The sequence below is a fragment of the Ornithorhynchus anatinus genome, chromosome 4 (genome assembly GCF_004115215.2).
Source record: "Ornithorhynchus anatinus isolate Pmale09 chromosome 4, mOrnAna1.pri.v4, whole genome shotgun sequence".
In the NCBI taxonomy this organism is placed as follows: domain Eukaryota; kingdom Metazoa; phylum Chordata; class Mammalia; order Monotremata; family Ornithorhynchidae; genus Ornithorhynchus; species Ornithorhynchus anatinus.
Genome location: NC_041731.1, coordinates 50775494 through 50919672, shown reverse-complemented (window position 1 = coordinate 50919672; position 144179 = coordinate 50775494). Strand labels below are relative to the sequence as shown.

General features: G+C 44.2%; 5 protein-coding genes and 1 non-coding gene across 15 annotated transcripts in view; 2 read left to right on the top strand and 4 right to left on the bottom strand.

The window, feature by feature from the left end:
- LOC100075700 (carbonic anhydrase 13) overlaps positions 1-39023 on the bottom strand; it is a 41043-nt gene extending 2020 nt beyond the window's left edge. The window contains exons 1-6 of one of the 2 annotated variants that reach the window (XM_029063368.2): positions 38891-39023; positions 34339-34536; positions 23441-23559; positions 13133-13228; positions 8061-8123; positions 7047-7202 (exon numbers count right to left, since the gene is read on the bottom strand). In XM_029063368.2, coding sequence (XP_028919201.1) covers positions 7047-7202; positions 8061-8123; positions 13133-13228; positions 23441-23559; positions 34339-34536; positions 38891-38927 — 669 coding nt within the window. In that variant the 5' untranslated portion in view covers positions 38928-39023. The remainder of the gene's footprint in view (positions 1-7046; positions 7203-8060; positions 8124-13132; positions 13229-23440; positions 23560-34338; positions 34537-38890) is intronic. The other variant, XM_039911989.1, reaches the window with a different exon arrangement.
- Positions 39024-61475: 22452 nt separating this feature from the next.
- On the top strand, positions 61476-71649 carry RBIS (ribosomal biogenesis factor). Of its 3 annotated transcripts, none has more exons than XM_029062723.2 (4): positions 61476-61534; positions 69665-69781; positions 70865-70981; positions 71419-71649. In XM_029062723.2, the coding sequence occupies exons 2-4, from the start codon at positions 69668-69670 to the stop codon at positions 71485-71487; spliced, it is 300 nt and encodes a 99-aa protein (XP_028918556.1). In that variant the 5' UTR covers positions 61476-61534; positions 69665-69667; the 3' UTR covers positions 71488-71649. The 3 variants fall into 3 exon arrangements, with proteins under 3 accessions (XP_028918556.1, XP_039767738.1, XP_028918557.1); XM_039911804.1 differs by lacking the exon at positions 61476-61534 and adding an exon at positions 64417-64430; XM_029062724.2 differs by lacking the exon at positions 61476-61534 and adding an exon at positions 68132-68232.
- E2F5 (E2F transcription factor 5) lies at positions 71539-97974 on the bottom strand. 2 transcript variants are annotated; one of them, XM_029062722.1, is made up of 10 exons: positions 97695-97974; positions 96887-97533; positions 82698-82807; positions 81393-81554; positions 79535-79578; positions 78058-78122; positions 76391-76649; positions 75033-75230; positions 73631-73675; positions 71539-72254 (listed from the first exon to the last, which is right to left on the bottom strand). In XM_029062722.1, the coding sequence occupies exons 2-10, from the start codon at positions 97088-97090 to the stop codon at positions 72145-72147; spliced, it is 1197 nt and encodes a 398-aa protein (XP_028918555.1). In that variant the 5' UTR covers positions 97091-97533; positions 97695-97974; the 3' UTR covers positions 71539-72144. The 2 variants fall into 2 exon arrangements, with proteins under 2 accessions (XP_028918555.1, XP_028918553.1); XM_029062720.1 differs by having other exon boundaries at positions 96887-97974.
- Positions 97975-101804: 3830 nt separating this feature from the next.
- Positions 101805-135571, bottom strand: LRRCC1 (leucine rich repeat and coiled-coil centrosomal protein 1). 6 transcript variants are annotated; one of them, XM_029063216.2, is made up of 19 exons: positions 135466-135571; positions 131068-131273; positions 130755-130820; positions 129848-130015; positions 127476-127645; positions 127172-127384; positions 124070-124263; positions 121116-121302; positions 120305-120453; positions 118426-118630; positions 117121-117260; positions 114066-114267; positions 110662-110847; positions 110095-110269; positions 108619-108782; positions 106388-106596; positions 105451-105588; positions 104164-104299; positions 101805-102220 (listed from the first exon to the last, which is right to left on the bottom strand). In XM_029063216.2, exons 1-19 carry the CDS (start codon positions 135519-135521, stop codon positions 102098-102100), a joined length of 3087 nt encoding a protein of 1028 aa, XP_028919049.1. In that variant the 5' UTR covers positions 135522-135571; the 3' UTR covers positions 101805-102097. The 6 variants fall into 6 exon arrangements, with proteins under 6 accessions (XP_028919049.1, XP_028919050.1, XP_028919055.1 ...); XM_029063217.2 differs by having other exon boundaries at positions 101983-102220; positions 110662-110784; positions 135466-135570; XM_029063222.2 differs by lacking the exon at positions 135466-135571 and adding an exon at positions 133009-133024 and having other exon boundaries at positions 101983-102220.
- LOC114811948 lies at positions 116515-116652 on the top strand. Its single transcript, XR_003759643.1, has one exon. It is a non-coding gene; the product is annotated as a small nucleolar RNA SNORA7 (small nucleolar RNA).
- Positions 135572-139450: 3879 nt separating the features above from the next.
- Positions 139451-144179, bottom strand: part of SLC7A13 (solute carrier family 7 member 13) — a 16933-nt gene continuing 12204 nt past the window's right edge. Inside the window, exons 3-4 of the mRNA XM_029062129.1 lie at positions 141760-142121; positions 139451-139881 (exon numbers count right to left, since the gene is read on the bottom strand). Coding sequence (XP_028917962.1) covers positions 139621-139881; positions 141760-142121 — 623 coding nt within the window. The 3' untranslated portion in view covers positions 139451-139620. The remainder of the gene's footprint in view (positions 139882-141759; positions 142122-144179) is intronic.

The following is a 144179-nucleotide window of genomic DNA, read 5'->3' as shown; positions in this document are numbered from 1 at the left end:
TATTATTATTATTAATAATAATAATGGTATTTAAGAGCTTACTATGTGCCAAGCCCTGTATTCATTCATTCATTCAATAGTATTTATTGAGCACTTACTATGTGCAGAGCACTGTACTAAGCACTTGGAATGAACAAGTTGGCAACACATAGAGACAGTCCCTGCCGTTTGACGGGCTTACAGTCTAATCGGGGGAGACGGACAGACAAGAACAATGGCAATAAATAGAGTCAAGGGGAAGAACATCTTGTAAAAACAATGGCAACTAAAAAGAATCAAGGCAATGTACATTTCATTACCAAAATAAATAGGGTAATGTAAATATATACAGTTGAGCAGACGAGTACAGTGCTGAGGGGATGGGAAGGGAGAGGGGGAGGAGCAGAGGGAGCTGGGGGGAAAAGAGCGTTAAGCTGCGGAGAGGTGAAGGGGGGACGGTAGAGGGAGTAGAGGGAGAAGGGGAGCTCAGTCTGTACTAAGCACGGGATAGATGCAAGAAAATCAAGTCGGATACAGTTTCTGTGGCATGTGGGGTTTATAGTGTAAGTAGGAAGGAGAACAGGAATTGAACCCTCATTTTATAGACGAGAAATCTGAACCACAGAGAAAAGTGACTTTCCCAAGGTCACATGGCAGGAAAATGAGAGACCCAGTATTAAAACCTAGAAATTTCAGAAATGAGTGATTGAGGAATACATTTCTTTTTTACATTATTTTTCCTTCATGATAAATACATATCATGGAATGTTGGCAGCAAATATCTGTAACAGAAAATATAAGTGGAGGATTGAAGAAATTATATAGGTAATTCAGGCTGAAAAATTGTTTTCACTGGAAAAATCCATGTAATTGGGACTTAGATGTTGGTGAGGGTAGGGGTGTTTTGGATTTTTGTTTCTTTGTTTTTTAAATTAACTGAATATCTGTCTCACTTCACTTCACTTTTTTAACAGGTATGGCATTTGAGTGACCAGCCTGAGACAGGAAACTACTCCCCCAGGACAAGAGCAAAACTTAGACAATAAAAAGAAAGGTGAAAATTCCTTTAAATAAGACAGCATTCAATTTTGTGCAAACCTCTCTCTCAAGTTGCTCTGCTACTTGACAAGCAATCCAGATGAGATATATAAGAAATGTTCTACAAGTGGAAAAAATTGTAAGCATCAGAAAGTGTTAGCATTAATTAAAACTAAATTATCTTGAGCTAAGCAAAGGAATTAATAATTATCTGGTGAACACAGGAAGATGAAATCTGGATAATTCAAGCCAAGACTTTTCCAAGCGCTTATTTCAGTGTTTTGCCCTCAGTTGGAGCTCAGTAAGTACCAGTGATTATTTTTATTATTACTAGTGTTATTTTATTTGTTAAGCACTTACTATGCATCAAAGACTGTTCTAAGTGCTGAGAAAGATACAAATTAATCCGGTTGGACACAGTTCCTGTCCCACATGGGGCTGTCAGTATAAGAGGGGATAGGATTTAATTCTCATTTTACAGTTGAGGAAACTGAGGCACGGAGAAGTTAAGTGACTTGCCCAAGGTCACACAGCAAAGGAAAAAACTAACCTGATTTTCATCTACAGACTCAATTCTTCCAAAACTCATGTTTTGACCATGCATTGGAGTAAGACGCTGTCATTCCTCCCACAGTGTGCATCTGAGTGAGCATAATGATATTCTAAAGAAAGAGTTGTGTGATGATTGACATATGTGTACAAAACTATAAATACAAGGTATCTTCAACGTGGGGTTCTGCAAGAAAGTAATCCGAACTTTAGAGAAGAACTGAGCATAACATATATTGGTGCAGTAACACACTTCAGGGCTCTAAATATCTCCTAGCTGAAAAAGATTATGTGCTCATTTTCTTCATAAAAGGTGTTTGGTGTCTGGCATGATCCAAGTATACAACACTTCCCACTCTAATAGGCAGAGTGTAATAGACTGAAGTTTCCATTATTTGATAAAATGAAAAAGTTATTCTTTATTCATAGAAAACAAATGAAAAATCCAAAGGAATATGAGTAAATGTTGTTTACTTCTTCAAGGCTGTTGGGGAACCAGGCTTGTTTTCAATCACTCCAAGAAAGAAGGAACTGGTTCTTCGGTTGAAATTCAGCACTGTGTGCCTTTATGCCAGATTAGGTCTATGGAGGCAAGGGAGCAGGTCCAAGGTGCCTGCTTCTTTTTGCTGGTGTGGGTAGGAATTAGAGCTATCAACTCCTTTGTTTCGTAGTCTCCTAAGCACTTAGTACAGTGTTTTCCAGACAGTGAGCCCTCGTGAATACCAATTTCCTCTCTAATTTAGCGTTTTGGAACCACACCGATACCCCGGAGATGACACCCCCGAGAGCAGCAGTGGATTAAGGGACAGTGAAGAAGGAATCAAAAAGCTTGAAAGATTTTCAGTGAGACTGTTCAGCCAATTGACATTGAGGTACCTGGAGTAGATACATCCCAAACACCATTACTATTAGGAAAACCCTGAACCACAGGCTTGTCCTGTAAGAAACCATGGCTAAGAGGGAAAAATCCAGCTAGTAAAAATCTAAGGTCTCAAAGAGGGATCATGTTTAAAATACAGGACTCTAGAATTTCTGGATAAACCCAGGATCCCTGAGTAGCCACCTATGCAGGGATTTGAAATGGTCAAATCCAAATCCAAAAGGAGAGCAGGCCCCAGTGTACACAGTCAAAGGGAAAGAAGAATTGAGCAATGTTCAGTGAATTGGGAAAGTGTGAAGAGCTTATCTTGGCTTAAAATCAATAAAATATTTCACAGGTTCAGGGGAGATGCAGCATCCATTCCTTCTTAATTAAAAAGGATGAAGAATGTGTTCACATAAGGATTAGAAATAGGAATAGTGTGAAATTACCAAACCAAGAATTTAGCACTTTGGTGTTTGAGTCCAAAGATGGAAAAAAAAAAACATTTGCATCGATAAAATGGAACATAGAAGCATTTGACCTGTGTTTCTTGAGCTCTTGTGGGCAGGAAAGATACCTACCAACTGGATTGTATTGTACTTTCCCAGGTGCTTAGTACAGTGCTCTGCACACATTAAGCGCTCCATAAAAATAAAAATGATGGTATTTGTTAAGCACTTACTATGTATCAAGGACTATTCTAAGATCTGGGGTAAATGCAAGCTAACCAGATTGAACACAATCTCTGTCCCATGTGGGGCTCACAGTCTTAAACTCATTTTACAGGTGAGGTAACTGAGGCACAGAGAAGTGAAGTGACTTGCCCAAAGTCACAGAGTAGACATGTGGCAGAGCCAGGGTTAGACCCAGGTACTTCTGATTCCCAGGACCATGCTCTATCCACTAGACCATGCTGCTGAGAGCTCACCTCCTCCAAGAGGAGGCCTTCCCAGACTGAGCTTGCCCCTTTCCCTCTGCTCCCTCTCTGCCCCCCCTTCACCTCCCCTCAGCTAAGCCCCCTTTTCCCCCCCTTTCCCTCTGCTCCTCCCCCTCTCCCTTTCCCTCCCCTCAGCACTGTGCTCATCTGCTCATTTGTATATATTTTTATTACCCTATTTATTTTGTTAATGAGATGTACATCCCCTTGTTTCTATTTATTGCTATTGTTTTTGTCTGTCTGTCTCCCCCGATTAGACTGTAAGCCCGTCAATGAGTAGGAATTGTCTCTAAAGTTGCCGAACTGTACATTCCAAGTGCTTAGTACAGTGCTCTGCACATAGTAAGCGCTCAATAAATACTATTGAATGAATATATGCTTGACTCACTGACTGATTAGGCTCCAGCTTCATTTACCAAAGTTCTTTAATGGCCAAACACTGGCAGAAACCGTGAAATCTTTCGCTGAGCTCTGAATCATGGCCTGCTTAGCTTTGGGAAGGCTCAGATGAACATGTTGGGGAGGTTAGGGGTGGGAGGAAGCTAGGCATTTGGAGAAAGCAGACTGCCTTTTGACTAAACTGAACATATATACTCTGATGAGTTTCATTCTGGTCAGCTAAGGACCCTGAAACCTCACCCAAAGCAACCAGAGAAGACTCTGTTAACTCTTGGGGAAGCTTAGAGCAAGTCAGCACAGCGTCCAGGGAGCAGTCCAGGGAGTCAGAAGAAGCAGGATTCAAGAAGAAACTGATGTTTCTTACCATCCCAACTAGAGCATAAGCTCCTTGAAGGGAAGGGATCATGTCTACCAACTCTCTTATATTGTACTCTCCCTTCAGTAGAAGACTCTGTATACAGTAAGCATTTAATAACTACTGCTGATTGATTATCTCTAGGAGTTAGTGCAAGAAGGTTGAGTTCCTCTCCTCAAGACCCTGGGCCCTGGAGAAAGTCCCAAGGCCATCTAAACTGGATAAATAATAACTGTGGCATTTGCTAAGTGCTTACTATGTGCCAGGCACTATTCTAAGTGCTGGGGTAGATACTAGATAATGAACACAAGCCATGCCCCACATGGGGCTCACAGACTCAATCTCCATTTTACAGATGAGGTAACTGAGGCCCAGAGGAAGTGAAATGACTTACCCAAGGCCACACAGTAGACAAGTGGTAGAGCTGGGATTAGTACCCAGGTCTTTCTGCCTCCCAGGCAAGTGATCTATCCACTAGACCACATTGCCTCTCATGATACCAGGGGGAGTGTCCAGCTGCTTGTGCTCACCAGAACACTGTGCATGACCATAGGCATAAATGTTGCAGTTCCCAGAAACATGGGTCCCTATTGGATGGTAAGTAAACCTCACCAAATCCCTTGGTAAAATAATCAGTAGTAGTAGTACTATTAGTAGTAGTATTATGTTTACTAAGTGCTTACCATATGCTAAGTCCTGAGGTAGATATACGGGGATAAGATTTGACAATGTCCCTGTCCTATAAGGGGGGTTTTCAACCTCTATCCACATTTGACAATGGCCAGCTGAATTTGAATGTTTGGGGTTAGCCACCAGACATGGGGTCATTCATTAATCGAAGAAAGTAATGACTACAGCCAATGTCTTTACAGGGAGGATGGAGAAGACATTCAGAAGGAAGACTCTTCTTTTTAGAAACCAAAAAGACCACTCAAGTTCACCAAAAAAGTTGTCATTCAGAGTACTTTCATTTTAATGTTGGTCACTGGTCAAAAACTCCCTTTGCTTGTAATTTCCTTTCTTACTTTAAATAGAAGAGAACTAAACCACTGAGTGCAGAAAGGGTATTCCCATTTTCATATTTATTAACATTCTGCACTTTAAAATGCAACTCACCCAACTTCTTTGTATTAAAAACCATCTCAATCAAGATTAACCCTTAAGGTTCCTGAAAAAAAATTTCGTTGTATTTTACATGAGTGTGCAAAAATACCCATAATGAGATGAATCAAAGTTAAATAAATACTGAGTTTCATTCTGTAGCTCTTATTGGTAAGATTTCTTAGAGGCTCATGGTGAACAGCCCCAAAATGGACTTTTCAGACTCCCTGAAACAGATCAACAGACATATCTTTGGGCCTAAATGAGTTTAACTCAAGTGAGTTAAACTCAAGTGGAAAATATCAGAGGAGAGTTTGCAGCTCAGCCTGGCCCTGAACCACAAATCATAAGCAGACTGAGCCCCAGAGACTGACTGAAAACCATCCTCTGGATCTCTCCAGATGCCATTTTTGTTTCAACCGTGAAGAAACAGAATCCTCTGTTTCTTGAGTCTAGTTGATACATCCATGAGGAAAACTTGCCAAATCTGAAATGTTTTGGCCCAAAATCTCAGGAGTTTAAGCCTTCTCCTAAGACTTGTATTGTCCTTGGTTTCAACAGAGTCATTACTATGCCCCGGAGGTGTCTCCTGAATGTGAACCTTAGGAACAGAAAAGGTCAGAAGATCCACTTCAGAAATGACATTGTGTATCTCTTTGAGGACAAGGATCTTAACCAATCCTTACCATGTGGGCACAATAAGTGTTTGCTGACTGACCAAGAACACAACCTTGGAAAAATGGTTTCTTGAAACTGATCTTTGTATCTGATTCCTACAATGGACCCAACCAAGGAAAGTGGAGGAAAAAAAAACTTCATAGCTTGTACTTTAGGGTAAAGACTTAGGGCCATACATATTTTATACAGACTGGGTCTTTCCTTTCCTAACACTGAAAAGATCTTATACACACATATGCGTGCATGTGTGTATGTACACATACATATATGTATGTATATATGCAGCAGCATGAAGTAGTGGATAGAGCACAGGCCTGAGAGTCAGAAGGTCATGGGTTCTAAACCCGACTCCATCACTTGTCTGCTGTGTAGCCTTAGGCAAGTCACTTCACTTCTCTGTGCCTCAGGTACCTCATCTGTAAAATTGGGATTAAGACTGTGAGCCCTATGCAGGACAGGGACTGTGTCCAACCCGATTTCCTTGTATCCATCCCAGTGCTTAGTACAGTGCTTGGCACACAGTAAGTGCTTAACAAATACTACAATTATTATTATATAAATTATATATATGTGTATATACACACACATATATATATAATACACAAAATTTATATCCATAATTTATTTTCACATCTGTCTCCCCCTCTAGACTGTAAGCTCTTTGTGGGCAGGGAAAATTTCTACTAATTCTGTTATATTGTCATAATAATAATAATAATTTGGGGTTTTGTTAAGCGCTTACTATGTGCAGAGCACTGTTCTAAGCGCTGGGGGAGATACAGGGTAATCAGGTTGTCCCACAGGAGGCTCACAGTCTTAATCTCCATTTGACAGATGAGGTAACTGAGGCCCAGAGAAGTGAAGTGACTTGCCCACAGTCACACAGCTGACAAATGGCAGAGCTGGGATTCGAGCCCATGACCTCTTGTACTCATCCAAGCACGTAATACAGTGCTCTGCAAATAGTAACCACTTAATAAATACCACTGATTGATTGCTAGATCACACTACATATATTTATATTGCGGGTGATGTGAAACAGACTCTGAAACATGAAAGAAAATTTGATGTGATTAAGTTACTAAGACAATTCTCCTTCATAAAAACAGGGGTAAAATAAGATGGTAATGAGACAGGTCTGTGGGTACCTGTTGTGAACTGATGCTTATGGGTTGTTTAAAAATGATCCAGATGACACTCTCTAGAAGAGGTGGAACAGTGAGGGAACCAGGGTATGTCCAGTAGTCTCGAGTCAGAGGAAGCAAAGATAACGGGTCAAAATTGGTGAACCGCATTTGTTTGCCCTGTGGAAAAAAGGAGACAATTCAAAATTGATTTCATTGTATATGCCGACTTTTATTTTGCTTTACGAAAGATTTCTAGCCATGAATTAGTATGCAATTTAAAGCATAGCTTACTTGCACACATTTGCTTTAAATCAACAAATTATTTAGTTTGTTTTAACGAAGAAAATAAGTTTTTTATACCTTTAAATACACAAGCATGCTTTTTAAAACCTGTTGCTCCCATTCATTAATTCATTCAATAGTATTTATTGAGCGCTTACTATGTGCAGAGCACTGTACTAAGTGCTTGGAGTATACAATTCAGATAGAGAGAATCCCTGCCCAATAACGGGCTCACAGTCTAAATGGGGGAGAAAGACAGCAAGGCAAAACAGAAGAAAACGAGCAGTCTAGCGCAGACATCATCAAGATAAATAGAATCATAGAGATATACACATCATTAACAAAATAAATAGGGTAATAAATAATATATACAAATGTGCACAGTGCTGAGGGGTTACCTGTAGTTATTCAACATCAGTGATTGGTATCATGCTGGTTTTAATAAGGATTCCTAAAGCTAATTAAGGATCCTTCCCCACTTTACCACTGAACATAGAAAATGGCATACTACTTGTACTACCCCTACCAGTAGTATCTCTAAGTCAGTGCTTGACACACAGTAAGCACTTAACAAATACCATTATTTTTATTATTTTATTAACCAGTCAAGTGTCAGCCAAGACATTTCAAAATAACAGCAATATCTATTTCCAGGTCCAAGCTTCTAATGCAATGTGAAAATGAGTTATGGCCGCAGAGACTGTGGAAATTCTAGTAATGCTGTAGACGTGAAAAAACAGACACTGACTTTACCTTTTCTTTTATGGCATCCAGAATATCTGTAATTTTTTGCAACTGCAAATTATGTTCTCCTCTCTGCAAACACAAACATCAAATGAAAATGTGGCTTTTGAGGATCTCACATGCATCAAATTCCCCATCACCCACATCTTTCAAATCACCCATCAAACAAGCTAAGCCACGCTGAGACAAAACGCAAGTGTTTGGGACCGAAGGTCTCATTGACCTGCTGTTCGATCCTCTTATGCCAGATGAAGCGTAATAACAAGACGAAGCAACACTACCCCTTAGCTGAAATGGACTCTGGTTAACTGATATTTTCTTCACCTCTGCAAGTCTTTACGGGATTCGGAGATGCGTCCTGGACAACTTCAGTAAAGTTTAAGCCTTTCTGGACACTTGCACACCCCAGCAGCTGGGTGACTGTGAGCAAGTCACTTAACTTCTCTGTGCCTCAGTTACCTCATCTGTAAAATGGGGATTAACTGTAAGCCTCACGTGGGGCAACCTGATTACCCTGTATCTACCCCAGCGCATAGAACAGTGCTCTGCACATAGTAAGCACTTAACAAATACCAACATTATTATTACTTCCAAGCCTTGAAATTAAACTTACTCCTAACTTGGCGAAAACTGACAACATTGATCAAAGAAACCCAAACTTTGGAACTTCTGACCTGAAGAGGTATTTGCCATTTAGGATGTTTTTATTTGTTTTGATTCATTGGAGCGGGGCTGCTCAGCTTCCACAAACTCTGCCCACCAAAGACCAAACTGAAGGAAATAGGTTTAAATTGCAGCAAGGGAACATTTGGTTAGACAGAAGGAAATCCATTCCAATGGCAAGGATTTGTTAAGCACTGATGATGGCTAATCTGTGAGTCTCCAACCCTGGAGGCCTTTAGGAAAATACAGAATCATAGCTGTAAGCTCGCTGTAGTCAGGGAACGTGTCTACCAACTCTACTGTATTGTACTCTCTCAAGCACTTAGTACAGTGCTCTGCACACAGTAAGTGCTTAATAAAAACCAGTGATGATGAGTTGTCTGTCTTGGACCATTTTAGCATCCACTTGCTTAGGAGCTGGGTCAATCAATCAATCAATAGTATTTATTTATTGAGCACACTGTTATAGAATGCTTGAGAGAGAAGTACATCATTATTAGAATTCCTGGTCCCTGCTTCCAAGGAGTTTAATATCTAGATGGGGAGACAGATACTAAAATAAACTGCAGGTGGGAGGAAGCAATAGGGTATAAATTAATGTACTTATGTGCTACAGGGAGCAAGGGAGGGGTGGGTGCCCAAATGCAGAAGTATTGAAGAGGCATCGGTGCTGGGGAGGTGTAGGGTAGGAAGGTGAGAAACTGATTTGGGAAGGCCTCTCAGAAGAGATGTGATTTCAGAAGGGCTTTGATTATGGGGAGACAAGTGGTCTGCCAGATGGGAAAGGGGAAGGAATGTCAGGTGAGAGGGAAGGTGTGGCAAGAGGTCTTCGGTGGGAGAGGCAACTGGACACAAAGAGTACATTGGCTTGAGAGGAACGAAGCCTGCAAGCAAAGATGCAGTCGAAAAATAATAGACAGTAGATAATAGGAAAACTGATTGAATGCCTTTAATTTGATGTGAGGAATTTCTGCTTGATATGGACAGGGATGGGTAACCACTGGAGGTGTTGGAGGAATGAGGAGGTAGAGGAGAAGGAAGTCTAAGAAAAATACCCAAGCAGCAGAATGGAGAGGTGAGAGAGACTGGAGGCAGGGAGGTCAATGAAGAGACAAACTGGGATATAAGAAGAGCCTGGGCCAGCATCACGGCAATTTGGATGAGAGGAAGGAATAGATTCTGAAAATTTTCTGAAGGGAAAACTGACAGGATATGCTGGTTAAAGGAGAGAAAGGAGTCTAAGATAATACTAAAGTTACTTGAGAAAAGTGGAAGATGGTGGTGTTGAATTCAACTGAATTATGAGTTAGATGAAGGAGAAGATTTGGGAGGGAAGATGAGGAGTTTATTTTTAGATACATGGATCTTGAGGTACTAGCAAAACAACCATTTAGAGATGTCCTTGAGACAGAAGGAAATGTGAGATTGCAAAGGAAGAAAGAGGTAGATTTGTGAATTCTTTATTTATATAAATGTCTGACTTCCCCCCAGTCAATCAGTGGGGGGGGGGGGGAATATATAACATGGTTTCTCTGACATTGAGGGGCTTATAATTTAATGGAGAAAGACAGGCCTGAATTTATAAATACAACCATTAATCAATCAAAGGCATTTATTGAGCTCTTACCATGTGCAGAGCACTGAACTAAGTGCTTGGAAGAATACACTTTAACAGTGTTAGCAAAACACGTTCCTCTCCATACTTTCCTGCCCTACTGCCTGGAAGGATCTGGGTTTTAATTCCAGCTCTGACACTTGTCTGCTTTGTGACCTTGGGTAAATCTATTCACTTCTCTGTGCCTCAGTTACCTCATCTTTAAAATGGAGATTAAGATTGTGAGCCCTTTGTAGGACATGGACTGTGTCCAATCCATTTGCTTGTATTCACCCCAGTGCTTGGTACATAGTAAGCATTTAACAAATACCATAATAATAATAATGATTATTATTAACTCTATTGTACTGTATTCTCTCAAATGCTTAGTAGAGTACCCTGCACACTGTAAGCACTCAAAAAAATGCAGCTGGATGAATGAATAAAAACCATTGATTGATTGATTCATCCACAGAAAATATCTACATTGAGATCAGATGATCTCCTGAGTCCTCTTCCATCTCTCTGATTCTGTCCTCTTGGTTAAACATCATGAGTGCACCTCAACTGAAAGAATACAAGAATGCCAAGTATCCTTTTCTGGGAGGCTCTCCTGCTAATGGTTATTTGGCAGAAAATATCAATATCAACACTCTTTATTGCACTCCTCCCATATACATAGCAGTGTACTGAGTGTTTAGAGAATATATAACATGCTTTCTCTGACAATGAGGGGCTTATAATTTAATGGGGAAAGACACGCCTGAATTTATCAATACAGCCATTCCTCATTATAATATTCTTCTATTTAAGCTGCAAAAGTTTACCTTGACAAGGAATTCCCTATTCCTCCCTTTAAAGTATTTTGACTGATTTGACAGAGTGATTAGAACTTATTTCAACTTAAGCTTAGATAATAGTGGATCGAGTTAGCATAGATATGGCAGATATGTTAAAATGAGGTGGTTTTATGCTGAATAGGCTGTGAAAGATACCATTTTGAAAATTTACTACTGTATTTACATATGTACAAAATATGATTCCATATACTGAATTATCGTTATACATTTACATAACTATTTAATCTTTAATTTATGTTTTATCACTTTTTTATGGCTCTTGTAAATCCATCAATGCCCTTTACATTATTTCCTACGGGAAACTACACTTGCTTAAGCACTCTTTAACTTAGCACTCTATTTTCACAGAACCAACTTAGAGTGCTTTGGGAACAGACATTTGTTTGTTGCCTTCAAATATTTTATGAAGAAAAATGTCATCAAATAAAGTAACTCTGTATCATCATCATTATCAATGGTATTTATTGAGTGCTTATTATGTGCAGAGCAGTGTACTAGCTCTTTGTAGGCACAGAAAGTGTCAGCTAACTCTGTTGCATTTACTCTCCCAAGCACTTAGTATAGTGCTCTGCACATAATAAGCTCTCAAATACCATTGATTTACTGATTGATTGAATTTGATGAGCATTCTCTCAATTCCTTCACCCGATCTTGGGAGAATGCAGTACAACAAAGTTGGCAGACACATTCCTTACTTGTGTTTCTACTTGTTGCTGAATTGTACTTTCCAAGCACTTAGTACAGGGCTCTGCATACAGTAAGCGCTCAATAAACATGACTGAATGAAAGAATGAATGAATGAATCATAATACTTTGAATAGGTGAATGCTGCCTGATTCCTAGTCAGCTGATGTTAGAGAAAGTTTGATATTAGCACTTTTTTTCCTAAGTTCAGTGTGAGAGTAATGAAAAATAATGTTTTTCCCATGCCCAGTTGATTGCCTTTGTGTTCCCCTCTTATTCTCTTGACAATCTGCCTGATTGCTCAGGGCAACATCCGGGTAAGCAGAATGGAGTTGAGGAGTAGCTACAGGGCTGAATTCAGACATCTCGCCACCCTGAGGCAGGGAAAGACTTTCTGTCTTCATCTCCCTACCCCCAACATACCATATGATAGCATTGTTTATATTTATTCATATTTAATGTCTTTTATTCATATTATTGTCTGTCTCCCCCTCTAGACTGTAAACTCATTATGGGCAGGGAGCGTATCAGCTAATTCTGTTAAACTGTACACTTCCAAATGCTTAGTACAGTGCTCTGCACAGAGTAAGTGCTCAATAAATACCATTGATTGACTGATTGATTCCCTGCCCTCATGGATCTTACAGTCTAGTGGGGGAGACAGACTTTAATAGAAATAATTTATATAATTTAAGGATATATACATAAGTGTTGTGGGGTTGAGGCTGGGGAGAATATCAAATCTTCAGAGGTCACACATCCAAATGCATGGACACCTGCAGAATGGAGGGGGGGCCAGGGAAAACAGGGCTTAATCGGGGAAGACCTCATTGAGGAGATGTGACCTAAATAATGCTTTGAAGGTGGGGAGAGTGGTGGTCTGGTGTATATGAAGGAAGAAGGAGTTCTAGGCTAAGGAGAGGACATGGGAAAGGGAAATCTGTATGTTTAGAGAAACATGTAGCCTAAAAGGTCAAACATTGTTCTGGTAACTAAATCCTAGATAATTTTTTAGCTCTTGCTCTGGTTCTGCCCAAAAGCTTAAGCTGCCAACTGGCTAATCCATTCTCCTTGCCAGAAAGTAAAGTTCACCACCAGGCCACTTTTCTAGGCAGCTGGGTGATCTATGCAGTCAAGCCTACCAACACCCTAAAATATTTTTTGTACCCAAGCTTAAGGGCATTTCCTGACAAGAATATTTATGGCACATTGAGTCTGTTGAGGGCCCATGTGGTTCTAGGCAATGCCAAATTTATAGTGGAAAAGGAAGATTTTCTTACCTTTAAAAAAATCCCCAGAACAGCCAGACCATCAGGCTCATGAGCCGCTTCCACGAAGCTGGAGTATTTGTCTGAATTCCAGTGAACCACATGAAGCTGAAAGGAAAGGGCACAGCCTCATTAACTCCGCAGGGAAGCTCCTGGGCTAAGTGTGAGTCATAACCACAAAAATCACCTTCCGAATTGACCAGGCCACTGTAACTATTGAGCAGAAATGACTGCTGCCAGCCCAATCCCCTCAACTGTTCCAGAACCATTCCCCACCCTCACCCTCATCCCCACTTTTCATCTCCACTGGTTTCACAGAGGAACCACCTAGGGCTGGAGCGGAGTGTATGCACCTGGAAGCAGGAGGACACTGACACCCTCTGGAGAGGGCAAGAAGGGTGCTTACTTTGGCTTGAAGGGAATTTAGGAAAGGTGTCTTGTTCCCCCCAGTGCCCACTTCTGGTCCATGGAATCTTACTGTTCACTGTTTCCAATGGCCTTAATTTGGGCTTCCTCTTTACTATTTATAGTAACAATAATTATTGTGCTTGTTAAATGTTATGTGCTATGCACTATTCTAGGGGTAGATACAAGTTAATTAAGTTGGATACAGTCTCACATGAGGCTCACACTCTTAATCCCCATTTTATAGAGGAGGTAACTGAGGCCCAGAGAAGCTAAGTGACTTGCCCAAGGTCAGAGTGCAGACAAGCGGAGGGGCCGGGATTAGATCGCAGGTCCTTCTGATTGCCAGGCCCAGACTCTATTCAAAGACTGTGAGCCCGTTGTGGGCAGGGACTATCTATTTGTTGCTGAACTGTACATCCCAAGAAATTAGTACAGAGCTCTGAACACAGTAAGTGCTCAATAAACATGCTTGAATGAATGAAGCCATGCTGTTTCCCAGGAGACCTCTCCTTCACTTTAGACAAAAGCAAAACAAGCAGTCAGCATCTCTGACCCAGTGGAGATGGAGCAGAAGTCAAATTCAGTGGTGCTAAAACAGGCAGCACAATGTCTGCCTGTAGGTCTGTAGTAAAGCATACCAACACCCTAAAGTATTTTTTGTACCCAAGCTTAAGGACATTTCCTCACAAGGATATTTATGAGGTATCTATTAAGGGCCCATTAAGGGCACTGACAGATTTATCGTGGAAAAGGAAGATTTTCTTGACTTTAAAAAAGTGGCTGCAAAGCCATTCACAGCCCCTAGCCCCCAGGCAGCTCCCAGGTAGCCCCCAGGTCGCTGCCTCCAGGGGCCCTGAGCTTTCCCTCCCCCTGACCCTGGCCCAGGCATAGGCAGCAGCTACCAGTTGTAAGTTTTGTTTCTGGTCCTAAGGTAGAGCGTGGTCCTCTGGATTCTGAAAGCTCTGCCAGCAGGATGGGTGAACATAAAGTTCTCCAAACAAAAACTAAAGGGCTGAAGTTGACCCCACTGGAACCCGGAGAAAAAAAAAATCAAGGTGGGAAAAAAAATCAAGGTGAGAAAAAAACCTTTCTTGGAAAAGAAACATTTTTGAAATTGACTTAAAAGAGCAAAAATCAAATAATAGAAGTCAGAGGTCAAGCACGCTAAGAACTGCCCCAGTGAAGCTTAGCCTGCTATTTATTATATGCTTACTCTGTGCACAGGACTGTAGCAAGAATACAACAGAGTTGGTAGACATGTTCCCTGCCCACAAGAAGGTCACAGTCTAGAATTTACAGTCAACTCTAGTTTTAGGTAGTCCATTAAAAAGAAAAAGAAAGAGTTGGCTTGGCTATATGGCAATTCCCTCTTTTAAATTAACTGGTAACCACTATTGTCATAGATTATGAACCCCTGAAGGGACAGGAACTGTGTCCAATTCCCAAGTGAATACTCTTTCCCAGAATTGAGTACAGTATTCTGCACTCAGTAAGTACTTAATAAATGCTACCACTACAACTACTTTATTTATAATAATAATAATGATAATGTTGGTATTTGTTAAGCACTTACTATGTGCAGAGCACTGTTCTAAGTGCTGGGGTAGATACAGAGTTATCACATTGTCCCATATGAGACTCACAGTCTTAATCCCCATTTTACAGATGAGGTAATTGAGGCCCAGAGAAGTTAAGTGACTTTCCCACAGTCACACAGCTGACAAGTGGCAGAGCAGGGATTCGAACCCATGACCTCTGACTCCCAAGCCCGTGCTCTTTCCACTGAGCTACGCTGAGCTTTGTGCAGAGCACTGTACTAAGGGCTTGAGAGAATACAATTTAACAATAGAACGGACACATTCCCTGCCCACGCGGAGTTTACAGTCTAGTAATTGCATTACTAGTATGCCTAAAAAGACAAGAACACTGAATGGCTTCAGTTCTCGCTGTAGGCAGGGAATTTGTCTATTTATTGTTACATTGTACTCTCCCAAGCACTTAGCACACAGTAAACTCTCAATAAATGAGACTGAATGAACAAATGAATTCCATAATTTGGAGCAGCCATCAAAGGGATTCCAGAGCAAGAAAAATGGTTTCCTAAAACAGTAAACCACCCAGTTCTGCACTTCTTCCTGGGACAATGGGTGCCTGCTGGAAGCTACTCTGGAAAGAATGATGACGGGCCCTGGAGTCACTGGGTCGATGTCAGGGTGCCAGGTAAACAAGGAGGCTTAAACAAACTGTGCCATCGAAATGATAATACTTTTGGCTCAGATTAGACTCAGGATTTCACAGAAAGGGAGAGGGCGAAAGCAACCTCAAGATGCTTTGACTGGTTTGGAAGCTTCGGTCAAAGGTTCCTTTGTGAAGGATGTCATGAAAGAATCTCTTCATGGGCAAATGGACAGTCCACTGGCAATGGAACAGTTCAAAGAAGCAGCTTAACAAGTCCAAAGACCTCAGAAAAAGCTTCTCTGCATTTTTTAGTTGATGAGGCCTCCTCCCTCCTACACACCCTGCCTGATCAGTGGCTGCATCTCCAAACCAGAGTAGCTAACAATATTATTTGACTTGGCAATGGCAATTTACTGAGCTTCACTTGGAAGGCTGTTGTATAATAATATGCCAAAATAATATTTGAACTGTAACAACTTCAGAAGAGGGGAAACTGATGCTTCTCAGACTGAGGTGTTTCTTCCCAACTGGAAAACAGTTCAGAAATACATCAATTAGAACAGTGCTTGGCACATAGTAGGTGCCTAACAAATACCACCATTATTATTATCAATTACCTTTGCTATTATAAATCAGTAAAATAATATGATTCTACTAAATTTTTAAGGTTGCTTAAATTTAGATACATGGACTTGAGTAGGATACTGCAAATCAATGGTGATTGCATCTCTTTACAGCCCTTTGGCTTCACCCAGTCTCACAAAGCTTAAATGTATAGAGCTCCATGTTGTGGGAGAATGAAACCATATACTCTCTGTGCTGGTCATTCTTATAATTAACACTTCAAACCCATTCATTACCAATTTCTTAGCCATTATCCTGTGACACACTCAGCTCGCATTGACTTCAAGCAGACTACTATGTAGCATTTCTACATACACATTCTCTGGTTCAAACTCTCATCAACTCTCAATCATATGACCATATTAGAGGTCTTCCTGACTCTGAGCTTTCCCCTCTTTAGCCTACCAATACTACTCTCCACAGGTCAAGACAACTTCCTAAGAAATCTACTGCTTACATCTGTCCTCTCCTCAAAAGCCTCCAATGGCTACCCAATTCCTTCCAATCAAGAACACCTCCTGATTATTGGCTTCAAAACTCTCCATCAACTCCTTCCTTCTTATTTACTGCCTTCTTCACCCACTACTTCCTTACCTTTGCTTTACATTCCTTCCAAATAAATGTTCTCCCTGACTTTTTCTTTCTTTTTCTTTCTTCCTTCCTTCAATTCTTTATTTCTCTCTTTTTTTCTTTCTCTCCTTGGTGTCTTGCCCATGCCTGCCCCCTCTCCTCCCCACATGGAACTTCCTCCTCTTTCAAATCCACCAGACCACAGCTCTCCCCATCTTTAACGGTTTTCTGAAATCCCACTCCCTCCAAGAGGCATCTCCCAATTAATTTTCTTCTCTGCAACTCATTGCTACCAAGTTCAGAATGCCCTACCCTCTAGACGGGACTAGAGAGTGTGGACTGAGCATGATCAAGCTAGAGGTAGAATGACAAGAATTTAAAATAAACAGGATCAAGGCAATACAGATTGAACAGACTGGCCATGACAGTTCTAAACAATTTGCATATTCTTCTACAGTCATCTAAGACAGCCTGACAAAAATCCAGGACTGTCCTGGCTAAAACGTAAGAAGTGGCTTTCTTACCAATAGCTGAGGAAAATACATCACAAAGTTCTTCTAGGGAAAAGATCAATAGCAAACCATCCTTTCTTCTCAGTTGAAGGAACAAATGCTAGTACAGTGGTTTGCACACAGTAAGTGCTCAACAAATACAGTTGACTGAATGAATTCAATAAATACGATTGAATGAACAAACACCAGATAACCCACCCCACATTAACTTATGTGGAAGGCTCAGAGCATGGTTGCTCGTGATGAGACAAACATCAAAAACCAACAGTAACAACAACAATAATAATAATAAAATTTAAGTGTTTTCTATGTGCTAAGTATGGGGGTAGATAAAATACAAATAGATCAGGCACAGTCCTTGACGCACAAGGGTGCACAGTCTAAGCAGGAAGGAGAACAAGAATTTAATCCCCATTTTACAGATGAGGAAACTGAGGCACAGAGAAATTGAGTGGTTTGCCCAAGGTCACCCAGCAGGCAGGCTGGGGAGCCAGGATTAAAACACAAGTCTCTTGATTTCAGTAGTTTTGAATGATCCTTCTTTGTAAAAGATTTTCCTTTCCCTCCTCACATATTGTTTACCTGTAATCAATTAATCAAAGGTATTTATTGAGAACCTGATTGAGGAGCACTGTATTAAGCACTTGGAAGGGTACAACAGCATGGTATAGTGGATAGAGCATGGGCCTGGGAGTCAATGTCTAGGGTTCTAGTTCTGGCTCCACCACTTTTCTGCTTGTGATCTTGAGCAAGTCACTTCGCTTCTCTGTGCCTCAGTTACCTCATCTGTAAAACTGGCTTGAAACTCTAAGACCCCTGTGGAACAGGGACTGTATACAACCAGATTTTCTTGTAACCACCCTAGCACTTAGTACAGTGCCTGGCACATATTTAGCACTTAAAAAATGCCACTAGTATTATTATTATTACAACAGAAGTAAATATAGTAGCCTTACAATATAATGGGGGACAGACTAAAGTTAGACAAATACAGGGAGCAGAAGGAAGAAAGCATGATAGAACTCTAAGCAGTGCAGTTATAGAAGTATGAAACAAATAATTGAATATATAAATATGCAAGAAATAGGACAGGGAGCAAGAGAGGGTGGACTGCCGGCAGTGAATGCAAGAGGGCATGGTTTAGAAAACTTCCTTAGTGAAACAGAAACAAGTGTTTGAGAACAAGGCAGAAACAAGAAAGCAGTTCTTGAGTGTCTGACCCAGATGCCCACATTATACAATACATTAGTCTTTCTCTACTAAGATGATCATTTTCTTGTCAGGGGGACATGCTCCTGTTTTCTTCATCTGCCCCTTCAGGTAAAAGAATATGGTGGGTTTGTTTTTTCTTTTTTTTTTTTTTACTTTCACTACTGGATAGAAATATGTTTCAGAGAATGATTGTAAAATATGATTATTCAATATGGTTCACCTAGTGGGCATAAGAGTTGCAAATCTCTAAATTGTCATGTACTGGGTCTGTACCCCTTAAGCACTTTGGTTTTCAACCCACCCCCACAGCACTTAATGTCAGTCTCCCCCTCTAGTCTGTAAACTGCTGGTGGGAAACAACATGGCCTAATGGAAAAAGCATGCTGGGTTCTAATCCCAGCTCCGCCACTTGTCTGCTGTGTGACCTTGGGCAAGTCACTTAAATTCTTCATGCTTCAGTTACCTCATCTGAAAAATAGGAATTAATTCCTACTCCCTCCTACTTGAGCTGTGAGCCTCATTCTAGAAGCAGCATGGCCTACTGGACAAAGCATAGGCCTAGGAGCCAAAGAACCTGGGTTATAATCCCAGCTCTGATACTTGCCTGCTGTTGGGCAAGTTACTCAACTTCTCTGGGCCTCAGTTTCCTCAACTGTAAAATGGGGATAAAATACCTGACCTCCCTCCTATCTTACTGTGAGCCCAATGTGGGACAGGGACTGTGCCCCACCTAATTAACTTGTATCGACCCCAGAGTTTAGACTACCTCTTGACACATAGAAAGCCTTTAACAAATACCATGAGAAGATCTACCTCAGCACTTAGTATACCTCAGCACTTAGTACAATGCTTGGAACATAAGTGCTTAAACAAGTACTACTTACAAGAAAAAAAATTCCAACTTTTGCAATATAATCTCCCATATACTTAGTTCAGTGCTCTATGCACAGGAAGCACTTAATAAATACATTTGATTGGCTGATGGATTTCTACAAGAAAGTTGAGAAATGGTATATTTTGGCACTGGTATAAATGAGGATTCAAGGCAACTGCGAACCCACAGCAACTCTTACAGAGAAAACACCCTTTGTGGGATGGTATCACTTTGATTGTGTCCACCTGCACTCTTTTATCACCCAAGCCTACCCAGGCTGGCCTTGAGTCAAATGCCTGTCCTTTGCTTAATACTACAGGGGCTACCCCCTAATCAATGAATCAACCAGTGATATTTATGGAGCACTTACTTGGGAGACAACAATACAACAGAGTAGGTAAACACGATCCCTTCCCACAAAGGGTTTACACATTCCTGGCTAATACTGAAACATCACAGCCTCAACAGCCAGCTTAGCACATCTGGAACAAAAGGCTCCCTGGCCAGGTGGAACTCCTAGGAACACCCCCAAGAGACTGTGCCTCACACAGAGGAGTAACTGGTGCAATCAATATTAACACACATTTTTTTAAAAAATGATAAAATCGTGGTTTTAACAGTATGAGCAGCAATTGTACCATGGTAGGTTTTTAGGTTTTTTACTGTAGGAGCATGTTCTAGTGGATAAACCCCAGGCCTAGGAATTAGAAGGACCTGGGTTCTAATCCCAGCTCTGTCATTTGTCTGCTGTGTGACCTTGAGAAAGTCACTTCACCTCTCTTCCTCAGATACCTCTTCTATTAAATAGGATTAAGACTTTGGGCCCCATGTGGGACAGGGACTGTGTCCAACCTGATTAGCTTGTATCTACACCAACACTTCAAACAGTGCTTGACACCTAGTAAGAATATAATAAATTCCATTATTATTATCATCATCTCCCCAAAAGGTCAACCTTAATTTTGAGTGAATTCAACTAGTCTACAAGTGTCTCCCGAAGATGTGAATATTGTAAGTGTGCAGGGTTGCTTGAATTCCACCAGGTGTTTTTAGACCGGTGAAACCTTGATGGAACAATGGTGTACTCCTCTGAGACGGTTTATGGTACTTTGAAACAAAACCAATATGACCATCCAAAGGAGGATTTAGGGTTTGCGAAAAGCTGTCTTCAAGGCAATATTCATTCATTCATTCATTCATTCAATAGTATTTATTGAGCGCTTACTATGTGCAGAGCACTGTACTAAGCGCTTGGAATGTACAATTCGGCAACAGATAGAGACAGTCCCTGCCCTTTGACGGGCTTACAGTCTAATCACTCCAATATCACTCCAGTCAACTGGTAAAAGCGAGGGCTGGGTTTTAATAATACTAATGGAATTAAGAACTTCCTATGCTCTACGCACTGAGGCAAATACAAAATAAGATGATCAGACAATTTCTTTCCCACTAAGGATTTTCAATCTACAAGAGAGGGAGAATGGGTATTTTGTTGATAGTTTATAGAGGAGGAAATTGAGGTACAGAGAACTTGTGACTTGCCCGAGGTCAGACAACAGGCAGGAGGGAGAGCCAAGACCAGAATCTTGGTCTCCTCCCTCCCTTTCCCATGCTCTTTCCGCTAAGCTGGGCCACCTCCCATTTTTTATCCCTTGGAAAATCAGGATTTATGGCCTCTGTCACACATCATCACTCTTAATTGCCAGGAGAGGAGAGAGAGACAAGGGGTCCAATTGGGATTCAGAGATTTTCCAGCAATTCCATTCCTCTCTTTCCTCCCAGGGATCCCAGCTCATACGAGGGACAACTAGCCAGCCACTAGGTGGCACCTCTTCCCAACCAACTCTATTTTCCCCTTCCAGCAGGGACCTCAAGCTTTGTCCTGAAATTCCTGAGATGGAAAAGTGCACATTGAATGAAGATGGTAGTGAAAAAGTCTACTTGTTTGTGTGGTGGCATTTATTTTTGCGATGGTGCTTGTTAATCACTTACTATATGCCAGACACAGTACTAAGTGTTGGGGTAGATACAAGATAATGGGGTTGGACGTGGTCCACGTTCCACATGGGGATCACAGTCTTAATCCCCATTTACCAGAGGAGGTAAGAGAAGTACCTCTGAGGTACCCCTGAGAGAAGTGAAGTGACTTGCCCAAGGGCACGCAAGAGACAAATGGAAGAGCTGGGATTAGATCCCAGTGTACTCTTTTCATTAGACCATGCTGTTTCTCGTTTGGTCATGTTTTTTCCTGGGTGTCAGTCAGGTTAGGTATAGCAAGAGCTCAGTTTCCCAAGGATCAGTTAAATTCATTAATTCAATCGTATTTATTGAGCGCTTACTATGTGCAGAGCACTGTAGTAAACACTTGGAACGTACAATTCGGCAACAGATAGAGACAATCCCTGCCCAGTAATGGGCTCACAGTCTAAACTGGGGAGACAGACAACAAAACAAAACAGAACAAAACAAAATAAGTAGTCTGGAGTAAATATCATCAAGATAAATAGAATCATAGATATGTACACATCATTAACAAAATAGAGTAATAAATGATATATAAATATGCACAGTGCTGTGGGGAGGGGAAGGGGGAAGAGCAGAGGGCAGGAGAAGGGGGAATGGGGAGGTGAGGAGGAGCAGAGGGAAAGGGAGGGCTCAGTCTGGGAAGGTCTCCTGGAGGAGGTGAGCTCTCAGTAAGGCTTTGAAGAGGGGAAGAGAGTTTGGCGGATGTTAATTGTGGCATTTGTTAGGTCAAAAAGCAGTGTGGCCTAGTGTATAGAACACGGGCTTGGGAGTCAGAAGGACCTGGGTTGTAAACCCAGCTCCATCACATGTCTGCTTGTGACCTTGGGCAAGTCACTTAAAGGCCCTACTGAGAGCTCACCTCCTCCAGGAGGCCTTCCCAGACTGATCCCCCCTTTCCCTCTGCTCCTCCTCCCTTCCACTTCCCCCCACTCCGGTCCTCTGCTCTTCCCCTTTCCCCTACCCTCAGCACTGTGCATATTTGTATATATTATTTATTACCCTATTTATTTTGTTAATGACGTGTATAACTCCACAATTCTATTCATCTTGATGATGCCATCTTGTTATGTTTTGTTCTGTTTTGCTTTGCTGTCTTTCTCACCTGTTTAGACTGTGAGCCCATTATTGGGCAGGAATTGTCTCTATCTGTTGCTGAATTGTATATTCCAAGCACTTAGTACAGTGCTCTGCATATAGTAAGTGCTCAATAAATAATATTGAATGAATGAATGAATGAATGAGTGAACTTCTCTGGGCCTCAGTTACCTCATCTGTCAAATGGGGATTAAGAATGTGAGCCCCTTGTGGGACAGGGACTGTGTCCAACCTGATTACCTTGTATCTACACCAGTGCTTAGAATAGTGCTTGGCACATAGTAGGCACTTAACAAGTACCAAAATTATTATTATATGCTTACTATGCATAGAGCACTGTCCTAAATATTGTTCTAAACTACTAGATATGCTCATTATGAAGTTTCCCACATATATTAATTTCTTCTTTACATTTTGTGACTCCCTTAGAGCAGCATGCATCACTCAATCAATAGTTTTGAGTGCTTACTGTGTGCTGGGCACTGGACTAAGAGTTGGGCTTGTACAGTAGAGTCAATAGACTCTACTCTAGAATCCATAGAATCCCTGCTCTGCCATCTGAGAGCTGTGTGACTGTGGGCAAGTCACTTCACTTCTCTGTGCCTGTCACCTCATCTGTAAAATGGGGGTGATGACTGTGAGCTTGACATGGGACAACCTGATGACCCTGCATCTCCCCCAGCGCTTAGAACAGTGCTCTGCACATAGTAAGTGCTTAACGAATACCAATATTATTATTATTAGACATAATCCCTGCCCTTTAGGAGTTTACAATCTGGCAGACATTTGACTGCTGATGGGAGGTGTGTTTCCAAGTCTCACCTCTGCTGAATATTCCATTCCGTCCACTGTATGCTCAGAGCCATGATCATCTGCAGAACCCCAGTGAAAGTGAAATTGCCGGAGCCGGTAGGTCCCAGAGAGGGGTCCCCCTCTCAGCACTAAGAACAGCAAATTGAAGAGTTGGTTATGCATCAGGCCAAACATGCAATTCCATAATGAGTCACTTAATGGATCGACAGTCTTACATTTAGTTTTCCATGATGCCTTGCCAACCGTTGCATTCCTTTTGACTGCTGGTAGAAAGAAAATGTTGGTCCCCAAACCCTTCTCAAATTTGCAGTTGAATCACCATTACTCACATGCTGTGTGACAAGCTTTTTCTTAACCGATTCTCTAGTTTCCAGCCCAGTGTTCCTGGGTTTCTATAGAACAAACAGCTACTGCTCCTACATGGAATGGTGGTGGAGTTGGGGGCATTAGAAAGCAAAACAGGAATTCAGAAATCCTAAAAATGGTGTCATTGACTTGTCTATCTGTGGGTGTATTTGCTTTTTTGAACTTGGGTTTACTGGTCTGAATAAGGAGTCCTGTCCTCCTCTTCGTGCAGAAGTTGAGGGACGGGAGGTGATTAAACTTGTGGCACCTTCCTTCCATGATTGTAAGTGGATTTAAACCTTAGGCTCAGGGAAGGGGCTCCTAGGTCATTTTCTCCCTCATCCTGTCCCCAGTGCTTTGTCCTGTGAAGGAGTATGTGGGCTGCTCGTAGAAGGCCATTGGCATCACTTGAGGGGAGACGGACAGAGCAGCAATTCTCTCACAGTCCTCTCCTGGCCACACCTTTAAGCTGCTGCCTCTTAGTACTGGAGTTGAGATCATGATAATATTCATTCATTAAATCACATTTATTGAGCACTTACTATGTTTTGAGGACTGTACTAAGCACTCGGGAGAGTACAATGCAACAATAAACAGGTATATTCCCTGCCCACAACGAGCTTACAATCTAGAGGACTAAAATATATATATTTTATATATTATATATGTACATATACATGCATATAATAATTGAGGCATTTATGAAGCACTTACTGTGTGTCAGGTACTATACTAAGCGCTGGGGTAGATACAAGCAAAGTAAGGAAGAAACAGTCCCTGTCCCACATAGGGCTCGGAATCATATTCCCTATTTTACAGATGAGGTAACTGAGGCCCAGAGAAGTTAAGTGACTTGCCTAAGGTCACCCAGCAGGCTGAACTCAGGTGTTCTGACTCTCAGGACCATACTCTATCCATTAGCAGCGTGGGTAGAGTAGACCATACTCTATCCACGAGAAGCAGCGTGGCTCAGTGGAAAGAGCACAGGCTTTGGAGTCAGAGATCATGGGTTCGAACCCTGGCTCTGCCACTTGTCAGCTGTGTGACTGTGGGCGAGTCACTTAACTTCTCTGTGCCTCAGTTTCCTCATCTGTAAAATGGGGATTAAGACTGTGAGCCTCATGCGGGACAACCTGATTCCCCTGTGTCTACCCCAGCGCTTAGAACAGTGCTCTGCACATAGTAAGCGCTTAACAAATACCAACATTAGGCCATGCTGCTTCTCTGGTGTTCCTGAATTCCAGCAGGCTACTCCAAGCTAGCAGAGAGGGGAGGACCAAAAGGCAGATGATCCCATGTCTAGAAACCCATCTTGGACAATGGATGGCACATTCCTGGAAGTGCACAGTGGGAAGGAAGCACAGGGAAGCAACATGGGGCTGGGAGGTAGAAGGATCTGGGTTCTAGTCCCAATTCTGTCACTTGTCTGCTTTGTGACCTTGGGCAAGTCACTTCACTTCTTGGTGCCCCTGTTACCTCATCTGTAAAATGGGGATTAAGACTGTGAACCCCATGTGGGACCAGAATTGTGTCAATCATATTTATTGAGTGCTTACAGCATGCAGAGCACTATAATAAGCACTTGGGAGAGTACAATTTAACAATATAACAGATACATTCCTTGCCTACAACGAGTTTACAGTCTAGAGGGGGAGACAGATATTAAAATAAATAAATAAAATTACATGTATGTACATAAGTGCTGTAAGGCTGGGAGGCGGAATGAATAAAGAGAGCAAGTCAAGGTGAGGCAGAAGGGAGTGGGAGATGAGGAAAGGAGGGCTTAGTCAGGGAAGACCTCTTGGAGGAGATGTGCCTTCTTTAAGGTTTTGAAGGATTGTCTGTCAGATATGAAGAGAGAGGGTGCTCCAGGCCAGAGGCAGGACCAACCTGATTGGCTTATATCTACCCCAGCACTTAGTACAGTGTCTGGCACATAGGAAGGGCTTAACAAATACCACTTAAAAAAAAAAAGTGCTCCTGACTTTGATTTAGGAACGAGCCAGGCAGGTACCTGCTTCAGAGGCAAAATTTGGACAATACAAGGGCCTGCTCCCCTCTGCCTCTTTTGCTCTGGCAAGGGGCAAATCTGCATCCTGGACAGAAAACTAAGCAGAGGGACTCACTGACCAGAGGAACTCTTGTCTTCTCACCTTTCTCTCCCACTGAAACTGTAGCTCTCCCTAGCCAGCCCTTTATACTGTCTCTGAATTTTATATTTCCTGAGAGCCTCATTTTCTCATCTAATCATATTCTACAGTACTCCTCTCTGGACAATCTGAAAACCTCGCACTACCAATTTTGTTTTCTTTGATCTTGGATCAGATGAAAGAGAATATCTAAATTTCTAAATTCTCCATTATTTCCTCAAAACATATTACACGGTCCTGGCAAGTTTCACTCCTTTTCAAGTGAAGTTTGCTAAACTATTGTCATTTTTTTCTCCCAGAAAAAGCAAGCATTTTCTTTCTCTTCAAGGATATAAAACTCTGGAAGTCTTGGTAAAGCAGGCATTCATTTTTCATTCAGTTGTATTTATTGAGCACTTACTGTGTGCAGAGCACTGTACTAAGAGCTTGGGAAAGTACAACAATAAGCAGACACATTCCCTGCCCACAAAGAGTTTACAGTCACAGAGTCAGGACTAGCTAGACCTGAGAAGTGCAAAGTAGTGCACTCCTCACCAAAGTCAGCCCCAGCCTAGCAGATAGAGGGAAGTCAGAGGATGACGGTTCTGATCCTGACTCTGCTACTTGTCTACTGTGTGACCTTGTGCAAGTCACTTCTCTTCTCTGGGCCTCAGTTACCTCACCTGTAAAATAAGGTTAAATTTTGACTGTGAGCCCCATGGACTGTGTCCAGCCTGATTAGCTTGTAATAATAATGTTGGTATTTGTTAAGCACTTACTATGTGCAGAGCACTGTTCTAAGCGCTGGGGTAGATACAGGGTCATCAGGTTGTCCCACATGAGGCTCACAGTTAATCCCCATTTTACAGATGAGGTCACTGAGGCACTGAGAAGTGAAGTGACTTGCCCACACTCACACAGCTGACAAGTGGCAGAGCCGGAATTCGAACCCATGACCTCTGACTCCCAAGCCCAGGCTCTTTCCACCCCAGCACTTAGTACAGTGCCTGGCACATAGTAAGAGCTTAACAAATACCACTTTAAAAAAATAATTATGTACCCATGTCCCCCAGCCTCTCCCCTCAGGGCATTACCTGTTTGGGGAATGGCTATCTGGGGGCTGGCCTTCAGACGGAGGAAAGTAGAGGGAGGGAGGTTCTCTGATTGACAAGGTAGGCCAATCTTGGGGATTTTTTACCAGCACTTTGTACAGTGCTCTGCACACAGTAATCACCTAATAAATATTATTCCTCTTACTCTTCCCTAAGGACAAAAGCAACCACTGTAGCCATATTGCTTAATGGATCAAGCAGCCCCTTGCATGATTGCTGACATCATATGCAGTGGAAGGAAACAGGAGCCTTAAAGGGTTTGCTCCTAGCTAAACTGGCCGGATGCAAGCAGAAGGAAATGGAGGTTAATGGATATGAGACATTTTAGAATCCCTGGAAAGTGCTAGTCAGAGTCAGCTTTTTTGGGATACGCCCTTAGCAACAAGAAATTCAGCTAACCTATCTGTTCCAATACACTGCAAAACCCCAATACCTCCAGGCCCGCCTACGTGCAAAAGACAAAGTTAGCGGGGGTGTGGTGGCAGCTTTCAAAAGGTAGGATGAAAGGAGAAAGGGGAAAGAAAGACACCCAAAACACCCGCCTCTTTTTTCTGGGATGCCAGAGGTAGGAATGCATTAAGCCTCCTGCTAAGATTTACCAGCTCCACTGAGCTCCCGCCACAAGGCTCAGTTTAGGTGGATGACAAATAATTTATTGCTCCGAAAAGCTCCTGCCAAGAAAACAGATTAGAGCTAAAAAGAACTGCTGGTGATTATTGAATCCCATAGCCACGGGCACTCATGGCAACCAGGACAGTAAAGTGCTCCTGGACATAGGGTTCACTTTCCCAGTCATACTGCCATCCAGAAAATGTGTCTCTCCAGAGGCTTTGAAATAGATAAGTAGTGTGGCCTCCTGGAAAGAACATGGGCCTGGGAAGCAGAAGGACCTGGGTTCTAATCCCAGAGCTGCCACTTAGCTGCTGGGTGACTTTGGGCAAGTCACTTCACATCTGTGTGCCTCGTCTGCAGAATGGGGATTCGATACCTATTCTTCCTCCTATGTGGACTCTGAGTCCCATTTGGGACTTCTCACCACTGGCTTCAAAGCACTCACCCTGCCCCCTCCTAACTCACTTTGCTAATCTCCTACTACAACCCAGCCTGCACACTTTGCTCCTCTGATACTTTCTCACTCAGTTTCATCTATCACATCCTGCCTCTGGCCTGGTATGCCCTCCCTCCTCAAATAGGGCAGACAATGGCTCTCCCTGGTTTTAAAGTCCTACTGAAGGCACATCTCCTCCAAGAGGCCTTCAGTGACTAAGACCTCCGTTCCTCTTCTCCCACTCCCTTCTGCATCGCCCTGACTTGCTCCTATTATTTATCCTCCCACCACTTACGTACGTATCTGTAACTTTTTATTTATATTGTCTGTCTCCCCACCCCCCAGACTGTAAACTCGTTGTAGTCAAGGAATGTGTCATTTATTGTTGTATTGTACTCTCCCAAGCACTTAGTACAGTGCTCTGCACACAGTAAGTGTTCAATAATTACAATTGAATGAATGAATGACCTGATGATCTTGTATCTATCCTAGCACTTAGTACAATGCTTGGCACATAGTAAGTGCTCAACAAAAAATTATTATCATTATTAATAGAAGGGAGGCTAATGAGGACTCCTAATGCACTTATTTAGTTTATGGATAAAGTTGTGCTTTTCCTATAAAAACCCAACTTACCACTGCCACAGCAAGAATAGGGCTGGACATAAGAGAATTCCCTAAAAAAGCTTGTTTTCAATGAGGACTAGTCTGCACATGTGGCAGGCCATAGGTAGAGGCTAGGGCAGAGGCACCAAGCCCAGTAAGGAAAGGGATGGACCACACTGTCCCTTTTGGTTGCCTAATGTTGTATAAACCCAGCAGAACTAAATAAAAAAAAAAGTTTTCAGTTACAGAAAAGATAAGGGAGACCGTGCAATTACTTTTAAATCAACCTTTGCAACAGAGAAAGGGGAAAGTGACAGAAAATGTGAATTTCAGGAAGAGGAGCCTGAGAGTAAAGGTGTCCTCTAGAAAGCGCAGGCTTAATCCCTGAACCAAAACAAGATTTGTATTGCTTGGTTACTGCACAAAGGTTTCCAACGGTGTTTAAGTGCCACATGATTATACTCTAGGCTTGAGACTTTCAACTTCAATGTACCCTGGGACTGAAAGATAGATCAGCTTTGGAGCAAGAAGTGCAAAGCAATGGAGAAGTAGCATCGGAGAAACTCACAGGAAGGAAAAATGAGGAATAAAATGAATGTTGGAATCATTTACTGCTGAATCTAAGATACCACAAAACCACAACAGAGTAGGTAGGTTTTGAAATGAATATAAGATAGGAAAGGTTCTTAGCGTAGGAACAACTCAGAGCACTTCTGTTTCAGTGTATTATTTCTTCCCATTTGGGAAGTCACAAGTATCAAATCCACTTTACCCTTGGAAAAATGAAGTCTAGTGAATAATGACTTGCTTAATGTTGGACAGTAAATCAGCCTCATTGGCATGCCTAGGTTTTCTGAACTCAGATTTAAACAGATCTGAGGAAAGTAGGAGTAGCAATTGTAGGACTAGCTACAGCAACATTTCTTGAGAGTCCAATGAGTGAAGTGTACTGTACTAAAGGCTTGAGAAGTCCAAAAAAAGTGACACAATCCCTGCCTTCAAGTAGAGAAGACAGACATGACAGTTTTTACAAACAGAAGCAGAATGTCCCAGTGGAAAGATCATAGGCTCAAGTGAGTCAGAGGACTCGTCTGCTGTATGACCTTGGGCAAGTCACTTTCCTCATCTGTAAAATAGGGATGAAATACCTGGCCTCCTCCATATTGTGAGCCCCGTGGAAGACAGGGACCATGTCTGATCTGATTATCTTTTATCTACCCCAGTAGTTAGTACAGTACTTGGTGCATACTAAGCACTTAACAAATGCCACAATTATTATTCTGAGTGTACACCTGAGCATATTTGCATAAGTGCTGAGGATGTATATAACTATGAAAGGTCTAAAGATGGACACAGCAGCTATTTCATACTTTATGAAAGCCTGAAAACCCAAACTTCTCAGAAGCATAAAACTTCTTTGCCACTAGCCTTTTGAAGGAAAGACAGAACTTTTCCATTAAGAATTTATGCACCTCTTGTCTCACTCCTCAAAATTCTTACCACTCCCAGTTTTAATCCATCCATCAATCAATCAATTGATCATATTTACTGAGCGTTTAAAGTGTGCACTTGGGAGAGTACAATTGCCTCCCTATCCTCTCTTTTCACTCTCGATGATCAGGTTACCGCTCTCAACTCCACCCTCTCTACTCATCTCAACTCACTCAGCCCCCTTGTCCTCCGCCGCCCTGGTTCTCTGCCTCTGTCTGCCGACCTTCGCTCTTGTGCTCGAGCTGCTGAGCACTGCAGGCAAGGTCCAAGCACCAAGCCAACCTTATGCATTTCAAATTTATCCTTTCCTGCCTTCAACTCTGCCCTCTCCTCCGCCAGGCAAAACTACTTTTCTCCCTTCATTGACGCCCATGCCCGTCACCCCCGCCAATTGTTCCAGACTTTTAATTCTCTCCTCAGGTCCCCTGTTCCTCCTCCTCTCCCATCCCTCACCCCCACCTACTGGCCACCTACTTCATCACGAAAATTAACACAATCAGGTCTGAGCTCCCCAAAGTCACCCTTCTCCCTTTCCTCACTTCAGCTAAGCCCCCTTCCCTCTGCTCCTCCCCCCTCTCTCTCCCCCTCCCCTCAGCACTGTGCTCATTTGTACATATTTTTATTACCCTATTTATTTTGTTAATGAGGTGTACATCCCCTTGATTCTATTTATCATGATTAAGTTGACTTGTTTTTGTCTGCCTGTCTCCCCCAATTAGACTGTAAGCCCGTGAATGGGCAGGGATTGTCTCTCTTGCCAAATTGTACATTCCAAGCACTTAGTACAGTGCTGTGCACATAGTAAGCACTCAATAAATACTATTGAATGAATAAATGAATATAACAGATATATTCCCTGGCCACCACAACCCATCATACTTAACTGACAACGCAAACTTATCAAAATGTATTTTACTGTTCATGATGCATGGATGTGAGATGATCATTGAAAACTTTGCAGCTTTCAGCAGGGTTTCTGACCAGTCAGGATCTTCTGTGCTGCTCCCTATGAAGGCGATTCAGGAGAACAAGAAAAGACCCAGTCCTGGGGAACCCAAGAGAGAGGCAGCCTTATGGAGGCAGGAGGAGGCCCAGACCGCAGTGAGGGCTTCCCACGTAGAGACGGAGCCAGAGTTCAAGTCACACTAGGGCTGTCCTATCCCTTCCCACTTGGGGCAAGTGGGCTCCAGGATACTGAAGTGGGGCCTCTAGGCACTAACCCAGAGGGTCTCGGTGCTGCTCCCTTCTCCCCTCCTCAAGAAGTGTCCCTATTGCTTTGTCCATGGACCACCCCTTGCCCCCACCTCATTCAGGGCTCAACAGCAGTCAATCATATTTATTGAGTGTTTACTGTGTGCAGGGTACTGTACTAAGCACTTGGTAGAGTACAGAATAACAGACACATTCCCTGCCCACAATGAGCTCACAGTCTAGCAGGGGAGACAGGCATTAATATACATAATAAATGAGAGATATGTACATAAGTGCTTGGGGCTGAGAAGAGGGATGAATAAAGGGAGCAAGTCAGGGGGTTGCAGAAGGGAGTGGGAAAAGAGGAAAGGAGGGCTTTAGTCAAGAAGGCCTCTTGGAGGAGATGTACTCTCAATAAGGTTTTGAAGTTATGAGGAGAGAAGGTGTTCCAGGCCAGAGGCAGAACGTGGGCAAGAGGTCAGAGAAGGTTGGCATTAGAAGAGCGTTAGAGGAGTAGAGGAGCAGCAGCAACAGAAGCAGCAGGGAGCAAGAAGAGAGGAGAAGGGAGGAGTCGGCAGGCCACTAATGCCTCCGGTGCCCCAGAAACAGCCCAGTTGTTGGGCTTGGGGCCGGTGTAGGTCAGGGAGCAGCAATGGGTTTGGTAGCCAAGGAGCTCAGTGAATAATGAGGTGGCAGCTGAAGTGCTGCATGAGACCAGACCAGACTAATTTTAATGATGGTATTTGTTAAGTGCTTACTATATGCCAAGCACTGCTCTAAGCGCTAGGGTAGATACAAGGTAATCAGATTGTCCCACGTGGGACACTTTTAGGGACTGTCTGTAGAGATTCTACAATAAGACAATCCTCAGTTCTCTCTCTGAAACTGCGGATCCTAGAGACTTCACCAGAACTCTCAGTGATCATCATTGTGAAGTCTGATTGAGATTGTTTCTTGTGATTTCTCGGTGGTCTAAGGGTAACGGACAAAGGAGTCGGAGCCATTTGAACTGAAAAGCGTTTCAGAGGGCTGGTTCTTTTGGCGTTCTGAAAAATAATCATCCTCACTCTACAGTGTTTCACTTTGCTATGAAACATATGCCTTTTCTTGACTAAAAACATTTAATTTAATTTCCAAAACTAACCCAATACATTCTCCTGATCTATCTTGAAAAGTGACAAATAAAATAATGCTCCAAATTTTGCTATTTCCTCCTCTAAGTAGAAAAAACTTAAGGAATATTTTCAAATATTTGCAATTACCCCGTGCTCCTTTATGTGGGCAGTAAGCATTTTAGATTAGATAATTAACTACTTCAGGGCAGGAATTGCATCTTTTATTTCTACTGTATGTTCCCCAGAACTGAGTATATCACATCAAGACTATTTTATCGGCTTCCTCGCTACTCTCCCTGCCTCCAGTCTCTCACCATTCATTCATGCAATAGTATTTATTGAGTGCTTAGTATATGCAGATCACTGTACTAAGAGCTTGGAATGTACAACTCGGCAACAGATACATTTTGTTACTCACACTGATCATTATGAAGAGTCACTCATATCTCCTTTCCCCTCTCCTCAATTCCCTCCAATGGCTCTCCGTTGCCCTCCGCATCAAGGAAAAACTCCACAGAGTAGCCCTCTTCGCCCGCAATTCTTCAGCTTGCTTTTTTTCTTTCCTCCCAAACCAGTCTGGACCTCATTCTCAACTCTCATCTCCTTGCTCACACTGATTCTACCAGCCTGGATCTCACTCTCCACCGGCTCCCAGTCCACGAGACCTCAGTTCGCCCCACCTTCAAAGCTCTTCTTTGGGAAACAAACCTTTCCCAATTAACTCCCAACACCCTGAGTCACATCAACCCAACCATCAACCTTGAGCGCTTACATAAGCACTTATTTTTATGCTACCTCAGCACTTATGTACATATGTATGATCGAATGTATAGTCAATTTATTAATTCTGATTTTACGTCAATCTCCCCCATTAGAAGGTAAGCCCCTTTCTTTAAGGGCAGAAAACTCTTATGTTTCCACTGTACTTCTCCAAGTGCTTAGTACAGTGTGGTGCCCCTAGTGGGAGCTCAATAAATATCTTTACTCCTACTCCTACTGCTAATAGTAGTAGTGGAAGTATTTAAGTCCGAGGACCTGGGTTCTAATCCCAGTTCCACCAGTTGCCTGTTGTGTGACCTTGGGCAAGTCACTTAACTGCTCTATGCCTCATTTGTCTCATTAGTAAAATGGGGATGGAAATAGCTGTTCTCCCTCCTACTTGGACTGTGAGTCCTATGACTGTGTCCCACTTGATTGATTTGTATCTACCCCAGTGCTTAGTACACTACTTGATACACAGTAAATGCTTCACACATGCCATTACAAAATAAATAAAAAACAGTTACTTTACACAGAACACTATACCAAGGGATGAGAAGATTACACAGTTGGAAATTAGATATGGTTCCTGGCCCTTGAGGGGATCACAATCATCTATTATTACCATTGTTACTATGCACAAGGCAAGTGTGTGCTGTTGATGATTATTTTATAGGTGGGAGTAATTGCTATTAAGCATATAAAAATTCATAGCTGCACTATTTTTACTATTTGCAATTCTTTCATTATTTTTCCGAGAAGCAGAATGGATAATGAATTTGCCTGAGATTACACACAACAGTGTTGGAAGACTCTGTGACCAGAACAGGAGAGAATTAAAGTTGAATTGTAATCTAAGCAACTCTTACTTAAAACCATAATTTGGGCCCTAAGTATCTGAGCTCACTATTATTGACTTTAATTGAACTTAACCAGATAATGTCAAATCTCCACTTCTCTGAGCTTTGGTGTAAACATGGTCTCATTCACCTTGAAAAATCAGGGTTTACTTAATGAAATGAGCAGATCTCAGCTAGTCATATTGGCAAGATATTCAAAATAAACATAAAAAGGTCAGGAGGTAGAATAGTCTTCTGTATTAAAAGCAAACCTGATTTGTCTTCTGTATCATCGAAGTCCACAGAGAAGGAATGGCCACTGTTGCTAATGATTTTAGCTGACGTTGGATCATATTTAATACTGAGAGGCCGTAAGGATGAATCATATTTCACTTCCTTTGTCTTGATTTCAATAGGAGATTGCCGGTCTCCATCAGCAATAGGGAACAGTTCATTCCAGTGAATGGGTCCTAAAAAACATGAGGGTAAGAAAGAGCGTATATGAACGAAACCATACCGGCTGTTTTTTAGGTTGGAAGCACAATCAGAGACTGTTCATTTTAATAAAAACAGTTCAGTCCACCTCTCCCCCACTCCTCAAAAACCTGGAGTGGTTGCCTATCCAACTCGGCATCAAAAAGGAACTCCTTACCATTGGTTTTAAGGCACTCAACCACACCTTCCCATCTTACCTTATTTCTCTGATTTCCTACTTCAAACCAACCCGCACCCTTTGCTCTTCTAACCCCAACCTAACTCACTCTATCTCTATCTCATCTATCTTTCTGTGGACCTCATGGCCACACCCTTTCTCTGGCCTGGAACTACCTACTCCTTCATATGGGACAGACCATCACTCTCTCCATCTTCGAAGCCCTCCTGAAATCACACCTCCTCCAAGAGGCCTTCCCTGACTATGAGGATGGTAGTCAAGGAAGGAAACCATGGCTCCATCAAACATCTTATTGCCCATATCAGAGACAGATTATTGGACTGGATGGGCTCTGGATCTAATCCAGGAATGGCGTTTCTTATGTTCTGAATAGTATAGGCAAAACTAGAACAAGGCATACAGCTTCAAGGCAAATTGTTTTCTGTGCAGCTTTTCTGGTCAGTAAAAGCGGTCACGGGGTTAGGTACTACTTCCTCTTCCTGTCACAGCTTTACATTTCTGCTAATTCTGTAATATTGTACTCTTCCAAGTGCATAGAATTGTGCTCAGCACACAGTAATCACTCAATAAATACCATTCACTAAGATGTGTGTATGTATATATATATATATACATATATATACTTATATATACATATGTATACATATACTTACACCTATCTATTCACTATACAGCTAAAGGCAAAGGCAGTTCATATACAAATACATATACATATCTATTCAGTATACAGCTAAAGGCAAAAGGAGTTCTCAAAGATATGGACCTGACAGCCTCTGTTCACCACTACCTTCCTGAGTTCTAATTTTACCCCAGTGCTACTGTCTGGCCATTCGGCTGTCAACATTCCTTGCTTCATTTTCTGCACACATGGAGGCTTTTCGAGAACTAAATTCCCCCTGAAATCCCTTAATAAGAAACAAATTGTCCCCATGAAGGTGGTCTGCTAGGGTAGAGAGGACTTGGGGAACTTCTGCTGTGGCAGAAGTATGATGTCATACCAGAAGCTTGACATAAATCAATCTGTGGTATTTACTTTCAACTTACTGTGTACTGTGCACTCTACTAAGCACGTGAGAGAGTTTAGTAGAGTAAGCACATTCCCTGCCTTCAAGGAGATTATCTCCACTGTTCCCACCTGTTCCCACCAGTGCAGGAGAAAACTGATGGCAATATCAGCAACTGCAGCAACAAAGGTAATTAATAACAATAATGATGGCATTTGTTAAGCGCTTACTATGTGCCAAGGACTGCTCTAAGCACTGAGGTAGGTACAAGGTAATCAGGTTGTCCCTCGTGGGGCTCTCAGTCTTGATCCCCATTTTACAGATGAGGTAACAGGCGCAGAGAAGTTAAGTGACTTGCCCAAAGTCACACAGCTGATAAGTGGTGGATCCGGGATCAGAATCCACAATCTGTGACTCCCAAGCCCGTGCTTTTTCCACTAAGCCATGCTGCTTTTCCTCCTCTGCCTTGCTCAGCTGTTGCTGGTCAGCTCCTCTGCCTCTAATGAGAACCCAAGTTGTGCGTGCGTGTGTGATGAGGGCAGAAGTAGTGGACAAGAGGGAGGGTGTGCGGGAGACTGGGGATATCTCTAAAAATGATAGACATCCTCTGAACTTGTCTAAGGGTTTGCCCAGAAATAATTGTTTTACCTTTGCAAATAACCTGTGAGATGGCCACTTATGGATGATAAAAATGAATCTTGTTTTGGGATTCTTTTTAATAATAATAACATCGATAACAATGGTACAGCAGCGTGGCTCAGTGGAAAGAGCACGGGCTTGGGAATCAGAGGTCATGAGTTCAAATCCCAGCTCTGCCACTTGTCAGCTGTGTGACTGTGGGCAAGTCACTTCACTTCTCTGTGCCTCAGGGATCCTCATCTCTAAAATGGGGATTAACTGTGAGCCTCACATGGGACAACCTGATTACCCTGTATCTACCTCAGGGCTTAGAACAGTGCTCTGCACATAGTAAGCACTTAACAAATACCAAAAATTATTATTAAGTGCTTCTATGTACCAAGCACTGTACTGAGCACTGGGGGATATACAACACAACCAGGTCCCACAAGGGGCTCACAGCACTGTTGCCTAATGGATAGAGCACAGGCCCAGGAGTCAGCAGGATCTGGATTCTAATCCCAACTCCACCACTTTTCTGCTGTGTGACCTTAAATGGGGATTCAGACTGTGAGTCCCATGCAGGGCAGGGACTATGTCCAACCTAACAAACTTGTATCTACTCCAGTGCGTGGCACACAGTAAACACAACAAATAGGATAAAAAAAGTTGGAAGGAGACCAGGTATTGTATCCCCATTCTGCAGATGAAGGTAGTGAGCTACAAGAAGTTAAGTGACTTGTCCTAGATCACAGAGCAGGTGGGGTGAGGATTAGAACCCAGGGCCTCTGATTGCCAGGCCAAGCTGCTTCCTACTGTTTTCAAATGAAGCTATTTCCTTGCCGCTTCGCACAGTCCCCTGTTTAGGTGGGTGGACAGTCAGAAAAGAGAAGAAACGGAGTGTGGTTGAAGTCAGCATCTCCTTCACCAAAAAGCTAGCCACCTATTAGCTCAGCTCACGGAGTGGACAGCTGCTATTCCTCTCTTCCAGAGGGCTCACGGAGGAATAATTCCCCATCCTCATCCCTGGGGGAGGATCCCACACATAATAATAATGGCATTTGTTAAGCGCTTACTACGTGCAAAGCACTGTTCTAAGCGCTGAGGAGGATACAAGGCGATCAGGTTGTCCCACCTGGGGCTCACAGTCTTAATGCCCATTTTACAGCGGTGGTAACTGAGGCCCAGAGAAGTTAAGTGACTTGCCCAGAGTCACACAGCCGACAATCGGCAGAGCCGGGATTTGAACACATTTAACCCTTGCCTTCCCCAAGTTGCTCCTGATGATGAAGGGTGATCTAAAAGTCCAGCCAGAACCAGAAGAGGAGAGACCTCACAGTCGCGTTGAAAAGGCACGGCCTCGGCGCAGAGAGAAGAGCTTTTCGCCGTTCGTTCTTCCATGAATTAGATGGCACTTACTAAGCGCTGTGTGCAGAACACCGTAATAAACGCTGGGGAAAGTACACTTCAGCAGTACAGTGTGACAATCCCCGAACAAGACGAGCTCACAGTCTAGTGCTGGGGAGGAACCGGACGAAGGATGGGGCCGGGCGAGTGCAAGGGCTAGTGCCGGGGAGTCTGCAAGGGCCAGTGCCGGGGCGACTGCAAGAGCTAGTGCCGGGGCGACTGAAAGGGCCAGTGTTGGGGAGAGTGTAAGGGCTAGTGCCTGTGGGAGTGTAAGGGCTAGTGCCTGGGGGAGTGCAAGGGCCAGTGCCTGGGCGACTGCAAGGGCTAGTGCCTGGGCAACTGCAAGGGCTAGTGCCTGGGCAACTGCAAGGGCTAGTGCCTGGACGACTGCAAGGGCTAGTGCCTGGACGACTGCAAGGGCCAGTGCCGGGGCGACTGCAAGGGCCAGTGCCTGGACGACTGCAAGGGCCAGTGCCGGGGCGACTGAAAGGGCCAGTGTTGGGGAGAGTGTAAGGGCTAGTGCCTGTGCGAGTGTAAGGGCTAGTGCCTGGGGGAGTGCAAGGGCCAGTGCCTGGGCAACTGCAAGGGCTAGTGCCTGGGCAACTGCAAGGGCTAGTGCCTGGGCAACTGCAAGGGCTAGTGCCTGGACGACTGCAAGGGCTAGTGCCTGGACGACTGCAAGGGCTAGTGCCTGGACGACTGCAAGGGCCAGTGCCGGGGCGACTGAAAGGGCCAGTGTTGGGGAGAGTGTAAGGGCTAGTGCCTGTGCGAGTGTAAGGGCTAGTGCCTGGGCAACTGAAGGGCCAGTGCCTGGACGACTGCAAGGGCCAGTGCCTGGACGACTGCAAGGGCCAGTGCCTGGACGACTGCAAGGGCCAGTGCCGGGGCGACTGCAAGGGCCTGTGTCGGGGAGAGTGTAAGGGCTAGTGCCTGGGCGACTGCAAGGGCTAGTGCCGGGACGAGTGCAAGGGCCAGTGCCGGGGGTGGCCCTGCGAGGGAGGGCAGGCTGACGGCCGTTTGCGATTCCTGGGTTTGGGGTGCGGGCGTGCGGGGGGCCCGTCCTGCGGGGCGCAGGGGAAGGGGAGCTCAGCTCGGCCCTCCCGCTCCCAAGTCTCCACTCACCGTTGTGCTCCCCGTAGCCCCAGCCGGGCCGGGACATGCTGGGGGGCGGGTGGGCTGGGGACACCGGACAGGACAGGACCGGACAGGACAGGACCGGACAGGACAGGACCGGACAGGACCGTCCCGAGGATGGATCCCAGCGGGCGGCGCCGAAGCCGAGGGGAGCCCGCAGCCCACACCACGGGCGCTTCTCGCCTTGTCCGCCAGGGGGCAGCTCGGGGAGGGGCCCGGAGGGGCGGGGCGGGGCGGGGCTTTCATTCATTCACTCGCTCACTCATTCACTCACTCATTCATTCATTCCTTCATTCACTCACTCCTTCCTCCGCTCATTCATTCATTCAATCACCCACTCACTCATTCATTCACCCACTCACTCATGCATCCACTTATTCATTCATTCTATCACCCACTCACTCATTCATTCAATCACCCCCTCACTCATTCATCATTCACTCACTCATTCATTCATTCAATCACCCACTCACTCATTCACTCATTCACTCACTCATTCAATCACCCACTCACTCATTCACTCATTCACTCACTCATTCACTCACTCATTACTCACTCATTCATTCATTCATTCATTCAGTAGTATTTATTGAGCACTTACTATGTGCAGAGCACTGTACTAAGTGCTTAGCACTGTACTAAGCTCTTCATTCACTCATTCATTCCTTCCTTCCTTCATTCATTCAATCGTATTTATTGAGCCCTTACTGTGTGCAGAGCACTGTACTAAGCGCTTGGAAAGTGCAGTTTGGCAACAGATAGAGACCATCCCTACCCAACCACGGACAATCAATCGTATTCATTCGATCATATTTATTGAGCCCTTACTGTGTGTAGAATGCTGTACTAAGCGCTTGGAAAGTACAGTTCGGCAACAGATGCATTCATTCAGTCGTATTTATTGAGCCCTTATTGTGTGCAGAGCACTGTACTAAGCGCTCGGGGAAGTACAGTTCGGCAACAGTTAGAGACAATCCCTGCCCAACCACAGACAATCAATCATATTGATTCAATCGTATTTCTTGAGCCCTTACTGTGTGCAGAGTGCTGTACTAAGCGCTTGGAAAGTTCAGCTCACAGCAGATTCATTCATTCAGTCGTATTTATTGAGCCCTTATTGTGTGCGGAGCACTGTCCTAAGCGCTTGGAAAGTACAGTTCAGCAACAGATAGAGACAATCCCTACCCAACCACGGACAATCAATCGTATTCATTCCATCGTAGTTATTGAGCGCTTGCTGTATGCAGAGTGCTGTACTGAGCGCTTGGGAAGTACAATTCAGCAACAGAGACAATCCCTGCTCACAGTGGGCTCACAGTCTAGAAGAGGGGAGACCGACAACAAAACAAGCAAACAGGCATCAGTAGCCTCAATATGAATAAATAGAATTATAGATTCATTCAATCGTATTTATTGAGCGCTTACTGTGTGCAGAGTACTATAGTAAGCACTTGAATATATGTGTATATGTGTATACAGCGTGGTTCAGTGGAAAGAGCACTGTTTTAGGAGTCAGAAGTCATGGGTTGTAATCCCAACTCGGCCACCTGTCAGCTGTGTGACTTTGGGTAAGTCATTTCACTTCTCGGTGCCTCGGCGACCTCATCTGTAAAATGGGGATTAAGACTGTGAGCCTCACGTAGGACAACCTGATTACCCTGTATCTACCCCAGTGCTTAGAACAGTGCTTGGCACCTAGTAAGCGCTTAACAAATACCAACATTATCATTATTATTATTATGTGTATAGATGAATACACATCATTAGTAAAATATAGACTAATAAATAGGTACCTATATACACAAGTTCTGTGGAGTGGGGAGGGGGGGTAGAGCAGAAGGAGGGAGTCGGGGCGATGGGGAGGGGAAGAGGAGTAGAGGAAAAGGGAGCTCAGTCAGGGAAGGCCTCCTGGAGGAGGTGAGCTCTCAGTAGGGGCTCTGTGGACAAGGGCGGGGCTCTGCGAGGAGAAGAGGAGCTAGGCGAGGATGGACGTGATTCCCAAGTCCATGCTTTTTCCACTAAGCCAGACAGCAGGGACATGGATGGTGTCCACCCTGATTTAGGATGTACAATAATGATAATAATAATCATAATAGTAGTTGTTAAGCACTTACTATGTGCTAGGCACTATACTAAGTGCTGGGGTGGATACAAGCAAATTGGGTTGGACACAGTCCCTGTCCCACAATCCCCACAGTCTCAATCCCCATTTTTACAGATGAGAGAACTGAAGCCCGGGGAAGTGAAGTGACTTGTCCACGGTCACACAGCAGACAAGTAGCAGAGGCAGGATTAGAACCCATGATCTTCTGACCCCCCCCCAGGCCCTTGCTCTAGCCACTAAGCCGTGCCGCTTCTCTACGCCATGCTGCAGGGATCAAATGTAGCTACTCAGTCAATAAACTGTATGTACTGAGTGCTTAGTACATGCAGAGCACCGTACTGAGTGCTTGGGAAAGTACAACAGAGTTTATTGTCACATTCCCTGCCCAGAAGAACCTTACAGTCTAGAGGGGGAGACAGACATTAAAACAAATTTCGCATATAAATATAAGTGCTGGAGGCTGCTGGTGGGGTGAATAAAAGGTATGAATCCAAGTGCCAAGAGTACATAGAAGGAGAAGAGAGTAGAGGAAAAGAGGGCTTAGTCGGGGAGGCCTCTTGGAGGCGGTGTGATTTTCATTAAGTGGAGAGAGTGACTGTCAGATAGATATGAAGGGGGACGGAGTTCCAGACCAGAGACAGGACATGGGCGAGGGGTCAACGGTGAGATGAGAAGCAGTGTGGCTTAGTGGAAAGAACAGGGGCTTAGGAGTCAGAGGTTGTGGGTTCTAATCCCGGCTCCGCCACTTATCAGTTCTGGGACTTTGGGCAAGTCACTTAACTTCTCTGGGCTTCAGTTACCTCATCTGTAAAATGGGGATTAAGACTGTGAGCCCCACGAGGGACAACCTGATTACCTTGTATCTTAGAGAAGCAGCGTGGCTCAGTGGAAAGAGCCCGGGCTTTGGAGTCAGAGGTCATGGGTTTGAATCCCAGCTCGGCCACCTGTCAGCTGTGTGACTTTGGGCAAGTCACTTCACTTCTCGGTGCCTCAGTTACCTCATCTGTAAAATGGGGATTAAGACTGTGAGCCCCACGTGGGACAACCTGATTCCCCTGTGTCTACCCCAGCGCTTAGAACATTGCTTGGCACATAGTAAGTGCTTAACAAATACCAACATTATTATTATTATTACCTCATTGCTTAGAACAGTGCTTGGCACATAGTAAGTGCTAAACAAAAACCATAATAATAATTATTATTATAGATGAGATGGAGGTACAGTGAGTAGGTTGGTGTTAGAAGCAAAGTTGGGGAGGCCTCACTGCCCTGGCAGTCCCTCCTCTTCTGGGGCCCCAGGGCCCACTCGCTCCGGCTCATGACACCCCACACCCCGCGCCCGGACACTCAATACAATACTAGATTGGGTTGCACTCTCCCAAGCGCTTAGAACAGCTCTCTGCACTAAATAGTGCTCAATAAATATCACTGATAGATGGAAGGCTTCTTCTAGGTCATCTGGGGTAATTTAGAATCAAATGTCATCAGTGCTTAAAGAAAAGTTTTAATAAAATAGTTTATAAAAATAATTCAGTACTGGGTAAGACTGAACAGTTCATTAACTCTCCCCACCACACACACACTACCACAGCTTTTAATGTGCATAAACTATAATTTATGTTAATGTTGGACTCCCCCGTTAAACTGTAAGCACCTTGCAGGCAGGGATCATGTCCAATTACTCGACTGTACGCTCCCACAGAGTAAAGGCTCAGTGATGGATTCAACTATCATTATCTGAACACGGTTGACAACGCTCCATCTATTTACAGCCAGCTCATAGAAACTCCCCACTCCCTTCTTCATGCGCATTTATTTAGAGTTTGTGTGTGCAGACCACCCTTAGAGGTGCTTGGGAGCATTCAGTAGAAGTAAAAGTCAGAGTCCATGTCCTCCGAGGAGACTGCAGTATAATGGGGAAGAAAGGAAGAAATGGATGGTTTACAGACAATGGCAAAAAGAAAATCTGTTTGGGCCGGGAACGTGACCGCTAGTTCTGTTGTATTGCACTCTACCAAGTGCTTAGTACAGTGCTCTGCACAGAGAAGCAGCATGGCTCAGTGGAAAGAGCCCGGGCTTGGGAGTCAGAGATCATGGGTTCGAATCCCATGGCAGCTGTGTGACTGTGGGCAAGTCACTTCACTTCTCTGTGCCTCAGTTACCTCATCTGTAAAATGGGGATTAACTGTGAGCCTCAAGTGGGACAACTTGATGACCCTGTATCTACCCCAGCGCTTAGAATAGTGCTCTGCACATAGTAAGCACTTAACAAATACCGACATTATTATTATTATAGTAAGAGCTCCATAATTATCATTGATTGACTGACCACTTACACTGTGCAGAGCACCATATTAAGCACTTTGGAGAGTTCAATAGAGTAAGCAGACAAAATCCCTGCCCTCTAGGACCTTACAATTTAGTGGGTGGGAAGTGAGCCCATTGTGGGCAGGGATTGCCTCTCTTTATTGCTGAACCGTACTTTCCAAGTGCTTAGTACAGTGCTGTGCACACAGTAAGTGCTCAATAAATGCAATTGAATGGAAGATATCATAAATATGATTGGTAAAAACAAGAACAAGGAAAGAAATAATAAATAAATGAAATAAATATACTTCTCTCTTCCCAATTGTTCAGTACTGGAGGAGGAAAAGGCTGACGGGTCTGTCATGACCTATTCTCAGGGGTCCAACGGGGCTCTGCCAATCCCAGGAAGGCTTTGCCAATTCCAGAGAGGACTCTGCCAATCCCAAAGAGGTCTCTGCCAATCCCAGGAAGGGCTCTGTGAACAAGTGCCTGCAATGTACCATTCCTTTGGAACTCTGGGGATGCCAACTTGGCAGCTGGCAAAAACTTCCCCAGACAGCTTCAGACATGAGAGATTTATCAAGACCATATCCTCATGCCTCAACTTCACAAATTTAAAAGATCAAAGCCAGTATTTTTCTTCCTCCTCTTCATCTGGAAGACGAGGGAGAATAAAGAGAAAGGTGAAAGAAAGAAGAGAATTAACTTATTGATAGGGAATGGACAACTGTGAAAGGTGCAGCTACACCAGAAAGGTTATTGGTTTAACAGGGGATGAAGCAGAGGGGGAAAAATTGTATTTATAAACTGACAAAGTCATATTGCATATAAAAATATTAACAGGAAGGAGAGGGAAAAACTGGAACATAGAAGAAATGTAGGCTGGACAGAGCATAACTCAAATCATTTAATAGTCATCTCCATAAGAGTGGAATTAGTGCCGGTTACAATGAGTTTATTATTGGAATCTTACACCCACACCCACACATATGAATTTCATGGCATCTTATGAGAGCAAATACGGTGTTATGGAGAAAAACCACATAGTTATGATATTAGTTTTAGAAACAGGCCCCAACGTGTACCCCTGGAGATTATATTTGCCAATTCTAACTTCAGTTACTTGTGGATTCTGGTATGACAAAACTTGCTCAAAATTCAAGGAGCCTGAAAAGAGGGAATTACAGTTCACTAGGCCATCTAGTCAGCTAAGGAATAGAACTTGCTTCTATTTAGAGCTTATCTGACTAAAACTATTCACTCAGTGCTACTTATTGATTGCTGTGTGCAGAGCACGGCATTCATTCATTCAATTGTATTTATTGAGCGCTTACTATGTGCAGAGCACTGTACTAAGTGCTTGGGATGTACAATTGGGCAACAGCACTGTACTGAGCTATATTGACTTGCTACCTAGAATTTTATATTTTAGAGAGCAGAGAAAAGCGGACAGGTGGAGAAAAACAACCTCGGTTTTATTGCCTATGAAGGAGCAACTTTTCGAAATTCAAAAACTTTGGAAGTTTAAAAAAAACACAACCGTGAGTTCACTTTGAAAATCTGTGCCTGGGAACTATCTCTGAACCACTCAGTATGCCCAGAGGTGCACTTCTTCATCTTTTTCAGGTTTAATCGTGATGCTTTCTAGGGCTCAGAGTTGGAAAAAAAAATCTGATACATTACTTGAAGACTACCAATCAGTCATCATAAAATCGCAGAATCATTTGGCTGAAAAGTCAATGATTCCACCCCTCTGTTTCAGGAAGGTGACTACTATAAGCAGAGGAAATCTATTTTATTTTTAGAGAAACACCCCCACTCTCCCAGAAAGGAAATTTCACAGTCTCCCTAAATAATTAATTCCGGTTTGAATTTCTTGACTTCCATTTTCAGAGAAATTCTTACGTTTAAACCAAGCAGCTGTTTAAAGCCACTTCCTCTCACTTGTCCCTAGAGGAGGCAGAAAACAGATAATTGTCCTTTGGTTTTCTCTTCGCTGTTCTAAGTAATCCAGTTCTTATAACCTTCTAACAGCGGTTTTATTCCAAGAAAAGATATCGTCGGTTTGTTCAGAAGTCCGATGACAATCAACATTCCAGCGCTTATGCACCTGGCACATAGTAAGTGCTTAACAAATGCCATAATTACTAATTATTATTATTAATCGTAAAGTTTGGAGAGAAGCCCTGGATAGAGGCTACCCTCCAGATTTCAAGCAGTACCTCACTTAGCTTTGCGAGGTTTGTGACCTTGAGTAAATACCTCTAGCAATGTTTCACAGCCGTCATGGTTAGGCAGTCATTTATTGCACCCTATTTAAATTCCTCCTCCTCCAATGTAAACCCTTTTTCCCTGTTCTCCCCATAATGGAGACAGAGAACTGTTAATCAATGTCCTCTTAGACTAACCATTCATATACTTAATACAGACCATTCAAAGTGTGTAAGATATTTTATCAATAACAGCCCCGATCATTCAAAAATAACCCATAAACCTCTTACCTATGTTATGCCATTAAATAGAAATTAGCACAACTTTTAAAGAGTTAATATAAATCGACTTCATCTTTTCAGATCTATGTCTAATCAAAATTTTAATCCAATTTATAAAAGATCTTTCTCTAAGAAGCAAAGAACTTTATAGGTGTTATCGTGTTATCTAATTCTCACAAATGCCCTAATAAGATGTGCAAGGCAAAGTGGTGGGTGAGGTGGACAGCTGCCCAGGCAGCTGAAGACAGGGAGTGCCACCAAGCGCTTAGTACAGTGCTAAATGCTTAGTACAGTGCAGTGCACACAGTAAGTACTCAAGAAATACGACTGAATGAATGAGAGTACCCCCATCTTTGCTTTAGGGGCATCCCCTTATCTTGAGTGTCACAATCTTCTGTCAGGTCACTGATCTGTCCAGGATTCTGATATGGGAATAGATGGGATAATCTCTGGGATAAAAAAGTGACTCTTCCTCGCCCCCACCCCACTCCTCACCTCTTCCTCCATCTTCCACCCAGCTAGATTGTGACATGAAGTGACATGGGAAGAGCCCAGACGATTTTGTATCCCAGACTCTGCTTAGACAAAAGACCAGTGTAAGATTATGATGCCATATCTTTCCCCCTACACCCCAAGAAGTAAGGTCTTTTTCCCTTAGGTCACTAGTCACTGTAGAATTGATATACAACTAATAACGGATGTATCTTTGAAATGGTCATATTTTCGGTGACGGTGAGATAACGTTGAGTCTTTTATGCACTATTTAGGATAAGGGCCCATACTAAAGTTGGCAGCACAAAAAATAATGATTCCACAGTGGAAATGTCATTTGGTGGTGTGGGGAAAATACCATCCAAACCGAAGTGTTTTTCCTAGGGTCCTAGCTACCCTCTTTGTTTTGCTCTTTTCTTCTTTGGAGTTGGACCGATTTGCTGAACCATGCTTGGCCCATCTCCCTGCTTCCTTCTTCCCCTCCAGATTAATGCACTTTTAATCTCTAGCAGAGGAATTCATCATCCTCATTTCCAGGAACAGACCAATTCTAAAATAACTCTGATCTCATTAAGGAAAAAAATAATCTAGATAACTATTCACATTTGTCAAACTCTGGATGGACTGTCTTTAAATTGATTTGCCTCCCGTTGCCTAGATTGGGGATGAAAATATGGAATGAATTAGTGAAGAGTGCAGATTTTGTCTTTTCAGGAAGCAGCATGGCTTAGTGGAAAGAGCATAGGCTTGGGAGTCAGAGGATGTGGGTTCTAATTCCAGTTCCGCCACTTGTCTACTGTGTGACCTTGGGCAAGTCAATTCACTTCTCTGTGCCTCAGTTACCTCATCTCTAAAATGGGAATTAAAAGTATGAGCGCCACGTGGGACAACCTGATTACCCTGTATCCACCCCAGTGCTTAGAACAGTGTTTGGCACATAGTAAGTACTTAACAAATACCATAATTATTAATTATTATATATTATGTAGACATACACAAACACACACAAATATACATACATATACAGGATGGTTTTCCTTATTCCCTCTGGGCTTTGGCAAGACATTTCTACCTGATTTCTTCCAATCATACGCTGTCCATGAGGTTAAATTGTAAGGTTTGGGATGCCCCTCTGTGTCCCTCTGCTTAGACTGTGAGTCTCATGTGGGACAGGGACTGTGTCGACCCGATGATCTAGTATCTACCCCAGTGCTTAATACAGTGCTTGGCACATAGTAGGTCCTTAACAAATGCCAAAATAAAATTCAATTAATGAATGTTCTCCTGTAATGGAGTCAGATTGAATTGGGGCTGTACTTTTCCGCTTAATAGCTTATCTCTTGAGACTCACCTTAACAGCTGCAGATACCCTATTAATAATAATGGAATTTGTTAAGCCCTATTCTAAGTACTGGGGTAGGTATGGTGCTGGGGAAGGTATGTTAATCAAGTTGGACACAGTCGCTGTCCCACATGGGGCTCACAGTTTAAGTAGGAAGGGGGAACAAGTATTGAACCCCCATTTTACAGATGAGAAAACTGAGGCACAGAGAAGTTAAATGACTTGCCCTAGGTCACATAGCAGAGAAGTAACAGAGCTGGAATTAGAACCCAGGTCCTCATCTTAGTGGAAAGAGCACGGGAGTCAGAGATCGTGGGTTCTAATCCTACCTCCGCCACTTGTCTGTTGTGTGACCTTGGGCAAGTCACTTAACTTCTCTGTGCCTCAGTTACCTCATCTGTAAAAATGGGGATTAAAAAATGTGAGCCCCACGTGGGACTGTCTGATTACCCTGTATCTATCCCAGTGCTTAGAACAGTGCTCTGCACATAGTAAGCACTTAACAAATACCATAATTATTATTATTATTATCTCCTAGGCCTATGTACTTTCCACTAGGCCATGCTGCTTCTCTTGACTGTGAATCAAAAAAAGATGAATCTATGACATCGCAAATGTTTGGGCAGGAACTGCTATAAATGAAAAAAAAACCCCAGTATTCATGAGCGGACAGTTCCAGTCTAAAGTGCTGATTTTTCTTTGTCATAATTTGGCAGTCGATCTGCTTGCTGTGATTGATGACAAATATTCTACTACATTCCAACTCATGTTCTCTGTGAGTTCCTTGAGCAGTTGCAGATGACTAGATTGTCTGCTCAGAACGGAAGCAGCTGAGTGCAGGTGTCCTGCTGTCAGAGAAGCATCATGGCCTAGTCACTAGAGCACAGACCCGTGAGTCAGAAGGACCTGGATTCTAATTTCAGATGTGCCACTTGCCTGCTGTGTGAATGTGGACCAAGTCACTTCACTTCTCTGTGCCTCGGTTACCTCATCTGTAAAATGGGGATTGAGACTGTGAGCCCCACGTGGGACAGGGACTGTGCCCAACCCGATTTGCTTGTATCCACATCAACACTTAGTATAGTGCCTGGCACATTGTGAGCACTTAACAAATGCCATAATTATTATTAATTATTATTAAGTATCCATGTAAACTAGGTAAGAGAGAAATAACTTTAGTCACCTGAATTGCCAAGTTTTTCACATATTTTGATCAACATTCTGCAGGGTGCCATTATTTACAAGTACCTGGGGTTAATATGTTTCTTGTGGGTTGAGCTCATCCATGCAAGTGGCTCCAACCACCACCTCTATGTGGGTGAGTCCCACTTACACCTCACTAGCCCCAACCTCTTCCCAGCACTACACTCTAGAATTTCCTCTTCTCTCCAGGATATCACCACGCGGATGTGCTGTCGGCGCCTTACACTCAACATGGTTCAATCTGATCTTCTCCTTCCTTGATCCACACCTAACTTTCCCAATGAGGCACAGAGCACACCAGATGCAGTACAATATGTTTTTGTTTAGAAAGGTATTTTCTAGGCGCTTACTATGTGGCAGGCACTGTACTGAGCACTGGGGTAGCTACAAGGCAATCAGGTTGACCACAGTCCCTGTCTCACATGAGGCTCACGGTCACGATCCCCATTTTACAGAGGAGGGAACTGAGGCCCAGGGAAGTGAAGTGACTTGTCCACGTTCACAAGCAGGCAAGTGGCACCTCTGACCGATTAGAGGATCCCAACTCTGCTGTAGTGTTCTCTCCTGAGCGCTTAGTACAGTGCCCTGTACCCAGCGAGGGCTCAATGAAACCGGGACGCGGCTCTGCTGCCCCCTGCTGGCGTTAGGGCGTCACTACCGGACCTCGCGGGGCTCCTCTCCAGACCCACGTTGAAAACCAGCCCGGCTGATTCCATTCATTCAATTCAGTCGTGTTTCTTAATTCACGAATTCAATCGGATTTATTGAGCGCTTACTATGCAGACAGCACTGTACTCAGCGCTTGGAAAGTCCAGTTCGGCAGCAGAGACAATCCCTCGCCAACAACTGTTTCCCAGTCTAGAAGGGGGAGATAGACGACAAAACAAGTAGACAGGCATCAGTAGCATCAAAATAGATAAATAGATAAATATTAAGCGCTTAGTGTGTGCAGAGCACTGTACTAAGCGCCTGGTTTCCCCAGAAACGTTCCTTCCTCTGGCCTGTAAGACCGTTATGACGATGTCTGTCTACCCCTGTAGAGGGGAAAACCCTTGTGGGCAGGGAATGTGTCTACCAACCCTTTTATAGTATACTCTCATTCGTTCTTTCAATCGTATTTATTAATAATTATTGTTATTGTTGGTATTTGTTAAGCGCTTACTATGTGCCGAGCACTGTTCTAAGCGCTGGGGTAGACACAGGGGAATCAGGTTGTCCCACGTGGGGCTCACAGTCTTCATCCCCATTTTACAGATGAGGGAACTGAGGCACAGAGAAGCTAAGTGACTTGCCCACAGTCACACAGCCGACAAGTGGCCGAGCTGGGATTCGAACTCATGAGCCCTGACTCCAAAGCCCGTGCTCTTTCCACTGAGCCACGCTGCTTCTCAATAATAATAACAATGGTATTTGTTAAGCGCTTACTACGTGCCAGGCACTGTACTAAACGCTGGAGTGGGTACAAGCAAATCGGGTTGGACACAGTCTCTGTCCCACATGAGGCTCACAGTCTCAGTCCCATTTACAAATGAGGGAACTGAGGCACAGAGAAGTGAAGTGATTTGCCCAAGGTCACACAGCAGACAAGTGGAGGAGATAGGATTAGAACTCATAAACTTCTGACTCCCAGGCCTATGCTTTATCCACTATGTCATATATGCAGAGAACTGTCTGTCTCCCTCGTTTAGACTGTGAGCCCGTCATTGGGCAGGAGTAGTCTTTGTTGCTGAGGTATACATTCCAAGTGCTTAGTACACTGCTCTGCACATAGTAAGCGCTCAGTAAACACTATTGAATGAACTGTACTAAACGTTTAGGAAAGTACAATACTGCAATGAAGAGTGAAAATCCCTGCCCACACCAGCTCCCAAGCACTTAGTACAGTGCTCTGCACACACTAAGCCCTCAAGAACAGTGCTTGGCAGGTAGTAAGCGCTTAAAAATGCCAAAATTATTATTAATAAATGCAACTGATTGTTATTGAATTGCACTTCCCAAGCGCTTACTACAGTGCTCTGCACACAGTAAGTGCTCAATAAATACGATTGAATGAATGAATAATTATGGACAGGGAATGTGTCTGATTCTGACTGGTGAGATAGGGAGGATAGGGATAGGTAGGACAGGGAGATGTTATCTATCGTGATGGGAAAGATAAGGGGAGGACAGGTTGTGGGTGGGAAGATAAGAATTTAGATTTGTACATGTTTGGGGGTGTTGGAGGGACATTCAAGTAGATATGTCCCGCCCATGTCTCCCCCATCCTAAAAAAACCCTCTCTCGACCCCACTTCTGCTTCCAGTTATCACCCTATCTCCCTACTACCCTTCCTTTCCAAGCTCCTAGAACAAGTCGTCTACACTCGCTGCCTAGAATTCCTTAACTCCCATTCTCTCCTGGACCCCCTCCAATCTGGCTTCCGTCCCCTCCACTCTAATAATAATAATAATAATAATGTTGGTATTTGTTAAGCGCTTACTATGTGCTGAGCACTGTTCTAAGCGCTGGGGTAGACACAAGGGAATCAGGTTGTCCCACGTGGGGCTCACAGTCTTAATCCCCATTTTACAGATGAGGTAACTGAGGCACCGAGAAGTTAAGTGACTTACCCACAGTCACACAGCTGACAAGTGGCCGAGCGGGGATTCGAACCCATGAACTCTGACTCCAAAGCCCGTGCTCTTTCCACTGAGCCACAAGACTGCTCTCTCTAAGGTCACCCACGACCTCCTTCTTGCCAAATCCAATGGCTCCTACTCTATCCTAATCCTCCTTGACCTTTCAGCTGCCTTTGACACTGTCGACCATCCCCTCCTCCTCCACACCTTTATCTCACCTTGGCTTCACAGACTCCGTCCTCTCCTGGTTCTCCTCTTATCTCTCTGGCCGGTCATTCTCGGTCCCCTTCACGGGCTCCTCCTCCCCCTCCCATCCTCTAACTTTTGGGGTTCCTCAAGGGTCAGTTCTTGGCCCTCTTCTGTTCCCCATCTACACTCACTCCCTCGGTGAACTCATCCTCTCTCACGGCTTCAACTATCATCTCTATGCAGATGACACACAGATCTACATCTCTGCCCCTGTCCTCTCCCCCTCCTTTCAGGCTCGTATCTCCTCCTGCCTCCAAGACGTCTCTACCTGGATGTCTGTCCGCCACCTAAAACTCAACATGGCCAAAACTGAGCTGCTTATCTTCCCTCCCAAGCCCTGTCCTCTCCCTGACTTCCCTATCACTGTGGATGGTATGACCATCCTTCCCTTCTCTCAGGCCTGCAACCTCGGTGTCATCTTTCATTCATTCATTCAATAGTATTTATTGAGCGCTTACTATGTGCAGAGCACTGTACTAAGTGCTTGGAATGTACAAATCGGCAACAGATAGAGACAGTCCCTGTCCTTTGTCGGGCTTACAGTCTAATCGGGGGAGACAGGCAGACAAGAACGATGGCAATAAATAGAGTCAAGGGGAAGAACATCTCATAAAAACAATGGCAAATAAATAAATAGAATCAAGGCGATGTACATTTCATTAACGCCTTTGACTCGGCTCTCTCGTTCACCGCACACATCCAATCCGTTACCCAAACCTACCCGTCTCACCTTTATGATATCGCCAAGATCCACCCTTTCCTCTCCACCCAAACGGCTACCTTACTGGTACGGGCTCTCACAATATCCCGGCTAGACTACTGTGTCAGCCTTCTCTCTGATCTCCCTTCCTCCTCTCTCTCCCCGCTCCAGTCTATTCTTCACTCCACTGCCCGGCTCATCTTCCTGCAGAAACACTCTGGGCATGTCACTCCCCTTCTTAAAAACCTCCAGTGGTTGCCTATCGACATCCGCACGAAACAAAAACGTCTCACTCTAGGCTACAAGGCTGTCCATCCCCTTGCCCCCTCCTACCTCTCCTCCCTTCTCTCTTTTCACTGCCCACCCCACATGTTCCGCTCCTCTGCCTCCCATCTCCTTACCGTCCCCCGTTCTCGCCTATCCCGCCGTCGACCCCTGGGCCACGTCCTCCCGCGGTCCCAGAACGCCCTCCCTCCTCACCTCTGCCAAACTAACTCTCTTTCCCTCTTCAAAGCCCTACTGAGAGCTCACCTCCTCCAAGAGGCCTTCCCAGACTGAGCTTCCCCTTTTCCCTCTACTCCCTCTGCTGCCCCTCTACCTCCCCTTCACCTCCCCTCAGCTAAGCCCCCTTCTCCCCCACTTTCCGTCTGCTGCTCCCCCTCCCTTCCCCTCCCCTCAGCACTGTGCTCGTCCGCTCATTTGTATATATTTTTATTACCCTATTTATTTTGTTAATGAGATGCACATCACCCTGATTCTATTTATTGCTATTGTTTTAATGAGATGTACATCCCTTTGATTCTATTTATTGCTATTATTTTTGTCTGTCTCCCCAGATTAGACTGTAAGCCCATCAGTGGGCAGGGACTGTCTATCTGTTGCCGATTTGTACATTCCAAGTGCTTAGTACAGTGCTCTCCACATAGTAAGTGCTCAATAAATACTATTGAATGAATGAATGAATGAATGAATGAATGAATGAATGAATATGTCTTGATGGAAGGAGGAAATGCGAAATTGCAGGGAAGGGAAGAAGTCAGGGTTGGAGATGTAGATTTGGGAATCCACTGCATAGAGATGATAATTGAAACCATGAGAGCGAATGAGTTTTCCATGAGAGTGGGTATAGAGGGAGAGTAGAACGGGACCCAGAATTGAGCCTTGAGGGTTCTACTGTCAGAGGCTGGGAGGCCGAGGAGGAGCCAGCAAAAAGATCCCAAGAAGGAGCAATCAGAGAGATAGGAAGAGAACCAAGAGAGGCCAGTGCCAGTGAATCCAAGGTTAGATAAAGCTTCAAGAAGAAGGGGTCAATCTACAGTGTCAAAGGCGGCTGAATGGTCTAGAGAGATTAGGATGGAGTAGGGGCCATCAGATTTGTCAAGAAGAAGGTCACTCTTTACTTTAGAGTGTGCTGTTTCTGTGGAGTGAAGGGGGCAGATGCCAGGTTGGAGGGGATCTAGGATAGAATTGGAGGAGAGGAAGTGGAGACTGCGGGTGTTAAACCACTCTCAAGAAGTTTGGAGAGAAATGGTAGGAGGGAGATGGGACGATGACTGGAGGGAGTGGTGGGGGTCAATGGAAGCTTTTTTAGGATGGGGGATACATAAACATGTTTGAAAACAGTGGGGAAGAAGCTGTTGGAAAGTGAACAGTTGAAGATGGCAGTGAAGGAGGGGAAAAGGGAGGAGGAAAGTGTTTTAAAAAGAGTGTAAAGGGATGAGGTCAGAATCACACGTGGAGGGGATAGATTTAGAGAAGAAGAGAGATATCATCTCGTTTTACTTCAGGGAATATTAGGAGAGTACAAAAGGGTGGAGGAGGAGAGGTGGATTGGAGAGGAACGGGGTAGATTTTAGGGACATCAAGGCTGATGGTTTCAATTTTGTTGATGAAGTATGTGGCCAGGTCATTAAAGCAAAGTGATGGTCATTAAGGCAAAGTGATGATGGGGCTTGGGGACAGGAAGTGTGAAAAAGGAGTTAAATGTCTGGAACAGGTGGCAAGGGTAGTGGGTATGGGAGTGAATTAGAAAGAAGTATTGGTGTTGAACAGCGGAGAGGCACGAAACGAAGCTGATAAGAATGATTTGAAGGTGGACAACAATAGAGATTCTGGATTTCCACCAGACAGTAAGCGCCCAGTAAATACGATTGAATGAATTCAATGGTTAGAACCCAAGACCTTCTGACTCCCAAGCCTGTGCTCTCTCCACTAGGCCATGCTGAGGCAGAGGGCCGGCTTGTGGGGAGGAGACCCTCCCTAATGCCCCGACTCCCTCCCTTTGCTCTACCCTCCTTACCCCTCGTCCCCAACCCCACACTTGTGTATATATGTACATATTTATAATTCTATTTTTATTAATGATGTATTATATATTTAATATTATTTCTTTATATTGATGGTATCGATTCCTGTTTTCTTATTTTGATGCCTGTCTCCTCCCTTCTAGACTGTGAGCCTGTTGTGGACAGGGATTGTCTCTCTTTCTTGCTGAATTGTACTTTCCAAGCACTCAGGACAATGTTGTGCACACAGTAAGTGCTCAATAAATAATGATAATAATAATTATAATGATGATGGTATTTGTTAAGCACTTATTATGTGCCAAGCAGTGTTCTAAGCTCTGGGATAGATACAAGGTTATCAGGTTGTCCCACGTGGGGCTCAGTCTTAATCCCCATTTTCCAGATGAGGTTACTGAGGCCCAGAGAAGTGAAGTGACTTGCCCAAAGTCACACAGCTGACAAGTGGCGAAGTCGGTATTAGAACTCATGGTATGGCTCAGTGGAAAGAACACGAATTTGAGAGTCAGAGGTCATGGGTTCTAATCAAAAATCACCTCCTCCAAGAGGCGTTCCCAGACTGAGCTCCTCTTCCCCCTCTACTCCCTCTGCCATCCCCCCTTTACCTCTCCGCAGCTAAAGCCTCATTTTCCCCTTTTCCCTCTGCTCCTCCACCTCTCCCTTCCCATCCCCACAGCACTGTACTCGTCCGCTCAACTATATATATTTTCGTTACCCTATTTATTTTGTTAATGAATTGTACATCGCCTTGATTCTATTTAGTTGCCATTGTTTTTACGAGATGTTCTTCCCCTTGACGCTGTTTATTGCCATTGTTCTTGTCTGTCCATCTCCCCCGATTAGACCGTAAGCCCGTCAAACAGCAGGGACTGTCTCTATCTGTTGCCGACTTGTTCATCCCAAGCGCTTAGTACAGTGCTCTGCACATAGTAAGCGCTCAATAAATACTATTGAATGAATGAATGAATGAATCCTGATTCCATCACTTGTCAGCTGTATGACTTTGGGCAAGTCACTTCACTGTGCCTCAGCTACCTCATCTGGAAAATGGGGATTAAGACCGTGAGCGCCGCGAGGGACAACCTGATTATTTCGTATCTCCTCCACTGCTTAGAACAGTGCTTGGCACATAGTAAGCACTTAACACATATCACTATTATTATTATGACCTTTGAATCCCAACCCTGTCCACTAAGCCACACTGCTTCTCTAAATACGATGGATTGAATGAATGAATAGGGGTGCTGGGAGCGGAGGGCAGGGGAGGGAGGGACAGGAGTTCTAAGACTGAGCTCCTAATCTTCCCTCCCAAACCCTGTCCTCTCCCTGACTTCCCTGTCACTGTGGACGACACGACCATCCTTCCCATCTCACAGGCCCGCAACCTCAGTGTCATCCTTGATTCGGCTCTCTCATTCACCCCACACATCCAATCCGTCACCAACACCTGCCAGTCTCACCTTTACAATATCGCCAAGATCCTCCCTGTCCTCTCCACCCAAACTGCTATTTTACTGCTACAGGCTTTCATAATATCCCGGCTGGATTATTGTGCCAGCCTTCTCTCTGATCTCCCTTCCCCCTGTCTCTCCCCGCTCCAGGCTATTTTTCATTCCGCTGCCCGGATCATCTTCCTGAAGAAACGCTCTGGGGATGTCACTCACCTCCTCAAAAACCTCCAGTGGTTGCCTATCAACCTTTTCATGAAACAAACACTCCTCACTCTTGGCTTCAAAGCTCTCCATCACCTTGCCCCCTCTTACCTCTCCTCCCTTCTCTCTTTCTCCTACCCACCCCGCACGCTCCGCTCCTCTGCCTCCCATCTCCTTACCGTCCCCCGTTTTCGCCTATCCCGCCGTCGACCCCTGGGCCACCTCCTCCCGCGGTCCTGGAATGCCCTCCCTCCTCACCTCCGCCAAACTAACTCTCTTCCCCTCTTCAAAGCCCTACTGAGAGCTCACCTCCTCCAGGAGGCCTTCCCAGACGCAGCCCCCTTTCCCTCTGCTCCTTCTCCCCTCAGCACTCTGCTCATCTGCTCAAACAATAAACATATTATTTATTACCCTTATTTATTTTGTTAACAAGATGGACATCCCCTTGATTCTATTTATCTTGATGATGTTGTCTTGTTTTTGTTTTGTTCTGTTGTGCTTTGCTGTCTGTCTCCCCCATTTAAACTGTGAGTCCGTCATTGGGCAGGGATGGTCTCTATCTGCTGCCGAATTGTCCATTCCAAGCGCTTAGCCCAGTGCTCTGCACATAGTAAGTGCTCAATAAATGAATGAATGAGAGCATGGAAGGGAAACCAAGTCCCGAGCTGCGATTCCTTCCTCGTGTATCCCCAGGCTTTGGTGCCAGGCCTTGTGCGCGGGGAATGGGTCCGCTTATTGTTACAGTGTACTCTCCCAAGCGCTTAGTACAGTGCTTTGCACATAGTGGGCGCTCAATAAATACGACTAAATGAATAATCATAATTATTATCATGGTATTTATTAAGCGCTTTCTAGGTGCCAAGCACTCTTTTAAGCGCTGGAGTAAGTACAAAGTAATTTAGCCGTCCCACGTGGGGCTCACAGTCTTCATCCCCATTTTACAGATAATAATAATGTTGGTATTTGTTAAGCGCTTACTATGTGCAGGGCACTGTTCTAAGCGCTGGGGGAGATACAGGGTAATCAGGTTGTCCCACGTGAGGCTCACAGTTAATCCCCATTTCACAGATGAGGTCACTGAGGCACAGAGAAGTGAAATGACTTGCTCAAGGTCACACAGCAGACAAGTGGCAGAGTAGGGATTAGAATCCACGTCCTCTGACTGCTAAACCCGAGCTCTAGCCGCTAAACCTCGATGCTTCTCATTCAATTATACATTCAATCGTAGTTATTGAGCGCTTACCTTGTGCAGAGCCCTATACTAAGTACTAGGAATATACAATTCGGCAACAGATAGAGCCCATCCCCGCCCAGCAACGGGCACACAGTTTAAAAGAAGCAGCGTGGCTCAGGGGAAAGAGCCCGGGCAAGGGAGTCAGAGGTCATGGGTTTGAATCCCGACTCTGCCACTTGTCAGCTGTGTGACTGTGGGCAAGTCACTTCACTTCTCTGGGCCTCAGTGACCTCATCTGTAAAATGGGGATGAAGACTGTGAGCCTCACGTGGGACGACCTGATTACCCTGTCTCTACCCCAGCGCTTAGAACAGTGCTCTGCACATAGTAAATGCTTAACAAATATAAACATCATCATTATTATTATTATTATTAAAAGGGGGAGACAGACAACAGAACAAAACAGGTAGGCAAATAATAATGATGACATTTGTTAAGCGCTTTCTATGTGCTAAACACTGTTCTAAGAGCTGCGGGGGTACAAGGTAATCAGGTTGTCCCACGTGAGGCTCCCAGTCTTAATCCTCATTTTACAGCTGAGGTAACTGAGGCACAGAGAAGTTGTGACTTGCCTGAAGTCTCACACAGCTGACAAGTGGTGGAGGCTGCATTAGAACCCATGACCTCTGACTCCCTAGCTCGGGCTCTTTCCACTGAGCCACGCTGCTTCTCCGTGGCTTGAATGAAAGGGAGGAGGGGAATAGGATGCTGGGGTCCCTGCCCCCAATGTATGATGAAGAGAAGCAGCATGGCCTAGTGGCAAGAGCCCGGGCTTAGGAATCAAAGGATGTGGGTTCTAATTCCGCTCCACCACTTCTCTGCTGTGTGTCCTTGGGCAAGTCACTTCACTTCTCTGGGCCTTAGTTCCCTCCTCTGCAAAATGGGGATGAACTGTGTGAGCCCCACGTGGGACAACCTGATGACCTTGTATTCATTCATTCAATAGTATTTATTGAGCGCTTACTATGTGCAGAGCAGTGTACAGAGTGCTTGCATAATAATAATAATGTTGGTATTTGTTCATTCATTCAATAGTATTTATTGAGGGCTTACTATGTGCAGAGCACTGTACTAAGCGCTTGGAATGTACAAGTCGGCTTTGTTTAAGCGCTTACTATGTGCAGAGCACTGTTCTAAGCGCTGGGGGAGATACCGGGTCATCAGGTTGTCCCACGTGAAGCTCACAGTCTTAATCCCCATTTTACAGATGAACTAACTGAGGCACAAAGAAGTTAAGTTTGTCAGCTTTGTGACTGTGGGCAAGTCACTTAACTTCTCTAGGCCTCAGTTCCCTCATCTGTAAAATGGGGATGAACAGTGTGAGCCCCCCGTGGGACCACCTGATGACCCTGTATCTCCCCCAGCGCTTAGAACAGTGCTCTGCACCTGGTAAGCGCTTAACGAATACCAACAGTCACTTCACTTCTCGGTGCCTCAGTGACCTCATCTGTAAAATCTTTCCAAAATCTTAGAACGAGTCGTCTACAATCGATGCCTAGAATTCCTTAACTCCCATTCTCTCCTAGACCCCCTCCAATCTGGCTTCCGTCCCCTCCACTCTACCGAGACTGCTCTCTCTAAGGTCACCCATGACCTCCTTCTTGCCAAATCCAATGGCTCCTACTCCATTCTGATCCTCCTTGACCTCTCTGCTGCCTTTGACACTGTCGACCATCCCCTCCTCCTCCATACCTTATCTCACCTTGGCTTCACGGACTCTGTCCTCTCCTGGTTCTCCTCTTACCTCTCTGGCCGATCATTCTCGGTCTCCTTCGCTGGAGCCTCCTCCCCCTCCCATCCTTTATCTGTTGGAGTTCCTCAAGGGTCAGTTCTTGGCCCTCTTCTGTTCTCCATTTACACTCACTCCCTCGGTGAACTCATCCGCTCTCACGGCTTTGACTACCATCTCTACGCGGATGACACGCAGATCTACATCTCCGCCCCGTCCTCTCCCCCTCCCTTCAGGCTCGCATCTCCTCCTGCCTCCGGGACGTCTCCACCTGGATGTCGGCCCGCCACCTAAAACTCAACATGAGCAAGACTGAGCTCCTCATCTTCCCTCCCAAGCCCAGTCCGCTCCCAGACTTCTCCATCACCGTGGATGGCACGACCATCCTTCCCGTCCCACAGGCCCGCAATCTCGGTGTCATCCTTGACTCGTCCCTCTCGTTCACCCCACACATCCTATCCGTTACCAAGACCTGCCGGTTTCACCTCTACAATATCGCCAAGATCCGCCCTTTCCTCTCCACCCAAATGGCTACCTTTCTGCTGCAGGCTCTCGTAATATCCCGGCTAGACTACTGTGTCAGCCTTCTCTCTGACCTCCCTTCCTTCTCTCTCGCCCCGCTCCAGTCTATTCTTCACTCCACTGCCCGGCTCATCTTCCTGCAGAAACGATCTGGGCATGTCACTCCCCTTCTTAAACAACTCCAGTGGTTGCCTATCAACCTCCGCTCCAAACAAAAACTCCTCACTCTAGGCTTCAAGGCTCTCCATCACCTTGCCCCTTCCTACCTCTCCTCCCTTCTCTCTTTCTACCGCCCACCCCGCACGCTCCGCTCCTCCGCCGCCCACCTCCTCACCGTCCCCCGTTCTCGCCTATCCCACCGTCGACCCCTGGGGCACGTCCTCCCGCGGTCCTGGAACCCCCTCCCTCCTCACCTCCGCCAAACTAATTCTCTTCCCCTCTTCAAAACCCTACTTAAAACTCACCTCCTCCAAGAGGCCTTCCCAGACTGAGCTCCTCTTCCCCCTCTACTCCCTCTGCCATCCCCCCTTTACCTCTCCGCAGCTAAACCCCCTTTTTCCCCATTTCCCTCTGTTCCTCCCCCTCTCCCTTCCCATCCCCACAGCACTGTACCCGTCCGCTCAACTGTATATATTTTCATTACCCTATTTATTTTGTTAATGAATTGTACATCGCCTTGATTCTATTTAGTTGCCATTGTTTTTACGAGATGTTCTTCCCCTTGACGCTGTTTAGTGCCATTGTTCTTGTCTGTCCGTCTCCCCCGATTAGACTGTAAGCCCGTCAAACGGCAGGGACTGTCTCTATCTGTTGCCGACTTGTTCATCCCAAGCGCTTAGTACAGTGCTCTGCACATAGTAAGCGCTCAATAAATACTATTGAATGAATGAATGAATGAATAAAATGGGGATGAAGACTGTGAGCTCCACGTGGGACAACCTGATTCCCCTGTGTCTACCCCAGCGCTTAGAACAGTGCTCGGCACCTAGTAAGCGCTTAACAAACACCAACATTATTTATTATTATTGTTAGGGATTACGAATCCCCCCGCCGCCTACTACGCATGCGCGCGCGCGCACACACACACACACACACACACACACACCCCACCACGCATGCGCGCGTTGGAGCACACACGCGCCCCCCCCCACCACGCATGCGCGCGTTGGAGCGCGCGCGCACACACACACGCCCCCTCCCACACCACTACGCATGCGCGCGTTGGAGCACTCACGCGGGCCCCCCTCCCCTCCACAAACCACCACGCATGCGCGCGTTGGAGCACACACGCCCCTTCCCATTCCAGCACGCATGCGCGCGTTGGAGCACTCACGCGGGCCCCCCCGCCCAACCACCACGCATGTGCGTGTTGGAGCACACACGCCCCTTCCCATTCCAGCACGCATGCGCGCGATGGAGCACTTACGCGGGGGCCCCCCCCCCCACAAACCACCACGCATGTGCGTGTTGGAGCACACACGCCCCTTCCCGTTCCAGCACGCATGCGCGCTTTGGAGCACGGGCGTGCCGGCCCCTCCTTCCCCTTGGGAGGAGTGGACGGAGTTTGCGCGTGGCGGCGGTTTCCGGCCCGCCCCGTGGGCGGGGCTGATCTCGGCCCCGCCCCCGGAAGTGGCCGAGTGTCGGGGGCGCGCGGAGCGAGGCGGCGGCGGCGGCGGCGCGCGCAGGTAAGGACCGGCCGGGCGGCGGAGGGCGGAGGGCTGCCCGGAGGCGGCGGCGGCGGGACAGGGCCATCGCCGCCTATAGTAACAACTATCATGTTGGTATTTGTTAAGCGCTTACTAGGTGCAGAGCACTGTTCTAAGCGCTGCGGGGGGATGTCCCACGTGGGGCTCCCAGTCTTCATCCCCATTTTACAGATGAGGGCACTGAGGCCTAGAGAAGTGAAGCCACTGAATAATGATAATATTGGTATTTGTTAAGCGCTTACGAGGTGCCCAGCACTGTTCTAATAATAAGGTTGGTATTTGTTAAGCGCTTACTATGTGCAAAGCACTGTTCTAAGCGCTGGGGGGGATACAGGGTGATCAGGTGGTCCCACGTGGGGCTCCCAGTCTTCACCCCCCTTTTACAGATGAGGGCACTAAGGCCTAGAGAAGTGAAGCCGCTTAATAATGATAATATTGGTATTTGTTAAGCGCTTACGAGGTGCCCAGCACTGTGTTAAGCGCTGGTGGGGGGATACAGGGTCATCAGGTTGCCCCACGTGAGGCTCCCAGTCTTCACCCCCCTTTTACAGATAAGGGCACTGAGGCCTAGAGAAGTGAAGCCACTGAATAATGATAATGTTGGTATATGTTAAGCGCTTACGAGGTGCCCAGCACTGTTCTAATAATAATGTTGGTATTTGTTAAGTGCTTACTATGTGCAAAGCACTGTTCTAAGCGCTGGGGGGGATACAGGGTCATACGTGAGGCTCCCAGTCTTCACCCCCCTTTTACAGATGAGGTCATTAAGGCCTAGAGGAGTGAAGCCACTTAATAATGATAATGTTGGTATCTGTTAAGCGCTTACGAGGCGCCCAGCACTGTGCTAAGCGCTGGGGGGACATACAGGGGAATGAGGTTGTCCCACGTGGGGCTCCCAGTCTTCACCCCCCTTTTACAGATGAGGGCACTAAGGCCTAGAAAAGTAAAGCCACTTAATAATGATAATATTGGTATTTGTTAAGCGCTTACGAGGTGCCCAGCACTGTTCTAATAATAATGTTGGTATTTGTTAAGCGCTTACTATGTGCAAAGCACTATTCAAAGCGCTGGGGGGGATACAGGGTGATCAGGTGGTCCCACGTGAGGCTCCCAGTCTTCACCCCCCTTTTACAGGTGAGGGCACTGAGGCCTAGAGAAGTAAAGCCACTTAATAATGATAATGATGTTGGTATTTGTTAAGCGCTTACGAGGTGCCCAGCACCCTTCTAATAATAATGTTGGTATTTGTTAAGCGCTTACGAGGTGCCCAGCACCCTTCTAGTAATAATGTTGGTATTTGTTAAGCGCTTACTATGTGCAAAGCACTGTTCTAAGCGCTGGGGTAGACACAGGGGAATCAGGTTGTCCCACCTGGGACTCACAGTCTTAATCCCCATTTTACAGATGAGGTAACTGAGGCATAGAGAAGTTAAGTGACTTGCCCACAGTCACACAGCTGACAAGTGGCAGTCTAAGCGCTGGGGGAGATACAGGGTCATCAGGCTGTCCCACGTGAGGCTCCCAGTCTTCACCCCCCTTTTACAGATGAGGTCATTAAGGCCTAGAGGAGTGAAGCCACTTAATGATAATGTTAATAATAATAATAATAATGTTGGTATTTGTTAAGCGCTTACTGTGTGCCGAGCACTGTTCTAAGCACTGGGGTAGACATAGGGGAATCAGGTTGTCCCACATGGGGGCTCACAGTCTTAATCCCCATTTTACAGATGAGGTAACTGAGGCCCAGAGAAGTTAAGTGACTTGCCCACAGTCACACAGCTGACAAGTGGCCGAGCCGGGATTTGAACTCATGACCTCTGACTCCAAAGCCCGTGCTCTTTCCACTGAGCCACGCTGCTTCTCGTGTTGGTATTTGTTAAGCGCTTACGAGGTGCCCAGCACTGTTCTGCTAATAATGGTGGTATTTGTTAAGCGCTTACTATGTGCCCAGTACTGTTCTGATAATAATGGTGGTATTAAGCGCTTACTATGTGCCCAGCACTGTTTTAATAATGGTGGTATTAAGCGCTTACTATGTGCCCAGCACTGTTCTAATAGTGGTGGTCTTTGTTAAGCGCTTACAAATGCCCAGCATTGTTATAATAATGGTGGTATCTGTTAAGCTCTTACTATGTGCCCAGCACTGTTCTAAGCGCTGGGGGGGATACAGGGTCATCAGGTTGTCCCATGTGGGGCTCCCAGTCTTCACCCCCCTTTTACAGAAGAGATCACTGAGGCCCAGAGAAGCGAAGCCACTTAATGTTGGTATCTGTTAAGCGCTTACGAGGTGCCTGGCACTGTTCTAATAATGATGGTGGTATTTGTTAAGCGCTTACTATGTGCAAAGGACTGTTCTAAGCGCTGGCAGGGCATACAAGGTGATCAGGTTGTCCCACGTGGTGCTCCCAGTCTTCCCCCCCCCCTTTTACAGATGAGGGCCCTGAGGCCCAGAAAAGTGAAGCGACTTGATAATGTTGGTATTTGTTAAGCGCTTACGTGGTGCCCAGCACTGTTCTAAGCGCTGGGGGGGGGAGATACAAGGTCATCAGGTTGTCCCTAGTGGGGCTCACAGTCTACATCCTCCTTTTACAGATGAGGTTACTGAGGCCCAGTGAAGTGACTTGCCCAAAGTCACACAGCTGACAAGTGGTAGAGGGGGGATTAGAACCCATGACCTCTGACTCGCAAACCTGGGCTCTTTCCACTGAGCCACGCTGCTTCTATAATGCTATAGGTCATAATTCCATACCCCAAATGCTATAATTCTATTAATTTATTTTAATGATGTGTATCTATAACTCTAGTTATTTATATTGAGGCCTGTTTGCTTATTTTGATGCCTGTCTCTCCCTTCTAGACCGTGAGCCAGTTGTGGGTAGGCATTGTCTCTCATTATTGCCGTATTGCACTTTCCAAGCGCTTAGTACAGTGCTGTGCACACAGCGCTCAGCAAATACGATTGAATGATGACTAACACTGGAGTGGGTGAGGGGATGGGACCTCGGGCCTACTGCTGCCCTGCAAACCACCCTGGGCAATTTGAGGTTTTTCCCTTTTGCCCCTGTAATAATCCCCCAAATAACAGCGTGGTTATAGAAGAACTTGAAATTAGTGGCTGATGGTAAATAATTGCTAAAAGCGCCCGTGGTAATTTAAATATAACGTCGCTTGCGTGTCTGTAGATTTTTAGGCTAGAGCTAAAGAACAGTCGAGTGAAAATTCTTGCATTAGATAATCCCCTCTAGATTGCGAGATCGTTGGTGGCAGGGAGTGTCATGTTATTATTGTACTCTCCCAAGCACTTAGTACAGTGCTTTGCACACCGTAAGCGCGCAATAAATACAATTAACAATAATAATAATGCATTGTAGACCCCAACATTCTCAGATTCCTTTGCCCAAAGTTCTTACCCCTTAGGCACTTTATCAATTAATGCAATGTTGTGAGCTCTTACTGTGTGCAGAGCATTGTACTGAACACCTGGGATAGCTACACCTGATCCCTGCCCACAGGGAGCTTACACACTAAAGGGTGGGAAAAGGCACTGAAATAAATCACAGAAAGGGAAACTGGCAGAGTATTATGATATGTGTAAAGTGTTGTGGCTCTGGGGTGACTATAGAAGTGCTTAAGGGTTACAGACGCAAGGGCATGGGTAATAACAAAAAATTGGTATTAGACGCTTACTATGTGTTAAGCACTTTACTAAGCGCTGGGTAATGCAGAAGGAAAGGAAAGTGAAGTAGGTGGAGAAGCACTATGACCTAGTGGATAGAGCATGGGCCTGGGAGCCAGAAGGACCTGGGTTCTCATCCTAGTTCTGCCACTTGTCTGCTGCATGACCTTGAGCAAGTCACTTAACTTCTCTGTACCTTAGTTACCTCATCTGTAAAATGGGGTTTAAGACTGTGAGCCCCACGTGAGACAGGGACTAGTCCAACCTGATTTGCTTGTATCCACCCCAGCGCTTATAACAATGCTTGGCACATAGTAGGGGTTTCACAAGTACGATTATTATTAGAGCTTTGAATGACGGGAGAATAATGGTCTGTCACATATGAAGGGGTAGGAAGTTCCAGGTAAGAGGGAATCAATAAATTTGATTAATATTTATTGAGCATTTGCTGTGCGCAGAGCCCTGTACTAAGTAAGCACTTGGGAGAATACATTATAACAGAGTTGGTAGACGTGTTCCCTGCCCACCACGAGTTTACAGTCTAGAAGGGGAGGCAGACGTTAATATAAATGAATAAATTATGGATATGTACAGGTGCTGTGGGGCTGGGAGGGAGGATGACTGAAGGGAGCAAGTCAGGGTGACTCAGAAGGGAGTAGTAGAAGAGGAAAGGAAGGTTTAGTAAGGGAAGGTCTTTCAGAGATGTGCCTTCAATGAGGCCTTGAAGGTGGGGGAGAGTCTGTTGGATATGAGGAGGGAGGGCGTTCTAGGCCAGAGGTTGGTTGTGGGTGAGGGGTTGGCAGCGAGATAGCAGTGGGAAGGTTAGCATCAGAGGGGTGAAGTGTGCAGGCTGCTGAGTTGTAGCAGGAGAGGAGCAAAGTGAGGTGGAGGGGTGGGGGTAAGGTGATGGACTGCTCTGAAGCTAATGGAAAGAAGTTTCTGCTTGATGCGAAGGGGAATTGGCAACCAGTAGTTTCCTGGAGGAGTGGGGAAACATGTCGTGAACGTTTCTATAGAGAAATGATCTGGGCAGTAGAGCGAAGTACGGACTGGAGTGGGGAGAGACGGGAGATCTGCAAGGCTGATGTAGTAATCGAGGTGGGATAGGATAAGTAATCGTATTAACGTGGTAGCAGATCGGATGGAGAGGAGAGGGTGGATTTTAGTCTTATTGCGAAGGGGAACCGGCAGGATTTAATGACGGATTGAATATGTGGGTTGAATGAGAGAGAAGAGTCAAGGACAATGCTGAGATTATGGGTTTTGTGAGACAGGAAGGATGGTGGTCCCATCCACAGTGATGGAAAAGTCAAGGGGAGGACAGGGTTTGGGTGGTAAGATAGGGAGTTCTGTTTTGAGGTGACATCCAAGTAGAGATGTCTTGAAGGCAGGAGGAAATGCAGAGAGGGAGAGAGATCAGGATTGGAGATGTAGATTTGGGTATCATCCACATAGAGGTGGTAGTTGAAGCCATGGCAGCGAATGAGTTCTTCAAGGGAGTGGGTGTAGCTGGAGAATAGAAAGGGGACCCAGAAGTGAACCTTGAGGGACCCCCACAGCTACAAGGTGGGAGGCAGAGGAAGAACCTGCAAACGAGGTTAAGAATGAGTGGCCAGAGAGCCTGTGAGCCCCATATGGGACAGAGACTATCCAATCTGGTTAACTTGTGTCTGTCCCAGTGCTTAGAACAGTGCTTGGCACAAAGAAAGTGCTTAACAAGTACCATAATAATAACAATAATAATAATAATAATAATAATGTAAGGGAGTGGGATAAGAGGAAATGAGGGGCTAGTTGGGGAAGGACTCTTGGAATCACAGTCATTTATTGAGCACTTACCTGAGTGCAGGGCACTGTGCTGAGTGGGAGAGTACAACACAATACTGGAATTGGAAGAGGCAGGGAGGTCAGTGAGTAGGGCAGTGCAGTAGGCTTGACTGGATATGGTAAGTGCTTAGATCAGCAGATGGAGAGGTAAGAGTGGACTTTAGTCTCTATCTATTGCCAATTCGGACATTCCAAGCGCTTAGTACAGTGCTCTGCACATAGTAAGCGCTCAATAAATACTATTGAATGAATGGTGATCTGAAGGCAGATTTGGTTACAGCTTGAATATGTAGGTTGAACAAGAGAAATGAGTTGGGAATAGTGACAAGGTTATGGGCTTGTGGGCTGTCTACAGACTGTAAGCTCATTGTGTGGGCAGGGGATGTGTCTATTGTACTCACCCAAACACTTAGTACAGTGCTCTGCCCACAGTAAGCGCTTAATAAATACAATTGAATGAGTGAATACAGTGAATGGGAAAGTCATTGTGGGGGGACAGGGTTTGGGTGAGAAGAGGAGCTATGCATGTTTACTTCGAGGTGTTGGCAGGACATCCAAGTAGAGATATCCTTAATGTGAGACTGGAGAGGTAGATTTGTGAATCATCGGTGTAGAAATGGTAGTTGAAGGCTTGGGATTTAAATGAGTTCTCCAAGAGAGTGGGTGTAGATGAAGAGTAGATGGGGACTCAGAACTGAGCTCCAAGGGACGCCCCCAGTTAGAGGGTGGAGTTTATAGCAGCACACTACCCACAGTGGGCCTAGGGCAGTCTAGGGCCAACGATCCTGTCATCTCTGGAATCGCTCAAGAAGGAGATGTTCACACTAGCATCAAAACAAAAGTCTCTCAAGGAAAATGTCCCCCCATACTATCAACAAAAAATCAGAGGAATCAGTACTGTTTACCTCACTGTGAGGAATTTCCCTGAAAAGAGGTTCCCAGGTAGCCTCATAATCCCGCACACTGATCATCAAAAGAAAGGAATTTGCTCAACACGAGGATTCTGATGGACTGGGAACTAAGGGAAGCATTCTGGGAAGCATTTGGGAATTTGGCTTTCTTTAGCTCACACCTTTGCTGCCAAGGAGGATGTATACCAGATTATGTTGGGAAGGTGCACCCTGGCATGTGGGGCCAGCGGGTCACTTTAATATCATGTAGAGCCATGATCCTGGTGTGTGGTCCCTTTGGTAATGGTATAACCTAGTGGAATGGTCTTGTTTCCTGATGAACGGGTCAGTGGTAACAGGTGGGAGGCAGAGGACGAGCCAGTGAAAGACACTCAGAAAGAGCTGTTAGAACCAGGAGAGGACAGTGTTAAGGAAGGCTGGGTAATGTTTCCAGGAGAAGGGAGTGGTCCATGGTATGGAAGGCAGCTGAGAGGTTGAGGATTAGGATGGACGGTATTGAACTTGGCAAGGAGGCCATTGATGACCAGAGGGTAGTTTGATATAAACCTCATTTCCACCTGCAGCACTTATATACCTATCCTTAACCTTTGTTTCCCCCTACCTGGATCTTCAAGGGCTAAATTAAAAACTCCTCGAGGGCCGGGATTGTGTTTGCCAACTGCTGTACTCTGTACTCTCCCAGTGATTGATACAGTGCTCTGTACATAGCAAGTACTCAATAAATACCAGTAGTTGACTGGAGGATCAAATGCTCTTTGATCTCCCAAAACCAAAGCTGTATTAACTTTTTGACAAATGTTAGCTGAGTTTTTAGGCACCGAGAGGGGATTTGCCATGGCACTTCTGGGTTCTCTATACAGATGAACTAATGCACATCTGCCCGGGCTTCTTAGGCTTGAGTTTTTTCCACTAAAGGCAACCCTCCTAGTTGGGCCTCCAGGCCCATCCACAGCTGGTGTCGGGGACCACAGTCATCTGGCTGTAGCTTTTCCACTCACCAAACTGTACTTAGATACTGTGTGCAGGGCACTGTACTAAGAGTTTGAGGGAGTACAGTACAACAGAGTTAGACTCATTCCCCCTCCTCAAGGAGTTTACAGGCTAGAGGGGGAGTGCAGTTCTCATCTGCTGCCAGCCAAGTTCCTCGAGGGAAGGGATCATGTCTTCTAACTCTCGAATTCTTCCAAGCGCTTGGTACATTGTTCTGCACACAGTAAATGTTCAATCTGTAATTTATTTTAAAGCCTCTCTCCCCCTCTAGACTATAAGCTCCTTATGGGCTGGAAACACGTCTACCAAATCTGCAATTTTGTACTCTCCCAAATGCTTAGTACAGTGCTCTGCACACAGTCAGCACTCAATAGATACCATTGATTGATTTAATAAGTTCTACTCACTGATTATCTTCCCAACCCCTGCTACACCTTTCTCATCTCCCTCCTGTTCCCAACTAACCTCTAATCTCCACTTTAAAGAGTCAGGGTCCTTTTCCGTCACTTCTCTAATGTTCATTGTACCCAGTGTAACTGGTGGTGGAATTGATGCTAAATGCTGTTTAGCACTTAACGAATTGCAATTAATAATTAACTAAATGCTGTGTTTAGAACTTAACGAATTGCAATTTTATGGAAAAACGCTGTTTGACTCTTTAGTTCTTAAAACTTGGATTCAGTGCTGTAATTTCTGTTTCCCCAGACAATGGGTAAGAACAAAGCAAAGAGGTCCAAGTCAAAGAATGTGTTTCAAGTGGCCAGCAAAAGGAACATGAAGGCTAAAAACAAAGCAAAACCAGTCACAAGTAATCTCAAGAAGGTATGTATTAGCAAAACATTATTTATCATTCTCCACCCATCCAGGGCCCTGAGAATCTTGAGCTTTGTCTCAAACTCTAAGTGTCTCGAGGGTTGGAATCTTGTCTTTTAGAAAGTAACATGACATAACAGAAAGCACAGTCCTGGGAGCCAGAGAACCTGGGTTCTAATCCCAACTCGGCTACTTGCCTGCTGTGTGACCTTGGCATGCCATTTCTCTATGCCTGTTTCCTTATTTGTAAAATGGGGATTAAATACCTGTCTCTGCGAGCCCCCCGTGGGTCAGGAACTATGTCCAGCTGATTAACTCGTACCTTAGTACAGTGGTTGGCATGTAATAAATGCTTAATACCTCAGTTATTTTGTATACTTCCCATACACACAGCAGAGGCTCAGGAAATACTGCTGAAAAGGATCGTTCAAAAGGGAAGAATCTGGGTTATATGCTTACCTCTGCAGCTATGTGTGACCGTGGACAAGGCATCTAACTCCATGTACTTAGTCTGAAATGGGGACAGTATCTTCCCAAAATGGTGCAGCCAGATGATCCAGAGAGCTCATGGTGGTGGTGATACGGGCAGGGGAGGGAGGGGGGCACTGGTCATTAAGTTTGTCCTTAGGTTTTTGGGCACGAAGGGTAGCATAGCTAGCCTACACCCCATCCTAGGATTTGAAAACAAGAGGGTAGTGTCACCTCCTGCCCCTTACAGACTGAGGACCTTGCAGCATGAGTGCAGATGGGTACTCTTGTCAGAAATAAAGGATGGGGTCTCTGGTGATGAGACTTTGGTGGCACCATCAGGTGGGGGCAAAGGGACCTATTCCCATCCTGCCCTGGGTGGACCAGAGCTGAGGCAGTGTTTTAGGCTTTACACCTTATTTCCTTTCCTCTATCCTCTACCACATCTTCCTCCCCTGTTGCCCCACTCCCAAAATGAGATGGTGCCACACTAGCTGATAAAAATTCAACACTTTGTGATCTAGTAGAATTGTAGTACAGGAGTTTTGTTATCACAAGCACGAGTTACTATGAACCTCTAGAACACGCAGCTTTAAAAGTAAAACTGTTTCTTTTCATTTAAAGATAAGCATTATTAATGAAGAAAAAATTAAGTCTATAAACAAGACACTTGCAGCTATTCAAGAACAACTCACCCACTTGTCAAAAGGAATCACAACTGAAGGTCCACAGAGACATCTGGTAAGTTTAAGCTATTTCGTTAAGCCACAGGACTTTGAATCATAATTCTCATTCTAAACTGGTAAACTTAACCACACATCAGACCATGTCTGTAGAATGTTTTAGTAAATCCGTAACAAGAGATCCATGAGCACCACTATAATTTATATTTCAGGGCTTGCTAGAAATGTGCTAGCAGAGAGGTACGGTGCTGGGAGCCTGTGAGTAGGGCCCAGTGACCTCATTCAATTCCTTGTCTTGCCCAATTTCCTTTCCATTTTGCATTTCCATGCCTCTGGTCCAAGTACCACCAATGCTGTGGATTTAGCTACAGACTGGGGCCTAAATTAGTACAACCAATGGCATATTGTATATGCAGAAGTTAATCTTACTTAACATTACAATTGTTTCTTAACTGTATTATAATGTTTTTTTCTGCCTTCTACCCCTCTTTCCAGATTCCTAAGCATCCTAAAGGAGAACTGACAGGCATTGAAGATGCTCTAAGATTAATGGCTCTGTTGTGATCCCTAAAGGAAGCACTGTGCACCTTAAAAGATTCACTTGCCAATTAGGTCTGTTTGTACAATTTTATTTTATTAAAAAATCTTGTTAATGTACAGGCATTGGCACATTTTAATATAAACTACATAGAAAGCTTTCCTAAAATCTAGGAAAGTGGAATGTCAGAAGTCAACAAAATGTGAGAAACTTAAAGTGCTAAACAGAAGGCACTTCACAAAATTTGTTCACTGAAACAGGCACATCCCAGTTTATATCCTTCACTCTAAGTGGCAGTGAAAGTTCAAAGATTGCATCTGAGGGACACAAAGAAAAAATGGACAGCCTTGTGGCAGTAAAAATTTAAAACATTTAAGTGACAAGAGGCCTGGGTCCTTTTTTAGCTTGTAACTTTTCTCCCACTTGTAAAAATAGTAAAGGGATTTGGAATAAGAACTCTTTAGTTAGATGAATGTAATTTTATTCTGAAAACATTTCCTCCTAAAGAAACAGAGCCCTTTTATTCTGGTTGGAGTTTTGTGAAGTAACTAAATAAGCAAAAGGGAAAAAAATCCTCAGTCAGAACTAAAGTTGTTACATTCATTATTTTAAATATTTAGGTTCTGAAGAAGTCTAGAATGTTAAGAGTTAGAGGTAGATAACAGTCCAAATTGCCACAGAATCTAATAATTTAGTATCTGAACATCAAAGAGATCACAGACTCCTTCATTATCGTCCAAGTTAAAGTTGTAGTCATCTGCAGGAGTAGGGGAAAGCCGTAAAAGAGGAAACACTGGAAAAAAAAAAAGTGACAATTTGGTGGGTAAATTGGTTCGAACTGAAATTTATCATGAAACACAACTGTCTGAAACCAGAAGGCAGCACTTTAGTTGTCTGAGCCTCTCAACCACTGAGAATGTTTGCTCACTTCATGGATAGGTCTGTCAGCAATCAATTCAGGCCATGGATACCACACTCCTTACTACTGAAACTAAACCCTCTAGTCTCAGGAACCCAAATGTTCAGCCCTGACAGACAAAACAAGTGGGGAGTTGTGCTGATCCCTGTAAGTTACTTCACTCCTCTACTGCCAACGTATTCCCTCTACCTCAGTTTCATCTTTCGTCACTCGCCCTCGCCTTCTCACCCACATCCCACCTCTTGGCCTGGAACTCCCTCCCGCTTCAGAGCCGACATAGGATCACTCTTCCCCACCCTCCCCCTTCAGAACCTTACTAAAAGCATATCTCTAAGAAGCCTTGAATAAGTCCTTCTTTCCTCTTCTCCCACTCCCTCATGCATCACCCTCACACTTAGATTTGCACCCTTCATTCACACCTCCCTCAGCACTTCTGTACATATCCACAATTTATGTATTATATGCCTTACTCTTGGACAGGAAGGTAGGGGGGGACGGACAGCTGAATATCTATATCCAAGAGCTAGGAGTCCTTGGAAATAATTTCAGAGAGGCACATATATGGTCTGTAAAATGGAATAGAATGCTAAGACAGACTCTAAAAGTCAGCAATTCATTTAAAGCCACAAAAATACATAAACTGTTGCAAACTACTTATTTGTACAGGCTGAACTGCTCATTGTTGGCACTCAGCAACATTACTTTCACTTGCCATCCAAATGAGATTAACCTCCTCACCTCCAAAAAAAAAATGGGTTGGGGGAAAGAGGCCAAAGGCATTGATAAAACAGAATTTGGATTTTTCATCATTAGCTGGCAATCCAGAATTAAGTGTACTATGCTTTTTGCCAGGGTAAGCCAAAAGCCATTCAACCAAACCATTTCCACTGGTCTCCAAAGAAACATGAGAACTTCCCCAACCGCTATACCAACCATAACACCACCCTAACTTCATCATCAAATGCTTCTTAGAGGAAATGTCACCACACAGTGGTCTTGTAGCCTGGAGAGAGGTTCAAGAATCATGTACAATTTCGTGACTATTCTCAAGACTGTAAGCCCGTCAAACGGCAGGGACTGTCTCTATCTGTTGCCGACTTGTTCATCCCAAGCGCTTAGTACAGTGCTCTGCACATAGTAAGCGCTCAATAAATACTATTGAATGAATGAATGAATGAAAGACGTTACCAAAATGGAGACAGGTGTTTAATACCTACATGAAACCAACCTGTGAGAACTGGAATACTTACCATCAGAAGACATTAATTCATCAATGATATCACCACTAATAGCTCCTGTTAGAAGCAAAGGAAATTATTCATAAAGATTTTGCTGGATACAGACCACAAAACCCCCTCATTGCCAGGGAAAGTCATTTAGTGGCAATAAACCCAAAATTGATGTGTAAACACACCACCTTGGCATTAATATACCAGAAATGTCAATTTCCACTTAAGACTGGGTAAAAATGTATTCTACAGAAACAAATTATGATGTAGTGTAAAAATGAAGGGCAGGCACCTTATCCCACTGAATTTACAAGAAAACTATAAGTACTGACAATATGAAGTTCTCTGGGGATTAAAGCTTTCCTGATTACATGTATGTTGTATGTGCCATCCTCCCCAAAAAACAAAAAACAAAAGGATTGCTTGGAAGGGCCTGCCCACAGCAATCAAGATCATTCCAATAGCTTCTACTGCCTGTCTACTAACTTTCTGCCTTCTCTAACCCTGTCCATGTTACACACCCAACACCTAGCTGAATTGATTGAAGTTACATAACAGACCCAGACCTTGCCCCGCTGCAGCTCAGATGACTTTGCAAACCAGTGAAGGTCTCCAAGCTCAACCAAAACTATTCTTTAACATCAAATCAAATTTGGAAGTGACTTTTCACAACTGAACTGGGAAGGACATGGGAGAGGGAGGAAGGGGTCTTTGGCAGAAGTGTTTTGTCTTACTGAGAAGATGCAGGTGAACATCAAAAGCAGTAAGAGCATACAATACGAACCCCTTTCCCTACACTCCTTCATTAAATCCGTTTATGACTCTGGATTTATGTGGTATGCTAAGCTGTTTTCTATGAAAGGTTTTTTTGGCCCATTTTTTCAGCTATCAATTACAAATAGTCTAGATCTCTTTTAAAAATATTCCCAGGCCTTTACCACAAGGCATGAGTGCTGCCTTACTTCACAAATTAATCAAAACTACCCATTCTTAGCATCCTGTGGCGGTCCCAATCATAAAGGCATTATTTAGGCCCCAGGGCGCAAACTGCCTCCTATGTTTGGGTACCACTCAAGAAAGCATCCCTGTTCTCATCCTCCCAAATTAACCCCCATTCAGGAACATACTGTCCAGTGCGGTGGTAAATATCCTGCTACCTCTCACAATGCCTAATACTCTTCTGCCACTTGTCTGCTCTTTCACTCCTCTACGTTCCCCAAGATGAAATGCACACCAATCAGAGACTTAACCGCAGGCAAAAGCAGTGTAGGAACTGAAACAACCGGCTCCACTGAGGCTACTCTATTTGGATTTAATCATCCTCATTCCTCATGAGAAAGATGAATGAGAAGTTGTCTATACAAGGCCCTGGTTAAGCATGACAAAAAATAACTACAACCAAAAAAACCCAGCTGATTCTTACCTCCAGGATCATCCATCTTTGCAATGTCAAATGAGTTTGGCTTTAGAATACAGTTTACATCCAGAGGAAGCAGGGAAGGGGGCTCATTTGCGTTGGCTGATGCCTGGGTCACATCTATTGCGAGACTGGTGTACAGCACTGACCCTGGCAGGCTAGATGGGGATGTGGGAGTGGCACTGTTCTGCTGCAGGTTACAGTCTTCCTCCAAGAAGTGGGGGGGAAAAAGAAAATCAGTTAGAAAATGAACTCAACTACATATTGAAATTCACTCATTTCTCAGAACCTCAAAAGGATTAGGGGCTTCTTCAGGCCAAAGCCTGCTAAAATGAACTGTGTGAGTGCCACCGGAGATTATTTTTAATGACTCCGTTAAAAATAATTTAGACAATAAGTACGCACTGTTGTGAGTGAATCCAAAGGGATGGCCTTCCACTGAAATTCACCCTCAATACTTAGCATCTACATGGCTAGGGTAATGGACTATGGGTTAGAAGAGGTGATTCCATACATGATAGTAAAGAGGTGAGTATCTGTTTATCACCTTTCATTGGAGGGACTGGAATTTCTAAAATAACTCAATTACACATGGTTTAGGTCCTAAATCTATTTTGGAAAACTTTCAAAATTACAGTAAAAGCTTTTTCTTGGTCCATCTGCAATAACTGAAGCTAAAAGGGATTTTGAGACTTCAGTTTTCTGACCAGTCTACATGAGTAAATCATTCGAAGGTGACCAGGTAAGAGTTCTTTGCAATAACTTAACACAGAGATCAACAAAGCATACACAATTATAGCATGGTAGCCCCCACAGGATTCAGAGAGGTGTAACTGCATCTACTGGAGATGAAATAATCACATATGGTCATAACAAATGACCCTAGGAGGGAATTTCTGATTCGTCTTCCAGTGGCTGTAGGGACATTAAACCAGGCAGTTGAAAATGTTGGCTTTGATCACTAATCAGTTTGAGATATAGATATATCATTGATTCCCCAATATTTAGACTCTTCAGGGGCCAGAGACCATGCCTGAATATCCTTGAATCTTTTCCCGTGTTAGCACAGTGCTTTGCACAGTGTATACACTTAACAAATGTCATGTAAGCCCAAATAATGTGACCTCCAAAGATTCCTACCAGAGTCACTCAGGGAAGATCAAGCATTTTATGAAGCCTTGTCACATTAAAGGATTGTTTCAAACATTTTTTAAAAAAAATTCAATTTTAGACAAGCTCTGGAACTAGGACCTGAACTTATTTTTGATATAACTGACCAGGTATGCAAAATTCAGAGTGCTAATAGGTTAGTGCTCCCGTAGACCCAATGTGACTATCTGTGGGGAGAAAGACTTCAAACTCACCTGATGGTGTGTTGGAAACGGGTGTCTGCCGAAGACGTTCTCGGGAGAGGTTGTGTTCAGGGGCACTCGGAGCAGCATTCGGAGTCTGAGGAGTGGCTGGGGTTTGGGGTTGAGAGGGAGGCTGGGTGAGGTCGTCAGGCGGGGGAACAGGAAAAACCACGGGCTTAGAGGAACTGGATTCTTTGTTAATCAGCAGTACGTGGATTGGTCCCGAATGGCTCTTTAGATTGATCTGGTATTTCTTTTGTCCATTTTGACCCTTTGAAAAGGTGGTACATTAAGAAGACAATTACAACCTTTTTCTTATCTTGAAATACTCTCAAAAGAGAAGCTATAAAAAGGACAGCAATCAAGGGCCTAGAGTTGGGAGTCTGGCAGGGAAGAAAGTGGGTTGGAGTGCATGTCTCAAAATATCCATTTTGAGTCCCTCCCAATTCATACCAGTCACAAATCCAGCAAGGGTTTTACTAAAGGTTTACCCACTAGGCTGTAAAAGCTCCTTCAGGGCAGTAATCGTGTCCAACTAATTCTACTGTACTCTCCAAAATGCCAAGTTCAAAGCTAGGAATACACCAGGTGCTTATTATACACTAAGTCATTTAAAAAAGTAGTGTGCCCCTTTATTATTTTTTGCAGCAGGATTCTGTGAATGTAGAATTTGAGACAATCCTGTTCTTATCCAGGGAAGCAGTGTGGTCTATTGGCAAGAGCACTGGCCTGGGAGTCAGGGGAGCTGGGTTCCAATCCCAGCTCCACCACACTGTCCTTTTGTGTGGCCCTGGCCAAGTCACTTAGATTTTCTGAACCTTCGCTTCCTCTGCTATAAAATGGGAACGCAGTACCTGTTCTCCCTCCTACTTAGAATGTGAGCCCCATGTGAGGTTGGGACTGTGTCTGACTTGATTATTCTCTATCTACCCCAGTGCTTAGTATAGTGCTTGGCATATATTTACCATAATTACCAGCCTCTAGTAAGGCTTCTCAGCAACTTCCAGGCCATCACTAGCTATAGAGACTCCAAATACCTGCATTTCCACCTGTAAACCTTATCCTGACTGAGGACTAATCAGAGCACCTTAAACAAGACTGCCTCCACTCCAAACACAAGCCAAATCAATTCATCCAGTTGGATTTCCTCAGTCTAGCTGGGAGAATGAATTTCCTCAATTTTGAAAAAGGGCATGTTACCAAATACTGAGGATCAAATAGCTGAAATCATGGGCCAGATCATTTAGCTGACATATTAGGTGGGGCTTCTGGCTAATTTTTTTTTTATAATCAAGACCCAAGGTCAAACCATCTTGGCAAAGATCCTAAAATTAGGGACAAAATGCTCTGAGAGCCATTAGTGAGTTAGCATGAAAGATGAATTCCGATCTTGCAGGATCTTTAGAGTGGTAGTTTTCTAAACCGAGGCTCACTGTCCCAGTGTTACTCATCTGCTGACCAACAACAGAGGAAGGGTCACTCAATTCTAATACTGAGTGACTTGCCCACTACAACCCCACTTCCCTCGGTCTAATACACGGTTCTGGAGAATTGAATGGGGTCAGTGTCAGGTAACAGTGCATTTTCCTCTTAGAATCAGTTCATCATCAGATAACAAAATCTTAAAAACGTGCATGCCTCCTTTGAAAGTGTTTATCGAATGGGCTCAGCATACTAACCATTTCAGGAATTGGTACCTCTAGCTGGGTACCGGAAGGTGCTTGAATAGTCAGAAGTGTGTCTCCTAGTAAGGAAGAAAATCATGTTCAAAACCAAAAATTAATCTCAAATTTGTGCCCAAACAGAGAAATACTCCCACTAACACAACCAGATAAATCACTGGGGGCATTTAGATGGCTGTCTTTTTTGGTAAAAGGAGGATTCTAAGCATATATAACCTTTATTACCTGCTATAATTCATATGCTTACTAGTATATAAGTTAATTTTGAGGTTGGACGAATGAGAAGTCAAAACCTTGAGCTGAAGTAAATCTTTGGTTGCTCTGAATAAAACCTTCTGCCTTTGGTGTGTTACTTTTGGCTCCGTGTTTCCTGTAACTGTCCAAGGGCTGCTGAGACTTTACAGGCAAACCATGTGAGATGAGGCCCCATCCTTGTGGAGACTCAGTTCATCCCCAAATTGGCAGCCATTTACTGAAGGATGCTAGGCGCCCAGAGGAAGTTAGGATGGCAGGGCTGTCACTGTCACCACTTTGGGCTGTGGAGGTCACAGCTGTGGCCCTGGGACCTCTTCCTATCCCAAGCCCCTAGTGTTATCCGTGCCATCCAAGGGAAGAGACTGGGGAGGGGCACGGAGACCTGGACTTTGGCTCGGGGCTTCAAAATGATCATTACAAATCAGAAGTGTCCCAGAGTCCGGTTCAGCTGCTTTGGAGAAGGGCGGGTGGCCAAGGCAGCCAAAGAAACCCTAAGTGGGGCCAGGCATCACACCGGTGTCCCGAAGCAAAATGGCAGGTGAGTGCATCCAGAAACCTCTACATGCAAGTCATCAGAAAACACACATTCTGCAGAGTGGTGGTAGTGCGGGGGGTGGAGGGGGATGTTGGGGTGAGTCTCTTACCAAAGTTGGCCTAAGGGATCAGTCCAACAACATTCATTCATTCAACCGTATTTACTGACCGCTTACTGTGTGCAGAGCACTGTATTAAGTGCTTAGCTCTGTACTAACCTGATCACCCTCAGGTGTGCCCGACCTCTCCCTGGAGAAGGCCGCTTTATTAGTTCAAATGTTTGCGGTCTTCTCTCAACAACCTCTCTGCCTCCCTGGTGAGCTGGCTGATGGACAGCTTCTGGGATTGATCAGGACTAGCTTAACACACCAAGGAATGGATTTGTTTTCCTCCTCAAAGGGACCCAACAGGACCTAGTGGCTGGAGCACTAGGCAAGGAGTCAGATCTGGCCCTGCCACGGGCTAACTGGTGTGACCAAGGCCACGACATAATGTCTCTCAGGTTCCCGTCCTCCTTAGAAAACAGGAGACAACCTTGCCTCTCTACTGCACAGGGATCCAGACAAATGAGTGTCAGTAGGAAAAAGCAACTTGAACTATTTAGGTGATAGATACGTCAAAATCCAACAGACTGCCAGGGTCACGTAGCTCTAGGAGGACAAATTGAGAAATTAAGAGTACTTACCATTAAAGCAATTACAAATATCTTCATGAGTTACATAGGAAAACGTTGTCACAGAGTGTCAAGGAAGATCTAGGCAACCTTATATTCAAGTCATTTTTTATAACATATTAGAACTCGGAATTAACTCTTTCCCCCCAGGTCTGAGGCTGCATTACTTGCTGCCCTCTGCCCACCCTCCTGGGGGAATCTTCGGTGTCCAGTACACTGCTGTGGAAACACATCCCCCTCCCCATCGCAAACTGGGCCCTCATATTCCCTGGGGGTGCTACGCCTGGGGCAATGGTTGTAATTCCCTCGAACATGTACTGCAGGACATTACATCTGTCATTTTTTCTATGGAGCTATTTGAAAATAAACCTTGACTTTTTTCCATGTTTTAACCTTGGCTTTTCAACACCATGTTGACATTCCTGTTTACACGGAAATTTTTCAGGTTGTCAATTTAGGAATTCAAGTGAGCAACAATGACCTTTCCCGACGAGCCGAGTATAAAGAAGGTTTCTCTGGATGTTTAATTTATATTTCAAGCTGAATGACCTAAATAGAAAATTTTTAAAAAGTCTCCTAGCCCTTTATTGGGCATTTATTTTTATTTATTTATTGATATTGGTTAAGTGCTTCCTATGTGTCAGGGACTGAACTAAGTGCTGGGATAGATACCAGATCAGAAGGTCATGTGTTCTAATCCAAGCCTGGCCACTTGTCTGCTGTGACCTTGGCCAAGTCACTTCACTTCTCTGGGTCTCGGTTACCTCATCTGTAAAATAGGGAAACTGTGAGCCCCTCATGGGACGGCGACTGTGTCCGACAAGATTTGCTTGTATCAACCCCAGTGCTTAGTACAGTGGCTGGCACATAGTTAAGTGCTTAACAAATATCATCATTATTATTATAAGGAGAAGCAGTGTGGCTCAGTGGGAAGAGCCCAGGCTTGGGAGTCAGAGATCATGAGTTCTAGTCCCAGCTCTGCCACTTGTCAGCTGTGTGACTTTGGGCAAGTCACTCCACTTCTCTTTGCCTCAGTTACCTCATCTGTAAAATGGGGTGTAGGACTGTGAGCCCTACATGGGACAATCTGATTACCTTGTGTCTACCCCAGCGCTTAGAACAGTGCTTGGCACATAGTAAGTGCTTAACAAATACCAACATTATTATTATTATAATCGGGTTGGACACAGTTCAACCTGTCATTATAACTTTCCCTCTTTCAGTGAGGAGGCCGCTGACAGAAGTGTAGCAGGATTCAGTAGCAAAAGCACTGTAGCCTAGTGGAGATCAGACACTCGACAAGTCCCCACTCTGCCACTGGCACGTTGTGTAACCACGGCCAAGCCATTTAACTTCTCAGGGCCTCGATTTCCACATGGGTGAAGTGAGTCTTCCTACCTCTTGGATTGTGAGCCAATCTGATGATCTTGTTTCGACTGCAGTGCTTAGCACAGTGCTTTAACACAGAGGAAGCAGTTAATAAACTCCACTATTAGCATTACAGTTTTATTTCTTTTCCCCTGTGGCGTGCAGAAGGGCCTTAGTCTGCCAACACCAATATCCTCTAAACCAACTGCAGACCTAAAACCACCCAAACAAATCATAAACTATTAAGCAGCAGATTTCAACAGCCTGGTAAACGTATACTTTCGCTCCGAGAAGCCATTACAATACAGTGCCAAACACCATGAATTCTACAATCTGTCACTCTCTAACTAGCAATCACTCCCCAGATTCCTTTGGCTGAAAATATCCTGCAATAACACTGCACTTAGCAGCTATGGGAGTGATCACACCTCTACTTTAGGCCAGGGTAGGCAGTATTTTGGATTTGCGGTTCCCAGCAAAATTAAGAGAGTCATTAGGATATCTGTTGTTTGTGGAGTCGTCCATAACATTTTTGATGCTTTGCTGGAGCCAGGATTTTTGCTGATCCAATTCTCGCTCTTTCAGGTCCAGATCTTCAATTTCTGCCTTGAGATATCTCAGTCTGTCTATCACTTCCTTGGTATTACAGCCGGCACCTACCCCTCTTAAAGATACACAAACAATAAGATCCACAGAGCATCGCGGTGGGCTAACTTTAGAAACAAAGTAGGAAGATTAAGCAAATAGCTCAATACATTGACAACCACAGTCATTTCAACACTCATAACACCAAGAGCTAAATGCACTGGAGCAGTGATATTGGAGTACTTTTCATTGTGATATTCAAGTTTATAATCCATCCACTGTATTTCTTAGGTAAAAATTATTATATTTAAATAGTAGCCAATTTAGCCTAATTTCTAATAGTAGCCAATTTAGCCTAGTTTCAAGTACCCCGATTCTCCTGGATGTTCTCATCTCTACGACAATTTCACTTTTGACCTCTGTTGGTAAACTATCTGATATAACAGATGGAAATCAGAGAAAGCCATGGGAAATGACTTTGAAATTTAAAAGCTCATTTTAATAGTGATAGTGTCGAAAGCATCTACCGAGAGCCTGTGTGCAGAACACTAAATGAGGCACTTGGAAAACACCATAAATAAAACTTATGCTCCCTGACCTTGGGGGGTTGACAACCTTAATGGGAAAAACACTAAATGTAGATTGATTAATGAACCATTTTAAGTGTAAAGTAACTATATTTTTATGAATATGGTGAATAAGCAACAAATCAAAAAGAGAAGTGCTTGTGTGGAGGAATTCAAGGGAAATGGAAGAGGTGAATTACAGATTACCTGGTGGAGGAGGAAGTTTTTTTTACGAGGGGAGAGTGGTGGTTTGGGTTGATTATCAATCAACTGTCTTTACTGAGCTCATACTGTGTGCAGAGCACTGTACTAAGCACTTGGGAGAGTAGAATATAACAATAAAACAGACACATTCCCTGCCTTCAACAAGCTTACAGTCTAGAGGATGAGCTTAAGTGCCAAGCGCTTGGTACAGTGCTCTGCATAACAGTAAATGCTCAATAAATAAAACAGACTGATTGGCTGGGAGTGGGAGGAGACTTGTGACAAGGCAGGGAGGGGTGAGTCAAGAGCAAGAAACACATAATCTGCTTGAGTGGAACCAAGAGCGTGAACTGAGATGCTGAAGGTTATTTATCAACCCAAACAGATTAACAAGCCAAGAAAAAAAGTAAGCAAGGGCTTTAGATCACAACTGACTTCAGCTCCCAACTTACTTCCACTGGATGCTGTTTTTTGACTTTTTTTCAATCAAATCAATTCCTTCCAAAACATTTGTGATGTCATAGATTCTTCTCTTTTGCCTCACAGCCAACGTATCTGCAGCCTGTTGAGGAAGAAAACCAAGAGTTAAGCTGCCTTTAAGAGGCTGCTCCATCAACTTAAAGCACAAGAGTACATGTCACATGGGAATTCACAGACCTTCAATGGCTAATCCTGATGGACAGCAGCTACCTAGATCAGGTAGATGTCCTTAATAATTATTTTTGGGGTATTGGTTAACTACTTACTACATGCCACACACTATACTAAGCACCGGGGTAGATAGGAGATAATGAGACCAGACACAGCCCCTGTCCCAACATGGGGCTCCAATCTAAGGAGAGGAGAGAACAGGAATTGAACTCTCATTTTACAGACGGAGGAACCGGAGGCAGAGAAGAGTTAAGTGACATGTCCAAGGTCACAGCAGACGAGTGGGCCTCTCACCCCCCATTTTCCATTACTACTACCCCTCGCAACAGCGCGCCATGAAGAAACTGCCTCACTTGATGATCATCTGTCCCTTAATCTTGCGGCAAAGCTCTCACCTTCCAAGTTACGTCTGCAAACAAAGGGAGTCCTGTGGACAGTGTGTTGCAGTGGGAACCTGTCTTGAACTCCCCCAGTGCTGCCTCTCAGTTCCTTCCCCTCCCACTGTCTCCTAGGAATGTCAGACAGGATAGGAAGCCCATCTTTCTGAATGAGAGGTACCGGTCACAGGTGAGAGCTGTGGAACTGCACTGTGGAGGACATGCCAGGCCCCAGACTGCTCCCAAATGCTCTTCCCTCTGATCCAGCTGGGAAGGTACAGGTGCAACCCTGTGCTCCCCAACTGTGCGGCCTCACCTTTCAGCTTCCCACTATGCCACCGTCCCCTAGCCCTAACAGAGGGAGGGTGGGTGCGCTCCCTGCCATTCAGCTTCTCCTCGGCCTCGGGACTCCGTCCCAACCTCATTGAGCCTGAACAAAAAGGAGGCATTTAAAGGAAAGCAATGTTGGCTCTGGAAGGACAGGTGTGACATGGCAATAAAAGGTGAGGGTTCGCTGTTCTCCTGCATTTCCCAGGAATGAAGCACCAGGCTGAGAGCAGGGTCAGGCAGTTCAGTTGGAGCATTGGAGTGAGACAGTGCTAAAGACCGGCCAATTTTACTTTCACAAGCACCTTTCTAAAAGTGTATATGACAGTATTCATTCCTTCAAACGTATTTATTGAGCGTTTACTGTGTGCAGAGCACTGTACTAAGCGCTTGTAAAGTACAATACAGCAATAAAGATGGGAGCCGCATGCCCAGTGATTTAAGAAACCCCCCCAAAACAATTCATAGAGAATAGCTAAACACCTAAACACTGCCACACTCCGATTTTACTATGGCCATGGCAAGTGATACATGTCTAAAACTGAGCTCCTTATCTTCCCTCCCAAACCCTGTCCTCTCCCTGACTTTCCCATCACTGTGAACGGCACGACCATCCTTCCCGTCTCACAGGCCCACAACCTTGGTGGCATCCTTGACTCTGCTCTCTCATTCACCCCACACAGCCAATCCATCACCAACACCTGCGGGTCTCACCTTCACAATATCACCAAGATCCACCCTTTCCTCTCCATCCAAACTGCTACCTTGGTGGTACAAGCTCTCATAATATCCCGGCTGGATTATTGTGTCAGCCTCCTCTTGGATCTCCCTTCCTCCTGCCTTTCCCCGCTCCCGTCTATTCTTCATTCAGCTGCCCGGATCATCTTCCTGCAGAGATGCTCTGAGCATCTCACTCCCCTCCTCAAAAACCTCCAGTGGTTGCCTATCAACCTTTTCATGAAACAAACACTCCTCACTCTTGGCTTCAAAGCTCTCCATCACCTTGCCCCTTCCTCCCTCACCTCCCTTCTCTCCTTCTACAGCCCACTCCATATACTCTGCTCCTTTGCCACTCACCTCCTCACGGTCCCTCGTTCGCACCTGTCCCGCCGTTGACCCCTGGCCCACGTCCTACCACTGTCCTGGAATGTCCTCCCTCCTCACATCTGCCAAACTATCTTCCCCTCTTCAGAGCCCTACTGAGAACTCACCTCCTCCAGGAGCCCTTCACAGACTGAGCCCCCTTTCCCTCTGCTCCCTCTCCCCTCCCCTCAGCATTCTGCTCATCTGCTCAAATAATATATTATTTATTACCCTATTCATTTTATGAGGTGTACATCTCCTTGATTCTATTTATCTTGATGTTTTGTTTTTGTTTTGTTCTGTTTTGCTTTGCTGTCTGTCTCCCCCGTATAGACTGTGAGCCCATCAATGGGCAGGGATTATCTCTATCTGCTGCCGAATTGTACATTCCAAGCGCTTAGTACAGTGCTCTGCACATAGTGCTCCATAAATACTATTCAATGATACCACCTTCATTTCTCTCTGAAAAATAAGGGGAATAATCTCATGCCCCTTACCTGGGGAAGGGTATTTCCCCTTTGCCATCAGTAAAGTTGTTGTTACAATGAAAAACCCTGTGAAATCACTTTTGAGCTCTCTATTGTAAAGATGCTGGAGATGCAAGGATAGATCCAGAAATCAACCATTACAGGATAATCCACCCTCTCTCAGAAAGTCCATGGATAGCAAGACAAACGGCATGAGCTGCCTTTACTCCTGTCCAGCACAAATTCTCCCTGACCCCAGCCAGGGGACTGGCTATATGCAAGGCTGAATTTGAAGAGATTTCTGGGGAAAGGGTATGAAGTAACTGCTTAACTGCTCCTCTTGGGAAAGAACAAACTGCCCAAACCAAATGCCAAGAATCAAAGAGTAATTTTTCTAAAACACAAAAATTAACCTGTCAATCACCTCAATACAAACCCCGATTAGGATCGGGTTAGGGTTTGGATGTGAGTGTGGCCCATCAGAGTTTGTGGCCCAGGTTCGGAGGCAGCAGAGTGGGCAATCTCCATGGCTACACCACCACTACGAGGTACCCCCTCCTGCAACTGGTACTGTGGGCCAGAAGCGAACCGGTTTGACATTTTCTCTGATACCTTGTGAAAGGATGTCCACCAAATCCCCTACCTGGGCAATTCATCCTCTTTACTCACCCCAGGCAACCCTCCTTACTAGCCAGGACCTTGGGGAGAAAGCATCATACCATCCCAGTGGCCTGCCCACCACCTCCCTTCCTTTTCCAATTTTTTTTGCTCCTGCCTTCAGGCCACCCTCTGGCCCAAAGTCCAAAACAATCCAAAACATGAGTAATACTCCTTAAGGAGCAATGTTTTCGGTCATAAATCCAAATACAATGTTTAGCTTTGCTTTACTTCACCTAGAGAGACTACTCAGGAGAACAAAACAAAACAAAAAAACCAGAACACCGACTCTTAAATTGTTTAACTAGCAGAGTCATGCTCAACTTCCTGGGTCTGTTAAATCTAGAGATAACCAGTATGTTTGCCTAAGTTGTGAACTTTATGCTTTAGACATTTTCTTTCTGGAGCTATAATCTTTCAAAACAGGTGCACTATCAAGAAGGCACTTGTCATTTCACCACAATCATTTTATGAACACTTTTATTACTATTTGGGTAGATCTTGCTTCCCCAGACTTTTCAATCAAAAAAAAAAAGTTCTGTTGAAGGAGTTAAAAGAAATAAAGCATTGTTCATAAAGGGCTCTGCCACTCAGTTCAAGTGGAGTAAAATGGGCATACCTTCCATACCAAGAATATAAGTCACTGTTGTTTAAGATGTGGAGTGCGTAGAAAGGGCAAGCAAGACTAGCAGAAGAAGGGAGATAGGGTGAAGGATGTTGAAGCAGCGCAATAGTAAGAATAAAGAAGCAAAATGACATGGGCTGCAAGTTTCTCTGAGGTCTAAGAATGGTCCACTCACTTGAAACTTTAAAATTGGTAGAGACAGGTGACAGGACACTGGGGAAAGCCCTGTTCTCAACCAAATATCAATTCCATTTTAAAGATGCCTACTTGTTAAGCTTGACCATCTGAGGCACAGGTACTATCACTCCCAATTCGGTCAAACTCTCCTTATCTTAGGGTCCTGCGCAAGATACGTCGCTTGAAGCACAGCAACATTTCATTACTTGTCCTTAGGGTTTCTGGATTAAGTGGACCTTCTCCAAGAGGCCTTCCCAGGCTGAGCACCCTTTCCCTCTTCCCCCTTACTGAGACCCCTTACTCTTCCCCCTTCCCCTCCCCGCAGCACTGTGCTCATTTGTATATATTATTGCCCTATTTATTTTGTTAATGAGGTGTACATCCCCTTGATTCTATTTATCTTGATAATGTCTTGTTTTTGTTTTGTTCTGTTTTGCTCTGCTGTCTGTCTCCCCCTATTAGCCAGTGAGCCCGTCATCGGGCAGGGATTGTCTCTATCTGTTGCCGTATTGTACATTCCAAGCGCTTAGTACAGTGCTCTGCACATAGTAAGCACTCAATAAATACTACTGAATGAATGAGGTGCTTTGAAATTAAATATAAAATCTGGTGAATATCTGAAGAGGAACAGTATGCAATGGAAAGATTACTTTTACATCCTCCAACAACGGAACATTTTAAAACCTTTTTCTTAGGCAACACAGAAATATCTGAAGTTAATACTTCCTGGCTAATATCCGTAAAGGAATGGGTCTCAAAAGCCCTTATAAACAGGACTACTTTGTCTTTCACATACTTTCTGTGGGCAAAGGGAAGTCTCATGGAAAGAACACAGGCAGGGCAATCAGAGGACTTGGGATCTAATCCTGACTCTGCCACTTGCCTGCCGTGTAACCTGGGGCAAGTCATTTGACTTCTCTGGGCCTGTTACCTCACCTGTAAAATGGGGATTAATGCTGTGAGCTCCACGTGGGACATGGACTGTATCCAACTTGATTACCTTGTATCTACCCCAGCACTTAGTACAGCGGCTGGCACACAATACGCACGTCAACACTCTCAAAAATAAGAAAAGCCCGAACCTATGACCCTAGAGGAAATCCTCGCCTCCAAAATTAATTATATTTATAAGATTTCAATGTATAATACTCCAAGTACTTCCAAGTTGCTGAAACCACTGTTGAAAATTTCGGAATTAATCAACGGGTTCAAAGACACACTAATATTGATTGTGATGTTCATTTCACAAAGACTCTAATACAAGCCTTTCATTTTATCCAGCTTTACAAAGAGCTCTGTGCCATGACATCCACTCCAGGCAATGCATTTATTGAGCACTTACTGTGTGCAGAGCACTGTACTACACACTTTGGAGAGTTCAATACAAGAGAGAAGGTAGACATAGTCCCTGCCCAGCAGGAGGTTAGAGTCTAGAGGGGGAAGCAGACATTTAGATAAATTAAGGAAATGTAAGTGCTTTGGGGTGAATATCAAGTGCTTTGGGCTGGGGGGAGCAATATGGATTTGTACATAAGTGCTGCGGGGTGAATATCAAGTGCTTTAAGGAGGGGTGGAGGAAGCAAAAAGGAAAATTAAAAAAAAAATTGACACAGACATTAGAACTGCCTGTCTTCCCCCACACCTCCCAAGCCTCTTTGCCATTATACTACTGTCCTTCTCTGGACCCTGCCAGTGATGGCAAATAACGTCTAGATATTTCTTAGGGGGAGATAAATCCTCCTGCCCACCCTTCCGGTGCGTGACCCGGGAGGCCTCAAAGGTACCCACAGCAACACGGATGAGTGAGTGCAAGTTCACAGAAGGAAGAGGTGGCGTTGTAAATGTTTTTGCATGCCTCTCCCCAATTACAGTATAAACTCCTCGTGGTCCGGGGACATGTCATTTCCTTATTCTGTACTCCCCAAGCACCTAATACAGTGTACCATACCAAGTGGGCACTCGAATGCATTTACGACTAGTCAATAACCCGTGTGACTGTTCAACCTCCACCTCTGGCACCGGGCAGGGGTTAAAGAAGCAGCATGGCTCAGTGGCAGAGCACAGGCTTAGGTGTCAGAGGTCATGGGTTCTAATCCCGGCTCCGCCACCTGTCAGCTGTGTGACTTTGGGCAAGTCACTTAATTTCTCAGTGCCTCAGTTCTCTCATCTGTAAAATGGGGATGAAGACTGTGAGCCTCATGTGGGGCAACCTGATTACCCTGTATCTACCCCAGCGCTTAGAAAAGTACTTGGCACACAGTAAGCACTTAAATACCAACATTATTACTATTATTATTAAAGCCTAGGGGGTCTGGCCGAACCAAGGCTTCCTTTTGCACCTGACTCCAAGATCTGCCTTGCAGCTCCACGATCGGGGAGGCGATGACAGCAAAAGCCTCCTAACAGATTTTTCCCAGGGTCAAAACCAAGTTGGAAAAATCTTCGAATGGAATACCAGGACCACATTTCTTTGTAATTTACGACCTTCTGGTTACATATGAATCTGCGGGTACCGAACCTAATGGATCATCTCATCCTCCTGGAAAAGGGCTAATTGAAGTGGGAAGCGCTGGCGAGGGACAGCTCTTATAGCCAGACAAAAGGGCATGGCGACGAGGGGGGGGGTGGCGGCAAGGTTTCCCCAAAAGAGACTCAATAAAGAAAAGCACGGGAGGCGTCGGGTGGGGGGCATCGGGAAGATGCCGGAGCAGGGACTGGCCTCAGACACTTGGCTGCTCCGGAGCTGTGTCGACGGCCACCTTCCAAATGGAACCGGACGGCATCAGTCAATCAGTGCCTAGTGGAATTTCAAAGGAGAAGTGGCTTGGGAGTCAGAGGTCGTGGGTTCTAATCCCGCCTCCACCACTTGTCAGCGGTGTGACTTTGGGCAAATCACCTCTCCGCACCTGTTTCCTCACCTGTCAAATGGGGATTAAGACTGTGAGCCCCACGTGGGACAACCTGATTCATTCAATAGTATTTATTGAGCACTTACTATGTGCAGAGCACTGTCCTAAGTGCTTGGAATCTACAATTAGGCAACAGTTAGAGACAATCCCTGCCCAATGACGGGCTCACAGTCTAAACGAGCCTAAACAGTCTGATCACCTTGTATCTATCCCAGCGCTTAGAAGAGTGCTTGGCACATAGTGAGTGCTTAACAAATGCCATCATCATTATTATTAAATGGCCCCCGTGCCACCTGCGGGCGGCAGTTCCAGGTGGCCCGTGGAAAGGAGGGGCTGCCAGGGCTAGCCAACGGAGAGCCCCAAAGGTTTCCCGGAGACAATCTCGGGGCAGCGGCTTCGGTTGCTGGGGTGGGATGGGGGCGGGGGGAAGACGCCGGGTCCCTGGGCTAACTGCCCTGGGGGCTAGTTCATTCAATAGTATTTATTGAGTGCTTACTTTGTGCAGAGCACTGTACTAAGCGCATGGAATGTACACTTTGGCAACAGATAGAGACTATCCCTACCCAATAATGGGCTCATCACAGTCTAAACATCACCCCAAGAATGGATCCATCCCTCTTTGCCCCCCGCGCGGTGGGGCAGGAACGATGGTCTCCCGCTGCGGCCGCAGCGTGACACCAAGAGAAGCAGCGTGGCTCAGTGGAAAGAGCATGTGTTTGGGAGTCAGAGGTCATGGGTTCTAATCCCAGCTCCACCCCTTGTCAGCCGTGTGACTTTGGGCAAGACACTTCATTTCTCTGCCACTCAGTTCCCTCATCTGTAAAATGGGGATGAAGACTGTGAGCCCCACGTGGGACAACCTGATCACCCTGTATCCCTCCCAGCGCTGAGAACAGCGCTTTGCATATAGTAAGCGCTTAACAAATGTCATCATTATCATTAGAAGAGTTCTTGGTACATAATAAGCGCTTAACAAATGCCATCATCATTATTATTATTAGAAGAGTGCTTGGCACAAAATAAGCAATTAACAAATGCCAACATTATTACTAGAAGAGTGCTTGGCACATAGTAAGGGCTTAACAAATGCCATCATTATTATTATTAGAAGAGTGCTTGCACATAGAAAGCGCTTAACAAATGTCATCATTATTATTATCATTAGAAGAGTGCTTGGCACATAGTAAGCGCTTAACAAATGCCATCATTATTATTATTAGAAGAGTGCTTAGCACATAGTGCTTAAGTGCCATCATTATTCTCATTAGAAGAATGCGTAGCATATAGGAAGCGCTTAACAAATGCCATCATTATTATTATCATTAGAAAAGTGCTTGGCACATAGTAAGTGCTTAACAAATTCTATCATTAATATCATTGTGGTTAGTGCTTGGCACATAGTGAGCGCTTAACAAATGCCATCATCATTATCATTGTGGTTAGTGCTTGGCATCAATTAGACTGTAAGTCTGATTAGATTGTGAGCCCGTCAATGGGCAGGGATGGTCTCTATCTGTTGCCGAACTGTCCATTCCAAGCACTTAGTCCAGTGCTCTGCACATAAGTGCTCAATAAATGCTATTGAATGAATGTCCAGTGCTCTGCACATCATAAGCGCTCAATAAATGCTACTGAATGAATTGTCCATTCCAAGCGCTTAGTCCAGTGCTCTGCACATCGTAAGCGCTCAATAAATGCTATTGAATGAATGAACTGTCCATTCCAAGCGCTTAGTTCACTGCTCTGCACATCATAAGCGCTCAATAAATGCTATTGAATGAATTGTCCATTCCAAGCGCTTAATGCTGTTCACATCGTAAGCGCTCAATCACTACTATTGAATGAATGAATGAATGAACATAGTAAGCGCAACATCGTAAGCGCTCAATCAATACTACTGAATGAATGAATGATCATAGTAAGTGTTTAAGAAATACCAACATGGGATTATTATTAGGTGCGGGGTTATTCCGAGGGGCAGGGTTGGCTGCGATCGAAGATCAACCAGCCCCAGAAAAGAAAAGGTTTGGGGGCCTCAGCGGCCATGGTGGGGGTCGGGGGGGCAGCGGGGCCTCCGAGCTTCCCCGTGGGGGCGAGGGCCGGGCAGCGGGGTGGTTAGCGAAGGGGACCGGACCCGACCGGACCGGACCGGAGGGTCTTTGTCCCCGGGCCGGGGCTCGCTGAGCCACATGGCGCGGAGGACGGGAGGGAGGGAGGGAGAGGCACAGGCCGCACAAACAATGTGGCCGCAGGCACCGAGAGGAGGGAGCAGACAGGAGGGGAGCCAGGGGAGGAGAGAGGAGGACAGGGGAGGACAGGGGAGGGGAGAGGAGGGAAAAAGAGGGGAGAGGAGGGGGAAAGAGAGAGGAGAGGAGGGGAAAAGAGAGAGGAGAGGAGGGGAAAAGGGGGGGGAGGAAGAGAGAGGAGAAGAGAGGAGGAGAAGAGAGGAGGAGAAGAGAGGAGGAAAGAGGAAGAGGGAGGAGGAGAGAGAAGGAGAAGGAGAGGGAGGGCGAGGGGGCCGAGGGGCCGGTCATTTATTCATTCATTAGCCCGAGCACCGCTTACTTTCATTCATTCATTCATTCATTCAATAGCCCAAGCGGCGCTTACCTTCATTCATTCATTCAATAGTCCGAGGGGCGCTTACTTTCATTCATTCATTCAATAGCCTGAGCGGCGCTTACTTTCATTCATTCACTCGTATTGATTGGGCGCTTACTATGTGCAGAGCCCTGGACTGAGCGCTTGAAATGGACAATTCGGCAACAATCATTCTTTCGATAATAATAATGTTGGTGTTTGTTAAGCGTTTACTATGTGCAGAACACTGTTCATAATAATAATAATAATGTTGGTATGTGTTAAGCACTTACTATGTGCAGGACATTGTTCATTCATTCATTCATTCGTATTGATTGAGCGCTTACTATGTGCAGAACACTGTTCATAATAATAAGGTTGGTATTTGTTAAGCACTTACTAAGTGCAGGATACTGTTCATTCATTCATTCAATCGTATTGATTGAGCACTTACTATGTGCAGAGCACTGGACTAAGCGCTTGGAACGGACAATTTGGTATCATTCATTCAATAATAATAATGTTGATATTAAGTGCTTATTACGTGCAGAACACTGTTCATTCATTCATTCGTATTGATTGAGCGCTTACTATGTGCAGAGCACTGGACTAAGCGCTTGGAATGGACAATTTGGCAACAATCATTCATTCGGTAATAATAATGTTGGTATTTGTTAAGCGCTTACTATGTGCAGAACACTGTTCATAATAATAATAATAATGTTGGTATGTGTTAAGCGCTTACTATGTGCAGAGCACTGTTCTTAATAATAATAATAATGTTGGTATGTGTTAAGCGCTTATTATGTGCAGAACACTGTTCATTCATCCATTCAATAGTACTGATTGAGCACTTACTATGTGCAGAGCACTGGACTGAGCGCTTGAAATGGACAATGCGGCAACAATCATTCATTTGATAATAATAATGTTGGTATTTGTTACGTGCTTACTATGTGCAGAGCACTGTTCTAAGCACTGGAGTAGATATAGGGTCATCAGGTTGTCCCTGGTGAGGCTCACAGTCTTCATCCCCATTTTACAGATGAGATAACTGAGGCACAGAGAAGTTAAGTGACTTGCCCAGTCACACAGCTAAGTGGCAGAGCTTCATTCAATAGTATTTATTGAGCACTTACTATGTGCAGAACACTGGACTAAGCGCTTGGAATGGACAATTTGGCAACAATCTTTCATTTGATGATAATAACAATAATGTTGGTATTTGTTAAGCGCTTAGTATGTGCAGAACACTGTTCATTCATTCATTCATTCAATAGTATTGATTGGGCACTTACTATGTGCAGAGCACTGGACTAAACGCTTGGAATGGCCAATTCGGCAACAATCATTCATTTGATGATAATAATGTTGGTATGTGTGTTAAGCGCTTACTATGTGCAGAACACTGTTCATTCAACAGTATTGACTGAGCGCTTACTATGTGCAGAGCACTGTCCTAAGCGCTCGGAATGAACAATTCAGCAACAATCATTCGACAGTAATAATGTTGGTATGTATTAAGCGCTTACTATGTGCAGAGCACTGTTCATTCATTCAATCATATTGATTGAGCGCTTACTCTGTGCAGAACACTGTCCTAAGCGCTTGGAATGGACAATTGGGCAACTGAGACCATCCCTGCCCACTGATGGGCTCACAGTCTAATCGGGGGAGACAGGCAGACAAAAACAATAGCAATAAATAGAACCACGGGGATGTCCATCTCATTAAAACCATAGCAATAAATAATAATGTTGGTATTTGTTAAGCACTTACTATGCGCAGAGCACTGTTCTAAGCGCTGGGGGACATACAGGGTCATCAGGTTGTCCCACGCGAGGCTCACCGTCTTCACCCCCATTTTACAGATGAGGGAACTGAGGCCCAGAGAAGTGACTTGCCCACAGTCACACAGCTGACGAGTGGCAGAGGCGGCATTCGAACCCATGACCTCTGACTCCCAAGCCCGGGCTCTTTCCACTGAGCCACGCTGCTTCTTATAGAATGAAGGGGATGTACACCTCATTAAAACAACAGCAATAAATAGAGTGAAGGGGATGTTCACCTCATTAAAATCATAGCAACAGACAGAATGGAGGGGATGAACATCTCATTAAAACAATAGCAATACTAAACTTCTCTGTGCCTCAGTTACCTCACCTGTAAAATGGGGATTAACTGTGAGCCTCACTTGGGACAACCTGATTACACTGTATCTCCCTGAGCGCTAAACAGTGCTCGGCACATAGTAAGCACTTAACAAATACCAACATTCTTATAAGAATCAAGGGGATGAACATCTCATTAAAAAAACTGCAATAAATAGAATGAAGGAGATGGGCATTTCATTAAAACAAGAGCAATAAATAGAGTGAAGGGGATGAACATCTCATTAAAACAAGAGCAGTAAATAGGGTGAAGAGGATGGACATCTCACTAAAAAATAGCAACAGAGTGAAGGGGATGGACATCTTATTAAAAAATAGCAATAGAGTGAAGGGGATGAACATCTCATGAAAACAATAGCAATAAATAGAGTGAAGGGGATGAACATCTCATGAAAACAATAGCAATAATTAGAGTGAAGGGGATGAACATCTCATGAAAACAAGAGCAATAAATAGAGTGAAGGGGATGAACATCTCAATAAAACAATAGTGCTAAATAGAATCAAGGGGATGAACAGCTCATTAAAACAATAGCGCTAAATAGAAAGAAGGGGATGAACACTTCATTAAAAAAATAGCAATAAATAGAATGAAGGGGATGAACATCTCAAGAAAACAAGAGCAATAAATAGAGTGAAGGGGATGGACATCTCATTAAAAAATAGAAATAGAGTGAAGGGGATGGACATCTTATTAAAAAATAGTAATAAATAGAACGAAGGGGATGAACATCTCATGAAAACAATAGCAATAGAGTGAAGGGGATGGACATCTCATTAAAACAAGAGCAATAAATAGAATGAAGGGGATGGACACCTCATTAACAAAATAAATAGGGTAATGAAAATATACAAATGAGCAGAGTGCTGAGGGGAAGGGAGAGGGGGAGGAGCTGAGGGGAGGTGAAGGGGGGACAGAGAGGGAGCAGCGGGCAGAGGGGAAGGTCAGTCCAGGAAGGCCTCCTGGAGGAGGTGAGGTGAGAATCCCCTTGATTCTATTTATTGCTATTGTTTTATTGAGATGTCCATCCCTTTCACTCTATTTATTGCTATTGTTATAATGAGATGTCCATCCCCTTCACTCTATTTATTGCTATTGTTTTCATGAGATGCCCATCCCCTTCATTTTATTTAGCGCTACTGTTTTAATGAGATGTCCATCCCCTTCCCTCTATTTATTGCTCTTGTTTTAATGAGATGTCCATCCCCTTCACTCTATTTATTGCTATTGTTTTAATGAGATGTCCATCCCCTTCATTGCTATAGTTTTAATGAGAGGTTCATCCCCTTCATTCTATTTATTGCTGTTTTTTAATAAGATGTCCATCCCCTTCATTCTATTTATTGCTCTTGTTTTAATGAGATGTTCATCCCCTTGATTCTATTTATTGCTATTTTTTAATGAGATGTCCATCCCCTTCACTCTATTTATGGCTATTGTTTTCATGAGATGTTCATCCCCTTCACTGCTATTGTTTTAATGAGATGTTCATCCCCTTCATTCTATTTCTTGCTATTTTTTAATAAGATGTCCATCCCCTTCACTCTATTTACTGCTGTTGTTTTCATGAGATGTCCATCCCCTTCACATTGCTATTGTTTTCATGAGATGTTCATCCCCTTGATTCTATTTATTGCTATTTTTTAATAAGATGTCCATCCCCTTCACTCTATTTATTGCTGTTGTTTTCATGAGATGTCCATCCCCTTCACATTGTTATTGTTTTCATGAGATGTTCATCCCCTTTACTGGTATTGTTTTCATGAGATGTTCATCCCCTTCACTGCTATAGTTTTAATGAGAGGTTCATCCCCTTCATTCTATTTCTTGCTACTTTTTAATAAGATGTCCATCCCCTTCACTCTATTTATTGCTGTCGTTTTAATGAGACGTCCATCCCCTTGATTCTATCTATTGCTATTTTTTAATGAGCTGTCCATCCCCTTCACTCTCTTGATTGCTATTGTTAATTGCTATTGTTATTTGTTAATGAATGGTACATTGCCTCGATTCTATTTAGTTGCCATTGTTTTTACGAGATGTTCTTCCCCTCGACTCTATTTATTGCCATTGTTCTCGCCTGTCCGTCTCCCCCGATTAGACTGTAAGCCCGTCAAAGGGCAGGGACCGTCTCTATCTGTTGCCGACTTGTTCATCCCAAGCGCTTAGTCCAGTGCTCTGCACCTGGTAAGCGCTCAATAAATACTACTGAAGGAATGCATGGAGAAGCAGCGTGGCTCAGTGGAAAGAGCCCGGGCTTTGGAGTCAGGGCTCATGAGTTCGAATCCCAGCTCTGCCACTTGTCGGCTGTGTGACTGTGGGCAAGTCACTTCACTTCTCGGTGCCTCAGTTCCCTCCTCTGTAAAATGGGGATGAAGACTGTGAGCCCCACGTGGGACAACCCGATTCCCCTGTGTCTACCCCAGCGCTTAGAACAGTGCTCGGCACATAGTAAGCGCTTAATAAATACCAACACTATTATATTGTTTTCCTGAGCTGTTCATCCCCTTGATTCTCTTTATTGCTACGGTTTACTGAGATGTCCCTCCCCTTCACTGTCCGCAGGGCGGTGAGGAGGGGAGGGAGAGGGAGGGAGGGAGTCGGGGTGGCCGCTTACCGCCTTCAGGTCGAGGACCCCGTCCTTGGCCTCCTGCAGCAGCGACACGAACTTGGCGGTGAGGAGCCCCAGGCTCTTTTCGTGCCGCCCGCGGGCCTGGCCGGAGGGGGGGACGGCGGAGGAGGGGGCGACGGCGGAGGAGGGGTTGGGGTCCGGCGGGGGCTGCGGGGCCCCGGAGCCCGACGAGTCGGCCAACGCCGCCATGGGCCGCGCAGGCGGGGCGGGGCGGCGAGGCCGGGGCGGGGCCCACCACGACGGCCTTCCCTCCCACGGCCCGGCCGACGATGAGGAGGCGATGAAGAAGAGATGAAGAAGAGGAGGAGGAGGAGACGGGCCGACCACGACGGCCTTCCCTCCCACCGGCGGACGGTGAGGAGGAGATGAAGAGGAGGAGGCGACGGGCCGACGACGGCCTTCCCTCCCAGGGGCGGACGATGAGGAGACGATAATGAGGCGATGAAGAGGAGGTGGAGAGGAGGAGGCGATGAAGGGGAGGTGGGGAGGAGGAGGCGATGAAGAGGAGGTGGAGAGGAGGAGGAGGAGGAGGAGATGGGCCGACGACGGCCTCCCCTCCCACGGGCGGACGATGAGGAGGCGATGAGGAGGAGATGAAGAGAAGGAGGCGACGGGCCGACGACGACGACGGCCTCCCCTCCCACGGGCGGACGACGAGGAGACGATAACGAGGCGATGAAGAGGAGGCGGCGACGGGTCGACGACGACGGCCTCCCCTCCCACGGGCGGACGATGAGGAGGAGATGAAGTGGAGATGAAGAGAAGGAGGCGACGGGCCGACGACGACGACGACGACGGCCTCCCCTCCCACGGGCGGACGACGAGGAGACGATAACGAGGCGATGAAGAGACGATGAAGAGGAGGGGGCGATGGGCCGACGACCACGGCCTTCCCTCCCCCGGCCGGGCGGACGATGAGGAGACGATAATGAGGCGATGAAGAGGAGGGCCGACGACCACGGCCTTCCCTCCCGCGGGCGGACGACGAGGAGGAGATGAAGAGGCGGAGGGTCGGCCGCGGCCTCCCGCCGCTCCCCCCTCAGCCTCCGCCGGCCACGGGGGACGACCGGGGGGCGGGACTTGCCATCGCCGGAAGTGACGTCACCTCCCCCTCCCTCCACCCCTCCCCGCCGCCGTTGCCGGGCAACCGATCGCTCCTTCCGCGGGGCGGAGCGAGCCCTCACCCTAGTGAGGGTGGTACATTGTTAAGCGCGGCCTCTGTGCCGAGCGCTTACTATTCGCAGAGCACTGTACTAAGCACTTGACCGCTGGTGTGAGTGTGGGCAGGCCACTTCACTTCTCAGGGGAAAGAGCCCGGGCTTGGGACTCAGAGGTCATGGGTTCGAATCCCAGCTCTGCCACTTGTCAGCTGTGTGAGTGTGGGCAAGTCACTTCACTTCTCTGGGCCTCAGTTCCCTCATCTGTAAAATGGGGATTAACTGGGAGCCTCAAGTGGGACCACCCGATTACCCTGTATCTACCCCAGCGCTTAGAACAGTGCTCGGCACATAGTAAGCGCTTAACGAATACCAACATTATTACTCACCTACCCCTGCGGGACTTTGAGCCATATCCCTATACTCCCTGAGATTTATTTTAATATCTTTCTCCCCCACTAGATTATAAAAGATCTTTGAGGCCAAGGATCATGTCTACCAAGTCCGTTGTCCTGTACTCTCCCAAGATGTTGGTATTTGTTAAGCGCTTACTATGTGCCGAGCACTGTTCTAAGCGCTGGGGTAGACACAGGGGAATCAGGATGTCCCTCGTGGGGCTCACAGTCTTAATCCCCATTTTATAGATGAGGTAACTGAGGCACAGAGAAGTTAAGTGACTTGCCCACAGTCACACAGCTGACAAGTGGCAGAGCCGGGATTCAAACTCATGACCTCTGACTCCAAAGCCCGTGCTCTTTCCACTGAGCCACGCTGCTTCTGCTTCCCAAGCTCTTCCTACAGTGCTCTGTATCCAGTAAGTGCTCAGTGAGTATCACTGACATTGATTGAGCCTTACAGACATGTGGGAGATGTTTATTCATTCATTCAATAGTATTTATTGAGTGCTTACCATGTGGAGGGCACTGTACTAAGCACTTGGAATGTGCAATTCAGCAACAGATAGAGACAATCTCTGCCCAGTGACGGGCTTATCTAAAACTGCCTTTCTGCTATGCTTCCCTGTGGCAGTTTGGGGAGCTGACTTCACCGTTAGGTATTTATCTACCTGTTGCATTTTCATCATAGCAAGTCTTGCCTTCCACATTAGACTCTGCTTTTTGAGGGCAGGGCCCGCTTCTTTTACTTCTGGCGGTTCCCCAAATCCTAGCCAGTGCTTTACACCTCTTAGATGTCCCATTATCCTTATTGGAAAATGAAGTGAGGGAAGAACTCAGGCAGGAATTCCTAGGAAATAGCTTTGGCATTTCCCAAGAGCAGGTGGAAAACCCTGGCTCAATTTCCTTGAGTTAGAACAGTAACATTATTTTGGCACTTTTTTCTTCCTTGCTGTTCCTGTGGTTTTTGTACTCTCTCAAGCCCTGCCCTTAGTACAGTGCTCTGCATTTAGCAGGCACCCAGTAAATATCACCGACTGATTACCGTTTACCTCAAGTGGATCCCATTTCTGTGGATGTGGATGCCATCTCTTGCCCGGATTGCCGCAGCAGGCTTAGGGCGTCTGGGAGAACAGTTCGCTGCCCGTCTCTATGCCAGAGCTAAGAGAGACCTTCATATCTAAAATGGATCACAGCTTCCAGAGAAAAGTTACTTAAGAGCATTGCTAAAAGCAACAAATAAAAAGATTCTAAGCAGAATGCTAGCAGCTCTCACCACCCCAAACCCGGCTGGTGAGCAGGGCTTTCACTTGGGCTGGGGGAGAGAGATGTTGTCGACAGTGGCACGACTCTTCTCCAACCTGGCCCCACATGGGCAGGGAAGACATCCCCTGCCACCCAGTAAAGCCCCTTTTGGGGTTACTTCAATCGGAACCGCATTCCGACTGGTTCTGACATTACAAGCACAGCTTTAGGGCTTGGGGAGCCTGGTTGTTTTCCCAGTTCAGGGGAAATCCAAGCGGTTGCAACTCTTCCTGGGATGATCACTATTAGATCCCTATCACAACTGAGCAAACACATAAACAATGGTTAAATAACTATTAAAAGCTTATAGCACAGCTGAGTCAGGGACTCATGCTGACTCCCATTACCCATTAATAACCTCCTAAATGGTAAAGAATTCTGTTGGTTAAAATAACCCTGCCTTTCTAACCTTCTCCCCCAGTGCGAGTGAGAGAAAGAGAGTGAATGTATATATATATGAATGAGTGAAAGAGCTAGAAATAGAGAAGATTCTGCTGGGGTTAGGTTATCAGTAGTGAAGCTTTTAGCACTCACGCTCTTGACTGCCTGCCCAATGTGTGTCCTACAATATACTGAGTACCCAGGAAAGTAAATAGATGCACCAGATATGACCTCTGCCCACAAGGAGCTTACACTCTAATGGGGGAGACAGACATTGACCAAACAAGTAATCATCAATTGATTGGGCATATTTTTAACAAGCGTTGCTTGAAGGAGAATATAAATGAACAAATACGCACCTTAGAGGTGATTCTTGGACTGATGAGAATCGAGGAGTTGGGAGCTCAGGGGGAAGATTTTTTGAAGGTGGTGGTGTTTTAGAAGGGCTTATATTTGTGGAGAGCTGCAGGATGGCAGATTTGTAAGAGGATGAAGATGGAAGTCTCAGACCGGAGAAGCTTGAGTGAGGAATCACCCACAGTATTTCACAAAATGGAAGCAGTGCAGCCTAATGGATAGAGCATGGGCCCGGGAGTCACAAGGACCTGGGTTCTAATCCCAGCTCTGCCCCTTGTCTACGTGACCTTGGCCAAGTCACTTAATTTCTCTGGACCTAAGTTACCTCATCTGTAAAATGGGGGTTCGGTACCTGTTCCCACTCCTACTTTGCCTGTCAGCCTCAAGTTGGACCTGAGGATCTTCTAGCTACCCCAGCACTTAGTCTAGTGCTTGGCACACATGAAATGCTAAAATACCACAATTATTTGGAATGTTACATCACTTTCCAACTAATTCACTTGGGAAATTTTTACAAATCAATCGCTGACTGAGCACTTACTATGTACAGAGTATTAAGTGCTTGGGAGAGTACAAAACAACAAAATTAGCAGATAATTGTTCCAAAGTACATGGAAGATCTTGGAATAATTTTCTAACTTTACCTAGTGATAACATTAGGATTAACTAAATCCTGTTCTTAAATACTCATATATAGATTTATGCTCATGCTCACCACTACTTGTAAAAGTTTGACTTATCTAATTGCCTAATTTTGTTTCTTTCTCACTCACAGGCTTACTCTGGCATGTAGGAGAAGCATCATGGCATATGAGAAGCAGAGTGCCATAGTGGACAGAGCACAGGCCTGGTCCTGGGTTTTTATCCTGGCTCTGCCACGTGTCTGCTGTGTGACCTTGGGCAAGTCACATCACTCTCTGGACCTGAGTTACCTCATCTATAAGATGGAATTGAGACTGTGAGCCCCATAAGCGACAGGGACTGTGAGCCCCATATGGGACAGGGACTGTGAGCCCCATATGGGACAGGGACTGTGTCCAACCCAATTTGCTTGTATCCACCCCAGTTTTTAGTAAAGTGCCTGGCACACAGTAAGAGCTTAACAAACACCACAATTATTTATTATTATTATGTTTGCAATTTGGATCCAGTTGTCTCACCCCATTAAATTGTAGGCTCCTCAAAGGCCCAGCCAAATATTTTTTTTTATCTCTATTGCATGCTCCCAAGGACCTCGTTCAGTTATCTACACAGACTACGTACTCAAAAATGTTGCTAATTGATCAAGAGAAATCAGACAAATAGAAATTAAGTTACAAAATTTAATTTATACGGCGGAAACATTACAAGTGCCTTTTCTTAAATATTTTTGATAATTTATTCTATTACATAAGGATAAATAAATTAAGAAAATACTGTACACATCTTTAATCCTTGATTAATACATGATAAACTCCATACAATATATTCACACTAAGAGAAGATGTATTTTAATATCCACGAAAATACATAGCAATACTGGTTAAAATTATAACAGAGTGGCTGACACAGAATTTTCCATCAAGTTGCCTCACTATCCTTATAAGAGGACTATTGTGCCCTCAGAACTCTTGCTGAATGTCATTTAAAGCACAAGTAAGTCGCTTCATTTTTTCCTCCATGGCTCTTTTATTGTTGGCTGTTTCTTGTAGAAGCTGCCTCATTTCTTCTTCAACCTCGTAAACCTGAAATAACATTTGAATTTCAAACGTCTTAGAAATATCTTTGAATTTTAAATCCCATTTTAAAAATGCTTGCCAAAGAAGGAAAAATCAGCCATGAGGGGTGTTCTTGTGAAAGACTTTGTGATATCTCACTGAACTATTGATCAAGTCAATCAAGGGGGTTGTGGTCCTGAAGAACCTAGAGTGGTCCTCACTCTAGGCTTCAAGGCTCTACATCACCTTGCCCCTTCCTACCTCTCCTCCCTTCTCTCTTTCTACCGCCCACCCCGCACGCTCCGCTCCTCTGCCGCCCACCTCCTCACCGTCCCTCGGTCTCGCCTATCCCGCCGTCGACCCCTGGGCCACGTCCTCCCGCGGTCCCGGAACGCCCTCCCTCCTCACCTCCGCCAAACTAATTCTCTTCCCCTCTTCAAAACCCTACTTAAAACTCACCTCCTCCAAGAGGCCTTCCCAGACTGAGCTCCCCTTCTCCCTCTACTCCGTCTACCGCCCCCCCCTTCACCTCTCCACAGCTTAACCCTCTTTTCCCCCCATTTCCCTCTGCTCCTCCCCCTCTCCCTTCCCATCCCCTCAGCACTGTACTCGTCCGCTCAACTGTATATATTTTCATTACCCTATTCATTTTGTTAATGAAATGTACATCGCCTCGATTCTATTTAGTTGCCATTGTTTTTACGAGATGTTCTTCCCCTTGACTCTATTTATTGCCATTGTTCTCGTCTGTCCGTCTCCCCCGATTAGACCGTAAGCCCGTCAAACGGCAGGGACCGTCTCTATCTGTTGCCGACTTGTTCATTCCAAGCGCTTAGTACAGTGCTCTGCACATAGTAAGCGCTCAATAAATACTATTGAATGAATGAAAGAACTGTGAACTAAAGAAAACTCATGCTACACTATTCACTCCTTTATTGCCACCCTGCACTTGTGCAAACTTATCACCACCCACATCCACAAAATAATTTCTTCCAACACATTGTGTTGTATCTAAACAGATGTGCACTGTGGGAAGAATATTCCCTATCTCCTAGTAGTGTTCTAGCCAACATACATACCGAAAAAGAACAATCAAAAAACACTACATAAAAATTTCACTTTTTAAAAGAGACCCAACGGGAAACAAAGACAAGCAAAGAATTAAAAATGCTAAGCTCCAGGCCTCAGAGCAAACAGCAAAGAAAAGGATTTGCTTAGTTTTGTGAAGTAATGAGCCTCAACTTCACTGCTGCCTATAAGATGACTGGTAGCCCCTTTCCACATTTTCAAAGTGCTGCCACGTCTACCCTCTGGCCTGGAACTCTTTCCTCTTTCGTATCTGATAGACCACCACTCTCCCCATCTTTAAAATCCTACTAGAATATCTTCTCCCAGAGGCTTTCCTTGACTAACCCCTTGTTTTCCCACCTTATCCATCCTTCCTTCTGTATCTTTTACGCACTTGCGTCTGTACTCCTTAAGCACTCTGACACTGACCTCATCCCTAGCCTCACCACACTTATGTACATATCCCTGTACTCTGCCAATTCTGCTATTTACCTCCCCCGCCAGACTGTCAGCTCCTTGGAGGCAGGAATTACATCAACCAAGTCTATTTTACTGTATTCTACCACGTGATTACTACAATGCTCTGCACATGATTATCACTCAAATTGATTATCTTGCCTTAGTTGTCCATGCCAAATCAGAAAAAGAGGAGAAAAATAAACTACAAAAAGGAATCAAACATTTATCTAATGTTTTTATGGGATGGAAGTTCAATGCAGGATATATGTGATTAAGCATAAAACACTCACCTCATGTTTGCTCTATACAGAGCTCAGTATACTGTGAAAAATATTAATAACAATTCTATTCACCAACTGTGACTTCCCCCAGGTGTTTAGGCTATTGATGTAATAGCATTTGCTTTGGAAGTTCAAAGGCTATCAGGTAGTTTCATAGATTACCTTTTCATTTGCAGCTTCAATTTGCTTTTGCTTTTCACTTGCAAGTTGTACAAGTTCTACTTGATGAGCTGTAACCATTGAGTCTAGCTGCCTTCTAAAAGCATTGTCCATAGAATGAAGTTTTTCCAGTGTGACTCTAAAACAGGACATAAAATTCATGGCTTTTTTTTTATTCCTCTGAAAACCTCTTTCTCCTATAACTAATAAGCAGGCATGCTATCCATTTAAGATTGCAAAGAACCACTGCAACAAGCACCAGTTAACCAACTGAATGACCCATCTCCCAGGAATTCTTTCAGAAAAATCATGTTCAATTTGAGGAACACTTGGACAGCCAGAGAAGTAGAGACCTGAGAAAAAAAGCAGCAGCATAGCCTAGTGGATAAACCGTAGGCTTGGGGGTCTTATCCTGACACCCTGGTGTCTAATCCCAGCTCTGCCACTTGTCTCATGTGTGACTTTGGGCAAGTCACTTCCCTTTACCTCACTTCAGTTACCTTATCTGTAAAATGGGGATTACGATTGTGAGCCCCATCTGGGACACGGACTGTGTCCAACCTGATTATCTTGTTATCTATCCCAGTGCATCATACAGCATCTGGCTTAATACCAAAAACTCCACCCCAAAATACATAAAAAGCAGGCTTCTGCAACTAAACCCCCATTTCCTCTAATCCCTCTCCCTTCTGTGTTGGATCTGTACCTCTTTAAGCACTCCATATTCACCCCACCCTCTGCCCCACAGCCCTTATAACAGGACCATAATTTATTTTAATGTTTGCCCTTCTAAACGGTTATGCTCCTGGTCGAAAGGTGATGAGTTTACTAGCAGGTAGTATATCAAGTGCTCAAATATCACACACTGCCTTTTCATTTCTTATTAATTTTAGTCCTTTCACTGGAGATCTTCAGATGGTTGAAAGCAATTCTCCCTTCCCACTGTCTCCATTTACAAACCACCACCTAACCTGGTTTCCTGCAGTAACACTGCCCTGGCTCCCCAAGAACAGCTGGTAGCACCACCAGCTCCTCCCATCCTTGAATGAGGCTTGAGGGTGGATGGGGAGTTTTACTCTCTGATATAAGAGATGCCTGGCACAGAGTAAGCACTTAACAAATGCCACTAAAAACAACCAAGCAAAAAAAAAAAAAAGGCTAGAAAGAAATGCAGATGGGACTGAGCTTATATAAAAACCATGTGTGCATTTTCCTTTAAGCAGACCCAGAACATTGATAGCCAGGTTTAACATTTAGAAAAATAATTCTTAAACTTGTACTCAGATTTACTTTTGAGCTTGAAGATTTTTGTCTCTTTCTTCAATGAGTTTTTTTTCCTTAGTATCAAACTTTTCTTTCATTTGTTTAACTTGTGCCTCAAGCTGATTTAGCAGGTCTCCTTTCTCTTGCCACTTCTTATTCATTGCACTAAAATGGAAATACAAGGGTTAGAATGAAATGCTCAAATGCTAACTCATTAAGCTTTTAAAGTATCAGTTGTGACTGCAGGCATGCTTTTTGAAGGGTTTTGAGTAGAAAAATCTGCTCCTGACTTGCCTGAATTTGCAGGGGGCAAGTCTCATGTTAAAGCACTAAACTCTGGGGAATTCCCCTGAGAACCAACAACATGAGGGAGCCACACACCTGGGTTCTAATCCCATCTCTGCCATTTATCTGCAGTGTGACCTTGGATAAGTCACTTAACTTCTCTATGCCTCAATTACCTCATCTGTAAAACGGCGATTACGACTGTACACACTGTGTGGGACTGGGACTGTGTCTGCTTTAGAAAAAAAAAACAAAAAACAATAAAAGCACACCACTAATTCCCACCTTTCACCGAGGACCCTGAGAATAGCACTCCAACCAAGCCTTTCCTGCAGTCGCCCACTCCAGACACCCACTCATATCTCCTGCTCCCTGCTGTCGCTCTTGGAGGCTTCTGTCCCCACAGTCCAGACACACCCACCACCAGGAAGCAGCCATCAACGGACTGATTTCTGATCAGTACAGAGGCACACATAAAGATAGACTCCACAACCAAAGATGCCCAGTCACATGGCCACAAATGATCATTTTTCAGTCTTAGACTGAGACATGAGTACTACTAGCTGGCTGGGGAGGTAGGTACCATTAATGCCTCTGATATAGGAAGAATCTGAAAGAGATTTTCAACTTGTCCTTAAGTTTGCCTTGTGCAATTCCAGCTGTATATTGTGCAGGTCACCTGTATGATTTTGTAATTTCTTCAAGTTCTTCTTCCTTCTCTTGCAACTGTTGTTTCAGTTCCTCTTTCCTTTCTCGGTGCCTTTCCAGTTTCTCCATCAGTTCTTCCAGTTCTGCGGTCTTTCCATCAAGTTGCTCTTGAGCAGCTTTCTGAGTCCTGTTGATTTCATCCTGGAGTCTTCTGAGACGTTCATCTCTGTCCTGTAAGCCCTTCAGAGACAACTTGTATTTTATTAGCTGCATTATTTTTGTTTGGTTTTTACAAGGCAGGAGGTTTAAAAAAATATAAACCCCCAGATTCTCTGAGAGAATAAGGTAAAATCTTTATGCATTTATGAAAAAGGTTAACTGTAATTTATTTCCCACAAAACATAAAATACATATTCATTAATTTCTACGATATGGGGCAAAGAATGATAATTGATTTTAAGCCCTTATTGTGTGCCAAGCAGCATACTAAGCATTGGGGTAGATAGAAGAAAAATAGGCCCGACACAGGGCTCACAGTCTAAATACTACTACTACTACTACTACTAACAAGAACAACAACAATAATAATAATAATGATAAAAAATCTAAACAGGAGGGAGAATAGGAATTGAATTCCCATTTTGTAGTTGAGGGAACTGAGGTACAGAGAAGTTAAGTGCTGCATGCACATGGTCACACAGCAGGTAAGTGGCAGAGCTGGGAGTAGAACACTGGTCCTCTAACTCCCAGGCCCACGCTCTTTCCACCAGGCCATGCTGCTTCCCTAGATAAAGAAATTTCAATTCATTATTTACAAGTAAGCCTACATGATCACTTAGAACTGTGACTTCTTTTAAAGGTTGAGATAAAATTTACTAAGTCATTTTGCCTCGAGAGTGCAATGTGAGTTGCAACTTTGGGCTAGTTTACCACAGAAATGAGGACACTTTGCTCTATCTTTCTGTAGTTTAAGTGAGAAAATGGAAGTCTGTCCTTTTTACTTAAAAAAGCTGTGATATCACAACAATGACAGATTCAAAACACTACCATGGCTTTTTGGGAGAAAAATGTTTTGTGCCCAACAGGCAAATTGTAATTAGCAAACCACAAACCATCAATGTGCCTGGGAGAGGGTACAATAAAACAGAGTTGGTAGACCTATTCCCTGTCCACAATAAACATATTTAAAAATTAATGAAATAATACTGATAGGCAGAAAGATATAGTTTTGGGGGCGTTTAGTTAGACACCTTCTCAACCTAGGCCCTAACAGAGTAGAGTCTACCTTCGTGACTTTCAGACTGTAAAATTGTTAGATTATGAAAGCCCTATCCGTGTATCAGACAAAGACTGGGGCTCAAAAGTTGTATCACTGAACTGATAAGGTACATTATTCCAGTAATCCCTGTGAGATGCAGAGTGGCCTAGGGGATAGAACCCAGGGCTGGGACTCAGAAGGACCTAGGTTCTAATCCCAACTCCGCCACTTGTCTGTGACCTTGGGCAAGTCATTTCACTTCTCTGTGCCTCAGTTACCTCATCTGTAAAATTGCATTAAGGCTGTGAGCCCAGTGTAGGACAGGGTCCATATCCAACCCGATTATCTTGTATCTAACCCAATGCTTAGAATGGTGCTTGTGGTAACCAATACAATTACTTGAGCTGCAAGGTCTGTAAAACAGGGTTCCACATTAAGACACCTATGTACAACATTACTAATAAATACATTTGGGTCAAAGAATTGCGATCCCTTGGGAAAATCACTTAATTTCTCTTTTTCTTGGTTTCCTCATCTGTAAAATGGGGATTAAATCCTACACCCTCTTACTTAGAATGTGAACCTGGGTGGGACAGGGAAGCAAAGTGGCTCAGTGGAAAGATCAAGGGCATAGGAATCAAAGGTCAAGGGTTCTAATCCCGGCTCCACCACCTGTCAGCTGTGTGACTTTGGACAAATCACTTCACTGTGCCTCAGTTACCTCATCTGTAAAATGGGGGATTAAGACTGTGAGCCTCACCTAGGACAACCTGACTAACCTGTATCTACCCCCGTATCTACCCCAGTGCTTAGAACAGTGCTTGACACAAAGTTAGCACTTAGCAAATACCAACATTATTATTATTATTATTATTATTACCTAATCCAGTGCTTAGAACAGTGCCTGGCACAGAGTAAGCACTTAAGTACAAGTACCATTATTATTATTATTTTTCCATCTCATAATGGGAAAGCTACAAGATCAAAGAAAATACAAAACTTACTTCTTTTAGTTTCCTAATAGTTTCAGTTTGATCATCTACAATTTTGGTTTTAATTCTTAAAGCATCACTGTCCCTTTCATTTTGCTTTCGTAGAGACTCATTATCCATAGATAAAACTTCAATCTTGGCCTCTAGTTTTCCACGATCTTGAGCTAGAGAAGCACCTAAATAGGATGTTAAGAAATTTCTACTTGATCACCTGTTATATTTTTTAAGTGAGCAAATACGTTTATTGCTCTACTACTAGTTTAACATAAAAAGTACTTACATTGCATGTTAGTGACTGAATGCACAAAAATGGCTTCTAATATACAGCCAGTATCGGCAATTAGGCTTAGCTATTATAAGCATTTTGCACACAGACTTCTAAAAAATCCCACAAGATGGTGCTACATGAGTATTTACTATTTACAATGCCTGCTAGTTAATGTGGGAAGAAGCAATTTTGTTGATAAAAAACATTGTTTTGGCTCTTTCAATAATACACTGCTACTTTTTTATGTTTCTCGAGATACAGGCAGTGTTTATCAGTGTTGCAAGGAAAAGTAATGCAAAGGGCTGCATGGGATAAGGTTTGTATTTTAAGAGTATTCTAGTGGAAAATTCCCGATGGGCACAGAGCACATTTCACTTTCCATACCAACCTAACTCCTGTATAGACCACGTGATGAAGAGTAAGGTGATAATGAGTCTACATCCTCACCCCACTGATTCTGCCCCACAGTCCCTCTTCACAATTCATGACGAAGTCAGGCCTGCCTGATCCAAAGTAGCATGCATTTTCACATTTTTCCTCAGCTCTGTACCACAGGGGGAAGATGGGAGAAAAAACCATGCTGGGAGATCTTCAAGCAGTGCTCGGATTCCAGGCAGGCCTGAAGCAGAGAGGGGGTCAGAGTGGAATCTCCGAGACAAGCCAAGACAGCAGCTGCCCAGAGGGTAGATTTCAGGCCAGCTACAAGGCATGCAGGGGAACACAATCCCATAGGCAAATCTCCAAGTGTACACAGGCTGACTCCAAAGGCGTTGCACTGACTGCAAAATATTATGTCAGAATTTATTTTTGGCCAATCTCCTGTTGCTGTGAGTGTAAATGGAGAAAGACACGTTCGTGCCATTAATAAGAATTTCTTTTTTTTAAATGAGCACGGGTTCTGACATGCAAAAGAAGGGTTATCTCTAAAGAAACCCACAAGTCTTGGCTCACCTGCAATCTTCTCTTGGGGGAGTCAACCTGACAAGGGAACTGAATAATAATCATAATTCCAAAACCAGGGATAGTTCTTTTGAGCTAAGCCAATATACTGAACTCTTCAGTGAGCTGGCTAAATAACAAAAGCCTTATGCCTCCATCTGGCTTTCTTCTATGGGGGTTAAATAGTATGTCCAGACCATTTAAATTACTGTCAAACACTGATTTCCTGTAACCACTGGAAAAGCAAAATTTAATCAACTTCAAAGAGGGTTTGTTTATACCCTGTTGTGCCAGCTCCTGACCCCATAGCTTTCTTTCTGCTCTTAAACCATCGATTATCGACTCTTGAGCTGTCAGTTGTGAGATAAGTTGTGATTTTTCTTGCTTAAGAAGTTCTACTTGAATAGTTTTCTCCTTGTCCTCCTCAACCATAGTTTCAAGGGTTTGAATTCGTTTCTGTAGCCGCAAAGGAAAAAAAAAAGGTGAAAATACCCAAATTTCCCCAGCCATAGCTATTTTAAGTTGAAAAATTATTAAGAATGATAAATAAGTCTTCCTCGGGGCCAGTGGATTTTGCCCTATCCAGGACAAATTCACCTTCAAAACTACTTCAGAAGAAATTTATTCTTCTTCCTGGAGTTGGCTCATGTTAAGTTCAACTTCAAGAAAGTATACTGAATAAATGACTATGTAAAGTTAAAGTGAAGACAAAGGTTCAGATGCAGTGGGAATTTTAGAATGACTGAACACAAGTTTTTTAAAAATAAATTTTAAATACATTACTATGATAATCAGTTTGTCCCAAACAAAAATCAAAGGAAAGTCAAATATACCTTGCACTTTCTTACCTTTAAATTTGATGTAGCTTCCAGTTTTGACTGGGAAACTTCGGCAATCTTTGCTTTTTGTTCTTTCACTATAGAGGTCAGATCTTGAATTAAAGTAGAGGTCTGCTTTTCTTTTTGCTGGGCCTGGGCAAGAGCATGTTTATTCTTTGCTAACTCAGTCGCAACATTTTCAAAACCATCCTTAACCTACATTTTCAAAAACCAGACAAAATCCTTTTATAAAGGAATGGAAGGAAAACCACCAAGGTGAACACAAAAACCACAAAACCTGGAACATGAGCCTGAGATGAAGGCGTGGACCATGGATTGGCAGAACAAAGACAGTGAGGCCTGAGTAACTGAAGGGGCAGCCCTGGGTCAATGGGTCTTGGAGTCAAGTGCTTAGTACACTGCTCTGCACACAGAAAGCGCTTTATAAATACAGTTGAATGAGTCACACACAGTGGGAGGGGGAAACCTAAGAGGAAGCAGGCAGGTTCACAGGTGGAGAAAGCTTAAATCCACTCATGCTATGAAAGCCATTTGGAGATAATCAAGAGCTGATGGTACTGGTTCTCTCAATATTTTGAGAGTCAATACAAGCATTCAGTCCATGTTACCCAACCACCTTCGTATCAAACAGAAACACCTTACCTTACGATTTAAGGCACTCAATCGCCATACCTTCTTCTACCTCACCTCGCTACTCTCCTGCTACAGCCCAGCCCACATACGTAGCTCCTCTAATGCCAACCTATTCATTGTACCTCAATTTTGTCTATCTCACTGCCAACCCCTTATCCAGATCCTCCTTCTGGCCGGGAACTCCCTCAATCAAGTCGTATTTATTGAGATGTTACTGTGTGCAGAGCACTGTATTAAGTGCTTGGGAGAGTACAATAAAAAAGAGTTGGTAAACACTTTTTCTGCCCACAACTAATTTACCGTTTCTCTCCTCCTTCATCATGAAAAAACACCATTCTCCCTACCTTCAAATTCTCATTAAAACCACTTCTCCTCCAAGAGGCCTTTCCCAACTAAGCTCTCATTTCCCTTAATACCTTATCCCTTCTGCATCACCCTTACACTTGAATTTGTACCCTTTTAGCCCCTGATATTCACCCCACCTTCAGGCCCATAGCACTTATGAACCTATCTGTAACATCCCGCTCTAAACTGCAAACTCCATGTGGGCAGGTATATAACAAAACTCTGGCTATTGGTTTTAGTAATTTTAAAGTTTACTTAATTCAAGTGAAGATCAAGTAGCAAGCATTTTTCCATTTCCTGGATTATTCTCTCCCTTATCTTAACTGCTGTTAGTTTTATTTATTAAAATCACAATTGCTTCTTATGCTATTTGAACTCATCTTCAATGAGTGTTCTCTGAAAATACAGATGAAACAGTTTAAAAAGAAAATATTTAATTTAATCTCACTTATCTCACCAGTGACCTCTTTCCAAGCCCTCTTCCTAGCCTGGAACTCCCTCCCTCTCTATATATACCAGACCACCACTCCTTCCACCTTCAAAGTACAATTACGGTTCCCCATGAGGCTTTCTTTGATTAAGCCCTCTTTTCCCTGGCTCACTCTCCCTTCTGCAACACCTATACACTTGGATCTGTGTCCTTTGGACATTTGATATTCTTCCTATACCCATCCCCACAGCACTTATGTACATATGTTTACTTATTATAAATTATTTATTCATATTAATGTCTGTTTCCCCTTCTAGACTGTAAGCTCGTAATGGGCAGAGAATGTGTCTACTAATTCTGTTGCACTGTACTCTCCCAAGCGCTGAGAACAGTGCTCTGCACAGAGTAAGCATGCAATAATTACCACTGATTGATTGAAAATATTCTTAATATCGTAAAAGGCTATAAAACCTACTCCTACCTTGGATTTTACATTGCCCCAAAGGTGAGGATGGTGAAGGAAGGAGATTTCTGTGGGTGAGGGTCAAAGGGAGTAAGTCACAGAATAAATTACACTTTTCCATGAAGGCTTGAAAGACTTTAAACTGTTTCCTCCATTAGAAAGGAGCAGCTATCGTTAAAAACAACTGTTTTAGCCACATTTTTCACTTCCCTTAGACTGTGAACTCCATGTGGGACAGGGACTCTATCCAACTTGATTACCTTGTATCTCTCTCACCAGTTCTTAGTACAGTGCTTGGCACCTAGTAAGCATTTAATATCACAATTATTACTAGTCAAATATCAATTCTGTTATACTGTATTCTCCCAAGCACTAAGTATAGTTGTTCTACACACAGTAAGCTCTTAACATGCACCACTGATTGACTGATAGTGAATAAGAAGCCCCAAGTCTGGAGAAAATTTGTTTCCTTGCCACTTTCAGGGTTCATTATTAGAATGACCAATAACACTACTTTAACCATCTGTTAAAAAAGACAGCCTCTACAGTAAGTTCTTTCCAGTAAGACACTTACTGGAATTATAACCTTGCTGGGAAAGGTCCTTTCTTTCTATTCTCTTTTTTTTATGAAGATATCACTGCTGGTAAAGAGGTCAGAGTGGGCAGATTGGTTGTTTGTTGCCACTCTGATCCAAGAAAGGAGGAACTACACATGGGGAGTTGAGGCTGCAGCCAAAGATGTAGCCAGGAGAAAACTGTGCCATTCAGGCAGGACCCTCATCAGCCCTCAGTCCAAGGAATGGCTAAGAATAGAGTTTGGACATCTAGATACAGGGAAATCACTGAGCGCAGGAAATATGTCTACCATCTCTGTACTCTCTCGAGGCACTTAATACAATGCTCTGCACAAAGAAAGCACTCAATAAATATGGGAAAGCACTCAATAAATACCACTGATTAACTATATTCTAAATGAATCTCATGTTCCTTTTACTTATGAACCAAGATAGTTGGAGAGATGATCTAAAGTCTCCCATGGAAAGGGCTTATGTCCTATAACTTTCTGGGTTTTAGTTATCAAACTTTACACAGCTGTTAATACTTTCAAGAGAATAAAGTGTGTGAACAGGGACTCCGTTTTCCTCTATTTTATTCTGGGCAGAATTACCTGCTGGTGCTTAACCTTCCAAATGATGTTTTCCAATGCATTTTTCAAAAAAAAAAAAAAAAAAAGTAAAAATAACATCATTTGAATTTCAGCCAACAAATGGTGGAAGTACCATGTTCTCATGCTTAGGAACTACCCAGTTTTGCAATTAGGTAAGAAAACAAAGCCATGTATTTCTACTTCTGAACATTTTCTTAAGGAACACAAAGTTTATTTTCTAAAAAATTCACCAGAAATTCATAAAATATTACTTCAGTTTTTCTCCATGCGGACATACTAAATCTGCTATGCAATAAGTGAAAGATAAAAAATACACTCAAATAAAAAGGAATATTGATGCTGTTTTCATTTCCATGATAATCTGCCACTCTTACCTCTTTAAATCTTTTAGCTTCAATAGTTAAGGCAATACGAAATTCATTTTCCAGTTCCAGGTACTGCTGATTCAAAGTATTAATCTTCTGTTGAAATTCTTTCACATGTTGCTCATGCCTTTTCTCTTCTTTAGCAATTTCTTTTGCCAAAGCATCCTTGAAATCAGATCCATTCAAAGTCACTCTTGATTCAAGTTCTTTCCTGAAATAAATAAGATTTCCTGTTCACAAAGAGTTGCACCTTCTACAAGTTAATGCTATTTTTCACTTGATTTTATCAAAAAAGGTTTTACACATTATTAAAAGTGCCTGAATACCATTCCTGGTTCCTCTCCCCTTTCTTAGGCTTTCTAAATTAACTCAGTCCCTTCTCAAATAGTCTCCTTCTTGCCAAATATAATCTCTTACTCTCCTATTACACATTGGTTTTATAGTAACAGTACTTCAATGCTTGCAGGATGCAAAACCCTGTACTAAGGGCTTATTTAGCCTTTTAATGGTGACACAATCATTCCATAAGGATATTTTATTGAGTTACAAGTCCTCTTGTCCCACGATTCAACTCAAGATTGCTTTTGAGTTTAGTATATGTCACAGTGTTATTTTAGGGAGAAGAAATGAACCTAAGTTAAATGGCACTGGGGGGAGCCTAAAGATGTTCACAGTAACACTAAAGAACAGTTTCCTTCCACTTAAGGTATTTATTGAGCACCTACTCTGGGTAGAGGATTGTAATAGACCTCATTGGGATCAAAGACTAGAAGTAGATGTCACAGTCCCTGACTTTGAAATTTTACAATGAAACAGGGGAGTCAGGCAGGCAGAGATAGTACACAAAAAGTGAAACTTTTCCATTACAGACTTCTCATCCAAGAATTTAGCCAAGTTCCCACCTGCTTTTCTTCAATGGTGCTTGTTAAGCACATATTATGGGCCAAGCTCTATACTAAGCACTGAGATAGATACACGATAATCAGATTGGACACAGTGCCTGTCCCAGTTTAGCTCCAAGTCTAAAATGAAGGGAGGATGACTTAATCCTCATTTTACAGATTAGGTAACACAGCAGTTAAGTGACCTGCCCTAGGTCACACAGCAGACAAGTGTCAAATCTGGGATTAGAACCCAAATCCTCTGGCTCCCACACCTATGCTCCTTCCACTAAACCACACTGCTTCCCTTTAAACCTGTATATATTTTTCTCTTGTACTATTTCTATTTGTAATCAATTCTATAATATGTGGTGAGAAGTGATTCCTTCTGATGTTTTGAACCTACCAAGCTCCAATTAGAACTCCCTACCGTGCTTTGGTGGGATTTGTTGAACAACAATTCTATGTTTGTCCTGTTTGCACTCTTCAGGATTTTGAAAACTTAAAATCTCCTCTTGGACTTTTTCTTTCAGGGCTGAAGTGTTCTAGTCTTCATAGAGTATTTTGATCTGGAAGGTACTCCTTCCTCCTCATTTTAGTTGCCTTTCTCTGGACCTAGTCCAGCTTTTTGGGGGCCTTCCTAAGATGTAGCAACAAGAACTACACTCAGTATTTGAGACACAAAAGTATCATGACTTTTTATAATAGCAGAACTAAGATTCTTCTTACGTTTTCTAGGGTCTTCCTGTTGACACTCTCCAGGACCTTTCCTTCCTGTCCATCTTGATCCTATGACATGAGGCTCCTATGACATGAGGTTTATTCTCCCCAACCCCCAGATTTTCCTTCAAAGGCCTTAAGGTCCCCAACTCTCTGTTTTCACCCCTATTTCCTGACCTCAGGAGAACCACTCTTTCCTGGGATTAGCTACTGTAAAAATGCTTTGGGAAAATCCACAATTTTTCAAACATGACTATTGCTTGGCCTATCTTTTTAACCTATATCTCCCAAGGTTTTCCGACAATGGTCCTCTTTCTGCCACCAGAATAAAAGCACTTCTGAGAACCTGGCACAAGACCTGCTTTGACTTTTCATTTTATGGACTCTGCTGCCCAATACTCCGAAGTAACACTAATAGAAAAAATTATTTTATAAATCTGAAGTAATTTTATTTTCCACCTCGGAGCTTCAAAATACAATAGCCCTCCCATTTCTCTCCAAATCTCTTCCATTTTGCCCATACCTTTACTGACGCGTGAGTGGGGCAGCAATGTCACACTGCTTCACAGCTAGGGAAACAAAGATCTAAAGCAATAGGACTAGAGATATTGGTATTGCAAGTCATGCTGCACACAGCCTTTGCAGAATGGTGTGTGGGACTTGGCTCGTTTCTACTCGGGTGCAATTCTCAATCTCAGTAAGTGCCAACAGGAAATTCACTCTAGAGTGTAAACTCCTTGTGGGAAGGGAACATGTCTACCAAGTCTGTACTACCGTACTCTCCCAAGCACTTAAGCGCTCAGCACACAGTAGGTGCTCAACAAATCCGATTGATTCTAGCTAACTACTTAAGTGGGACCCTCTCAGGGCCGCACCTGGAGAATTTCCAGTACTCCACCAGTCATGACTACAGGAGGGAGAGTCAAGCAGAGGCCTACCCATTCCATTCCTAGCTTGGCCAGTGGCAAGCGAGTGGAAAGCAATCTGCTACAAGTCAAAACTCACCCATGCTGCGCAACAGCGGCATGGGAGAGATTCGAGGGCAGAGACTCGTTTACTGTGCGGAAGGCGGCAATGGTAAACCACTTTCGTATTTTTACCAAGAAAACTCTGTGGATACATTACCAAAGCGATTGCAGATGGAAGTGGGGCGCTCTGGGAGAGATGTGTCCATGGCATCACTATGGTTCAGACACGATTAGACAGGATAAGACAAGAACAACTATTTAAATGGGGCTGCCTATTTGAAGACAGGGTCTGCAGGGATATTTAGTACTTGACTTTCTTCATGGAGCTCAATCAGTGATATTTTCTGAGTGCTTACTGTAAGCAGAGCACTGTGTAAAGCTAAACCTGGCTGCCACAGGCATCCCCCACAGGTAACTTGGACCTTATTTTAAGATGCCTGGGTAACCCCACATATTTCCCCAACTGATTTAGTTTTCTAATGTAGAAATACGTACCTGTGTTGTTGTTCTTTTAACGCTAGAATTTCATGAAGCTGTTGCACTTTCTCTTTCTGTTGACGGAGGGATACTCTAAGAATCTGCAATTCTCTTTCAGTAGCTGAAGTTTTAAGCTCCAATTCTTGAACCCGTTTCATCTGTGTAAAGTTTAGGGATTTACTGAGGTCTCATGATAAAATTTCCCAATTCAGTCCCAGAATGATAATAAAAAGTCCTCTAAATGTCTAGGACTAACATTAAGAAAACACTGGTAGGAGATGGGAGAGTAATGTTACCACCCTAACACAACTGGTATTAAAAACAACTTTCTTATCCAGAGGGCTGACAGTACCCTATCCCAGATCTGGTGGTAATAATAAATAAATAATAATGATGGTATTTGTTAAGCACTAACTCTATGCCAAGAACTGTTCTAAGCACTGGGGTAGATACAAGGTAAGGAGGTTGTCCCACGTGGGGCTCACAGTCTTCATCCCCATTTTACAGTTGAGGGAATTGAGGCACAGAGAAGTTAAGTGACTTGCCCTAAGTCACACGGCTGATAAGTGGTGGAGCCAGGATTAGAATCCACTACCTCTAATTCCCAAGCCAAAGATTTTTCCACTAAGCCACCTGCCCTTCAGCTTCAGGTAACTAAAACAGCACCCAGGTGGATGAGAGCTCTACTGCCTCATCAGTTCCACCCTGATTTTTTCCTTTTTTAAAAATTTTAGAGCAAAAAGATACCAGCAGTGCCACACACACTGGGTCAGACTCATGGTTCACACGTCTGACAACAGCACTATAAAATATCTTGAAATAACAGGGTGTTGGTAATCCTGTTTACCATCTAAACCCCGCCCCCACCATTTCTCTCCAGAATTTGATCCCCCTGGTCTGAATAATGATTTAACCAAACTGCAAACATTTCCCCAACTATTTCCACAATTTCGATTTTCACAGTAATGATGATATTTTGTTTTGTTAAGTGCTTACTATGTGCAGAGCACTGTTCTAAGCGCTGGGGTAGATACAGGGTAATCAGATTGTCCCACGTGAGGCTCACAGTTAATCCCCATTTTCCAGATGAGGTAACTGAGGCACAGAGAAGTTAAGTGACTTGCCTACAGTCACACACCTGACAGGTGACAGAGCTGAGATTCGAACCCATGACCTCTGACTCCCAAGCCCGGGCTCTTTCCACTGAGCCTTAATCTTAAATGTGGTGGTCATATTTTCCACTATCGTACAAATATGTACTTCTAGAGGATTTATTTTTTTGTTTGTGGCGACTTGTGTGGCTATTACAATAAAGAGAAATACCTCAGAAGCTTGTTGCTGTACTCTCTGTGTCTCCATCTTTGACAGTTTTTCTTCCAAATCCCTTAGGATTCTCTGTTGCTCCTCCTCTTTCAGCCTTGATTGATTTAACTCATTAGTAAGTTTCTCAGATGCATTTTGGAATTTTTGGATGATGGCTTGCAATTTCATTTTGGCATTTCTTTCCTTAAAAACCAATTCCTTTAACCTAAACATTTAGAAAAATGATTGGATTCAATTTTATCAGATCTAAAACTCCCACCCAGCAAATCTGGCTTTAAACAAAATTCCAATCCCACCAGGCTTATTTCAAAGGGAAGCTTTAGAGGCATCTCTTTCACTCATAGTGCCTTCCAGCCTGAGTCCAGGCAGTTACTGCCGACTCTTTTTTTTTTTTCAAATAGTATTTGTTAAGAGCTTATTATGTACTAAGCACTGGGGTAGACACAAGTTAATCAGGTTGGATGCAGTCCCTGTCCCATGTGGGATTCACAGTCTCAATCTCCATATTACAGATGAGGGAACTGAGGCCCAGACAAGTAAAGTGACTTGTCCAAGGTAACACAGCAGACAAGGGGCAGAGCCAGAATTAGAACCCAATGACCTTCTGGCTCCTAGGCCCGTATTCTACCCACTATGCCATGCTGCTTCCCAAATTACGCCACAAGGCCCACCTTTACTATTTTATTACTCTCTACATAAAGGAGAAGGTCTTTGCTTTAAATTTCCCCCTATATAAAATGCTGAACTTCTTGGAAAAATGAAAGAATGTTGATTTGCTAGAATCTGAACTCACAGATTCTTGCAGTTAAAATTAATACTTTTGGTTGGAGGCTGCCCCTGACTCACCAGTTGATTCAATCCAGCCAGCCGCCACAACCAGCAGAAGTCAAAAAATATCAGACAGTATCACTGCACATGAAAATTCTGGATTCAAATTTTTTTTTAAAAGACCCCAACAATTTTCAAGGCAGATGTGAGTGTCTCATTTACCAATAGCATAAACAGGAGAAGAGGGCAACAGAAATATTCTGCCCCTTGGCCACAGACTGTTTCCCTAACCCTAATCAGCTGATTTGCAAATCCTGTTGAAGGACTAAGTCGGACAGTGTGAACGGTTTGGTACCAATCCCCACAAATATTGGAAAGACAACTCAAGTGTATGTTCTACTGACAGTGGAAAATCCCCTTTACCACCCTAAATACCAATCCTCCACACATAAGCAGTCCAGGACTCTAGGATATTGATCATTTAGTTTTCTGATAAGGCAGCAGCGGAGTTCTCTTAGTGTCTGTTGGCTCTATTTCACAATGTGAAACACAGCCCCAAGGGGAAAGTGTCCTAAACATTGATCGTTTCAGGGAACTCTGACCTGGCCAGAGGACTACATCTGGTGAACTTTATTCTTGAGGTGTGGTGACAAATCAGCCACGCTTGTATGCGTGGGTGGGCTCTTGCTGTCAACAGAACTATCTTCATTAACAAAGGATGGCTATTTTTACACACACACACACACACAAATATAAATTTAACTACACACTCATGTGGAAACAACAGGAAGGGGTCTTCATATAATCAATCTAAACAATCTTGATCGGTGTTGCAAACACCAAATACTTCATGTGCAGCCCTCAACAGCTTTGAGTTCCATGCTCTTTCACCCAAATAACTGCCACCTTTGTTTTAAGACAACTAACTTATCCCTTCTTATTGAGTCTTGCTCAAGGACAAAATAGCTGAACAATGATGCTCAATTCAACTCTGCCAGGAGAAACAGTACCAGTTCTAAAGCAGAATGTTGAAGATCACTGTTTACTACTCTTAGTATCAGTACAGAAATATCAGTTGTGCACTTTGAAATATCAATGTAGTTTCTCACACCTATCTGTGGTGGTCACGGTGATACTGTGAAGATCCTTTTCTTCTCTTGCTTGTTTCTGCAGTTCTTTGATCTGATCAGAGAGTCTCTTCTCAGTTTGTTCAGCTTTCCACCTCCTCTCCCTTTCTTGATCCAGTTCCTGAACAAGTGCCTGAAAACCACCACGTTGATTCAAATAAATATTTCAATGCAAGGGATTCTAAGGGTGCACAGGTATTAGAACTTCTTTGAAAGTCTTAAGGAAACACAAGATGGAGTCTCCCGTTGAGAGCTCCGGACAGGCTCCAGTCCTGCAACTTCAGGACAGAGTACCGGCGCAGAGGAGTTGATTAGAGCGCTATATCGATTATAGTACTAGTAATTACTGTCTCATCCCCATCAGTCCTGGTCCCTCTGGGGCATGACGAGCAAGAACAAGTACAACTGCAATGGCATAGAATTACAATGCTAGCTTAAAAACAGAAGGTGAACTCTTGCCTCTAGTAAACTCAGTTCAGTTTCTAGCTGTTCCAGACCCAATCTTCCTAACATGCTGCATGGACTACCATACAGCAGGGAACCCAAAACCGAACCAAAATTCAAGAGCTATTTAACTTGATTCTCCCCAAGGAGCTCCAACAAGGCACAGCACACCACCTTCCTCCCACTATGTTGGGATTATGGAAAGAAGGGCAACACAGGCATGAGTTTGGCTAAAACTGGCTTAAAAACAAACCAGCATAATTTTCTTGCATAGATTACCTTGACAGATGATAAATTCATAAGTGAAGTTATATTTATTCATCTTCTCATATTAAGATTCAGAAGTCTTACCTTGTAAGTTGACTCTTCTGCCTCTCTTGAGGTTGTATTTTCCATTTTATTTATTTTAGCCTTTTGTACTCCTGATTTTCTAAATGATTTTCCTGTCACCCTTAAATCAGAATTTCCAGAAGATGATTTTAAATCCTCCTTAAAGTGTGGATGTTTAGGGTTTTTTGAGTTATTCTGCTCTGTACCACTGAAAAGAAATAAGAATTAGAAATGGAGTAAATTTCTTATCTGAGTTATCATTCCAAAATTCATCTTAGACCAAAACATCTTTGAAAAAAAATATTAAAAAAAAGTATTTAGGAATTATAATAATAATGTTAATAATGTTGGTATTTGTTAAGCGCTTACTATGTGCCGAGCACTGTTCTAAGCGCTGGGATAGACACAGGGGAATCAGGTTGTCCCACGTGGGGCTCACAGTCTTAGTCCCCATTTTACAGATGAGGGAACTGAGGGACAGAGAAGTTAAGTGACTTGCCCACAGTCACACAGCTGACAAGTGGCAGAGCTGGGATTCGAACTCATGAGCCCTGACTCCAAAGCCCGTGCTCTTTCCACTGAGCCATGCTGCTTCTCGATTATACTGATCGATGTTTTAGATACTGGTCAATATTTTAGATATACACCCCTAAAGTCACAAAAACATTCTTAAACTATTAAAATCTTTATATGATAAAGCAAAATTTGACTTGTCCCAACTATAACTGGAACTATTAGCTGGGGTGGACGGGGATGCGTATTTAAAACAAAACAAAAAAACAGAGGACAGGGAAGAAAGGGAGGCAATGTTTACATCTCCAAGTAGAATGGGGTTTAAAAAAAAATCTTCCATAGTGAAATTATCCTCCACAGGCCTATCCATCATCACTACCAAATTCTCTGTGAACTGCAATTTCCCCAAGAGTATAATTTGAATTTAAATGCATGCTACAACAGCAGTGAAAATAGTATTTATTGAGCTCTTACTATATACAGAGCTATATATATTACATTATGTATTTGTCAAGTGCTTAGTATGTGTCATGCACTGCTCTAAGCTCTGAGGTAGATACAAGTTAATCAGGCCCAATAAGGTCCCTGCCTCACATGGGCCTCACAGTCTGAATAATAACAGTAATAATAATAATAATAATATACTAGCCACTTGGGGAACATATAGAGGAACACAAAAAAAGCAAAAGAAATATGACTCTTGACTTGGAGGAGACGGTAAATTGACAAATATAAAATTAATAAGAGTTGAGAGCAGATATCTATCAATTGGTAGTATTTGAGCATTTAGTACAGAGCACTGTACCACGTGCTTGGGAGAGTAGAATAGTTAATAGAGCCGATCCTTGCCTTCAAGGAATTTACAATCTAGTGGGGAGGTAGGCACTCAAATAGATTACAGGTAGTGGAGAGCAATTAAGATTAAGGACATCTACCTAAGTGCTGTGTGGGGAGGAGGATTGTGTGAGTACCCACCTAAATGCTTAGGGGCTGATGAGTCAAGTGAGATGAGATTATTAGTTAGAGAAGGCTTCTGGAGGAGTTGTGATTTTCTAGTAGGGTCTTGAAGATTAGGAGAGTAAGTGAAAAACAAACAAACATAAATACATGAGTGCTGAGGTGGCTGATGGGAAGGCATGATTGGAAAGAAGAGCGAAACTAATCAAGATTTGCCTCCTGGAAGAGAAGGCTTTAAAGGGAGTAGGGATGTGCTTTGGTAAAGCTGACGGGAAAGCGTTTCAGATATGAGCAGCTCACCAGAAACTGGACAACTGAGAGTGGAGGAAGGCTGAGAGCTTTGCTTGAGGTGTGATGATTGCGAGTTTAGGTGTAGACGGAGAAGAGAGCAGAACTAAGAGGGAACACCTTGAAGATGATGGTCAGGAGGTTTTGTTTCAAGTAAAAATAAAATGGGGAATAATGGAGAGTTTTGAGGCCAGTGGTTTCAACTGGTACTTTAGTAAAATGTTGCATTTAGTCTGGAAGGGAGAAGAGATTGGAGGTAGTGAGATTAATATTTAGGCTGACTGATCAATCTAATATGGAGGTGGTGGTTGTGAGGAGGACAGGAAGGGTGGAACTTACACAGAAAGTGTGGTAAGCACAGCTCCATGCAATAAGTGCACCAGAGTTTTCATTAGTCAGGTCAAGGTTAAAAAGATAAGCTGCTGTAAAAGGACAGCATCCATCTTGGGCACAGTCACACACACCATTTTTCATAATAAATAACACATTTGGGAGGCGGGAGGGGCAAAGTTTCCTGTAATAAACAGATGCCAACTGTTCAGATGCCCTTATTACCTTTCATTATTTGTGTGAAGTACCATGGCATAGTGGCTAGAGCACAGGCCTGGGAGTCAGAGGGTCATGGGTTCTAATCCCCGCTCTGACACTTGCCTGCTGCGTGACCTTGGGCAAGTCACCTTACTACTCTGTCCCTCAGTTACCTCACCTGGAAACTCAATTCCTAATGTAGGGATTGAGACTGTGAGCCCCATGTAGGTCAGGGACTGTGTCCAACTCGATTTGCTTATATCCACCCCAGCGCTTAGTACAGTGCCTGACACATTTTCGTTTCGTATATATTTTCGTTACCCTATTTATTTTGTTAATGAATTGTACATCGCCTTGATTCTATTTAGTTGCCATTGTTTTTACGAGATGTTCTTCCCCTTGACGCTGTTTAGTGCCATTGTTCTTGTCTGTCCGTCTCCCCCGATTAGACTGTAAGCCCGTCAAACGGCAGGGACTGTCTCTATCTGTTGCCGACTTGTTCATCCCAAGCGCTTAGTACAGTGCTCTGCACATAGTAAGCGCTCAATAAATACTATTGAATGAATGAATGAATGAATTGCAAGAACTTAACAAATATCACAATTATTACTATCACAATTATCAACAAAACATCAACTGTTTTTAAGCAGGAGTGTACGAACCAAAACAAATTATGAAATCAAAGGTACCTGTCAGAAAGTTTGCCTTTACCATGATGCTTGACACATGGGGTGCCTTTTTTATAATTTGTAATCTTAGTTCTTCTAGACGTTTTACGGTGGTTCTCTTTTCCACTTTCACAGTCACTCTCAGAAGACGTATCTGTTTCTCTTTTTCCTTTCAGGACATTTAAAGGACATTCGCCAATCGAAGAATTGGTTGTCTAAGAGAGATGTGTGGTAAGAATCTATATAACTGAGTACGACCGGCTTACTTTCAAACAAGTTTCAGTATATTTCTTTTCAAAATAATTGTTATGATCATGAGGGTTTGTCAAATGATGGACATTTAACTAAAATTACAGATAATAAGAGTACTCAGAGAAGGATGATAAATCTCAAAATCCAAGAAAATTAAAATTCCACATAAACCCAAGTTTTCTAGCTAAACTTAGAGTTAGTTAATGGTATTTTGTTGAGTGTTCTCTGTGTATATAGTACTGTCCTAAGCACTTGGGTAAGCGGAATATAACAGAGTTGGTTAGGAGCATACTCTTTCCTAAAGTAGGGTTGATAAATTAGACTTGTATGAAATAAAGTGCCACTGACAACATTTTGTTAGGCATCAAGGTCACAGGCCCGGAAAGAGCATAGCAGGAAAGGAAGCACATATCTGCCCCTTCCCCAAATAAAAACCTATTGGGATACTCTGGGGGAGCTGGCTCTTCACTGAATAAGGAAGTGGAGCATCCCCCTTCCCTGCTCCTCCCAATCTCGGCCCTAGCCAAGCTACTGGCACACTCTGGGAGGAAGCTTTCTGTTGATAGTGGGGAAGGCCCACTGCCCACCTCCCACTCTCCTGAGGCAGAAGCAGGGAAAATTCAGGCAGACGAAGCTCCCTGTGATGACGTGCTAAGAGCTTGGAGATCAGCTCTTGGCTGACACCACACCAGATGATTTCTACATAACTTCTCCATGATAAAATGTTTATCTTGAGGTAAACTAAAGCTAGGTGAAAAGGAAGCTTTGGCAAGTTTATTTGGGGGCTACCACAGACTACACCTTTTCTCCAGCTATTTCCTCATGCAGAGCGCCTTTGGATAGCCAGGCTGCCTGATTCCTGGCAAGATGATCTCATTCACTCAGTGCCTAAGGTCTACCCAAACTTACCCTAATGGGTTTGATAAAAACCCCGCCACACACACACACAAACACACCTCCACCCCACTTTAAAGATTGGATTAGCCCCTACAGATGCCCAGCTCCTTGGAATTGGGCCGCCAGCATTGCCATTTCAGGTAACGTGACAGGACTGAGGGTAACTGGACACTGACCAGAGTGAGCTCATTTGGGCACAGGTCCAGTACCAAAAGCCAGCCTTGTTGCCCAGGGCCAACCCGACAGTGTAAAGGCCACTAAACCAGGCTGGGGACTAAGCAGCCAATTTGGGATTGGGAAAAATGAGACAGAGGGATGGAGAGAGGGAGGGAAAAAAAGAGGGAGGGGACACACCCTCAGAATTGGTGCTAGGATCCAGCCCAAATGGAATAGAGCCCAAAACTGTGGCAGAAGAACTGCCTCTAACTACGTCATGTGAAGACTCCCCTTTGAGCAACAGTTCCACATATTTACCGGAGTAGAGGAACAGCATGCCTGATGCATGAATGCAATGCAGGGTATAACCCATGGTCATACCGAGGACAACAGGGCCAGCACAGCCTACTGGCATCTAAAATCAGGCTCCTTGGCAACACTTCTCTCCACGAGCTCTGAGAACCACCCGGGAAAGATAATAATCGTGGTATTTGTTAAGCGCTGACTGTGTGCAAAGCACTGTTCTAAGCGCTGGGGGGATACAAGGTGATCAGGTTGTCCCACGTGGGGCTCACAGTTTTTAATCCCCATTTTATAGATGAGGTAACTGAGGCACAGAAGGGAAGTGACTTGCCCAAAGTCACACAGCCGGCAAGCGGCGGAGCGGGATTAGAACCTATGCCCTCTGACTCCCAAGCCCGGGCTCTTTCCACTGAGCCACGCTGCTTCTCAGGCCTGTGAGCATACAGTGCTCTGCCCAGCTGGTGATAAAAGAACAGGTGAGAAAAGCTTGTTCTGTAAGCTTACTGTGGGCAGGGAATGTGTCTGTTATACTGTTAATAATAATAATAATGTTGGCATTTGTTAAGCGCTTACTATGTGCAGAGCACCGTTTTAAGCGCTGGGGGAGATACAGGGTAATCAGGTTGTCCCACGTGAGGCTCACAGTCTTCATCCTCATTTTACAGATGAGGGAACTGAGGTCCAGAGAAGTTAAGTGACTCGCCCACAGTCACACAGCAGACAAGAGGCGGAGCCAGGATTCGAACCCATGACCTCTGTCTCCCAAGCCCGTGCTCTTTCCACTGAGCCAAGCTGCTTCTCTGTTATATATATTGTACTCTCCCAAGAACTCAGTACAGTGCCTCTGCACACAGTAAGCACTCAATCAATATGACTGACCAACTGATTTCCATCGTCCTTGGTGTGGCGAAGGGTATTGCTGCACTGGGTAAAATAGATTACGCTGTTGAGCTGAGCAGTCACTGGCTGAAGGAAGCTGTCTTGGTGTAAGACATGTTCGATAGAAGAATCAAGGTAGTGGTGGAAGGGGCTAGCCCTCCCTTAGGCTGTACCCCTGGGAGTCATGATCCGGGCAGCCAGGTTCACTACTGGCTACTAATATCACAGCAATATTAGAATTATTAAGTCAGATGAGAAGCACTAGGCCTAATGAAAACAGCAGAGTCAGTGGACCTGCGTGCTAATCCCGGCTCTGCCAATTGTCTGCTGTGGGCAGGACACTTAGCTTCTCTGTGCCTTGGTTCTCATCTGCAAAAATGGGGATTAAATGCCTACTTGCCCTTCTTTCTTCCCTGTAGACTGGGGGACTGTCCAACCTAATTAACTTGTAGCTACCCTGATGCTTAGAAGAGTGCTCCAAGAGCTTAAATACTACAAATTATTAGATGCTACACTATCACTGGAAAGAAAGTAGGGTAAGCTCATCCCATAAAAGGCAAAGATAATTTGAAATACAATTAAGCTCCGATATTTAACCGCTTCTGAGGAGTGGTAGGGAAAATGTCTTCGCTGTACCTTAAGTAACTGTGAAATCTGATCTTCTAATTTCTTAATTCGCATCTCACTGTTCATATCATTTTCATCCAGTTTCCTGCTCTGTGGCTCCGAAGCGGGGAGGTCATTCACAGGAGGAGAACAAAGAGTGTCACCTGCTAGAGCATTTGCAGGCTTTTGGCATTTTGGCACGTGGTCCACGTGTGGAGTCATCAGTGGACACGTAACATCGCACTTTGGGAAAACAAACAAATCAGATTGTTTTCAATGTCCAGAATCAAAAAACTACTTCCACACAAGAAAATGAAAAAGATCCATACCATACCTCTTCTTCAGGTAACTGAGAATCAGAAGAAACTAAATAATCCAAAAGGTCTTCTAAATATTGTAGATCTGAAGAATTTCCTTCCAACAAATTTATCGGCTCACCAAAAACATCCATTCCATCCAGGACTTTTAGTTGGGGCAAAGTCTGAAGAATGATTCCCCTGTATCCTTGAATAATAAATTATTCAAAACACTGAAACACTCTTGCCACATATTTTTTTCCAGATTAACATAAAAGACATTACGATTCTACTGGCCTTCCTAAATACCCAGCACTATTTTGCTGTAACGGAAATTTGTACGTTAGATCTGAAACCTATGTCTCAGATTTACGCTTTTGCTACTGTTGTTTGGCTAAGGGAGAAGTGAAAAGAGGTTCAAATAAGGCCCGAGAGTCTCCTGATGTCCTGTTGCGTGTAGCTCTGAAAGGAAATCTGGGGGTGGGAATTTCAGCTCCAGTTGTAGCCTTTTTCAAGCCCTGACACTTGGAACAAATATGAAGCTACTCGTGTAGGCGGGAGGTTGGAGTGTGTGCAGTTGTTGCAAACAGATCGAAAAGGAGGATACTGGGGGACGGGGACGGAACGCTGCCTTGGAAGCTTCCCCAGCACAGGGGAGCTTTCTAGGAGCCAAGCTAGGGACAATGTGAAACAAGCTGTGGGGAAAGGGGCAGGGGGGCACAAGCAGTGAGGCTGGGACTGGTAGGAGCAATTAATCAGAAGTATTTATCGAGGGCTTCCTGTGTGCAGGGCATCTGAATGCTTGGGGAGTGTTCAATATCATCGGTAAACACGATCCCTGCCCTCAAAGAGCTTGGCTATTGTAAGTAGCAGCAACTGAAACAGGAAACAAGCAGTGGTAGGTAAGGTCTGGATGTCCCGGGCAGCAGCAGTGAAGCACAACCGGCGGGTCAGGCAGCAAGCAGTAAGGAGCCAGAGGAGGTACAGGGTGGCAGTTGATGTCAGGGTTGCTGCTGGGGTGTGGCCAGAGAGGTCAAATATCTCCAAGGGGAACCCCTCAACTCCAAAAGAACAATGGGAGGGAGGATGCCAAGAGCTGCGTTGGGATGTGGCCAATGAAGGTGAAAACCTCTCTGAGGAGAACTGCAGGCAGAAAATAATCCCTGCCTGAGCCTCCCGGATCTAGAGGTTGGGCTGTTCTGATGTAATGGGATTCAAAAGCTGGGATTTTACCTTTTAGGTGACTTCTCAAATACATCTGTTTGGCATATCAAAGGGTCTATGATCCTTTGGTAAAGTGACAAAACCAGCATTCACCAAAATAGTGTTCCTTGGCTTTACATTGGTTCACTTTGGTGTTTTAAAGGGCTTGGGGATCTAGGACCTACCAGCCCTTTATTCTGTGTTAAAAAAGTGCGTGAGTAGGTTCATTTTCTATGATTGCCAAATCTACTTCTTCAGCCCTGACCTCTCTCCTTCCTGCAATCTTGAATCTCCTCCTGCTTTCAGGACACATCCACCTGGATGTCCTGCCGATACCTCAAATAAAACATGTCCGAAACTGAACTCCTTATCTTCCCATCCAAACCCTGTCCTCCCTCTGTCTTTCCCATCACAGTAGATAACACCACTATCCCCCCATCTCACAAGCTGGTAACCTTGGTGTTGTCCTCGACTCATCTCTCTCATTCAATGCACACATTCAGTCTGTCACCAAATCCTCCCAGTTAAAATCTGCCCATCGCTAAAATCTGCCCTTTTTTCTCGATCCAAACCGCAACCATGCTGATCCAAGCACTTATCCTGTACCAACTTGATGACTCCATCTGCCTACTCTCTCTCCCCACTCCAGTCCATACTTCACCCTGCTGCACAGATCATTTATCAACAAAAATGTTCAGTCCATGTCTCCCCACTCCTGCCCATCCACATCAAACAGAAACGTCTTACCGTTGGCTTTAAAGCACTCAGTCATCTTGCCCCATTTTACCTCATCTCACTGACCTCCTACTACAGCCCAGTCCACACAGTCTGCTCCTCTAGCGCTGGCTTACTCACCCGGACCCAAACTCAACCATCTCACTTCCGACCCATTTCCCACAGTCTCCCCTTAGCCTAGAACTCTCTCCCCACCCACATACATCACATCAACCATGCTCTCTCCACTTTCAAAGCATCATTAAGGTCACATCTCCTCCAAGAGGCTTTCCCTGATTAAGCTCTCTTTTCTCCAGGGTGGGGGGGAGGAGGAAAGGCAATAGGTGGCTAACACTATTAAGGAATATTCCCTCATGCCCCGTCCCAGTTTAACAGCAAGCTTAATTTCAGGACCATTTGCCACAGAAAAAAGGTCCCACATTTTATGACACTGCTCATATTACTGCTCATATTAAAAAAAAAAAGTTCAAACCTGGTATATCACAGAGTGGGTTATTTTTTCCATTTTTTTCTAATGTAAGATTAGTCAAAGAATGTAATCCTGTCATACATTTCACTAAATGATTTATGCTGTCAAGACAGTTGCCATGCAAGTCAATGTGACTAATTTTATGATTGGTCCCATGAAGGCCAAGAAATCCTGTAACATAAAAAAGCAACAGGAATAGATCATAACAAGGGAGTTGGATTGGGACAGGCAAGGCATTACCCAAGAAGAGTTGAGATTTTGTTCCCCCTCTAACTCCCGGCAGTTGGAGTAGTTGGCAGCCTATGAACAAGCTGGCAGTGCACGGCAGCCTAGATGGCAAGTTCTTGGCATGTGCTGCCTTGGCAAATAACCTGGATTCTGGCTTCTCCTATATATATATGCAAAATTCAGACACAGCAGACTGAGCGCATGGAACCTTGAAGCCCGGTTCATGAACTATTCGGGCAGGGATAGGCTTTTTCAAAATGTGCCTTCTTATTGCCAAGCAGGATTACCTAAGTGAGGCTGCATTTGCCATCACGTCTCAGGTCACAGACGCCGAGGAATGCACAAAAATGTGACCTCTTTGGCACTGTCAGGCTACTCGAAATTTATGGCAGTCAGAAGAAATCTAGCAAACCACAATAAATTCCAAACCACAGTGATAGGCAAGATCCATCAGTAATAATCCAACAGCATAATCTACCTCTGAGTAAAGACAGACTCAAAGGTTTTATTTTCCTTCAACATATTAACTCCAGATTTTATATACTACCTCATTTTAAAAGGTGTATTTCACTGAAAAAATGTGTATATCGCACAAGAGAAAAAAATAAAAGTGTAACTTTCTTTTTAAACATAATGATGCAGTATTCTTGATGAAATATTGAGCAATTAATAGCTTGTTTACCATGAAGATCATGTATGCGATTAAAGGATAAATTCAGTCTAGTTAGATTAAATAGTTTTTCAAGTCCTAAACAAGAGACAAAAAAAAAAGAAAAGAAAGGTCAACATAGAAATTACATAGGGCTGTTGCTTAATGTTTCAGTAATAAATTAATGCAGAACAATCAGGGCAATAAAACTGGCATTTAACTTTCCCTAGAGATAATTATTTTTAATAAATTATGACAAAATTGGGCTTTCCCCTGTATTTAAAATAGGGTGAACTCAAAAGCCATTCTGCCTAATTGAAGTAATACACAAAAAACAGCCACTAACCTTCTACTTTTGTAATCAAGTTACAAGACAAATTTAATGTCCGTAGGTTTGTCAGGGTACTTAATCCTTCGATCTGACTTATCTGATTAGACGACAGATCTAGATGCTGTAAATTCCATACATGATCCAGGCTTTCAATCTTCGATATATGATTACAGTGCAGATTGATAGTGTGAAGGCTTGAACTGAAAGATACCTCTAATAAGCTACAAAAGAAAATACGTTTTTAAAAGACATAAAATGAATCCTATTTAACAAGTATAGTATCAGTAGAAACATATTCCCTAAATACATAAATTTGAGGCCTCTAAATTTCAGTGACCCACAATTCAAGTCACACAGGAAAGTAAACTAGCTTATCTCACCACTTCAGCTAAAGAAATGTGATCTCCTGCCCATCCACTGGGCTTCCTATTCAGCAGACTACTAGGGTCCCTTTTCTCAGAGCCCTACTAAAAAACCCCTCACATCTCCTGGAAGTCTTGCTCAATTACAAACCCATCCCTCAACATCCTACCCCCGTCCCTGCCTCCGTCCCCTCTGCCTGCAAATAATAATAATAATGAAAATAATAATAATAACTGTGGTAAGTGCATACTGTGAGCCAAGCTCTGTACTAAGTGTTGGGATAGACAGAGAAGCAGCGTGGCTCGGTGGAAAGAGCACAGGCTTGGGAGTCAGAGGTCAGGGGTTCGAAACACGGCTCTGCCACTTGGCAGCTGTGTGACTGTGGGCAAGTCACTTAACTTCTCTGTGCCTCAGTTACGTCATCTGTAAAATGGGGATTAAGACTGTGAGCCTCACGTGGGACAACCTGATTACCCTGACTCCTACCCAGCGCTTAGAACAGTGCTCTGCACATAGTAAGTGCTTAATAAATACCACTATTATATACGCAAAATAGGTCTCAAATGGGGCTCATGGTCTAAGTATGAGGAAGAGGAGGCACTGAATTCTCATTTTGCAGATGAGGGAACTGAGCCCCAGATATGTGAAATGACTCACCCAAGGTCACAGAATAGGTAAGTGGCGGAGCTGAGAATAGAACCCAAGTCCTCTGACTCCCAGGCCCATGCGCTTTCCACTAGACCGCACTGCTTCTGTTGCCCCCAGGCCATCACCCATCATGGCTCAGTGGAAAGAGCCTGGGCTTGGGAGTCAGAGGTCATGGGTTCAAATCCCGGCTCTGCCGCTTGCCAGCTGTGTGACTTTGGGCAAGTCACTTCACTTCTCTGTGCCTCAGATACCTCATCTGTAAAATTGGGATTAAAGCTGTGGGCCCAAGTGGGACAATCTAATCACCCTGTATCCTCCCAGCGCTTAGAACAGTGCTTTGCACGTAGTAAGCGCTTAACAAATACCACCATTATTATCACCCATGCATTTGAGCTCTTAACCACTCTTCCTACCACTCACCGCTTTTCGCCTTTTCTTTAAACTCTGTCGCACCTCCTACCTGTGATTTATTTTAGCGTCAGTCTGTCCGGCTGGCTGGTAAACTCTTTTAAGGCTCAACAGAGTGCTCTGCACAGTGCAAGGGCCTCAACAATTCATGGCGAGGTGGACAGAACACGGGCCTGGGAGTCAGGTCATGGGTTCTAATCCCTGATAACGCCACTTGTCTAACGGGTGACTTAATGATAATAATAATAATAATAATAATAATGTTGGTATTTGTTAAACACTTACTATGTGCCAAGCACTGTTTTAAGCGCTGACCTAGGGCAAGCCACTTTCCTTCTCTAAACCTCAGTTCCCTCATCTGTAAAATGGGGATTGAGATCGTGAGCCCCATGTGGGACGGGGACTGTGTCCAACTCAATTTGCTTGGATCTACCCCAGCTCTTGGTACAGTAATCATCTAACAAATGTCACAATTATGACTACTGCTTGTTGACAACTGACAGTTCATTCATTCAATCGTATTGACTGAGCACTTACTGGGTGCAGAGCACTGGACTAAGCGCTTGGAATGGACAATTGGGCAACAGATGGGGACCAACCCTGCCCAACAACGGACTCACAGTCTAGAAGAGACGAGACAGACAGCAACACAAGTAAACATCTATACCATCAAGATAAATAGAATTATAGATCTATTCATTCATTGAATAGTATTTATTGAGAGCTTACTATGTGCAGAGCACTGGACTAAGTGCTTGGAATGGACAATTCGGCAGCAGATAGAGACCATCCCTGCCCAACAACGGGCTCAGTCTTAAACGGGGGAGACAGACAGCAAAGCAAAACAGAATAAAACAACATCATCAAGATACATAGAATCAAGGAGTTGTACATCTCATTAACAAAATAAATAAGGTAATAAATAATATATACACACTAACCCTGCCTTCCCAGTGCTGCAGCCACCAATATTCATTCAGTTCGTTCCATCGTACTGATTGAGCACTTACTGTGTGCAGAGCACTGGACTAAGCACTTGGAATCCATTCATTCATTCAATAGTATTGATTGAGCGCTTACTATGTGCAGAGCACTGTCCTAAGCACTTGGAATGGGCAATTCAGCAGCAGATAGAGACCATCCCTGACCAACAACGGGCTCACAGTCTAAAAGAGGGAAGACAGGCAGCAACACAAGTAGGCATCAATACATTCAAGATAAATAGAATTATAGATCTATTCATTCATTCAATCATATTGATTGAGCGCTTCCTATGTGCAGAGCACTGGACTAAGCGCTTGGAGTGGACAATTGGGCAACAGATAGAGACCATCCCTGCCCCATGACAGGCTCACAGTCTAAGCAGGGGAGATGGACAGCAAAGCAAAACAGAACAAAACAAGTAGGCATCAATACCATCAAGATAAGTACAATTTTAGATCTATTCATTCAATAGTATTGATTGAGCGCTTATTATGTGCGGAGCACTGGACTAAGTGTTTGGAATGGACAACTGGGCAACAGATAGAGACCATCCTTGCCCACTGACGGGCTCACAGTCTAAACGGGGGAGACAGCAACACAAGTAGGCATCAATACCATCAAGAAAAGTAGAATTACAGATCTATTCATTCATTCAACTGTATTGATTGAGTGCTTACTATGTGCAGAGCACTGTCCTAAGTGCTTGAAATGCACAACTGGGCAACAGATAGAGACTATCCCTGCCCATTGATGGGCTCACAGTCTAAAAGAGGGGAGACAGACAGCAACACAAGTAGACATCAATACATTCAAGATAAGTAGAATTATAGATCTATTCATTCATTCCATCGTATTGATTGAGCGCTTACTATGTGCAGAGCACTGGACTAAGCGCTTGGAATGGATAATTGGGCAACAGATAGAGACCATCCCTGCCCACTGACAGGCTCACTGTCTAAGTGGGGGAGATGGACAGCAAAGCAAAACAGAACAAAACAAGCAGGCATCAATACCATCAAGATAAGTAGAATTATAGATCTATTCATTCAATAGTATTGATTGAGTGCTGACTGTGTGCAGAGCACTGTGCTAAGCGCTTGGAATGGACAACTGGGCAACAGATAGAGACAATCCCTGCCCACTGATGGGCTCACAGTCTAAAAGAGGGGAGACAGACAGCAACACAAATAGGCATCAATGCTACCAAGTAGAATTATAGATCTATTCATTCAATCATATTGATTGAGCGCTTACTATGTGCAGAGCACTGTCCTAAGTGCTTGGAATGGACAACTGGGCAACAGATAGAGACCATCCCTGCCCATTGACGGGCTCATAGTCTAATAAGGGGAGACAGACAGCACCACAAGTAGGCATCAATACCATCAAGATAAATAGAATTATAGATCTATTCATTCAATCGTATTGATTGAGCGATTCAGTCGTATTGCTGAGCTGGGAATGGACTAAGCGCTGGGAATGGCCAATTGGGCAACAGATAGAGACCATGCCTGCCCAGGGACGGGCTCACAGTCTAAACGGGGGAGACAGACAGCACCACAAGTAGGCATCAATACCATCAAGATAAATAGAATTATAGATCTCTTCATTCAATCGTTTTGATTGAGCGCTTACTCTGTGCAGAGCACTGTCCTAAGCGCTGGGAATGGACAACGGGGCAACAGAGAGAGACCATCCCGGGCCCAAGGACCGGCTCGCAGTCTAATCGGGGGAGACAGACAGCAACCACAACAAAGCCACATCCTCAAGATAAATAGGATCAAGGGGATGTACACCTCATTAAGAAAATAAATAGGGTGGTAAATAATCTATACAAATGAGCGCGGTGCTTAGGGGAGGGGAAAGGGGAGGAGCAGGGGGAGGAATGGGGAGGAGGAGCAGGGGGAAAGAGGGTGCGGGGGTCCGGAGGGGGAAGAGGCCGGTCAGCTGGAAATCGACAGCCTCCCCGGACCCCCAGGACCGCCATCGCCCGGGCCTGGCGCCCCTCACCTGCGGAGATGGCGGTCGATGAGGCAGAGATCACCAGGCCCCAGGCCCGCCGCCATGAACCCAGGCCTCCTCGTTCCCCCTCCTCCCTGCTGCCTTTTACGACGGGAAGGTGCGACACCCGCCCGCGGCCGTAAAGCGCGGCCAGGACAACCCCGCCACCGCCCCCGTCTCCATAACGACCCGCCCCCTGCCGGCCGGCCGCGCCTACTACAGCCACACTGATACTAATAATAATGTTGGGATTTGTGAAGCCCTTGCTATGGGCCGAGCACTGTTCTAAGCGCTGGGGGGAGGTACAGGGTGATCAGGTGGTCCCACATCATCATCATAATGTTGGTATTTGTGAAGCCCTTACTATGGGCCGAGCACTGTTCTAAGCGCTGGGGGGAGGTACAGGGTGATCAGGTGGTCCCACATCATCATCATAATGTTGGTATTTGTGAAGCCCTTACTATGGGTCGAGCACTGTTCTAAGCACTGGGGGGAGGTACAGGGTGATCAGGTGGTCCCACATCATCATCATCATCATAATCATGTTGGTATTTGTTAAGCCCTTACTGTGTGCAGAGCACTGTTCTAAGCGCCGGAGGAGGTACAGGGTGATCAGGTGGTCCCACATCATCATCATAATGTTGGTATTTGTGAAGCCCTTACTATGGGTCGAGCACTGTTCTAAGTGCTGGGGGAGCTACAGGGTGATCAGGTGGTCCCACATCGTCATCATCATCATAATCATGTTGGTATTTGTTAAGCACTTACTATGTGCAGAGCACTGTTCTAAGCGCCGGAGGAGGTACAGGGTGATCAGGTGGTCCCACATCATCATAATAATGTTAATAATAATAATGTTGGTATTTGTTAAGCGCTTACTATGTGCCGAGCACTGTTCTAAGCGCTGGGGTAGACACAGGGGAATCAGGTTGTCCCTCGTGGGGCTCACAGTCTTCATCCCCATTTTACAGATGAGGTAACTGAGGCCCAGAGAAGTGAAGTGACTTGCCCACAGTCACACAGCTGACAAGTGGCAGAGCTGGGATTCAAACTCATGACCTCTGACTCCAAAGCCCATGCTCTTTCCACTGAGCCACGCTGCTTCTCTGCTTCATCATCATAATGTTGGTATTTGTGAAGCCCTTATTATGGGCCAAGCACTGTTCTAAGCACTGGGGGACATACAGGTTGATCTGGTGGTCCCACATCATCATCATCATAATAATCATGTTGGTATTTGTTAAGCACTTACTATGTGCAGAGCACTGTTCTAACCGCTGGGGGAGGTACAGGGTAATCAGGTGGTCCCACATCATCATCATAATGTTGGTATTTGTGAAGCCCTTACTATGGGTCGAGCACTGTTCTAAGTGCTGGGGGAGATACAGGGTGATCAGATGGTCCCACATCATCATCATCATAATAATCATGTTGGTATTTGTTAAGCGCTTACTATGTGCAGAGCACTGTTCTAAGCGCCGGGGGAGGTACAGGGTAATCAGGTGGTCCCACATCATCATCATAATGTTGGTATTTGTGAAGCCCTTATTATGGGCCAAGCACTGTTCTAAGCGCTGGGGGAGATACAGGGTGATCAGGTGGTCCCACATCATCATCATCATAATAATCATGTTGGTATTTGTTAAGCACTTACTATGTGCAGAGCACTGTTCTAAGCGCTGGGGGAGATACAAGGTAATCAGGTGATCCCACGTGAGGTTCACAGTCTTCATCCTCACTGGACAGATGAGGTCACTGAGGCCCAGAGAAGTGAAGTGAGTTGCCCAAAGTCACACAATTTATTCATTCATTCATTCAATAGTATTTATTGAGCTCTTACTATGTGCAGAGCACTGGACTAAGTGCTTGGAATGGACAATTCATTCATTCAATAGTATTAATTGAGCGCTTACAATGTGCAGAGCACTGGACCGTGTGCTTGGAATGGACAATTGAGCAACGGATAGAGACCATCCCTGCCCCATGACGGGCTCACAGTCTAAACGGGGGAGACAGCAAAGCACAGCAGAACAAAACAAAACAAGACAACATCATCAAGATAACTGATAAGTGGCAGAGCCGGGATTAGAACCCATGACCTCTAACTCCTGAGCCCAGGCTCTTTCCTCTGAGTCACGCTGCTTCTCAGCTGTTAAGTACTTACTATGTGCCAAGCACCGTTAATAATAATAATAATAATAATGTTGGTATTTGTTAAGCACTTACTATGTGTCGAGCACTGTTCTAAGCACTGGGGTAGACATAGGGGAATCAGGTTGTCCCACGTGGGGCTCACAGTCTTAATCCCCATTTTACAGATGAGGGAACTGAGACACAGAGAAGTTAAGTGACTTGCCCACAGTCACACAGCCGACAAGTGGCAGAGCTGGGATTCGAACTCATGAGCCCTGACTCCAAAGCCCATGCTCTTTCCACTGAGCCACGTTGCTTCTCTGTCCCACTGCAGAGGAGATGTAAGGTCATCAGGTTGTCCCACGGGGGCTCACACTGTTAATCTCCATTTTACGGATGAGGGAACTGAGGCCCAGAGAAGTTAGCAGAGTGCTCTGTACATTGTAAACGCTTAGTAGAGTGCTCTGCACACAGTAAGTGCCTAATAAATATGACTGAACAAAGTAAGCGCTCGATAAATACGATTGCTTGGTGCAGGGTCCCCGGTGGGGTGAAGCCCTCCCGGTCCCCGCCCCACCCTTTCATCCATTTATTCATTTGATCGTGTTTATTATTTGTTCCCAGGGGCGGTAACAACAACAACAATAATAATAATGGTATTTGTTAAGCGCTTACTATGTGCCAAGCATTGTTCTAAGCACTAGGGTAGCTACAAAGTCATCAGATTGTCCCACGTGGGACCCACATTGTTAATCCCCATTTTACAGATGAGGTAACCAAGGCCCAAAGAAATTAAGTGGCTTGCCCAAGGCGACAGAGCAGAGTCGGGACTAGAACCCACATCCTCTGACTCCCAAGCCCGGGCTCTTTCCATTAAACCACACTGCTTCTCTATGGCATTTGTTAAGCACTTACTATGTGCCAGGCACTGTACTAAGCTCTGGGGTGGATACAAGCAAATCGAATTAGACGCAGTTCCCTGTACCACGTGGAGCTCACAGTCTCAATCCCCATTTAAAGATGAGGGAACTGAGGCCCAGAGAAGTGAAGTGATTTACCCCAGGTGACACAGCAGACAAATGGCAGATCGGGGATTAGAACCCATGTCCTTCTGAGTTCCAGGCCCATGCTCTATCCACTACACCATCCTTATTGCCCCAAGAGGATTGCAGCACACAATCAATCAATCAATCATGTACATTGAGCACGTACCATGGGCTGAGTACTGTACATAATTCTTGGGAGAGGACATTACAACAGAGTGGGCAGACCCAAAGAGGGGAATGATCCAAGGACATAAAAGTGGGGGAATTACACATAAAAGTTTTTATAAATAATTGAAATAACATAGGTATATAAGTGCAGAAGATGGGCAGAAATGAGTACATGTATGTTAAAAATATCTGGGTTTTATTTTTCTGACTTGGTTTGGAGGGAATTAATCAGGAAAAGCCCTTGGGAGATGGTGGGCTTTCAGGAGGGCTTTGAATAATAATAATAATCATAATAATAACTGTGGTATTTGTTAAGCACTGACTATATGTCAGTAACTGTACTAAGTGCAGGGGTGGATATAAGCAAATCGGGTCGGACACAGTCTCTGTCCCAGGTGGGTCTCGGAGCATCAATCCCCAGTTCACAGACGAGGTAACTGAGGCAAAGAGAAGTAAAGTGACTTGCCCGAGATCACAGAACAGACAAGTTGCAGAGCCGGAATTAGAACCCACAACCTTCTGACTTCTGGGCTCATGCTCTATCCACCTCACCATGCTGCTTCTCTAACAGGGAGGGTGGCAGTTTGGGGATAGAGGGCATCCCAAGCCAGATATGTCTGGGTGAACAAAGGGACAGAGACAGGAGGTTTGAAACCTAAAAGAAAATTGCTTTAATCAACCAATCAATCAATCGATCACTGCGCTAAGCACTTGGGAGAGTAAAATATGATAAAGTTGGTAGATGTGATCCTTGATGTTCACCATTAGTATTCACTGAACAGTGATAGTCTTTGTTCAGAAGTACTTCAGTGCATCTTCACAGAGATGTTGCTTCTCTGGTTTTAGAGCCATCAGTCCCATGAGGGGGTGAAACATTCATTAACAACTGCAAATGGCAAGTGATTTTGTCAAACCAAGCAAAACGAATTTTAAAATGTACAAAAGGTAGGTACAGGAGCAGTCCCCCCAGAATAAATAGGAACACATAGACATAATGCATCTTAGGTGCCAGGACCATTGGTGTCAAAATCAAGAATAAAGAAATAGCCACTGTTCCAAATGCAAAGGGCAGAAACACCTGAAAAAGGAAATTTTAAGGAAAGGTTAGATATGGTTCTTAAGAATCAGTGAAAACACGATTGGAATTAGCTCTGTTTTGTGGTATTTGTTAAGTGCTTACTACGGGTCAAGTGCTGTTCTAAGTGCTGGCATAAATACGAGTTCATCGAGTTGAACACAGTCCCTGTTCCCCTGGCCAGGAGGGTGGGATTTTCCCACTATTGGCTGGTCTCCTCCCTGAGTGTCCCAGTAATGCCTAGAAAACGTTCTTGAAACCAGTCCCAAGTCATAGTCTGTGCTCCAGTCCCTAAAATCAGCTCGCTGTCAATTTTAAAACACTGGTTCTGGCTGTGGCCTTGCCCTCTAACTTCCTCTCCATCCAATCCCATCTCGACCTTCTGCTTTCTGGATTTCATCCCGCCTCTTAACTCTATGGAAACCACATTCATCATGGTCTCCAACAACCCCTTTCTGGTGAAATTTAATAGATTCTCTTCTGCCTTCTCTAACAGCCACTCTTTTGCCATACCACACCCTAGTACTTGCCGTACCCTTTACCGTTCCCAAGCTAACCCAACCCTCTTGCTCATGTTTCTTCCACTTCTAACTCATTGCTTATACTCTTTCCCCTGTATGGAACTCCCCCCACAGTCTTACCTTTAAAACCCTCCTTTCAAACATTCAAAAGGCATTCCCCAATTAATTCCCATCTTTCCGGGCATTTCCCCCACTAGACTGTAAACTTGTTGTGGGCAGGGAACGTGTCTACCAATTCTACTACATTATACTCTCCCAACTGCTTAGTACAGTGCTCTGCACATGGTAGGCACTCAAAAGATTTGATTGATTGACTGTTGTCACCCCACCAACGCCCTTAACACTGACTCTTCATATCCATTTATTTTATTTCTTATTTTTGTTCTAATTATTTGCATTTATGTTCTTATACTTTGACCTACTGTAGACTTTGAAATTTGATTCTGCTTGTCTACTCTTAGATTGTAAACTGAGTGTGGGAATCCCGCCTTTTACTCCTACTGCATTTTCCTAAGCTCTCAGTACAGTCTTTTGCACACAGTCGGTGCTGTAGTTGGTGTTGGCCATCCTTTCTTCCCAAGTGTGGCTCAGTGGAAAGAGCATGGGCTTGGGAGTCAGAGGTCATGGGTTCGAATCCCAGCTCTGCAACTTGTCATCTGTGTGACTGTGGGCAAGTCACTTAACTTCTCTGTGCCTCAGTTACCTCATCTGTAAAATGGGGATTAAGACTGCGAGCCTTATGTGGGACAACCTGATTACCCTGTATATTCCAGCGCTTAGAACAATGCTCTGCACATAGTAAGCGCTTAACAAATACCAACATTATTATTATTATTATTTCTTGATAATGAATTTAATTAATCTAACTCCAGCTGTCCCTCAGCATTCATGGATTTTTTTTTTTGTTCACGGGTTCACCTAATTGCAGTTGGCTGTACTTCAATTCATAGCTGCAGCTATCATTCAATCAGTCGATCCATGGTATTTGCTGAGTGCTTACTGTGTGCAGAGCACTGTACTAAGCATACTAAGTGCTTGGGAAAGTACAACGTAGTAAGAACCGATAGACGTGATCCCTGTCCATGAGGAGTTTACAGTCTACTGGGGAAGAGAGGAATTGAAAGAAAATAAATTAAGGGATGCTATGGTATCTCTGTCCCTGAAGATTTTTAAAGAAAGAAGAAGATATGTGTTTGTCATGAATGATTTAGTCAGTCTCCTGCCTGGAGGCAGGGGGCTAGACCAGGTGATCTCTTGAGGCTGTTCAAGCAGTGTTATTCTATTCATTTATAGGAAACTGCTAGAAAAATCAAGAAGGGAGAATTATGAAATCAAAGTTAACCTTTCCCTTTTCATTTACCTTATAAGGTCTGGGTAGGTGGGGCTCCCGGTATCTCAGTATAATCAGTCCCGTCATCATTAGTCCAATCTGGATCCAGTTTGTGAAGCCCAGGTAGTTTATCAAAGAGATTAGATCTGAGGGGATAATCAAAATGGATGCCAGCGTGATGACCTGCACCACTGCTGGAGCAGGACTGGAGTGGACGTTAAGCATGGAGAATAGTAAGGGTAAATGTCCCTCTTGACTCGCCGCGTAGTTCAGTCTGGATGCTGAAAATAAGCTGCAGAGAAGGGAGCCGAAGATCGATGCAGAAACACCAACGGGGATGACCCAAGCGACGGCAGGGATCACTCTATCAGCCCAAGTGACTGCAACGGCAGCTGCAAAGAGAAATAAAGCTCCTTTAGAAACAAATTCCTAAGGGCGTCACATTTTCATTCAACTGAACCAAAGCGACACAGGAAACCTTTAAAAGAGCAAACCCGCCCAACACTCAGTATGTGACTAGGAAGCTGAATACTTCCCTTTTCTGCCAAGGAGTTGGTAAACCGGTAGGAAATCTTTTTTATGGCATTTGTTCAACGCTAACTATGTGCCAGGCACTGGGGTAGATATAAGCTGATAAGGTTGGAGACATTCCATGTCCCCCTTGGAGCTCACGGCCCTAATCTCCATTCTACAGATGAGGTAACTGAAGCCCAGAGAAGTGAAATGACTTGCCCAAGGTCACACAGCAGACGTGACAGGGCCAAAATTAGAACACAGGTCCTTCTGACTCCCTTGCCTGTGATCTACCCACTAGGCCATGCTGCTTGATTGTGAGCCTCCAGCATAAGCGCTTAGTACAGTGCTTTGCGTACAGTAAGCATTCAATAAATATGACAATGAATGAATTTAGTACTTAGTAGTCATTTAGCTCTACTTGAATAAAAATGACCTCTGCCCTCAAGTTGTTTAAGGAATAATAAGTAAGAAAAGATAGAAAAACACACTTTTGTAAGTGAACATAGAAACTCAGGTAATTTGAAAAATGGATTGAGGGGGAGGTGTTTGCCTTAGTGTGTTAGAGAACGGATGGGTCAATTGGAGAAAGTTTCCTGGGGAAGATCTTGGAGCTCTAATTTAAATAATAAGAAGAATTTGAATTGGCAGATAGGAGGAGAGAGGTCATCTGAGGCAAAAGGGACAGAGCGGACCTAGATCCATGCTGGGAGAAAGATAGCGTTAACTGAATCCAGAGAAATTGGAGAGTAGCCTGGCAGACTGATGGTAGCAGGTAGAAATTTGTGAAGGTTTTGTATTTAACCTGGAGAGGGAACGGGGCTGCCAACAGCTGCAGGGAGTGGAACGGAGGGATCAAAGTGAGAGACGAGCGAGAGATGGTTTTGCCTGTAATGGGTCAACTGTTTGGAAGTGGGAGAAAGTTGCAAGCTAGGAGTTCAAGAAAGAAAATTTAAAAATCTAGAGGAAGGCACTTAGGTATACATCTTTAAATTATATATTATAAATTTTTTATTTATTTATATTAATGTCTGTCTCCCCCTCTAGACTGCAAGTTCATTCTGGGCAGGGAACATATCTGCTAATTCTGTTGTATTGTACTCTCCCAAGCGCTTAGTACAGTGCTCTGTGTATAGTAAGCATTCAGTAAATACCACTGATAAATTGGTTGACTGGTTGAGAAGCAGCGTGGTTTAGTGGAAAGAGCACGGGCTTGCAAATCAGAGGTTGTGGGTTCTAATCCCAGGTCTGCCACATCAGCTGTGTGACTTTGGGTAAGTCACTTAAATTCTCTGTGCCTCATCTGTAAAATGAGGATTGAGGCTGTGAGTCCCACATGGGACAACCTCATTACCTTGTGTCTACCCCAGTGCTTAGAAAAGTGCTAGGCACATAGAAAGTGCTTAACAAATACCATTATTATTATTACTATTGATGGATTGAAGGATGTCCAAGGATCCAGAGATAGGATTATCAGCTCCTTGATGTCAGCAACCGTATCTAATTCTAGTCTACTCTCCCTCAAGTACCTAATTCAGTACTGTACTCTCCCCAGCGCTTAGTATAGTGCTCTGCCCAGAGTAAATGCTCAATAAATGTGATCAATTGATACGTTGGTTATGCACACAGTCAGAACTCAATAAATACTATTGATTGATTTTGAAGACATGAATAGGTGGAACAGGACTTGAACAATGTTGCGGTAGCCTCTACCTTCCTTGTTAGTCAATGAGAATGTGCTATGGGGAAGAATCAAAACCCACAATGAAAAGCAGAGGTGATCGATAGTATCAGAGGCTTAGTCGAGGCCAAGAAGGTTAAGATCGGGCTATCGGTCCCTGGTTTTATCTGTGAGAAAGCCATTGATTCTTTGGTGAAGTCAAATAGCAAAGGCAGAAAAATGGAAAAAAATCAGAGAAGCAGAAACGGGAAACGGG

Coding starts and splice junctions, on each gene's coding strand:
- RBIS (XM_029062724.2), top strand. CDS start 68,185: ATGTGGGGCCAGCGGGTCACTTTAATATCATGTAGAGCCATGATCCTG. Junction 68,233..69,664: donor CATGTAGAGCCATGATCCTG/GTGTGTGGTCCC, acceptor CTGTTTCCCCAG/ACAATGGGTAAGAACAAAGC. Junction 69,782..70,864: donor TCACAAGTAATCTCAAGAAG/GTATGTATTAGC, acceptor TTTCATTTAAAG/ATAAGCATTATTAATGAAGA.
- E2F5 (XM_029062720.1), bottom strand. CDS start 97,090: ATGGCGGCGTTGGCCGACTCGTCGGGCTCCGGGGCCCCGCAGCCCCCG. Junction 75,231..76,390: donor CGTTTCCAACACACCATCAG/GTGAGTTTGAAG, acceptor TCTTGGAGGAAG/ACTGTAACCTGCAGCAGAAC. Junction 73,676..75,032: donor AAAGATGGATGATCCTGGAG/GTAAGAATCAGC, acceptor TGCTTCTAACAG/GAGCTATTAGTGGTGATATC.
- LRRCC1 (XM_029063216.2), bottom strand. CDS start 135,521: ATGGCGGCGGGCCTGGGGCCTGGTGATCTCTGCCTCATCGACCGCCAT. Junction 121,303..124,069: donor AAAGGCAAACTTTCTGACAG/GTACCTTTGATT, acceptor ATTTCTTTTCAG/TGGTACAGAGCAGAATAACT. Junction 108,783..110,094: donor TCAGGAGCTGGCACAACAGG/GTATAAACAAAC, acceptor CATCCTATTTAG/GTGCTTCTCTAGCTCAAGAT.